The sequence below is a fragment of the Corylus avellana genome, chromosome ca2 (genome assembly GCF_901000735.1).
Source record: "Corylus avellana chromosome ca2, CavTom2PMs-1.0".
Classification (NCBI taxonomy): Eukaryota; Viridiplantae; Streptophyta; class Magnoliopsida; order Fagales; family Betulaceae; genus Corylus; species Corylus avellana.
This window is the reverse complement of record NC_081542.1, coordinates 3,421,963-3,564,237: the sequence shown is the minus strand read 5'-3', so window position 1 is coordinate 3,564,237 and position 142,275 is coordinate 3,421,963. Positions and strand designations below refer to the sequence as shown.

Below are 142,275 nucleotides of genomic sequence, written 5' to 3'. Positions count from 1 at the left end.
GCTTTCGGATGCGATCCAAACAAAGATCGACGATCTCTTTCCCAACTGAAACAAATAAGACATGTAAGCAGTTGATATGAAACAGGGGTAAAAAAATAGATGAAGTGAGAAAGAATTACTGGTGTAGTGGCCACGAGCAAAATTGTTAGCAGCATCTTCCTTGCCACTGATAAGCTGTTCAGGGTGAAAGAGTTGCCGGTATGTTCCAGTCCTAACTTCATCAATGACAGTGGGCTCTAGATCTACAAAAACTGCACGGGGGACATGCTTCCCTGCACCAGTTTCGCTGAAGAAGGTGTTGAAAGCATCATCACCTCCCCCAACGGTCTTGTCACTTGGCATCTGGCCATCAGGCTGTGAAACAAAATAGAATTAAATAAAAGTCTCCTCTAAGAATAAATTCAGACGCTTACTATTTAGGATGAATGAAAATCAGATTTAATAATTAGAAATCAGATCAAATGAAATCTTCTTATCATTGCAATTGAATACACTGCTCTCAAACCATTGATTAAAAAGAACTCGAATAAAGTTTCAGGAGATCCACTTAGCAAGGAATCAAAAAGAACCATTGTATAAATTCCATAAATGCTTTTTTTATAAAGAAATTCAAATCAAATTATACTTCTAATTTTGTGAATACACTCACCAAAATTTCAAAGTTTTAACTTTCAGATTGTCAAGCCTAAAAATGACAGGCCAGGATTGTTATTCTTTTTGATTTATGTTCCCAAGACGAATATAAAAACAAACTACTCAAAATACAAAACACTTATCAAAATCACAAAACACACAATCCAATGTGGCCTCCACAAGAAAACAATTTTTACCTTTTAAGTCCCATCACAAAATTAAAAAAAAAAAAGGAACAGTAGGGTGACAACCGACTCTATTGTATCTTTTGTCTCATTTCTTCTAGAACAATCAATTATTATTATTATTTTTTTCTATTTATGGATTTGAGTAATGCTAGAAGGAGGGCTAGAATCCACTTTGTTTCCACTTTCCTCCTAAATATGATAGGGCTTTTAAATCATCATTAAATTTTAGTTGATTATTATTGAAATTTGATGTATGAGTAATTTTAAAAGTCATATCAAATTTGGGAGAAGACAAAGAGTACTATAGTCCTTTTTCTAGCATTTCTTGATGGATCTATGTACCAGAAACATAATGCATAATCCTAGCATCAATGTCTACCCCTGAATGCTTTTATTTTTCAATTATTATACCACTTCATCTTACCAAGTTGATGTTCGCCAGATCTGTCACGATTTAAATATTTATATGCAATAACAAGACATTATCTGTAACAACTAGTTTCGTTAATTTGTTATTACGTCACATTTTACTCTTGAAATGGCTTGGATAGGTATCAGTCTGGAATACAACAAAATAATTCCCTTAGATTCAATGTCTTTACTAGATCTGAACAAAAAGAGCAGAGAACCCCCTAGATCTAGCAAAATGTCAACAAAATGTGTCGCAAATCTGAGCATCTAACCAGGATCAGGCAAAAATATATCGATTTGCATCACATTAAGCACCAAAACTTAAGTGAGAGGACTCAGAGAATCAGAAGAGTACCTGAATGCCGTGCTCGAGGCAGTAAAGTTCCCAGCACGCATTGCCGACCTGAATGCCGGCCTGGCCGATGTGGATCGAGATGCACTCTCTCATTTTCGCTGAAAAACACTAAAAGGAATCGACGAGAAGCTAGAGAGAATGCGAGAGAAATGCGTTTATCAAGACGCCTCTCGTTTGCGACAATGTTGTGTCTCTGAACTGATTTCTCGCCTGGAGATTTATTTGCGACGGAGAGAGAATCGGAATGAGTTTAACCGCGGTTAGCGAACCGTGGTTACGCGGGGGTGCACGTGGTTACGCGCGGGTGCACGTGGTTAATCCTTATTGGCCAGACTCAACCGCCCTAAATTTAACCGCGCTTTGTCCCTTTTTCACGGTCGATCATTTGAGATTTGAATTGCTTTGCCCGCATCAGGGGCCAAAGCAACGACACCGTTTAATTATCAAAAGATGCGGCGAACGACGAGGCAATGTTCTGTTTGGTTTTGGACAATGGCCCAATACAGACCGATGATCAATCTTGGTTACTACATTACACGTGTCTGCCCCGTCTCACTCGGGAAAGAAGAAAAAGTCAAGTTGAGGCATACAGCTCAGCCGTCCCGATGCTAAACTTTCTACTGTACTAATTCCTAAAGTTGTGTTTAAAATTATAAATGGACGTTACTGAATAGTGTATTTTCTGCTTGTTTGTTTTCTTCGTATTCAAGCCATTTCAAGGGAGGGAAGGGGACAAATTACAAAGAGTTGTTATCGTTGAGTTTTCTTACTTTTATCTTTAGGAACAATTAAAAAAAAAATATCTCAAAAGATTGCATTGAGAAGGAATTAACCATCTAATGTCCTTTAATCCATAGTAGGTCAAACAATTTGCGAGTCAAGCAGTCTGCACAGGATAAGGATCTGCACAACATGAACCCTTGACTTCTAAGCTAAGCAATTAATGTGATGGGGAAAAAAGATAGAAGGAAAAGAAAAGAAATGCAGCGCATTATGGCAGGATGCGACCTGCAATGACTTTGTTTCAAATAAACATCTATGAGAAGACGTCGTAAGATCTATGTAATTGTCATGCGGCGCTTATTCAATTCTTAACTTGATATTTGATAAGATTTCTTGCATAAATTTTGCAAATTCTGTGCATAAAACTAGAACCAAAACTCTGACAATCCACATTAACTAATTTCCATGAGGTATATACATTAACCCGCAAACGAGTGCCATATTAGCACAACTGTGAAGACATAACTTGAGCGCCACAAGAAGTACTGTGTTACTGTAGGATCATTTTGGAAGAGAGTTTATTGTCCTTGAGCAATTCAACCACTTTTCGCATGGAGGGCCTGTTAATGGGGAATGCTGAGGTGCAAAGAAGGGCCACATCCAAAACCTTCCGAATCTCCTCGTAATCGCATGAAGATGGGTCCATTCTAGGGTCTATAAGCTGGTCTAGATCTCCGCAACAACCGATGCCATTGTCGCTTCCTTCCGTCGGAGACGACAAAACGATCTCCGAAACCCACTTCACTATGTCCTTGTTGTCACCAAAGGAGTCGTCGTTTGGCCTCTTACCCGTAACCAATTCCAACAACACCACGCCAAAGCTATAGACATCACTCTTCTCTGTCACTCTTAAAGTGTAACCATATTCTGCATTGGTAGAGAGTAGTACAGAAGCCAAGCTATATTGAATTCAAATTCAAACGAGTATGAAGAAGGCATTTGCATGCTTTACGTTAAATATGAGTTTTGTGCAACCAATCAGAAGATGAAAACTAGGGACAGAGCCAGGAAATTTTATAGGAGGGGATTAGCCAATTTTTTTTTTTTTTTGGTTTTTTAAAATTTTTTATTAAAAAAATTATTTTTGTTGTTTTTTATGAACTAAAGACTACCGTAAGGGCAAAAAAAAAAAGTGAGCATTTGAAAATAAGGACAAAAAAACGAACATTTGAAAGTAAGGACCAAAAATAAAATAAAAAACTTAATGCGTCTGGCCCAAAAAAAATTAAGAATAAGGCCAAAAGTTTTTATTGGATATGGCCAAAAAATCTAAAAATAGGGCCAATTTTTTTTTCTTTTGAGAGAGCCAAATGACTAAACTTAAAACTTTACTTTATTATTATTATTATTATTTTTTACTTATAATTTTTTTTTTCTTTATTTTGGGGGGACCATGGCCTACCTCAGTCCCCCTCCCTCTGTTTTTTGTGACAACTAAGCCAAACTTAAGTTTTAAAAAAAAACTTAACTACACCATATTATATCACATATGAAATAAAAAATTAATATTTTTTTTTTTTAAAAAAAAAAATTAGAATTGAAGGGATTTATGGCCACACCCTCCCACTCTGGGTGGCTCTAAGATCCCTTAGTTCTACTCTGTCTTGGTGGCTAATCTCTTTCAGTTTTATAAGTGGTTTGGTCACACCCTTAATTATCAGCCTAATTTATTGGCTCCGGGTGGTCTACGAGCCAATCTCAAGCCATGGAAAGAGTTGCAACGGCCAATTCCCAAAGTCTAGGGTTGGCTGGGCTTCCACCTCTGTTAGAGGTACTACCCACTCCTTCAATTTTGTTTTGTTTTTTTTTTTTTAAAAAAAAAATTAATTTTTTATTTTATCAATATAATTTGTTGTGGTTGAGTTTTTATTTTAAGTATAAGTCTAATAAAATTAGCTGATATATCTTCTTATTGATGTAACAAAAAATAACTTTTGTACAACAAGTGCACCTCTCTTATGCCAAAAGAGAGATAGAACTTTAAATTTACATCAATCTTCCACTTTTGTTGACCGTAAAAAGTTATCTAGGACTAGGGTCATATTTTGCAATTCATTCTTTGCTAGCAACTTAATAGCAAAGAGTAATGATGGAAAGCACGCCTGGCGTGCATCAACAGTGATGCACGCCAGGCACAAAATTTTTTTTTTTTTTTAACACAAGGGATCATGTTATACAAGCTTATTCAATAGCAATCATTGAAAAAAGTGTCAAGAAGTACGAGAACTGGACTAACCTGGCGCAATGTAGCCACACGACCCAGCAACGCGCGACATGGCACCCGGACCCTCCCCCACGTCACGCTTCAGCGTCTTAGCCAGCCCAAAGTCCGCCACACGTGGCAAATACTCCTCGTCCAACAGTATATTGTTACTCTTCACGTCCCGGTGCACGATAGCCGGCGAGCAATCGTGGTGCAGATACGCCAGCCCCTGAGCCGCGCCCAGTGCTATAGTGAACCGCCTGGGCCAGTCCAATAAACCTCCACCCTTCTCTCCGTGCAACACGTCACCCAAGCTCCCATTCTCCATGTACTCGAACACCAAAATCCTCCGATCGTCGCCGCTGCAACTGGACAGCAACCTTAAAACGTTACGGTGGCGGATCCGACCCAACGACTCAACCTCGGATTTGAACACCACTTTCGAATCCGGGTTCTGGGTATCTCCCCAGAGTCTCTTAACTGCTACAATCTCACCCGTTTTGAGCCTCACCCTGTAGACCCGACCCGTCCCACCCGCTCCGATCAAGTTTTCTTCTTTTAAAGATAAGAGAATGTCTTCCTCAATTAACTCGACCCTTTGGAATGAGACTACCTTCCATGAGCGTTTGGGTTTGCGACCAAATGCTTGGTATTTCGGTTTGAAGAACCAAAACAGACACCCCAGCAGAAGAATTACGCAGAGACTTAGAACAACTGCAAGATACCAAGTGTTGCGCCTGGGTCTGGGACTCGAACATCGGGGCAGGGGCTTCAAATACGGGCTACAGAGACCCGGGTTACCCAAAAGACTCGAGAGGTACAACTCGTTGTCGAAACCCACAGGTACCTTACCGTACAGTTTGTTGTCGGAGACGTTGAACAAGTTCAGCTTCAGCTTCGTAATTTCAGCCGGAATCTCCCCAGTAAGCGAGTTTCCGGAGAGATCCAGATACTTTAACACCGGTAAATCCCCGAGTCCAGGCGGAATAGTCCCGTAGAATCGGTTTCTCGATAGGTTAAGCTCGTTCAACTCGGTCCACGAATCCACCGAACTAGGAATCTCCCCGGAGAACGAGTTCTCCTGCATTCTGAGATTCAGTAACTTCTTCAATCCCGTTATACACGTCGGAAGCTCGCCGGAAAAATGGTTTCTACTCACATCGATCACTGAAAGATTATGTAGTTCGCAAATATTCGCCGGGATTTCGCCAGTAAACTCATTACCAGAGATCAAGACCGTAGTGAGCCCACGAGCACGGGAAATCAATGGAGAAATTGAGCCTTCGAGTCTATTATCTTGCATTTCAAGAAACGAAAGCTGTGATAGACTCCAAAAACCGTCCGGCACTTCACCGGAAAGTTGGTTGTTTCTAATCCTCACATAATTGAGAGAATCGCATTCACTGTACGACTCAGGTAAGCTTCCAGAGAAGTGGTTGTTGAATACGATTAGAATCTGAAGCTTCTTTCTGTCGCAGAGATACTTGGGCAATTCACCATTGAAATTATTGGTAGAAACATCAAATTCCACCAAGGCCGAATTTTTGCCTAGATTTTCCGGTAGTTTCCCGGAAAAGCTGTTGTTGAAGAGCTTCAACTGTTGCAGATACGCATTCGAAGCTAAAACCTCCGGAACTTCGCCTTCGAAAAAGTTGTCGTTGAGATTCAGAGAATCGAGAGGCATTGCCGCGATCTTTTCCGGCAATTTACCGGTGAGAATGTTTTGAGAGACGTCTATTCTGAGCAAAGAGCTCAGATTCCCTATGCTTTCGGGCAATCCACCAGACAATTGGTTATCGTAGAGCTCGATTTGTTCTACTCTTTTCAATCCGCCGATGCTGCTAGGAATTTCACCGGAAAGAGAATTGGAGGACAAGTCTAGGTTTTTTAGCTCAACGAGTTTTCCGATCGAGTCTGGTATGTGTCCGACGAGGTACGATCGTGGAAGAAATAAATTCTCGAGCTTGGTTAGGTTTCCGATCTCTGGAGGCAAGGGACCGGGCTTGAATTGATTGTAAGCGAGTTCGAACCTGGTCAACTCACTGAGATTGCCTAAGAAGGAAGGGATCGAGCCATTGAGACAGTTGTTACTCAGGGAGAGCACTCTCAGCGCCTGGAACCGGCCAAAGCTCACCGGAATATTCCCAGTGAAATTGTTCGAGGATAGGTCAAGTACTTCTAATTCTGTGAAATCCGGCGAGAATTCCGGCACCTCTCCGACGAAGTAGTTAAGGGAGAGGTTCAGCAAGCGAAGGTGTGAGCAGAGAGACAAGGGCTGAGAGGAGAGAGTACCGTTGAAGAAACTGTTGCCGAGAGAGAGGTTTTGGAGGGTCCGAATCCGACAGAAATCATACGGAAACCCACCGTAGATATCCAACCCGGATAGGTCAATGGAAATAATCGAGTGTTTCTGAGAGTCACAAGTGACGCCGGTCCAGTTGCAGGAATTACTGTCACCGTTTGAAACCCAGTCGTTGAGGCTGCCATTTGGGTCGTCCAGCCGGGCATTCTTGACCCGAACCAAAATCTCGGAGTCTCCTCTAAGACATAGCGCCAGAGTAGAACAGTGCAGCAACAGGAAAAACAGAAACGGAATGGTTTTCTGCTTCAGATTTTTCATCTTAAAATACAAAGTAAAAGAAATCTTCTGCTAATGAGAATCATTGGACATGTTGTTTTGTAGGGCTTCTGTGCTTGCGAGAGAGAGAGAGAGAGAGAGAGGGAGAAAGAAAGAGAGTAACGGTTGGGAAATGGAGATGGCGACAAGTACTAGGCGGTCAGGCCCAGGATTTAAATGGAGGTTACAGTTTCAAGGGGTTCACATGGAAAGAGCTGCTGCTAATCAAAAAGGAAGGGGATTAATAGCTTCATCTTTTGGGATATTGTGCGAATGGGGGTGGGGAGTGGGTGATTAGAGTGATATAATTGCTGGTTAATCAAGATAAACGTGATGCGTTTTGGCTTTTTAGGAGAAAATGCCAAAAAAAGTGAGTTGGTTGTGCTTAGTCCGAGTGTGGAAAGGACTTTAATGCCCAGGACCAGGAGAATGGCAAGAGCTTATTTCCAGGAGGAGGAGGAGGGCATGCGTGAGATTACAACTGTGAGTGGGAAATTATTAGATTTTAGGGCATGGGAACCAATGATAGAGCAAGAAAAATGCATGTTTGGTGTATAATACAAAAGAAATATGATATTTAATTTTAACTATAAAATAGTTATTTGATGGGTTTTATTTTATTTATTTATTTTATTTTATGGCGGAACTGGAATTCTGGAACGTGTTGACTACTGAAGCATGAAAAATGCAAAAGTTTCTACTCTGGCCCTCCGTGGCCGAAAATCTGTCCCACTTGATGCTCACCGAGGCTTCTGTCCAAGTGTATTGAATTGTATGGAAGTTATGAAGGCGACTTCCTGGTTCCCATGCCCATCAAAATGCATAGAGCCATGGAAAAGTCTGTAACCACAAGTTTCCAGAAGAAAGATTTAAACCTTTGAAAATGCTTTTATAAATATCAATTTATATTAATAAAGATTTTGGTATGTTAGGTAATTTGCTTTGATTTTTTTTTTTTTTTTTTTTTTTTAAATGTCATTTGAAAACTGGTTTTGTATTTTAAGGTGTCATAGCAGATTATAGGTTCCAATTTAATTCCATAATTTACCTTCTATTTTAATTATTTTATATTTTGAGGGTTGAAGCATACTATATTATGTGCATGAATTCTTGGTCCCACGAAGAATATATAGCATAATATTGATACCTATATACTGATGGATAATGACTCCAGCTAATTGAAGTTTGATTAACATAAACTAATTGGTTGTGTTCATTGTTCATAGTCAAGACTAAATAGCGAATGATATTCGGTAAACTAGCAGTCAAATTGCAGAACTTATGCATCATAGAACCTGATACTTTCTATCTTTTTTTTTTTCTTTTTAATCTTTTTATTTATTTATTTAATCTTTATCTTTTGGTGGGGGGTGATGAGAATTAGGTAGTTGATTGAGGCATGCTAAAAGAGTAATAAAGTGGAGTCAGAACAATTAAGGATTTCACCGCCTAACAGTAGCTGTTTTCCAATAAGAAATAGTCTATGTATAATATAACACTTTTAAATTTGTAATACAATATACAATTATACACCTTCAAAAGGTTGACTATAGCCAGTATATATAGGAGTATTTTAGTATGAAACTTCCCTCCTAACCAAGTGAAGCAAGATGATGAAATAATTTGAATTGATCGTTAATAAATAAGTATGCATAGTACTAGAGTTTTCCGTGACAAGCAATAAGCTTGCAAGCTGACTGGCTGTTTTTCATGGTCTCATCTCAATTTTAAGAGATATTTGGTACATGGAAGGGTCATTCCATTTGGAATATCCGAATATATATATATATATAAAAGAAGTTGGAATTAATGTAATGATTATTTATATTTTTTTGTTTAGTAACAAAATATATATACTCACTGAAATTGAAACAAAATTACAAACTACCTACGATTTTATATATAAATCTCTTATGAATATTTTATCGGTGTTCAACCATCCCAGTAGAAGACATTGGATAGTTGCACCACCTTAGCAATGAGGGTGGACAAAACTATCCCCGATGAGCATGCATGTGAAGTAGTCTTAATTGGCATTAGAGGTGGTCGTGCCGCCTCTACTGTTTTGCCAACCACCCCATTGAATATTAAGTAGATATTAAAAAAAAAAAAAAAAAAAAAGGAAAGATTTTTGGAACCTTCATTATATTCCTCTAATAATAGCTATTCTTCTTATTTTTTAAAAAATAGATATTTCTCTATTTAGGAGAATAGTTGTTCCCCTGGAATGATGCACAATCAAATAAAAAAATAACTAGAAATAGTCATTTCCTTTCAATTGTCTGTTTTGCATACCAAACATGCATTGTTTGCATCATTAATAATTTATGGTGACAAAGTTGATTGTCATACCATATACATGTGTTACAATATTATTGGATATGATCATGTGACATTCAATCAAAAGATTTAGCGAATATGAGATGAAGGCCGGAATTGATTTGATAACGCATTTAAGTTCGATGGATCAACTTGATTGATTTTGAATTTTAAGGAATAATTTGATAAAAGATAAAATCCCATTAGCTCTAACAATAAGCACTTTTCCACTGAAAAATTTTTAGTGCCAAACAACAACCTTGGAAGCAGCCAGCAGCCTAGCTGTTTATCATATTCACGGTCTCGATCATCTCACATCTGAATCTTGGTGTCTCTGTCATTAGAAAATTCAGATGGCAAAAGCAAAAGTAGTTGAGCTAACATAGCCCATTTGGTTCCTATTTTAAATTCAAGCTCGGTGGTCAAAAACTCAAAAGCATCATGCATCAAAGCATCAATTATCTTCAGCCACGTTCCCAAGAATCAATAGCAAAAACCTACCGAAAGATTAACTCCACATTAATGTTGCTTTGTCTGGAGACTGGAACAGTCAAATCCTTTGTCTCAAAAGTCATGGGTTGTAGAAGTGGACTCTCTAGTCTAAGCAAGTCCGATGGATCAGCACAGCAGTCAGCAGCCTTTGTAGACTACTTCCCGCAGGTCATGTTCTAAAGCGAAGCCTATATTGACTTCTAAACTGGGCTCACATGGGTTTTTGTCTGCAATTGCAAAGCAATTAATCAATAATTTCTACACCCAGATGAGCTGAAAACACCTGCAAAAAATACGGTCCCGGACAAAACATAAAACAACAAAAAATCATCGAATAGTTTAGTAGTCTTAAAACAAGATAATATATATAATTAACGTCAAGTTTTGATCCATTGCTTATGTTTTGTACTGAAAGCATGAACAACAAGCTCCATAGTACGCATAAAAAAATTGGACAATATCACTTTCCGCAAAGATAGAAAACAAAATAAAGTAATTATTCTTTCATTACATCATTTTCTCTTTTCCGAAGTAGGCTTTATCCTCTTGTTCTTCTAGAAGGGGAGGAATAAAAAAACATGTGAAATGAGACTTCCTTATCTTTATTGGCATGCACCGTCCAAACACCTCAACAAGAATATTGAAACTGTCCGCGCGTATGGCTACATGTAATTTCATTGAGATCATTTGAGAATGTAAATATTTTTAGATAAAATAAGGAATATTGGGGCAAAGCTGGTGAAATGTGGTGTTTTAATTGAGACTATATATATAAATACATATTTTTCAAATAAATGTTCATCAAATCCGCTGAAGCACAAACATAAATGGCTAAGCAAAATCCGGGTTCGAATCCCGGCAGCGGAAACCAACTTTTGTTTTTTTACCCAATATTGTAAAGCTGGTCAAATGGGGTTTTAATTAATTAATACCATATATATATTATGTTTCAAATAAATGGCATAAAATCTGCAGAGGAAAATAAAAGTTTTTTTTTCACCCTTTGGCATAACTTCTCAACCCAAGCTTTTACCGTTGCACGTGTCTCGTGCATGTTAGAATATCGTTTTATTGTATTAACTCATCTTTTTTTAATATGATATTAATGATGAAATGAGTAAACTGTTTCTAGATTTTGTTTAAAATTTTTTTATAGAGGAAGAACATAAAAATACACCTTAAATTTGTTAATTACCTTGTGCAAGACAAGGCTAGCTAGCTAGCTAATTGCCCTAGGACATATCATTTTACAGTGTTAACAAAAAACATAATATTATATTATTATATATATAGAGCCAAGATGTGAATACTTCACGTGTTAATAATTTGGTATAAGCAAGCACTTAATTACTCTCAAGTTTTGTTTCTCATCCGTTTGCCATTTAACTGATCATGTGTAAACGAGCTGTAGTTCGTGAAAAAACATAGGTTATTCGCCGTGTAACTGCTTGTTATTGAGGATATATATTAGGAATAGAAGTACGTAACAGTGTGAAGGAGGAGATGGATGCATATCTTAAGCGGAGAGATATTGCAAAATGTTTTCTTAAATTTTAGGTAGGGGATGGGAAAAGCAATATTCACATGTGATGTGGGTGGATAACTGACACCCTGCTGAAATATGGGTGTTAGAATATATTATGTGAGCTTTGATTTATCAATTACAATCAATATAAATATTATTTTCAGAAGAATTTTGGGGAGGGGTTATTTTCAGAAGAATAGGGGAAAATGATCTTCTTTGTCAAAGTTGGAACATTTCTACAAATTTGTTGGTTTAATTTCCCTTTTTTTGTTGCTATTTTCTGCAGTTTCTAGGTAGCTGGTGGTTGGTTTTCTGCCTTGCTTGAAGTCGTGTAAGCTGGTTTCAGCTCGTTTTTGGTTTTGTTTCTGGTTTGAATGAAATTCTCTTATTCATCAAAAAAAGAAAAAAAAAGAAAAAGAAAAAAGAAAACGGTGTGCCGTTTAAATCGATGCGTTAAAATCCATGAAATGCTCAAGCTCCTTATGCATTTGGTGCAGTGGTATATAACTATATATCACCTCTGGAAGCACAGAAACGACAAAAGGCATGGTAAGGTTTTGATCAGTTCAGAAGAGCAGATCATCCAACGGATTGATTGGGATGTTGGAACCCGTGGCAAGTTTAGCAATACAGCAACTAATCGGGATTTATGCTGTAATGGGGCCTGCAAGATCGAATTTTATGTTCGTTCTGGTTTGTCTGATCTCTTGTTTTGGTTCTCGGGTTTGCAGCTTTTAATTTGTTTGGTTGTAAATTTGGTTGGAGTTTGTTTTGTTGTGAAGTTGTCGTGCAAAGTGTTATTCTTGTTTTATATGTGTTTGGGCTTCTGCTTTGTATACATTGATTATATTATATGATATATTCCTTTATTATATACTATCATTCTTATCATATTATTATATTAACAAAATAATTATATAGACATATAACAAAAATAAAAATAATACTATTGAAATAAAAGTAAGGGCTCAAAAGAGTGTTATCTCCCAGTCCACCATTTTAATTAATATAAATATGTAACTACTTATAAAATTCTCTAAACCAAATAAGAATATACTACCTAAATAGTATATATATATATATATATATAAGTAAATTATATAAGTAATCGACTTATTAATAATATAAAGAGCATTTTTGGGAAGTTGTCCCGAAAGTCCCTAAGGTTTGCATGTGGTGTGGCTAATAAGTAATAAGGATATGAATTTGTCTTGAATTTGGTCAAATAACAAATAATTAAGTTCTTTGTCAGATTTTTCTTTCAGTCTTTTACGAAAAATAAAAAACTTCCCATCTACTATATTGTTCATGTCTGACAGACGTGGCACGCGTATCAAAATATACCACCACGTAGGCAAAACAATTATGTCAAAATATTTGAAAAAAAAAAAAAAAGCAGGAAAAGAGAAACAACAAGAGGGGTTTATCCCAGCAACTACGTACGTACACAAGGACAAGGTGTACTCTTCCTTAAAACACGCCTAGGACTCCAGACCCCCAAAGTTCCCTTTATGTTTGTCCTTTCAGACTCACACTAGGTAGCTAGCTATTGTTCTTGGTAGAGATCAATCAATCATTTGTTCTTCCTAAATCCTAAGAAACAACTTGAGCAGATGCCTAAAGCTTTCCTTTTGGAAGGGCAATGACCTAAGCTCAGGTGGGGGGCTAGGTTACGTGAGAGCAGGGTTGTCTTTCCCATAGATGGAGGAGGGCAAGGCATGAATCAAAAGAGTATATATGCAGCTACCATTTGAATCAAGTTAATGAGACAGCTTTTAAGGTGCCGTAGGATTGTAGGAAACACTAACATGTTTCTCAATCTCCTAAAAATAGAATTGTTGGACACTAAATTCGGAAAGGAGATCATAAAGAGTAGTATCACGACACTACCAACTCACCATGAAAGCATTAACCAACAGATCTGGAACGATCGATGCTAGCAAGAATTCAAAATACAAATGTGAAGCTGAAGATTAGAATCATGATAAGATTAAAAAAAACCTTGTTAATTAGTTTCATAAGAGCAAATTAAGGTCCTAAAATCGAGTGTTTCGGATTAATGAACAGTTGAGATTAATTAAGGTTAACCAGATACACCAAATGATAAAACCCAATATCATATTAATCGATCCAATCTCATGAACGAAACATAGTAACAAAACGTACAGCTGATTAAATGATACACTTCTCAGAAAGAACAAAAAACATAGTGAAATGAAATAAAAAGACAGACCATATATGAAATATATAGAGGTAGGATTTATTCAGAAACCAACAACCTCCAACAATATAGGAATATTAGGAAGAACATGCAGCATCATTCACCAGTATGATCACGATTTAACAGAAACAATAAATACACAAATAAATATTCAGATCGATCCTTGGTGTACTATACATACTCTTATAAAGTAACTAGCTATGAGATTCCCATTTGATCATATGGTCGATGATGATGATGATGATGATGAGACTTGATGTGGGTCTGTCTTCCTTCTCTAGCTAGAGAATCTCATGAACAAGTAATTAACAAGCAGGCAACAGAGAAACGAGTAGAGTAGTAGTAAAGGAAAAATGTAAGTAGCAGAGAAAAACTGTAAGATATGCCAAATGGAAGAAACGGAACTACAACTAAATTGCCTGGCTCCATCCTGTCTGCCTTTCACTATTAAGGATTGGTGTTGTTCTACACAGGGAGTCACATTGAAGTATCCTTCAAGTCGAAAATTGCACGACAATGACCTTTGATTTACAATGGAATGTCAAAAGGTGGTCATTGCACATAAGAAGAAATGGGTGGTTGGGAAGGATGAGAAGTGCTTGTCCACCTAGAGCCATTTCTGACTTTTTCTCCCCAACCCCAGCAGTACGCCACTACACCTAGTTCCCCTTCTTCTCTCCTTCCCATCTCTCTCTCTCTCTCTCTCTCTCGGGAGAGAGAGAGGATAGAGAGAGAGAGAGGGATGAATATGGGGTTATAAAGAGGGGGGCCCAGGTGGGGAAACAAGGAGGAATTTTTGCTCAAGCGGCAGGATTTAAACAAAGCATTTTTGTGGTTAATTTTGGCTTTGAGTGGCCGGTGAAAAGCACTTTTCAAATTACTCTTTGGTCTGTATTCTAGTAAGACACAAACAGTACTCCCTTTCAATTCCTGGCCTAATTAAACAAGTATTAATTATAAGAGTCACACTATATTAACCCAACAATTCATGGACTTCCCATGCAATTTAAGGTCAAGTTTATGTGACATTTGAATGGATTTTTTTTTTTTTTTTTTTTAACCCTTTTGTTGGGTCGATCAGATCGCATGGATTGTTCGTCGACCTCAAAGGCCTCAAATTACACCATGCTGTATTCTGTTGATTGTAAAGTGGTTTTAACTTTTAAGATGGGTTGAGGTTAATTAGAAATAAGAATCTTGTCAAATAAAAAAGGAAATAATTGAGGTGAGTGTTACAATCAAGTACATTCGGACCAAATTAAATGAGATCAAGAAACAATTTAATTATAAAGCATCATAGAAACAAGTTTAGAGGCATTTTTGAAAAAGGAAGGAAAAAAAAACTTTGAGATTGATGTCAACTTCCACAGCGATTTACTTACGAAATACGCTTCTAAATTAAAAGAAAATAGTGGTGGCCAAAGAAAACGCTACTAATTAAAAGCCATTTTTATGAGGGTGGTCCACCCAGTACTCCCTCAAGAGCTTTAGAGGTGATTCGGCCACCCCTAAAGCTTCGAGTGATAATTTGACAAAAAATCTTGAAAAGTGTTCCACCAGTCTTAAATGAGTAGTCAAACAACGATCTCAAGTCTTAAGGGAATGGTTTGGCCAGCCCCTCATAAGCCTTGAGGGGTGGCTAAACCACCCCAAAAACAACTCTTTTTTGTTTTTTTTTTTAAAAAAATCTTAATTCTTATTTTAAATGATTAGTCATGATTTTAAGAAATGCATGGAATTCGATCTTATCATTAGTTAGATACAAATGGAAAAATAATTATTACAAATGGTTTTTTCCGTACCAAGTACCTAATCTTCTTCACGTTTCTATATAAATTATTTTCTTTTCCTTTTTTTTTTTTTTTATTTATTTAATTTTTTTTGGTTCCTCTATTCTCACCTTATATAAAAAATTAAAGAAATATCCGGATCAAATAGGGAAAGACAATAAGAATCTTGTCAAATAAAAAAGAAAATAATGCCTTAGTCTAATAATTAACTGAGGTATATATCTATAAAATTATCATTAGATTTTTTTTTTTTTAGGGATTCCTTTTGTCTATTTCGCACTTACCAGGGAGGCACCAAGAAAGAGGTTGTTTGTTTTTTATTTTGTATTTTTTGAAATAAGTGAATCCTACTAATTATAGGATGAACACCATGCAAGATAAAACCCTCCCAAGAAAGCAAAACTCTCCCATCTAATGCAATTTGCCGGCAAAAGTTAATCCTAGGTAATTATGACATGATTGTCTACTAATGATGAATACAAAGAAACCCTTTGAAGAGGCATCGCCCAATATCCACATATAATGTTCTAACTTTACATCATATCTGATAATTTTGTTGTTATGATCACAGATCATGATCATAAGTGTGTGAATTGTTATATATTATAAGTGGGTTGATCCGTTGATATATATGATTAAACTAATACTTAGGAAGAATTAGGATCTCATTGGCACGTGCGGGACTGCAAATCGTGGTTATATTTAATTATTTATATATAGATAATTAAGGAAAGTATAAAATTATGTTTATTTAAATAATAAAAAATAGTATTGTGAAATATTTATTAATACAACAGCCTCAAAATGAGACAGACAGCCACCTTCTTTTGACAAGGAAGGAAGGAAGGAGCGGTGGTGTGGCTTATACGTCAAAGATTCTACTTCAATATTCAACGACCCATCAAAACCTCCACACAAATTATATATATGTTACACCAAAAGCGACGTCCGCTCTCTCTTGTAGACGCGCAATACTCGATTGCTCTGGTCCTGTCATGGAGTGTATAGTAGAATGAGAGGGCCGACAAAATAATTTACAATATACACACGGTTCTATCTACGCACTCGAGCAACCATAACAGTTGCTTCTATTGAAAAGACATAAAGAAGTTTCCATATAATTATGCTCTCTTTTTTTTTAAATACAATATCAAATTTAACCAAAAAGAAGAAGAAGAAGAAGAAGAAGAAGAAGATATGTGTGAGTCTTTCTATTTAAGATGGAATTATATAATTTAATATCACATAAAGCGTTAAACATTCCAATTTCATGTAAAATTAATTTTCTCTATCACATCATAGTGGAGTACAACTAATAATTACACCTAAATTAACCCATATATCTCCAATTACAAGCTAGTACAACCAAGCCCAATAAATGCTTGGGTTCTCCTGACAAACGGCTTCAGTCCATTATCCTTTTCGGTCGAAATTGATCCGAGAGGATCTAGTCTTTGTTAATATATATATAGGGGCAAAATTATCCAATAAAATGTAAATTGAAAAGTTTGCCCCTATGTTAAAGAGGACCAGCTCCTAGCCAATCCGGAGCATGTGATGTAGTCGATTTATTGTTCAACCTTTACAGTACTGAGCATACATATTCATGCGAATTTGGTGACATTTCAGCATGCTATATTATGATTTTACTAAAAAAAACTATTTTCACTAACAAGTGGTATAGTGTTTGATATGCTGGAATAGCATAGGCACAAACAATGGCCCTTAAAGTAGGGATGATGATTCATAGTGCGGGCAAGATTAGTTTTTGGAGTAGGGGTAAAAGTGCATAGTACGGGTATACCCACATAGCACACAAATGATACTAGACATGACCCATAAAATTGAAAAGAAAAAAATAAAGAAAAGGTTTTGTTTGAGGGGGAGTGTATAGACCATAACAATGTGGTGATGAACTCGTACTTGAAAGAGATTATTGAATATACATGTATGAATTTTAAAAATTGACTCCCACAATGTGAGTAATTAGTATAACGTTAACATAGTGAGGCCGAAACCCATTATGTTTAGAGTTCATTTGACCTTGTGAGATTTTGTAGGCTAAAGTGCACTTTAAAAAAAAAAAAAAACAAAATCATAGAAAGTTTTTCGTCTGGGAATGTGTTTGAAAGAAAAAAAATTGTAGTTTGAAAACATAAAAAATCCATGTATTTAAATCACATGTAAGGGGATGTGTTTTTAAAATTGCACGATTTTAAAGACTTTCCAAACACTTGATTACATTTTAAAAAACTCATATTTTTATTAAATGCGTTTTGAATTCGCTATTTTCCAAACCATGGGTTTTTAAACCACTAAAATAAATAGACCCTTAAGTATTTGGGTTGAGTGGTGTCACTTTTCAAAATATCAATTTTCCTTCCAAAGAGATTTTTTGGGCCTTTATGGACTAAAGATAGCTTGGACTTTAAAGAGCTTAGAATCACGAGCAATTTTGTATTGAGTTCATATAAATTCAGGGATTGCATCAAAAATAGTTAGCCTATTATATAAGCTTCTTGGAGAGCTCAGTTGGAACCAAGCCATCTGGCAAACCTATTAAGGCCTTCATATAGATATACATGGGCCTTGGGCTTCACAAGTGCTCCACGTGCTTGGAGCACGGATATGTTTTCACATAACTACATCGATTTTACAAGACCGGGCCTTGTATCCCAAAATCAAGAAACCGACAAGCCCATTCAAAAGCCCAATGGGCTCTTTCGTCTTCAAGCAACCCCTCTGGACCCACCAAAATAGAGTTGTGAATCGTGATCCGTGATCCGTGATCTTCGTGTTCTAGAGTCTAGACCAGAATAATTCTTTTTTATTTTTCACTCCTATAATTTTTTTTTTTTGGAAGAACCAAATTTGGGGGCGTTAGGATAAGATTTGTTTTCCACACTTCCCAATTCCCAGAAAACCTTTCACGTCATCCTCACCTTTGTTTTATTTAACTTCGCACATCTATAAAACATCTCTCATTTCTAACCAACTTCTCCGACACAGTCTTTTGCTTCAATAACTTAGAGAACTAAACAAGAAGATGCAACCCACTTCGGATGTCAACCAACGCCTTGCAAGAATCTCTGCGCATCTCCACCCTCCTAGTTTCCAGGTTTGGCTTTCTCTGTAGTATATTTTGATTGTTTCAGCTGGTTATCTATGAGTGATGATGGTCCTGTCTCTGGCACAACCTTGTAATCTTTTTAATGATGATTTTGGTGGTGTTGGAAACGTGTGTGAATGGTGGACCAAAAGATGGGGGAGAGTTCGGGTTTGAGACCGGCGAATTGCCGGGCAAAAGGCGGGGCTCCCGGGTTCAAGGTGGCGATTTTGGGTGCTGCAGGGGGCATAGGGCAGCCTCTGGCCCTGTTGATGAAGATTAATCCACTGGTTTCGGTTCTTCATCTCTACGATGTGGTCAACACTCCTGGTGTTACAGCTGATATCAGTCACATGGACACTGGCGCCGTGGTAAAGTTCATTCTTTTACCTTATTTGCATTTGGTATTTGAGCTTAATGGGTGATTTTTAATTTGAACTTTGAACTATTTAGTCAAATTTTTGAGTACCCAATTGCCTGTTGAATTAGTGTTGGGGTTATCACTACAATGAGAGACCAAAAGAATATTACCAAATTGGGAAATCGGTTCACAATAATTAGCTTGAATATGCTAGATATAGCAATTTGAATAGAATAGTTGTTCACCCTAGCTTTTTATTTGAAGCTCTGAACTTCATTGGGTCATATTTTGAATAGGGTCAGTGGAATGACTAGTATCTTTATATATATAGGTGCGTGGGTTTTTGGGGGCACAACAGCTGGAGAATGCTCTTGCGGGCATGGACCTTGTAATCATCCCTGCTGGAGTTCCCCGTAAACCTGGAATGACGAGGGATGATCTGTTCAACATCAATGCTGGAATCGTTAGAACACTTTGTGAAGGGATTGCTAAGAGCTGCCCAAATGCTATTGTCAACTTGATCAGTAATCCTGTTAACTCCACCGTTCCAATTGCAGCAGAAGTTTTCAAGAAAGCTGGCACCTATGATCCAAAGCGACTTTTGGGTGTCACAATGCTTGATGTTGTCAGAGCTAATACTTTTGTGGTATGCTCAGTTAATCTCACCATGTTTATGTTTCTTTTTATGTTGGCAGTGTTGAGCGGTACTGTTTATCATCAGTTTGATGTTGACAAGGAAAGTATTTCTTGATAGATATGTGAGTTTATGACTGCACTTTCTGAATATTATCCTCTAAACCTTTTTATTTTGATTTCATTTACACTGTCCACTCATATGTTATTTTGTAAGCACTTATGAGTAAAGGATGAAATCTTTTTGCTGGGATTTAACTTTAAGGCTTTATTGAGTTTGCCGTAGGGTGGAAATCATTTCCTTTATTTTTGACCAGAGTTAAGCCAGACTGGCATGAATGTGTGTGTGTAAGCGATATTGGTATTATGTCATTACATGGCAATGTTTTCCATCGTAACAAAATGTAATCTGATGGGTTATAAATGAAAGGAAGACCTTAAGTGATATTTGTGACTCAATAAGTCAGTTACTGAGGATTTATGTTCCATATGTGAAGAACTAAAACGTGGATTGCATGACACACCTCATTGTAACCTAGAGATGACAAGATACTTCATTGGTCAGTTATGCTTTCAAGTTGTGCTCTGCTGCTCTCCCTTCTTTTTTTTGTGGGGGCGGGGCAGGGGTAGTTTAATGGTTTATCTATTTTTGTTTCTGAAGCTAACTTAAATCTTTCCTTAATGTTCTTTTGGGACCACTGCAGGCAGAAGTTTTAGGCCTTGACCCTAGAGAGGTTGATGTTCCGGTTGTTGGGGGTCACTCAGGGGTTACAATTTTACCTCTTCTTTCTCAGGTTCAAGAGAAATAGCTAAATGCTTGCATTAGATGCTTTTAACTACTATTTCTCTAGTGAAACTCCTTTATATATTTACTTTTTCAATTGATTGTTCTTCACATTATATACAGGTTAAACCTCCTTGCTCTTTCACCCCAAAAGAAATTGAATATCTGACGGATCGCATTCAAAATGGTGGAACAGAAGTTGTTGAGGTATAGAAATATATGTTCGGGTTGCTCTTAGAATAATGTATCTTATGCTGCCATTTAAAAAAATAAATAAATAAATAAATTATGTGGACTTACATGATGACGTCTGACATGTATTGTGAACACATGCATGGAATTGTTTCTTCCAGTAGGTCCAATACTGTGGCTTCCTTCAGAAATTATTTTTTTAGTCTTATAGAAGATGATATGACAAAGACTATCTGATTTCGTAACTGACATGGATCTTCTTGACTATGTATTCTGCCAATGACATGATGGCTTGTATTTGTAAGCGTTCTTGGTCTTATGAACATTATTTCACATTTGCCTTGGATCTCAATCTCAAATACCTTGCTTTTGTTGGTATAAAGATTTAATATGACACATTGTAAGTATGAGGTGAAGTAGAACAGTTTGCATTCTTGTGGTAGAATAACAACCTGAATAAGAAATAGAAGGAAAAGAAAAAAAAGCTTAACAATTATAAGACTGGATGGGGAAAAGAAATAATGAAGAAAAATGAACTCACAACTACAACAGACACTTTCCTGAGCCAGAAAGGCTTCCTGAATGGCTGAGCTCACTAGCTTGCTTACTACTGAAACAATGAGTGAGATGGGCTATTAAAAAAGTCTTTGCTCTAGAATGACTAGGAAACAGAGCGATTTCCTCCCCTCCCCTACCACCCACCCCCCAATTGGGCAAATGTGAAGGAAATATTCTTTGAGCTTGCCAGACTATTTTTCTTATTTTTCACTGAAAAATAGACTCTAGCAGTTTATGTTTCTTAGGGTTTTCTGGTACAGTGAGAAAGTGGCTAATATCTTGTTTTACTTAGAGGGAGGCACTTTCTCTTTCTTCAGACTTAACCGTAGATTAGAAATTGGCTACCTTGGTTTGTAATAGCAGGGCAAGTTGCAAATTGGGGTCTAGAAGAGACATTCTTCTAGGTAAAATTGTGGGAATTAGATACTGAGAGATCACTGATTAGCTGTTGTTTGGAGTCTCGTATTCTGGCCTGGGTAGCTCTGTTTTGAAGTCTTGTATCATGGTTAGCTCTTGTTTGGAGTCTGATATCATTGTTAGCTCTTGTTTGGAGTGGATTTAGAATTCTAGATTGAGATGAATATATAAATCATAAAGAAACCACCTGCACATAACTTGTAAAACCTTCGACAAAGTTTGAATAGCTATTGCAAATTTTATTATTCAAAGAATGGTTTAAGACAAGGTGCAAGTTCTGTTTGGATATGTGGCCAGATGAAGCTAGGTTTAGTGACCTATTATTGACACAAAAGCTTGCTGCTTTATCTAATCTAGTGCAATGGATGAAGGGTATTGGATGAGTCATTTTGATAGCCATGGCAAACGATATGGCCTCATAGTATGATTCTGCAGGCATGGCTTTCTAAAGTGCATCATTTAATCCAATGCAAGAATAAAGTAGTTGTGGGAGTTCATATTGCTAGCTACATGGTAACTAATTTCCTGCACCCAGAGACACAGTAGACCACCATTCTGCATGATACCATAGGTTTCTTTGCTGGTACATATAAGAATCTTTGTCCAGTTGGCTGATTTGATGTAGTTTCATTTTGTTTCCTATTGTCCAGTATTGCTGGTAGATTTATTACATTTATGAATTTATAATAAATAGCTTGATTGCTAGTTTTGCTCGAGTTTTGATCCGTACTCTTTGGAGAACTCTTATCTAGTCCTGTTCTGTTGCCATTATGTTTTTTTTTTTCAAAGTGAATTCTTATCTAACTCGGTGCCGATGGCATTGCTCACAGGCAAAAGCTGGAACTGGTTCTGCAACACTATCAATGGTCAGTTGTCTTCTACTTTTTCTTAATACCTGCTTTGTTTATGTATCCTTTTCTCATTAGTTTCATGCTTTTGATGCTTGGACATGCTGAAATATATAACAAGATGTGTAAATAAAAAATGCAGGCATATGCTGCTGTTAAATTTGCAGATGCATGCCTTAGGGGCCTGAGAGGAGATTCAGGCATTGTTGAATGTTCATTTGTGGCTTCTCAGGTATGTATGGACTCCCATATCCATTTACTTAAATCATCTTTGAGTCTTCCTTTTTTAATTTAGATTTCTTGCAGTTTCAAAGAACTCAAGCATTGCCTGTTTTTTCAGGTGACTGAACTTCCTTTCTTCGCGTCCAAGGTACGGCTCGGCCGTACTGGAGCAGAGGAAATATTCCCTCTTGGCCCTCTGAATGAGTATGAGAGGTCTGTAGTTGTTATCGGCTAGCAAGTCTTTAATTTAATTCGGTGTTCATTTGATGTGATAAGTTTTAAAAAATACCCATCCATTATCAACAGGGCTGGCTTGGAGAAGGCAAAGAAAGAGTTGGCAACAAGCATTCAGAAGGGGGTTTCCTTTATCAGAAAATGAACAGCTGCCAGCCTGCCATTGACCTGGTTTTTCTTGATATATTCAATGTCTTATGGATCATGATTCCTCAAAATAAATGGTTCCTATCTTTTCTTGCTTCGTTCAAGCCACAAAGAGGTTCGATCATGTGGGGTTGTTTGAAATCCAAATGCAATAAAAAGATAAAATGGACATCTGTATACTAGAACTGGTTTCTGTTTTCATTTTACTTATATAGTTTATCTTAATCCGAGTTCGAATACAACCTGCGTTGTCCTTGTCATGGTTTTTGGTTTCTGGACGCAATCATGCAAGAACATTGGAGCATGTTCCAAGATGAGTATTTTCTTACCTTGGAAAGTGGATCTTTAGCAGTTTAATAGGCTCAAAAAAAACCTCCAAGTTCTCAGAACTTGTGCCAAAGATTTTGGACTGGTCTAGCTGGTCTGCAATGGGCATGATCTTAGCGCCATTATTCTATTTTCGCCACAAGGCACCAAACATTTTCTCTTGGGATTAGAAAACTAAGCTACTCTTCGAGATGACCCACGTGTAACTCTTGGTTTCAGAAAGGGGTGACAATTTGTCTTAAATGGTTAGAGTTGCGTTGAAATATAGGTAAATAAGATTATATAAGTCAATTTTAATTTTGTTTGCGGATGTCATCGGTTCGAATATTTCTTCGTTCCTTTGTGTAAAGAAGTTATCAACCCTAATTTAAAAAAGTTCCCATTGCCAAGGAGAATTAATAGTGTGCCCTTTTCAATTTGAGTTTATGAGAAAAAAATGGGAGGTCTTTTCAAGTTAAGTTCATCCCCCCATTTGTTTGCATCCGTTTGGGGAGGACAGGAAGAGAGTAAAGAAGGGGAGAGTGGGTTGGAGTTTTTCCCTTTTTGGTATAAGAAAAGACCAGAAGGAAAGAGGGGGAAGGGGAAGATGGATACTTTCCAATCGGGCCAAGCAAAACTCATTCTCCCAAATGTGGAAGAAAAATACGAGTGATATGACAAGTCATTAAAATAGATTTAAATTCAATATAAAGTAATATAATGATAATTTATCCTTCAATATTTATATATAATTTAACATTCAATCATTTTTCTTTCTCTCCCCTCCTGTCCTACCATGCAAGGGCAGAAAATACCACCTTTTTTTTTTTTTTCTTATAATTTGTAACATGTTAAACTTGTTTCAAAAGTTTCAAGCAAATAAAAATACATAATTTAATTATTTGATTAATATTTTAAATACTCCCTCTTGTCCTATAGGTGGAATCATACTTCCCTTCATTAATACTACAATTTTTATTGAAATAAGAAATAAATTACCCGGTTTGAATTGAAACTCAGTACCACTATTCTAATATCATGTGGTAAATCATTCGTGTTGATGGTCAATTAAAAAAAATCAGAAAAATAATAATAATGATTAAAAAAGTCACTAAAATCAAGAAAAATGATTTTTTTTTTTTTTTTTTCATTTTCTTTGTTTCTAGCAAAAATTAAAAGTTTTAAGCGAACGTTACAAATTGATTTAGTGATTAGAAAGGGGTAAATATACTTTACCTGAAAAAGTTAACTTTCTCTTTTTTTTTTCATCTTTTCCTACATTTCCTTTCCTCCCACTTTTCTATCCTCCCTACCAAACAAAACCATAAAGAAAGATATTTTTCTCTATGTGTTTGTTAACTGCAATCACCACTCAATTAAAGAGCATAGCATACATGATTAAAAATGATGGTCCACTTAATAAGTATTGGCAATACGTGCAGAGGCACGTACAAGATTTGTGCGTGCAAGAAAGAAGTGGGATTGGTGTGGGTTTTGTTGGTAGGTAAATAAATAAAAGAACATATGATGGATATACATGTACTTTACTTTTAAACTTTATTGACTCCTAATTGATGGCCCAACTCCAGTTGTATGATAAATACATGCAGAATTGGGTGAACAATCATTAACAAGGATTGCCCGTGAAACATTACATTATTAAAGGACCTGCCCTTTTTTTATTTTTCCCTTCTCAAACTCCTGGCCCATGTCTTTTTTTTTTGTCAGACCCATAAAGCCCTGTGCTTGTCTGCATTTGCACAACACGCTAATGTTTGTTACTTCGATCTCATGACTTTTATGTTTTTAAATATTTACATCCTATTCAACAAATTTTAATTTTAGTTTTTTTTTTTTTTTAACCTACTAAGCACTTAGAGCATTTCAACTAGGTCTCTAAAATTAACTTTTAGACAAAATTTGGTTAAATTTTACAAAAAGTAAGTTTTATAAGAGCATTTTTTGGTTATTTTAGTGAGGTAATTTGGTGAAAGTGGTTAAAATCCTTACTTTTCGGTCTCGTCATTTTAACCCAAAATAAATGGTGAGTGAATAGTATTCATTATCTTTAGTGAGTACTATTCACTCACCAAATGAATAAGAAATAATATACATTTTCTCTCTTTCCTTCCTTATTCTTTGAAAAAAGTTAAAAAAAATAAAATAAAGTAGTATTTGAAAAATAACATTTAAATGGAACAATGAAAATTGATAATTAAACTAGTGAGACTACTGGAGGTGCTTTAAAAAAGTGGGTAGTTAAAATATAAAAAATGTACTTTTGATTATTTTGGTGAATAAAATTTGGTAAGGCTGATACAAATGTTTTTAAGCTCTCTGTTTTCTTTTCCATTTAGAGTATGACTGTTTTGCTCAAGCAGGTTGAAGAACAACTTTACAGCAACCAAATCTAAAAAACTAAAAATATTGAGAGGTTCTTTTGATTATTCTAAAATCTAGAAAACCAAATCAAGCAATTACTTAATTATTCTCAAGTCCACACATTGATGTGATAAATTCCAAGGATGCTGATAGGAGTTAGATGGGCACATGATTGAAGACATTAAAGTGGAGATGTAGGTGTTTGTTCACCGGCAGCTTACCTTCGTGAAACGTGAAGACAACAAAGTGGCTCACGATCTAGCCAAGTTTGCTTTGATGAATTGTATTACTGAAACTTGGCATGATATGCCTCTTGCTTGTATTCATGACACATTATTACTAGAGCAATCTGCTCTAGTTATGTGATTTTTTAATGAGAAGTAGCTATTTTTTATCAAAAAAACCTCTCCCCACATTTGGAGAGCAAAATTCTTTCTCTACTATATTTTTTATGTTTTTATATTTTCCTTTACACTTTCTCTCTCCCTCACCTGTATGGGTTTGTAACTTTGTGGGGGTGCTTTTGAGAATAAAAAATAAATGAAAATAGAATAAAAATTATATTTAAATATAATAGAGTAAAATTTAGATGGTTTATTATTTGATACTTTTGCATAGCTGTTAGTTAAACTAAAAAAAATAGATTTTTTTAGCTAAACTTTCGATAAATTTTAGAGAGCTTATTGAGGATGCTCTAATAACATACTCTTTATTTTAACTATCAACTTTTACTATTTCATTTTAAATAGTCTTTGTTTATCGACTTCCACTATATCCAGAAAGGAGAGAGAATCATATTGTTTTTTTTTTTTTTTTAGTTCTATTTATGCATTGTTGAGCAATAATAATAATGCTCAACACAAATTGGCTAAGAGAAGTGCTAGAGGTACCAAATATTTTATTAAGAAATGAGTACTAAAATGACATGGAACTTATTCATCGGAGATGACTAAAATAGTTAATAAAAAAAAAATGATGCGAATACCAATGAATAAGATTCACATTATTTTAGTACACATCTCTTAGTAAAAAATTTAGTATTCATAGCATTTCTTATTTGCGAAACTAATATATGGGGTTTTATTTTATTTTAGTTTATTTGCCATTTTTGATACAGAGTGAGAATGCTCTTAAGTTATCACTTATCTAAAAAAAAAAACTTAAATTGATATAAATGAATTTAATTAGTTAATTAATACTTTGATATAAACTTCACTTTGCCCCCCTAAACTTTCACCCGATTTTATAAACCCCCCTGAACTTTCAAATCTCTCATTTTGGACCCCTAAACTTTCAATTACTCTCAATTAGAACGCTTCCGTTAATTTTAGCCGTTAAAAATACAAAAAAACCAAAATGTCATTAATTTTCATTTTTTTTTTTTAAATAAAAAAGTGTTTTTGAAGTTTGAATTTTATACAAAAGTCAGGAGTATAAACGTCATGTAACGTTTAAAATCTGACGGAAATGTTCACATTGAGAGTAATTGAAAGTTCAGGAGTCTAAAAATGAGAGATTTGAAAGTTCAGGAGAGTTTGTAAAATCGAGTGAAAGTTTAAGGGACCAAAGTAAAGTTTTTCCAATATTTTAATATAATTATCATCTAAATAGGTTCAATTGCAAAGTTCTGATTGTATGCATTAAGTGCTCGTCATTGTGGCATTGGAGGTTCATATTGAAGATCAATTTTCATAATAACATACTAATCCCACCATGCCACTAGATCAATTTTCTAGATGAAAATAGAAAATTGAAAAGTAGGAGGATCGAATATAAAATGAAGCAGTGGGAGTGGACTTAGGTTGAGGATAACAAAATAGTGCAAATGATGTTGGTCCCATTCCCCCATGATGTTGAACATATTATAAAGCCTAAAATCACTAAATTTCAACTTACGGCAAAAGTACTTTTTGGATTCGCTTTACAGCTTTGGCTGGCTCCTTGTGTCTCCTACCACTTTTTCTTGTGGTATTGAATTTTCAAAAGTTGTGAATACGAAAGGCAGAGTCACGTCCCCTCTCTTTTGCTTTTCCAACATCACCTCAATTGTCTCCCTCCCCACTTTGCTTAATTTGCATTAAATGTCTTTCAATCCAACAATAAAGTAAATTTCATTTCCATTAATTTCAGATTTGACAAGTGGAATGCAATGTAGCTGCATGACCACCAAACCATATCTTCTTTTTTTGTTTGCTATATCCCATGAATCCATATTATCTCTTATCTTTCTTTCAATAATTAAAGTCACATCTGTTCTAAACAACATGCTATTCTTATATACATTTTAATATGGTTAATAAAGTATGCGATTACTTATTCTTAGAATCTGTTTGAAATTAACTAAAAAAATCTTAAAACGTACTTGTAATACATAAAAGAACTTTGCAAAACAGAAACGGGTTTATATTGTGAGAGCTTCTCCAGCCAGAGTAACCAAAATAGCTACTAAAAAATTACAAATTTTTACTTTAATTGCTTATTTTTCTATATACTCTCTAACATATTATATAATATCTATTCTACTTTATATTTTTTAATATGTAGATGAAGGGAGAGAGAGAGAAAGGATTAGAAGAAAGAACAAGATAAGAAGTTCATATTATATTAGTAGAAGCATCTAGATTGGATGAAAATCATCTATTTTGAAAGATCGGTCGGAGAGGTACATTATGAGCCATATAAAGGCTATGCTAGAGATGCTCTAAGAAACTCGAATAGTATTTATTTATTTATTATTATTATTATTATTATTATTATTTATTTATTTATTTATTGTAAGTACAATTTATCTATCAATTTAATAATCTAGAAAGAATTTCTCCAAACCCAATTTAAATTTAGAAGCAAACTTTGTTCATAATGAAAATTAACTCTTAAGAATTAAACAAAATGGTTTGACAGAAACTTTAATTTCATCATCCATTTGATTGAAATTTGTGATAGACATGAACAGAGACATGATGTTTTGAAATCCATGGGTTTCCTTGCTACCCAAGTGAAAAGTACTCTAATCTCCCCCCACCTGGCACATTTTTGGACTATGCATTGTGACCCTCATCTTCCATCATGTCCTAGAGAGAATATAGAATCGTGATCAATCAGGACACTTTCAAGAAAAAGGTGCTGCACTTCCCCTGCATCGGTCCTCCATTGTAGTTTGTAAATGAGTAATAAAAACAATATTGGGAGTTGTTGGACCATCATCTCATCGCACTTTCATCAATCGGTGTCGTTTTGGATGTAAATGTTTACACTATGAGAAGAAGATCATGCATTCCGATATCATGTGGGTTTGTCGATAATCTCAAAGCTTAAATTACCATCAAGTGTGCTAACATTATCGTTAAGACAAATTAACATGCTGAAGATGTCGGCAATTCCATAATCAATAATCTTAACACTTTTTACCATTTTGTTGACATTTTTTTTTTTTTTTTTAAGAAACATTAATCTACATTTTAAAACACAAAACATAAAAAAAAAATATAAATAAAATTTAATAATTTAACTAATAGGAGAACTCTAAGGGACAGTTCGACCACCCCCTCAACTAGGGTGAGAGGTCTGGTCACTCTTAAGATGCTTATGGGTAGTTTGGCCACCCCCTAAAGGTTAGGTTATCACTGAAAACCTTAGAAGGACTCTCGAGAGGGTAGGGATGACCCGAACTACCCTTGAAAACTCATAGAGGCAGTACCACTTCAAAATCAAAAAAGTTTTCAAGGGTAGCAAACCCTTAACCCCCCAAGTTGCAAAGAGGGAAGGCTCACCACTACCTTAATTTTCTTTTTCTTTTCTTTTTTTCAAAAAAAAAAAATAAAAAAAAAATACTTAGGTAGTCTGTGTGATGCGAATGTCACTTTTTAAACTTTTGAGGTACACGTGTCAAAGTAAAAATACTTCTTAAGGTAAATTGTATTTTCTCCTATTAGTTAAATGATTAAATTTATTATGTTATATAAATTTAAATGTTTGGAACAATAAGTGATTTACTACTTTTAAATTCATCAGCTCCAATAATATTTGTTTTTTAAAACAAAGAATAGATGATAAATGGATATGATAAAAGCTTGATGTACACTGCCACGCATATAAGACATGAACAACATCGTTTCAAGGATCAGCTGCTTACTCAATTTGTGACTTTTTCAACTGATGTCTCCAAAATGGGTAACATGGCCAAACAAACCATACACGAGCCAAACATCTTCTTACAGAGTAGGCCAGATTTCGATTTTTTCTTATAAAATATTTATATGTAGTTAAATACATATGTTATTTATAGAGATTTGATTATAATCAAGCCTAAATGAGAAATATTCTTATAAAGAAACTATATAAACTTAATACATTATATTCTAATATGTGTTTTTCTATTATAGGACAAGATTCATAAATACATGGTACTCCTCCTCTAGCTAGATCAAAAAATTGAATGAAGTCAAAGAAAGCAAGAGATGGCAACATTAAATTAAGGCTGTCATGTGGGGTGCAACGTCAACAATTAGCATACCTGCATCGTTGACTACAACTATCTCAAATTGTCTGCCTTTATTGCTCGCACCAGATTTTCCGTCCGAACCTTTATATTCCTGAAATTAATGCTTTGATTTCAACCCCCATCTCTCGCGCCACCAACATCGGTTGTGTTGAGCTATATTCATTTACTTCAAATCTTTAGATTGTGCATTTTGAAGGCACAATTAGTTATCCATAGAGTGTAAATCCAGTCTTTTACACCGTCCAATAGAAAGATGTCACGTGTCACATTCCACACAATCGAAACATTTAGAATAGTGGAGTGCCCGCACAATTACCCTCCAAATACGTGTTGGAGAGTTTAAAAAATCGTGTTTATGCATTATCCTTGCACTATAAAAATTAGGCAAAATAGTGACAGTTTAAGTTCAAAAAACGTCTCTATTTAATTAGAGACGTTCGAATAGTGACATTTTGCAAATACACTCAAGTATAGTGACTAGAAATGACCCCTCCTTCGGTCAGAGATTGATCGTTTTACTATTAAAATAACTCAATTTCAGAGCATCCCTAACACCTGTGTTTTTTGTATTGTTATTGAATTTAAACTCTTTGTTATTCCCAATATAAGCCTAGTTTCGTTCACTATTAAAGGAGGGGGCAGAAAAGGGGTGGTAGGATCATGGAGTGCCATAGAAATTTGCTAATTCCATGCATGTTTTTCCTATGCTTTAACTTTATACCTCTTTTGCGATTTCATTGCTGGAAAAAAAGATAAAATAAGAAAAGTACAGTGAAAGAATCTCATTCGAATTTGAGAGGAAAAAATGAGACTATTGGAAAGAAAGACATACGACATAAGTTCCAGCAAAAAGACGAAATGTTTTAGACAAAAGAGTAGCCCCACATTGGAATCCCATGTTTGATAGATTTTTCTTAAAGTTGTTTGTCATATTTGGACCTCCTTTTTTTTCTTCTTTTTTTTGTCAATCTCCAAACTTTATTGGTTTTCAGTTTTCACCTATGATGTTTTCGTGGTGATCTTCTGATCTGCATAATTTTGCCAAATACCCACATGAAACATGAAACAACTCGCTTGTTCTTTGTCTTTTTTTGTTTGGTGTTATATATATATAGAGGTTCCTGGATGAATTATATGCCCCAGCAGTTCTTCAATCATGAAGCAATGATCCATAAAGTTCATATATTTTGTATCTCAATGCTCTGCATTGTTGATTGATTCATTTCCCTTTCATTGAATAAAGAGTTCAAGTTTTTTTTTTTTTTTAGTTGAGACTTTTTATTCTTGGTGAGTGGAGTAGGTAGGGTTAGGTTTAAATCATTTATTGATCTGTTTATTAACCTACTAAATATTACTAATGGCCTACTCATAAAGGGCAAAACCTAACCCCCATGATAGATCTAAGGAGGAGGATGGATAATTTAAGAAGCTTTCTGTCATCTTGTGCACAAGTCCCTTTAACCCTTTCATCGATTTGAGCTCTATCTCTGACTAAACTTGGTTCACAGATGCTATTATCTGAGAAAAAATAAAAAAAATAAAGACACAATTTATTGTTCATTGAAATGGCACAAAATGGTCATGTGGGGGGAGATATATAAAATCATCAATAAAAATATTACCTATCCGAAATTATCGGAAGAGGTATTGTTTAATGTCATCCACATGTATTATTTATGGAATGGAGGTGGTTGACTGCAATCCATTTAAGAGAACTAGGAAAATTATCTGTGTGGGAGAAAGAGATTGGCTTATGTGCAAGAAAAAAGAGTGACAAAGAGGGGTGAAGATCTCCTTTAGTTTTCTAAATTATGTTAATTAATATTGTTCTTTGTATCGAACGGCTTAAAAAAATACTATCCATTAAAAAATGGGTGGCATGTTACTGAGATTGTAAAAACATAAAGCACAAGAATTCAACTCTCATATATAACATGCCACTTTTTTAATAGATAGCATTTTTGAAGCCGTCCCATACAGAAATAAATAAATAAATAGTCTTCAATTGATGTAATTTTAAGATCTATCATTTGAAATTGCATGGAATCCTTAATTGAAATGGAGGGTAAAGTATGCGGTTATGGTTCAAATTCAAGAACTTTTGTATGTAAAATGTCTAATTATTCCAGAAACTTAAACTAATAAGAAGATAAATTTAATTAATATTTTAATATTAAAAAATGTGTATAAAATTTCTACAAAGTAAGATATTATTCCATGACGTAGGACAGATTGTCAAAAAAAATATTCTACATCAATTGGACCGCCAAAAGTACATTTAAAGCCTATAGAAAAATAAAGTTTAAAGACTTTATGTGCAAAGGCAATGACTAGTAATAGTATGTGATGATAAAATAAAATAGGAGTAAGATTTAAAGCCTATATAAAAATAATTAATAATTTGAAGATAAAATTAAATTATTTAAGAAAAAACTTACTATAACTATAATTTAGGATAAAATTAGAGACGGAAATCTCCTGCAATTATACATGGAGGAATTGCTTGGTATATGTATCCTAAAATTAGAGGGCAGAAGATTCCCTCCACCATTGCATTGGCATTGAATGTTGAAAGGTGAATCAATTTTGGGTACCCATAAGTCAGAGACACCCCTAAACTAGAAAATGCCGTGCCCCACCACCCCCACAACTTTAGGGTTCTATTCAAAGATGGGACATGCCACGTGGTTGAAAGGATGTTCCATGTAAAAGATCTGTATATATAATATGCCATCTCGGCTTGTCTTATCAGAATCTAGCATTGACGTGGCATCTTCGACCCATATTCAAATCATTTTTTTTTTTTTTTCAAAAAAAAAAAAAAAAATTGGTTGTACAACAAACAGCACCAACCAGGACGTGGGCTTTGTCAGGATCCTCTTAAAATATGCAGAGACCAAAGTTGCCTCCAAAATATGAATTGCTTCTCACACGTCCTTTTCTACAAGTTAATATTCACCCAACTATGGATCATAGTGACCAAAACGCCCTTGGATAAATGCATGGTAACATGATATATATATAGATTCAATGGAAAGGCATTTCGGACATTATTGGACAAAAGAATCCCCACCACAGGGACGATTCAAAAGTTGAACGACCGAAAGGACACTCATTGCCCCTCTAAACAAACTATCGTTTTGCATTGCATGTGCATCACATGCATAGGCTTAGCTAAGTCTCATTTGTGGGTCTAAAGCGCCACAACACCTCAAAATATTTCCAACCAAAATCCAGCTGCTAGTAGATTTGCTATTTTTACAGAGGAATGTTAGGTTTATAAATAAATTTTACAATATAATTGAAATGAGATAAATTCAACTTTTGAAAAATTCAATCATATTGTGCCACATCATGTAGTAATTTTTTTTTTTTAAAAAAAAAAATTTCTTTGTAAGCCTAGCATTTTTCCTTTTGATAAGATACAAATTTAACATGAAATTAGTAAATTATGATAGAAATATTTGATTTGTTTAATTAAATAAGTCGGATTAAGATTAATCTATATAATATTCTACTCATGTGTTGGACACCATCTGAACCCGATAAGCGACTACTAGGACTATTTTTTTATATGATCTACAAACTAAATACAAAATCAATGCAAAATTTGAACGATACGATTGAAGGGTTTCACCCTTTTAATTTAATGTGTTGAATTAACGTTAACACATATAGCTTCCTTAATACAAACCAAATTCAATATTGAAAAACGATCTACCACCCACCCTTAAGGTAGTATTTTTATTGCATTAAAGCACTCTCAGCAACTTCCCCATAATTTTTCCTAAATTTAGAGATCTAAACTAATTTTTACTTGTCCATTCAAATACACCCCCACAATAATTGCCTTTGCCTTTATCTTCTTCTATACCCTTTAATAGTTTTTTCTTACAAAATACAAGTTAACATAGAGAAATATTTTGGGTTAAAATAATGGATAAAAAAACTAAAGCAAGTTACTTAATGTTTAGGAAAGGCATAAAAGTATGTGCTTGCGACTTTTTAGAAATTTTTTGAAAATCTTCCCTCTATTTACGAAAAGAAAAAGGACTTAGAGAATGAGATTAGACTTTGAAGGTCATAAAATGGACTAATTTAGGTTTATATAATAAAGAAAAATGGAAGCCATTCAGGCAAATGCCACACTTGCACTTACTTCAAAAAAAAAAAAAAAGATCCCCCAAGTAGAGCCAGCTGCAAGAGCTTTCACTTTCCAGATTCACTCTCAATCAGGGAAGCCCCACAGTCTCGGTAATTGGAAGGCACTGGTTTCCTGTGCCTATCCAGAATAGGGTTTCATCATTAAACATTTGTGAGCCACAAGCATTTTTCATATTTCAATTTCCCCCATTGCACGTCATGATAAACACTCCCCACTTGCCCTTTCCCCCCTCTTGATGTATACAGTGTAGTAACACTCAATGCAGGCCCAGAACAGTAACAGCTGTGCCATTAACAGAGATTTCAGAGGAAGAAGCAGGCAAAACCAGCTACTGCTACTACATGATAGAGACAAAGCTTATACGAAAAAGTACATCCCCCCAATCCTACTGTACACAAAAACTTTGAAACATGTAGTTGATACCTTAAAGTTAGAGCAAAACCCACCCCCCCCCCAAAAAAAAAGACAAATAAAATAAAATAAGGCTGAAAATGAAGAAAAGCTAATACAATCCATGGAATTTTAGAACAAACACTCCCCCATATCCCACAAACTAATGAAACACTTCAAATGCTTAGAAGATCAGGTGGTGGTGATTGAGGTGGTGGCTGGTGGCTCTCTTTAGAGTCTATGGTTGTCGTGGTTGAGGAGGAGTTAACGGCAGTGGCCGGCGACGGGGATGAATCCGTGATTGTATTGTACGTTGTGTCTCCCTGTTTTGAGGAGGGGGATTTTGGAAGCTCCGTTAGAATTTGAACGACTTCTCGCATTGTTGGGCGCTCCACGGCCTGTTCTTCAACACACAGCATTGCAACGTAGAACACATGCATCACTTCGTGAAGAGGAACAGAGGGGAGCCTTGGGTCCAGGATTTTGAGGACTCCTTCCTTGTTTGAGTCTGTAATTTTCCGAACCCATTGGACTATGTCCACTCCATCGCCGAATTCTCCGACAGGCTTCCTCCCGGTAATCAGTTCTAAGAGAACCACGCCGAAGCTGTACACATCACTTTTCTCATCGACCTTCAGAGTGTACGCATACTCTGCAAAAACAAACATCAATTTGCTTTTAATTAAAAACCAAGTAATCAAACATTTAATGCCGCCACTGTTACTCGATGCAGGCCCAGAACATTAATTTAACATAAATCAATTTATTTCAAGTTACTTGTCATTGCCTTCGCACAAAAAGTCTCATCCATGAATGGGATGTAAGACTAATAGTTTCACTGGGTTATGGTCAAAATTCATATGAAAGAGACAAACCCCACAATCGCAATAATGCAAGCAATCAATCTAAAGTCTAAACCACAGTATGAGACAAAAATCAGTTTTGGGTTTGAAGATCATTTGACATAATTAAGACTTTGAAACCAAAATTAGTACGACTCCATGGAAACACAATCCACAAAACAAAGACTTCAAAAATCAAAATCAAAAGAAAGATTCAAGCTTGGAATCATACCTGGTGCTATGTATCCATAGGAACCAGCAATTGCAGACATGCACTCGGAAGTGCCCGAATCCTGCAGAAACTTAGCAAGGCCGAAATCGGCAACATGGGCTTCAAAACCGGAGTCAAGTAGGATGTTGTTCGATTTCACGTCCCGGTGGACGATCAACGGTGAGCAATCGTGGTGGAGATAGCAAAGGCCCTTTGCAGCTTCCACAGCAATCTTGTACCTCGTATCCCAGTGCAAATGGCCCCCTTTCTTGCCATGAAGAACCTCGCCCAAGCTCCCGTTTGGCATGTACTCATAAACCAAAAGATTGGTCTCGTGGTTAGAGCAGAAACCCAATAATCTCACAATGTGACGGTGCCTAATCTTCCCCAATGTCTGTATCTCCGCATTGAACCCATGGTCATGAGAAGACCCTCTGCTCATTGCCGGTAGCCTTTTCACGGCGACATGCTCACCGTTGGGCATCGATCCCTTGTAAACAATCCCAGCACCACCTTTGCCTATGATGTTGTCCTCCTTCAAGCAATCTAAGACATCATCGGCGGTGAAGTCCAACCGTTGGAACGCAGTTAACTTCCAAGCCCGAGCCTCGCTGGCCTTCTTCAACGAGCGGGCTTTGAGGATTGCCACGATGGCAAACGCAATCGAGAAAACAAGCAGTCCAGACACGAGCAATAACTTCAGAGAAGGCGAGAGTCGGCCTTTCTGGTGAGCTGGGCGAGTGGCATTAGCAACCCCAGCCTTGCAAGGCCCCAAATAAGGTCCGCAGAGATCGGGATTGCCCTGAAACGACGTCGAGTTGAAGTAGCTGAATTGGCCAGTGCCAGGAACCAAACCAGAGAGGTTGTTGTACGAAAAATCGACAGAGGTCAAACTTTGCATAGATGCTATCGAAGCAGGAATGCTTCCAACTAGATGGTTTCTCGAGAGGTTCAGGTAATTTAGGATTCTCATAGCAGTGATCTCGTTCGGAATCTCGCCGGCGAGCTCGTTTCGGCTAAGATCGACGAATGTCAAAAGCTTGCATTGGCTGATTTCGGGTGCAATGGGGCCCGAGAGTTTGTTGTGGCTGAAATCTACATGCGAAAGCTGCTGTAACCTCCCGATTTGAGGGGGGATTGGACCCGAGAAACGGTTTCCGTCGAGATTAAGCTTCTGAACACCAGAAAAGTTTCCGATACTCGGCGGTAACGCCCCGGAAAGCTGATTGTTGGAGAGAGTGATCTGGCCGAGACTCACCGAGATCGTATCGGTCTCCGGAAATCCCCCAGTGAGAATGTTGTCCTGCAGCTCCACTTGGGTGAGCTCCGGCAACCCAAGAAGCCCTCTTGGTATCGACCCGTTGAGAAAGTTCTGACCCATTCGGATTCGATTTAGCGACTGGCACTGACCAAGTAACTCAGGGATCGGACCGAACAAGAAATTCCCCAGCGTAATCAGAGTTTGAAGCCGATTCCCCGAACACATATTGGGGGGCAGAGCTCCGGTCAGCTTGTTCGATGAAAGATCGAGAAGCTGAAGCTTGCCATTCTTTCCAAGCTCCTGAGGAATGCTTCCGGTGAAGTTGTTCTCCCACAGCTGCAAGACCTCAAGGCCCGGCAAGTCTCCTATAAAATCAGGAATGGCGCCGTGAAGCTTGTTTCTGAACAAGTTCAGCAGCGTCAAGTTCTTCAGCTCTGCAAACGACGGCGGAATCTCACCGGTGAGCATATTATTGGATAAGTCCATGGATTTCAAGCTCACCAAGCTCCCAAGCTCCACCGTCAAAGACCCCGTGAGACCATTCACTTGCAGAAACAGAGTATCAAGCTTCTTAAGTTTCCCAATCTCCCGCGGTATCTCGCCGGTTAGCTCACAGTTGGCGGCATCTAACCGGACCAGCTCCGACAGGTTTCCGATCTCCGGTGGGATGCCACCCTCGTAGTTGTTGTAGTATCCAATGTACAGCTCCCGGAGCCTCGTCAAGTTCCCGATCTCCGGCGGTATGGCGCCTTCGAGCTCGTTGCCGGAAACCGCCAAGTACTCGAGGAACCCCCATTTTCCATACTGTGGCGGGATCCGACCCGAGAAGAAGTTCCCGCCGAGATGCAAATGGCGGAGGTTGGGCATTTCGGTCACCGTCAAGGGCAACTCGCCGCTCATATTATTGTTGTAGAGGTCGAGGACCTGGAGGTTCTTGAGGAGCGCGAGCGTGGAAGGGAAGGTACCGTTGAAGATATTGTTGGAAAGGTTGAGGAATCGGAGGGCGGAGAGGGATGAGAGCTCGCCGGGAATGGGCCCGGAGAACTGGTTGGCCGCAACGGAGAGGTTCGTGAGGAAGCGCAGGTGGGAGAGGTCCGGGGAGAGCGAGCCGGTGAGATTGAACCCGGAGAGGTCCAGGGCTGTCACGTGGCGGTGGGAGGGGTCGCACGTGACGTGCGCCCACGTGCAGTGGCTGGTGGAGGCATTCCACGTGGCAAGCGCCGCCTGCGGGTCATCGGTTATGGCGGACTTGACTGAGAGCAGCGCTCTGTACTCCGACACTCGGCCGGAGGCGATGGGGTGGATTTGGAGGTGGAGTAAGAGGAAGAGCAACAGGAGAAGCTCCATATTTTTTTGGTTTGATTTGGGTTGGGTTGGATTTTGGAGATAAAAGAAGAAGAGGGAAGGATGGGGTAGATGGAGAGTGGGAGTGACAAGAGAGTGAGTGGTTTCAGTGTGCTGCTGAGGCCTTCAGGGGGTTGAGAGGGTGTGAGTTTTATTCATAAAAATATATATAAAAATAAAATAAAAAGGAAATGAAAATGAAAATGAGAAAAAAGAAAAGAAAAAAGAAGAGTTAATTGTAGATGGATAGTGGGGGAGGGGGGGAGGGAGGGCTTCATTTATTTAGCGTTTTTGGAAGTTTATTGTTGTTTAACCAGGGAAGGAAAACACAGCTGAAAGGTAAAAGAAACTCCTGATTCCTTCGGATCGATTTGCTAAAATATGCCTCCTACAACCCCAACACTTGTCTCCATACAGGGAAATTCCTCGTTCCTTTCTTGCCTTTAATTTTGTTACTCTTCCGTGCACCAAAGGGTAGAACATGGGTAACTCTTTTTTTATTTATTTATTTTTTAAATTTTGGTGAAAGCAACTGTCTAAAGCGGGAGTTTTTATCTTTTCTTTTCATGCATATATAGTTTAATACTCGAAAGAATCCATACTATCCACGCAATATACAGTATATACTTAAGAGGACAACTTTACTCATGTAAATATTGAAAGGTGTATTAAATATATATATATTAAAAAAAAAAAGCACAGTAAAGTACGTACCAATATAATATGTGTACAGAACAGCTAATGTGTGTGTGTGTGTTTTTCTTAAGATGACTAATAAGAAAACTACAATACAAAGAAGAAATTAAAGTTACAAAAATCAAATCAAAATGGAAACAAATGAACAATATTCATGCAGAAAATTTATTCCTCAGCCTCCCATAGGATCCTCAAGATGGAAGGAGGATGCAAAAATGCTATCATTATAAAAATTTACAAGTATCTTGAACAAACACTTGAAAAGCTATAAAAACTAAGAGATATATTTACAAACGTTTACTAGCGTGATTTCAATTTTTTGTTTTTGTCTAAACTAATATTAGATTAGTATTTGTTGAGAAAGTTTGAATGATACAATAATAAATAAATAAAATTAATAAGAAAAAACCAATAATTATTGGGTGAATTATTAAATCTTTCCCGTTCTGATCAATCAACCAACATTGAATTACCCTTTCTTAATGGCCATTCCTTTTCTTTTCTTTTTTTCTTTTTTCTTTTTTGGATGAATATGGCTATCTGTTTTATTTTTTTTATTAGGACTTGCTTAAATGAGACTCTTCGTATTTTTAAAAAATAATAATAAAAATACTTGTATGTGACGTTTCCAAAATAAAAATTTGAAAAGAATTCGACCATCATTATGTTTAAAATTGTAGTATTTTGAGGCCTAATTTTATTTATTTATTTTTTTAAAAAAAAATATTACTGTCTTCTCCACAATGCTCTCATGCAAAGATTTCCATTTTTGTTTAAAGGCCCCATAGTTTCACTTAATTGTATGAGAAGATTCTAGTCATTTTCCACCCTATCATTAGTAGAGTAGTCAATATTCTTGAGGGGATTAGACTTGAAGTTAAATAAATGTAAAGATGAAGAATTAAGATTGAAGATGAGATTAAATGTAATTCTCAATCTCACAATCATGTGAGTTTTATATATATATGCCTCGAGTCTACATGTTAGACTCTCTTAATCAAGTTTGTTAGATCGATTCTTCAAATAAAACTCACATGATTGTGAGATCAAGAGATACTAAATACCATAAATATTGTTAATTATTCACTATAATTAACAATATTTACAAAATTTATAGAGAAAATTTTCACCATTTGGTGGGGATAAGTTACCTAAAATTGATATTTATTTTTAGAACATGTGAGAATGACATGTTTTATTAAAATGCATGTGAGAATTATAGACTAATTTTAATGAGTTTTTTTTTTTTTTGTTCGATCCAATTTGAACAAAACCTTTACCTTCCTTGAAAACGAGTCAATTAATGGAGAGATAATGAAATCTTTAAACTAAACAAAGATTAAGCCAAGCCTTGGATCCCCTTACATCCCCCTTTTTTACCTCTTATATTTCCTTTTCACGGTCAAAGATACTGTTTTCTAGTCTATTTTGAGGAGATAAACAACTAAAGACAAATCCTTAATAGCGGTTTATCTTCCTATCATCCACCTAAACACGTTTTAAACTTTCTTGATTAATGATGATCACCAAGCGGTCACCACTAGAGAAGGACCCGCTCCACTGTGGCGCACACGAAATGGATAACATTTAGGGGACCAATAGCACCCTACCATTCACTCATTCAGTCAGCGTGACCAAAAAAAAGGAAAAACAAAACATGAAAAAAAGAAAAAAGAAAAGAAAGGCGTCATCACCAAAACTTCCCTACCCACTCTCCATTGTTTTGACACTTGAGGAAACAGTTTTTTTTTTTTTTTTTCCGACCCCTTTTCGGTGCATCGTAGAATCTTACCTAAGAAAAAAGAAAAAAAGAAAAAAAGAAAAAGAAAAATGATAATTCCTAATTATTAAACAGTAATAATTTTGTTGGGTTGGATAAAGTTGGTCAAACAATGTTGACTGACATGGCGGGACACGAGAGACGTTGTTGACATGTTGTGTGTTTTCGTAGAACCCCCCAATCTCTCTGTCCCTTTACCCTTTTACAAATCGAATTATTACCGGAGACCCGTTGCGAAATTACAGATCTAGCCTCCAAGTATGTTTAAATTACATTCCCATGGCCCTTGTACCGGCACAAACAGGTCACAGACTCACAGCGACTCAGGTGACCCACGAAGAGGGATGCCATGATGGTCCCGAAATAGTCAGTGAACAGTAGCAGAGAGGAGCTGCTTCGCTTTCTGTAATAGAAAATGACCAAGCACTTCTTTTTACCTTGACTTTCTGAGTTGAAACAAGAATTTATAGCCGACAATTTTTCACACTATTTGTGAAAATTTACAATAAAATTGTTAAAGATGAAAATTTTCACCAGTTAACTTATACAACCTAAATCAAACATATAATATCCATGACTGAAAATTGTTTATACGAATTTTAAATTGACACAATCCATCACATATAATTAGCCGATTACGATAGAGTGGTCTGACCCGTTTAATTAAATAAATCATATTATGATCTATTTGGGTTTGCAATTTAAAATATACGTGACATTTGAATCACAATTTAGCTTTTTAAAATTGTATATTTTCAAAAAAACACCAGGCTATTTGAAAATGCAGAAAATTTACATTTTGAAAATTAAAAATTTTAAAAAACGTAGTATCAGACAATTAATTTTCTATGATTTGGTTTAAAATTACACCTTTTTTTTTTTTTTTTTTTACTATAAAATCGCAAATGCCAAACACACTTAGAATTGAATTATAAAACCCAAATCAGACAAACAAACACAAATTGACAACCCTAACCAAACAAGACCACAGAACCCTTAAATTGATGGCCATTTTTGTGTCGTTTTCTAGGTGGTAAAACAAGGCATGTGGCTGAAAGGATGTGTTGGTAAATTGGAAGGAAGAATCCAGCTAGCAGGTCTTTATCTGGGTCACTTTTGGGCTATAGAACAAGGGCTGATGGAGAAATGAGAGCCAATGATTTAGGCACACCCCTGTTCTCACTAAAAATAGACCAGATGGTTTGTTAAGGATAGTGGTGATAAAGAAAGAATCCAGCTGGCAAGTCTCTCTATATGTAAATATGTGCATCATTTTTGGCCTATTCACCAACCGTTTAATAGACCGTACTCATGAAAGGCAATTGAGTTTTGGGCATGCTTGTGGCCTGTACTTGCTTAAGACCTGAAACTCATCTCAACTAAGGAAGGATACTGAAGAAGACTTGGAAGCAAAACCTTCTTGGATTTGTAAAAAAATTACAAAATAGTGGATATTTCAAGATTTTGCAATCAATTCTGTTTTATTTGCTTCTCACCCCAAATTTTTATTTATTTTTTAAATCAGCCTTATTTTGTGTATTAATTGTTTGTTAATGTCTTTACCTAATTAACAACAGTAAGATTGTTTTGTTTATTAATTTTTTTTTTTTTTAATTTTCTGTTTTTTTGGTTTTTCTTCTCAAAAGAAAATATTAACAACCCAAACATATAATACTCTTATAAACAGAAAATCGATTTTTAGCTTTATTTCACATTATAACAAATTTTCAAATGAAAAACAAAAAAAAATATCTCACAAAACACATTAAGGTTCCGTTGCTTTTGGCGTAAAATGTTTTCTATCGAAAAAATATTTTCATATTTCGGGGTTTTGCTTGTATGGAAAATGGGTGATCGAGGAAAACGGCCGGTAACTCTTGGCAACCTCTGGCAGAGGTTAGCGGTGGTCCAAAAAACTTCGGTGATTTGAGAATGAAAAGTTTAAACTTAAAAAATAGTTTATAATTTAAAAAAAGGAAAAAAAAGATTTCAAGAATTAAAGAAGTGTTTTTTTTAACCAAAAATGGTTTTTGATTACACCAAATGCTGAAAAATAGAAAGATTTTTTTTTTTTCAAAAAAATAATTTTACTTCAAAACAAACAAACAGAGCTAACAAACAAAGCTAAACTGTCAGTAACAAACATGATCAATTTTGTCTTTTTTTTTTTGAATGGTAAAAATTTCTGTATAGGGTGTCAAAATCACTGCCTAGTTCCTCAGAAAATGAGCAAAACCATCCCATACGTTGGATTTGACCAAATTTACAATCATGGGTCCACATTTTATGTGATTGTTAGGCAGATAGCATTGCAAATTGTATAATATTATATCGTCTACAGTGGGCAGGATATCTTTTTCGTGGGAACAAGGGAGAGGGACTAGAAGGTTTGCATTGGGAGGATTGTTTAGTTTTGTTTTGTTTTATTGGGAGTGCGAGTGGGTGGAGACAGATTGGCTGGTTGTATCTACTTTAGTTTTTTCAAACCATTTTCACTCGGAACTAGAAAAAAGCTTTGGGCTATGTTAAGAAAGCCCTGAGCCCAAAGCTCTTCCACCCCCCAGAAAACACGTTGTATGAAATTACTATTTTAAGCCTTGGGTGCTGCTCCTTTTGTCTCCTCTTCTTTGGACTCTCTTTTTCTTTCAAATTCAATCACATTTCCTTCTCCTATATATATATATATATATATATATATATAAAGCCTTGCTTCCCCCTTCTTTACATTGAAAACCTCCATCGATGATCCTTCATTCATGAAAAAACAAGAAAACACCCACCACAAGTGGAGAGACCACGACAACAATCTAAATGCCAATAAACTCTTTCGTGTTAATATATATTTTATATTTAGTCTGGTCATCTAAACTGAAGATGTTGCAACAGTTAATTCCTACATCAAATTTTGAGCTACGTATGAGCTCAGGTGTAGTGGAGTGTGCTTGCCCCAATTGGGGGGCGTGCTAGCCATTCTTTTCAATGTGGCATGCCACGTCAGCAACAAGATTTGTTTTCATTTTTCGTACAAAACATGCATATTACTTCCGACTGGGGTTATTAAACAAATAGAGGCTCAACTTGGATAGGCTTGACATTTTGAGTCATCTTCTTCCAGAAGTGATATTAATTAGGGAGTTATAAATGGGGCCTGCATGAGGGTGTAGAGGAAGAATATGGTGAAAGGATAATTACGTGAAAGGATGATTACAAGCACTAAGGCATCAAAGCCTGCAAAAGCCTTTTCTTTTGTCTGATCTTTACATTGGCTAATGAGAGTGATATTAATTAAATATGTCCAATTCCATTTGTTAATAACACAAATCTCTTTCCCCATGCCCACGGACACGTTTGCATCAATGCCCACTTATTCATTGTCATGGCATGGAAAGAACAAAAAAAAAAAAAAAAAAAAACGAAAAAAAGAAGAGTTATCATTTCCATAGATATACAAATGTTGCACAGTAATTGGAGTAAAGCATTTCTCCCAACATGATAATGTGATTTAAAAGTGATTGACATATTGGCATTTCTTTTATGCTTTTTTGTTTGGTAAAAAGTTACTTAGTAGCTTTTTACCAGAGTTTTGTTCCAACAAAGGGGTCTTGCAGAATTGATGTGCCAAGAATTGGTGATCGCCCATGATCAATTTTCTTTATATATATATATATATATATATATATATATATATATAATTACAAAGATAGACAACCTGGAACCTGGAGTCATTGATCCATTTACTCACTTTAAAGTTAATTACACGAGGAAAAAGAGAAATTTTCTTTTAACACATCTTTTTGCTAAAAAGGGAAGTGTTAGAATCCACAAAATCACTTAATTAATTACATATTTGTCTCGTATCACATTAATGTTAATGTTAATTAATAAATACAGTTTCTATTAAGTAGTACTGTCTTGTCTAGAACATTTAATTCTTTCCTAATTATGTTCTTTTTATAAATAATATATAATGTAGTACAATATAATCAATTCAATAAAATTAAAATGTACTACGCCTAAATTAAGGCCGAACCACCTTTAATTAATCTTATCTTTCACTTTTTCAAATTATTCTTCTGCATATTATTCTTACTTTTATATTTATTATTAAAATAAATTCCTGATCTTGGCCAACAAAATGGAGAAACCATGGAAGCTTAAACATATATCCAAAGAAATTTGATTCAAAGAGCATGGAACTTTGAGCTTTGCCCGTACGTATTGCATGGCAGCTCATTGCACCCAACGGGGGGATCCAAGAGCCACACCCTAATCTTGTGTCAAATCTTATTTTCATTATCTTCTCTCCCTAGATCTCTCAAACCCTTAGTGTTCTCCAAGCGATCTTGATCATAAAATATGTTACTATACATATATATACCATTTAACTTATATACAAGTTTATGGGTTTTTCGCCACAATATTATATATATTCACCAATAAATCATATCACTTGACGTGGGATTCCATTACACTTGGAATCTCCAACAGTCTCTAGCTCCCACGTATACAACCCTCTAGTACTGTAACCACCATGCAATATAACATGATGCCATGTTTAATATAAATTATAACATGTTGGCATATTTTGTTTTTCAGTAGAAGCTTCTGATCAAGAATAAAATAATTGTTTAATTTGTTGGTGCTGGAACAATAATGTCATTAATCGGGCTGTGTTTAATTATGAGAAATGACCTAAAATTTGAAGCCATGCCAGATCCAGTGACTCAGATCTGATGTCACATATAGCTAGCCCTAGCTGCATGCCTAAAAGGCTAGAACCACTATATGTACAATGGTTGAAGCAATCAAAGGGTGTGGTCCATGAACGTATGGGTGAAGACTTCGGGGGTGGGGACCAAAAACTTAATTAGCCACATGGTTGACACGATGATCAGCGTGGGCTAGCAATTGGGTTAATTTGTCTCTTCTTTTTATATTTAAGAAGCTGATAAGGAAAACTCTAGAGAATTGAATCCTTGTCAAGGAGCAGAAGAGGCAGCAATATTATTGCCTGAATGTTGCAGTCATATAATTTCAGTTTTTATTGAGTGGGATTGTCTTTATGTCTGTCTTCATACGTTGGAGGGGTAGCTTCCATGAAGAAGTTAAGTGAATCCTTTGTGCTAGCTGTTTCTTTATATATGCGTTGGGCAGTGCTCAATTGTAGGGGGAATCGACAAAAGAACAAGAGGGCGTTTAGCGTACTGTTGTTAGCTTTAGCTCAAGTCTTTATCAAATTTGTCTTGCTTCTTATCGTTTTCTCCAATGAGCTCACAGGATCAATGCACATTCCCAAGCTGTGATGCTGCAAATTACAATTTGCTTCTTAGAGAAAATGCAACTACTCTGATTGTGAGACTTCGACTCTCTACCCTTCACATTGGCTCTCTCTTAGCTTGGTGCATGCTAGGGAAAAGTGAAAACCATGCAAATGTTAATTGTTGATATTTTCTCCAATAGATAGAGCCAGAGAGTTACAGTGTGTTTAAAAAGAAGTTTGTTTGAGGATAAAAATGACTTTGATGGTCGATCAGTTGCATGCCGCTACACACAATAGTACAAAATATGTCAATAGAATAAAAATGACTTTGAACAAAATAGCTCATCGAGCCTTGAAGCCCTTGTTCATTTGCCTTCACATTTCTCCTTTTTCTATTCATATAGCCCATTTTTGGGCTGGTATAGTCACGCTTCTTGACTTACTAGAAGTTGGGTCGAATATTTTGAGATCAACTCCAAATGAATTGTATAAATAGTAATTTCCGAAACTAATAAGATCATGCCCTCTTATAGGTCAGAGAAGGTACAGAAACCACGACGTATACTCTTCTCTTTGTTTAGAAACTGTTAAGCTTATGAGTTTTGAGCGCATGGGCCGACTCACGCTTTCGGGTTCGCGCTTGTTGGCCTCTCTTTAAGGTTCGCGATTTTGGGCCTCGTTAAAGAGTTGCAAAATAAATTCGTTGGGACTTCATGAGCAATGTGTCCATGTTTTAAATAAATCCGTGGGCCTTGAGAGCAAAAATGCTATATATACACATAGATATGTACATTAGGTAGACCCTAGTCTAACATGCCCATGGGTCCACAATTAAAGCCTGTCAAAATCTTTTTTTTTTTTTTTTTGGACACTTGTACATAAGAAGGGGATGAGATATTCGAACTAATAACCTCCGCTTGATGAGGTTGGATCTCCCAACGCCAATAAATGTGAAATGAGTGTGAAGGAGAGTAGCATTACCCCAAAAAAAAAAAAAAAAAAACAGGATTGAACGGAAAACGTTACAAAGCTCTCGACATGGACACTTTAGCACAAATGGTCACTAAACTTTGATTGGGGAAAAAAGAAAGAAAAGAATCCCCATTAAAGGGATTAGGGGAATATGTAGGATAACAATCTTGGTGCACCATTGAATTGCGGGATAGATGGACCCCGATTTTGTCCTCATCAACTTCATGAATCCTCCCTCAGCTCACCTACGCTTTACCAACTTGTTTCCACGCTTGGAAGTAGAAAACAAAAACACCTTTATATTCCTGCACTCTTGTTCAAATGTCCATGTCCATCCATTATATCATACAACATGTCGTGTCTGTTCTTCTTATTTCTTAAAAAACAACAAAAAGTTTGTTATGATTCTAATCTTGTGTCACAATTTGAAGGCATGCACCTTATCACATTTACGTGATATCTTAAAAGAATTAAATTTATAATTGAGATTCCTTAATTTATACTTGTTTATACCGTTTAGATGAACTTGATATACCCACACATATCTTCTCAATAAATATTATTCTAGTTATTAGATATGTTTGTTAATGTGTTTTGGGAGAGTGTTTTTTTGTTTAAAGTAATTATTAACAATAATGAAATAATTCTTGTCATCATTATCTTCATATTAATATATATCTTCATGGAGATAATTAAAAGTCAAAATCAAACTTTTGTGATTTGGCTTAGAATCTCCCAGCAGCCGGTTTCATCAACCTAATCTCAATGTGTGTTTACATGTGTTTCTTCGTGAGAGCCGAGAAGAAAGGAAACCTAATGGGAACAGAAATCGCCTAGATTGTAGGTGTAGTGTATTAAGGTGGAAAACGAAAGAACGACAACAGGTTACATCATTACAATTGTCAGATCACCGACCATTTATTGGACCATTTGGATCAAAAGTCCAACCAAGCATCAAGAAGCCATTGATCCAATTAACACGTGTTGCCCTGGATTTTGACAATCTCATGAATGATGGGTCCAATTGTCGTTGGAAGTTGTGGAAACTGAAGCTCTTGTGGCCGTACTTGTGTCGCTACCTTCAATTGCCGCCCAATTTTGGTCGGTATTGTTCCATCTACCATTATTAATTAAAGACCCTTTGATTAAGGCTTCTAAAGTATTCAAATTTTTGCCCATAAAAATTGTACGCATCGAGCCGCAAGCTCGGGTATGTTTTATCCTTGAAAAGCTCCTGCTGGTTATAGATCGGTGCCATTCTGGTGACTCTTTCTTTTTTTTTTTTTTAACCTAGTTCAGATGTTTTGGCGTTTGTAAAGAGACATATGTGAAGTTGATAGCTTTTTCTATTTTTCCCTCCTTTGACAAACGAAGATAGTGGTATTATAATTACAAGAAGTATGAAACAATTAGGGGTTACATAGTTCAATTAGGGAGAGAGAGAGAGAGTCAAAGTTCTAGAGATTAGGTAAGATCACACAATCTCTTGTGGGTCTAAGATTGTCTCCAAGCTTACCTATAATCAAGTTAAAATAATCTCACGTGGACCCATTGATGTGCATCCAACTGTATTAATCACTACCATTAACATCTTCCTTATGCTACCACTCTCAATAATTGGCTACCGTGTCACATCCCAATTAACTAAGTAAACTAATTAAAAATAAATAAAAATTGTTACACTCTATTTAGAAAGAAATTAAAAATTAACGATAATAAGACAGGGATTAATCGACAATATCCAACAAAAAAACAGTATTATTAAACCATCGAGTCACAAACACATGATACAGAGAGCTCAGAAAAAAAACTGACACATAATACCAGGCAATTTTTCTAGAAAAGGACAAGATCATTAAATTTGGAGGCCCAATGTCTATGAAAGAAACTGTCTGCAGGTCCCTTAATGTACAAGGGTAAAGGAGGGAAGAAAGAGGTCATGTATACCTCTCAAAAAACCCCTCCCAAAAAAATTGCGAGTTTCATTTACAACACGTGGGTAATTGAACGTGGTCAAATTACGGGTCAACAACCACGCAAAAAAACCCTCCTCCAAAACGTCAATCTCGCAGCAAAAAAAAAAAAAACACTGGAAAAAACACACATACACGCACAACAGAGCTTCTTATTATTGTTCCTCGTCATCGATCCCACGGTTCTGATGTGTGAATTAAAGAGTGAAAAGAATCGTAGAGACAAGTTTTGCAATCTGCAAATGTCACGTGAGTTTCAACAGAGCTTGTCGTAGGTTTCTCACCAGATCTTCCACTGTCGCTGAGAATTCAACGTCCATCTGCAAGAAATTAATGACAAGTTATATGTCATATGTTGGAACATTGATTAAGTGGTCAAACAAATTGTTTGATCATCTCAATAATTAATCATGATATTTCTACCTGAGCAACAACAGTAATATCAAGTGTGGAATTTCCAAATGGCAAGACGCTGCTATTGAGGATAGTCAGGCCAAGTTCCTCCATTTCGGTTAGTATTTTTGCAGCACATCCTTTGCGATTCTCACAATGGATTCTAATGAGCGCATTCTTCTCCGAAACTCTAGCCTCAATTTCTGGGAGTGGTTGGTCGGAGTTCTGATCATGATGATCAGATGAGGAGGTGTCATCATCTGCTGAGATCCGCGTCTTCTTCACAAAAACCACTGATTCTATTGTTCTCTTTGCAGCCTGCTCTTCGAGTGTCTTCACACGTTCTTGAAGCTGTTTCAAGTACTTAATAGCGTCTCCAAGAACAGAAGCCTTGTCCATCTGCATTCAAATCACACGTTAGAATGTTACACAAATATTTAATATATGATGATAACAAAAAAAAGTGGCTAAACTAAATTATATATAGTGAATTGTACTCAGGAAAATAAATTAGGTTCCACCAATATATATATAAGCACGCAGATTTTCTTTCTAAGTGTCTATATCGATCTCCACCCTCAAGGGATCATGGTGTCCCAAATAAAGAATTAATCTAAGGATATCAGTCCAAGTTTCCAACAAATTAGGTTTTCGCTTCACATATTTATAACACCTCCTATTTAAGATAGTTTCATCGCCTACATTTGTTTATAAGACTACAAACTCAATTTATACATGAGAAATATTATCTAGTAGGCTGTTATACGATTACTATATAATTAATGACCGATTTTCACTATCACATCATTTCGATCGTATGCGGTCACATATATATAATAGTTTACCTGATAACATTAATTTCTCATATTGTTAGGGCAACATTGAGAGAAAGCAAGCAACATAATCTATTTCTCATCATACTAATTTCTTTGAAGAAGCAAATAATTTGAAAGATTAACACGAACAAGAAATCCTTCAGTATAAATTAACAAGTTACAAGTAGCACGTGCGTACCTTCTTTAGGCCAGGAACAACTGCTGAAAGTGCAATGAACCGCTGGCTGAGCTTTTCCCGGCGCTTTCGCTCTGCTATTACGTGATCTTGGGCATTCAAAGGAGTTCTAGTCATTGCACCAGCCCTCTTGGGGGCCGCCTGACAATTTTGCATCTCAAAAGAGCTCTGAGAAATTATACTAGTTGGGAAATTCAAATTTCTATCACACCCGGCCGCCGCCTCGGTCTTTGTTTTGATGGTGCAGTCTAGACCATAGAATTTCTGAGAAGTTGGTGGGGGTGAGTTTGAATTCTCAAAAGAAATTAACTGCGACGAGGAGGAAGAAGCAGCCTTGGAAGCTGTCATATGGTCGGTGGTGCAAGAGTTCCAACTGCTTGTCTTCAGCTGTTTTGCCGGTCTTCCCAGACCGTCGGTCTGCATATTTTCGATTGCTGAACCGGCCGTAAAGTTGTGTGCGCTTTTGGGACTGAGATCTGGGTAAGATGAGTAGCTCTCAGCAGAAAAAGATTGGAAATGAAGCTCATCAAGTGAGTACCCGAAAGAGTCCATTTCGTATCCATTGACAAAGGTGTGATCCTCCATTCCCTGTAAAATTAAATAAAAAAAGTGTAAGGAATTATCCACACACACACACACACATATATATATATACATAAATGAACTTGGAAAAGGAAAATGGTATAATAACTTGCATGCTTAGAAATCTTACCAATTCAGATACCCATTTGGCCGATGAGATTTCCATTAAATTAACCCCTTTAATTTGTTTCCTTAAAGATGAACTGTAGGACCCTGGGAAAATTGAATAAGGTACCGGAATCTTAGATTTAAAGGCTGAAAGATATAGTGATTTGAACTTCTGCAGATTTTAAGATATAATAGACTGTGATCCCAAGTATTATCTTTGCTTGTTATCACAGAGATTAAATATTTTAGAGGCGATGGAAGAATTTTTTTTTTTTTTCTTAAAGAGAAATTAAAAACATCACTTTGTGTATCAAAGTTCAAGTGTAAGCATAAAAGAATACAGGAAAGGAAAAACCCAGAAGCCCAAACTAAAGCAAAAGCCAAAAATCTGGTAATTAAGATTAGAAAAAGAAGAAGTTATCATCCAATATATAACATCCACCAAAACCCTATTTCAAGGCCAAAAGCAACATTTGGAAATGGGAAAAGGAGAGCAGCAAGAAATAAAAAAGATTAATTACAAAGGATATTTGGTTCATCAAAAGTTTTATCGGATTATTGGAATCGAATAAAAAACCAAAAGAACTGGGAAAAACCAGAGTTGAAAGCTTACCTTCCAACTTCCAAGAAGACCGAAGCTTTTCTTGTCCACTTCGCCGGAGTGAAGAAATTTGTGTGTTTTATAAGTTTACCGTACGCGCTTGATATAAATATTCTATAACTTGTATTAGCACGTGTGGAAACATTGTACTCTTTCTCGCTAATCACTGTTCATACGAGGGCTTTCTCTCTCTCTCGTTCATTTGGTCAAACTCTGGGTTCCTCTTCCATTTTTGCCAATATTCTAAAACACTCAACCTTCGCCGGCCAATATTCTAAGGGCCCCATGAAGCTAAACTTCAATCTCATCCTAGAACGAAGGGGCTATCACGGATAATATCCAGCGTTGATATTTAGGAATTGTAATCAAATGGGCGGGACGCGTTTCTTCATCCTTAATTTTGGTCATCGCACGTTTTTTATTTTTCATAGTCGTTCTATACTTGGATTAATGCGACAAAATATTTAAATTTCATCTCCCTTTCATATAAATTTCAGGTATGTTGTTCTACATTAATTGGTACAAACCTAAATTTGATATATATATATATATATATTTTGATCATTTGGCAAATACGTGATTTGCCTTATTTTCTGTTCAACTTTTAATGAAGGAAATATCAACAGTCCTCTTTTTCACGTAAGTTTATAGCCTGTAACGAATTTCTTTTATAAAAAAATTATGTCCCAAAAATATAAAGAAGGAGACCCCCATTGATTTTTTATGTACCAAAAATATAAAGAAAGAGACCCCCATTGAGAGGGGGGAGGGGGGTTGGGGTGGCACTGGTGGGGATGGGCCTATGGGTCCAAAGTCTATTTTATTTTCGGATACACATGAGGAGTTTTTATTAAGCTTATGTGGAAAAGAGGACGGCGGACCTTTCTTCTGTTAATAATTGTATGGACTAACTGTTGAAGCACGCCAGGCGTGCTCCCAATCACGACTCTTAAAGTTAAAACTAATATATATATATTAGTGCCCATGTTTGTTTACGGTTTCAAAAACACTGTTCTCTTCTTAAAACAAAAAAAAAATAAAAACATTTTTTGTAACAAACAATTCACTTTTCAAAAAACCAAAATACAAAACACGTACACCGAAAAATAAAACACAAAACTTTTAGTACCAAAAAGCATGGAACACCAAAGCGAAGCCTTTACTCGGCTCGAAAACTTAAGACAATACGTAGCCAACAAGAATTAAAAGAAAACTAAAGGCCGGTGCCAAAAAAATTTTCATTATTGATTCAAAGCCAAAAAGGAACGATATTTTACAAGAACACCACCATGGGCAAGCAAGAAATTGGAGTACACAACAAAGGTAATGTCAAAATAAAGGAGAGGGAGAAGAGTAATAAAGGAGAGGGAGAAGAGTCGGCTCCCACAATGGTGTTATTGGTCGTCTCTTCATCAGGGCCGGCTCAATGTATTTGGGGACTTTAGGCAAAATTTTGATGTTGGACTTTATTTTTTTTAATATTTAATTATTAATTAAATAATATTTATTTTAATAATATTATTATATTTTTATAATATTATTATTATTTTCATTCTCATTGTTGTTTCATGACTTTTAAGTTTAACTTTTAACTAGTTGCCCAAAAAAATTGATGTGACATATATATATATATTTTTTGGTTAATTGGTCTTATTTTACAATGAGCTTATTATATTAAGGCCTTATTTTAGAGGCCTCAAAATTTTTATGGGAAAAAATTTTGGGCCTTATTTAAAAAAAAAAAAAAAAAAATTAGGCCTCAAGTTAAAATAAAATTAAAATCTTTTTTAGGCTTTATTAAAATTTTTTTTGGACCTTACTAACTCGGGGCCCTAGGCGACCGCCTCATTGGCCTAGCCACTGAGCCGGCCCTGCTCTTCATCGACTTTGGTTTTAATTGAAAGATTAGAAAAATATTTGTCAATTGACTCAATTGAATGATAATTTGATGGAATTATGTGAATTTTCCCTTTTAAAACAACTATACAATCCTTAAGGAAAGGAGCCCATTCTTTTGGCCTTGGCAGGCATGGGCAATTTTGAGAGGCCTTCTCCACCTTGGCCGGAAGACTCTGACGACTTCAAATTAACTGAGGGAGGAGCTATCTCGGTGGTAAAGATTGTTTACCTAGACCTACTCCAACTTTCAGCTTTGGGGTTCTAAGAAAAAGATTGCGCCGAGACTATTCACCCTTGAAGTAGCTTGGGCAGTTGAAAGATCTAAATGAATACCAATCACTTCCAAAACTACATGCTACTCCGTAGGGACAGATGCAAAGTTTAATATGGGTAGGGACCAAGAGCCAATAAATTGTGTTGTCAGAGGCCGATATGCAAAAAAAAGGGTAAAAAATTGTGTTTTTTTTAAGGTAAAAAAAAAAATTGTGTTAGAGGCCAATAATTTTTTTTATTTATTATTTTTTATTTATATTTTTTTTTATTATTATTATTTACTTTTTTTTTTTCGTATAAGTTGGGGGGTGGCCATGGCCTATACCAGCCACCCCCTTCCTCCGTCATTGCTACTCGACTTGTGCCCTTCGGCACTTCCGGTGAATGATTCATCTCCGCGTCCCTTTGGGGGAGAATCATCCCTCGAGGCTTAGGGTGGATGACAACTCCATAATCATCTACAGTAATTGTACTAAATTATTAACCACGTTTATCCTGTGACTGCACCCATCTTTTTCCCAAATAATTGGTAATCCAATAAACTAGTGTACTTCTGGAAGCCTGATTACGACTTCTACATGTTGGCATGTGCACGAAGAATTCAAACATTGGGCCTCTAATATAATAAGCGCCGCTTTGTATGCTGCATCAGCTTTCTGATTTTGGATAAATCCAAATTTGCTACTTTTAATATTGCCTTTCTTTCCTTCCTTCTCGGCGCAATACCATTAAAAATTTAACAAGCAATGAACATCATTCGTACATAGTTTTCCTTCAAAATTGGATCCCAATAAGTTTTTTCAACGCAATCTATAAAATATACAACAATTTTATACAATGAGTTGGAAAAAAAAAATTCAAACCCAATTTGAAAAAAAACTCTGTTCATATTGTTGACATAAAATTGATTATTTTTAAAAACCTATCAGAGACACAACAGCGTCACCATGATTAAGCAATTCAGATTGAGACAATTAGCTCCTCATAAGTCATAACCCCACGTTAATCATTTGCTTATGAAAACTACAGCTTATATAAAAGACTACTACTGACAAAAAGAAATAGATAAACAAAGTGAGAGGAGGGAGAGCCAAAAAGATTTAAAGGGTGTACGAAGTGCGTTCCACTTTTGCTCAAGAGAAATTCCACAGGCATGCAGCCTGGTAATCCTGTCATCATAATAAAAAATTTAATGGGTTCTCCCATAATGATGAGTTGGACTTACCATACATATATACCGGCGGAATTATAATTTTAGATGTGAAGGAGGAAAAAAAAAAGAAGAAGATTTTAAAAACATTATAAAAGCATTTAAAAAAAAAAATGGAAAACATTTTGGGGCTTGGGGTTCGCCCCTACATAGACATGTTAAGGAAACCTAATTCATTAACATGAATTTTTAATAGCATGTTGGTGCACATTTTTTTTTTTTTAATAATTTACATGCTCAAAAGATAAGAGTCATTATTATAGATTAGATTTATCTTTCTCTTTGTCTATTTTCTGTTTCTTTTGGATTAATTACTCTTATCTTGGCATGTCATTGTGTCCAAAGGCATGCTTTGCGGGATAAGGATGCAAGGGCGGTTCCCTAAATAATGTCCCTTAAAATATCACAGCAGATTCTTCTTAATTACTTAATCGCCACAGCAAAACATATAATTAAGGTTTTTTTTTTTCATTGTTATAAAGAAAAAAGATGCAGGACCAATATCTAATTAGATTTTGGTCTAATTAAATACACAAAATCTTTCGTTTTGATGTTCCATCTCTCCTAATAGATTTTATGTCCTTTTTTTTGGGGGGGGGGGACTGGGAATAGTTTACATCAGCTTATACTTCAATTTCAAATTTAATTCTGTCTTTATGTTTTTAAATCGGATTTTTCTGTGGAATCTGGGCATTACGTATGAAATGATCATCATAACCTTCTAACCATGTGGAATGGGGGCAACCTTGAACCGTGTCCAACCATGTTTAACCTTCCTCGTACCTGCGAAAGGAGCCATCTTTTGACTCTACAAGGTTTAGGAAAGTTGCAGCTTTACTCAACTTAATTTCCATATTCCCACGTGCCCAGCTTCATGTGGGGGCCATCTACTTGCTGCTTTAGTTGCAGACACGTTTGAAGATCGTTGGCTGTAGATTGTTGTCGAAACAGAAAAATTAAAATTAGTATATACATTTTAATTTAGTCTTTGGGCTTTTAATTTGGATAATTAGATATTTAGGTTGGTACTTGGGAACATGAGAAGTAGTTTGCCAACCAAGCATTTCAGGACTTCTGCTCCAACTCGGCATTCAGAATCATTGCTCTTCATTGAGACATGATTTGCAGGCTAATGTTCAATTGTTCAATCTTCAACAATTGAACATTGTTGAAGATGATCAAGACCTAGTTGGAAGGATCTAAGGGTACGTATTTGGGTGGAGGAGCTCCCCATAATCTTATGAGCTTACACATGATTATTTGAACTGCGGTAGGGGATACCCATTTTTCTTTTTTGGCCTTCGCTAGCGAAGCGGTTGGAATTGGGCCTGCTTGTCACCCATTGTACTCAAAAAACTTTGAATTTTTTCAAAGTTGCGTATGAATTTGTATTGAAAACAAACATGCTTCCAAAAATGATTGTCTTCTCGCTCAATCAGGTGGGACTTGAGATTATTTTGCAATTTGCAGCCATTAATATTCTTGGAAAGGTAATCATGCTTATTTTTCAAACATGTATGGTATTGGTCGTTGAATGGAGTATAGCATGTTGTCATGTTGACATATAGTTTGTCAAGTTGGCAAGTGTAAACAGCATATATATATAGTACTAGTCTCCATAAAATTAGAAGCCCGCAAGGCATCTAGCTAACAACCAGAATTTTTTTACTAATCCCACTGCTTTGACCTTCTACCCTCACCAATTTCCATAAAACGACAAATTAAAGTCGTGGATTACTGTTTTGTTGGAACAAAATCTTCAGTAGATATCACCGCCATAAAACAATTGGAATTGGCAAAAGAAAATTACAAACAATCTGAAACGGGTTTGTTGTAATATGATAACGTCATCTTAAAAATACAACAATCACTTAAAAACAAAGCAAGTAGAAGCAGGCACACATTAAATATAACAATCACTTTGCACACCTGACACCTTCGTAACCAAATAATTTCAGACAGATTTTCCTATCCCAACTTTTTTTTAAATAATGTGTTTATATTATATATATATAAATAAGTAAATGTTCTTTTGTCTGCAGGGACGGACCTGTGGGGGCAGGAGGGCCTTGACCCCACAAAAGGTTCTTATCACAAGTGTTTTTTTAGGTGATTTTTCATATAATTAACAAGTTCTTTGGTATTATATATAAAAAGATGAAGTGTTGGTCTTATTTTAAAATTTGGCCAACATTTTTTTTTCTCCTTTTTAATAAAAATTAATTTATTGAGCACTTTGAAACTTGGTCTTTAATAATTTGTTTCTTTGTTTTTTTTTTTTTTTTTGGTTTTCTAGACTTATATATATATATATATATATATATATAGTGATCTATTATCATAAAAAGAAAATTAGGTAATATATAAACGAATTCACGGTCAAAGATTTAATTTAAAGTAATAACTACAAAGGAGAGAAAAATAACTCATATTTGATGCACATGCATGATATAAAAAGTTTTTGTTATTTTCTTTTGCCCCCACCCCATATATATATACCATTTCAAGAATTCAGCTAGTCCCCTATTTTGTCACAAGACAAAAAGTTAAAAGTATTTGAAAATATGTATTTATTAATATTTAATATATACCAAGCACAAGCTTAATATAAATCTTGGACTATTTACTGTTTGATTTTCACTGGTCATGCAATGTTTTCCTACAAAAAAATATATGCGGATATATATATATATATATATATATATATATATCATCATTTACTAAAAATATTTCACTTATGTTTAAGAATGGAATTATATATTTACTAAAATTATTTAAGGGAAAATTTATTTTAGAATTATATCCAATCCCCCCTCAAAAAACATCTTGGCTCCGTCCCAGATTGTGTGTCTGATGGAAATTCTTTGAGCTATTAAATTATATAAAGAATTGTCGTTACAGATATTCCATAATGCTAATCATATGTATCACGACCAAGCCATCCTTTTCAGTTCAGAGGAAAAAAAAAAAAGCATCGTTGTTTTCAAGACCTTTTCAAAGACAAAATATTGCAAAAGCATATTAATTATAGCTAGAGCTGTCGGTTCAGATTGTATCATGTATGACTTCAATTCAGATCTGCAGTACTTGTCTTTTGCTGATTAATTAGCAGTTTATTGCAAGTTATTACTTATTGGCATGCAATAGTGTTTAATTAATCTGCTTCGTAAATCAATAGCTCATCTCTTGGGGGATATTGACATCAGCTCAACAAATTTACGATATATTTTAGTCAAAATTTTGTTTTTTTATATATATATATATACTTTTTATTTTAACTATTTACTTTTTCAAAGCACAACTCAACATTCTATCCACTTTTATGATTTCATTTGAATATTTTTGTTCAAATATTTCTTTATTCTTTTTCAATAAAAATAACAAAATAGAAAGAAGAAAAAAAATTGAGAGAAGCGAGAATGCTTGGCATTTTTTAAATTTTGTTTTCAGATTTGGTTAGTGTATAGCAGTACTGTTCACACTAACCAGATATTTCAACAATTTGATGAGAGTTTTAGACCAATTTTAACATTTTGGCTAGCCTGTTGAGAGTCTTGATTTGGCTCAAGTGGGTTGAGTTGTGATATTAAATAAGAAACACCTTTCAATAATTTATAGTTATTAGACTGATGCTCGAAATAATAGTTATTGGATCAGCCTTTCTTAAGTAAATAATAATAAATAAAAACCGCAACGATTAATTGGCACTGCTATGTCAATTGGGTGCAATTTCTAGCATTAAGTTATCATCTAAGTTATGTAACCCTGGACGGGCTGGATCACCCCAGGCAAATACATGCATGCATGCTCCTTAGAATTTTTGATAAATAATGAATTTAGTAGCTAGGGCTCCAAAAAAAAAAAAAAAAAAAAAAAAATTATAATGGAAAATTAAAATACTGCAGTGATAAAGTATCAAACCACTAATAAAGAAATTACCAACAAACATGCGTATATATCAACACAATATTTTGTTGATGACGAGAAACCTTAATATCAAGGAAAAACCTTTTCGAGACAACCAGATCCATGATTCTACTGTCAAAAATAATACAACACTTCCAAGTTCCAACCCTTTGTCCAATGTAACACATATTAATTTGTTACATATTGACCATTCATGAAGACAATTTCATTAAACAATACCCGGCCAATAATATTCATTATTCAACCTCCAACACATGCAAACACTGAATCAAGTCGTAACTTGGTACAAATATCAAATTACCAAATTAAATAGTAAGTTCGCTAAAAGTTACTATTTTTCAAGAGGTAAATTTTGCTCCACACTAAACTTCACAAACGCATTATGGATCCCAATTAGACGTATAGAATGAAGTCTACGAAAGGGGCTTTGTCCACCATGCCAGTACTTAACCATATAATTTTTGACAAAAATAATTTGAAAAAACATGACATATATCAAGAACAACGTACAGAATAAATCAACACTAGGCATGAAATAATCAATTACAAGTTAGATTTATATGTTTTAAAGGATAATTAAATTTTGTTGATTTGTATATTTATTTTGTTAGTTATATTTTTAGTTAATTTTTATTTCATTGCCCATATGAAGTAAAATTCTTGTATTCCCCCACTCATCAAGAACCATGAACAATATTGTAGGTTCCAGAAAAGATGAAAATTCTTATTTGTATTGATTTCATAATATTTCAGACCGAGGTTACTTTTTTTTTTTTTTTTTTTTTTAATTAAACGAGGAAAAAAAGTTATAAAACATGATCTTTCTCACTCTTAATCCAAATGGAAAAGATAATGAAAAATGCTAGCTATTAGAATACTTCTAAAAACAAAATGTAAAACAGCTAGCCCACTTAATTTAGTCAAGAGACAAGACAGATGTTACATTTATTATAAAAAGAAATCCAGCTCAAAAATACAGGATACAGAAGTACAATTTAGAGAAGGATGAATTCATATAAAGGCCCAAGAGACGAATTATCTCCCCACTGCCCTGATCCAACTTCTAAGAGAATTGCCTGCTTCTCTCTACAGCAGTACAAAAATACATACCACAATTTTGCCTTCTGAAAAAGCACTAGCTACTACGTGCAAACAAAAAGATAAGAAGGAGATTTCATTATGATTATTAGCCTAAGGAAATCTCAAACCTCTCAAAATTCCTGGTTTTGATCGAGAAACTGTAGCCGTGAGGTTTATATAATATTATCATTTTTACATCGAGTGGGTGATTGATTCAACGTGGTCAACTAGTCAACCACGCAAAAACAAGAAGAAGAAAAAACCCTCCACCAAAATAGAACCCTCACGAGTTTACAAAGCTTCTGTCAAGGCAAATGGTCCCAAAAAAGGGGGGGAAAAAAAAAAGGAGAGTGCTGCTGCAGGCCCTTGACTTCTATTGATCTGGAAAATAACAAATGCACTTGATGTACAGGTTGAAACAATCAAGTCTTCAAATTCAATGCACGAACTGATCATCTTTGTCTACCATGTTAAATTCACATGTACTTTAGTAAAGCCACGCGTAGGAGTTTCAGTAAATCCTTCGCTTTCATGTCGAATTCATCGTCCATCTGCAAAATAATCTGCATTAGATTAAAACCCATCTAGTTTTTATATTTTGATTCAAAATAAAAGTCCTTTAAAAGGGAATAAAAATATGTATACACACTACTGCTATTAATTAACTAATTAATTACCTGAGCAATAGCGGTAACAGCAAGTGTGGAATTCCCAAATGGCAAGACACTGGTATTGACAACAGATAGATGAAGCTTCTCTATTTCGCTTATTATTTTCACAATTACTCCTTTTTGTTTCTCACAGTGGATTCGGATAAGTACATCCTTTTCTGAAATTCTTGCTTCTAGTTCGGGGAGGGCTTCCTCAGAGCGGCCATCGAAGTTTTCATCACATGAAGACGTGTCGTCATCAGCAGAGAGCTGAGACTTCCTCACGAAAACTACAGATTCCACTGTTCTCTTCTTCGTCTGTTCCTCAAGAAATTCTACGCGTTCTTGAAGCTCTTTCAAGTACTTGATTGCATCTCCAAGAACAGAAGCTTTGTCCATCTATAAATGATGAGATGATCTATTTATTAGATTATTATACGATTGTCAAACAACTAAAAGGATCAGATCATGAAAATCAGTTTTTAGATCAGCAAGAGCTTGTAAAACAGTGTTGTTACTGTGTACAACAATGATGAATAATATAGAATCGAAAGAGAGTTGAAACACAAATTTAACGTGATTCGACAATTTGCCTACTTTAACGGAAGTGCGGCTGTATTTTGCTATTAATAATCCAGGGTTACATATATATAGGAAAACCCTAAATCCTAATTGTACGGACGTATTTTGAAAATTTCCAAAATACCCCATTCCGTGGACGTTACTATCCTCAGCTCCCGTCTATTTGGCCTTCAACTAGTGTTTTAATATGAGCAGCTAGTTCTAACAAACAGTGACATTAAAGGTTGATTTTCATTATCACGGCATTACACGGCATCACAGTTGTATAACAATCTACTAAATAACATTTCTTTATTGGTTACCTTCTTTAGGCCTGGAACAATGGCGGAAAGAGCTATGAACCGTTGGCTGAGCTTTTCTCTACGCTTTCTCTCGGCGATTATGTGATCTTGAGCATTTGGTGGTGCTCTAGTCATTGAGTAAGTCCTCTTAGCCCCGTGGCTGGCTTTTGGAGCAAAGTTCTGGTTCTCTAAGGAGCCCTTGGAAATCAAAGATCCGTGAATATTTACTTGGGAGACAATCTCGTCGGCCTTCAGCTCCAAAGAAGAGTCAAGAGTTGTGTAGAACTGCTTAGGGTTGGCAGCTGGGAGTGTGCTCGAATTCTCAAATGAAAGAATATGGGAGGAAGAAGAAGGTTTTGGTGAAACATGGTCTGTAACGGCAGAATCCCAACTGTTTGTCTTTGTCTGTTTGGCAGGCCTCTTAAGGCTGTTCTGAGAAGTTTCAATAGAAGAATTACTGAGGGTAGTTTTGGTATTGAAGGCAGGGTATGAACAATAGCTTTCAGAAGAGAAAGATTGTTGAAAATTCTCTTCAATCGCAGTGGCTATGTCATGCGTTGTAAACCCATCATAATTTTGGTGGATGTAGTTGTAATCATCCACACCCTATAAATTATAACAACCAAAAATTTAGGAAATGTTCACAGATAAAAAAAAAGAAAAAGAAAAAGAAAAAAAAAGTTAATTCTTCTGTCATAAATCATATGATAATTAATCTTACCAATTCAGAAAGCCATTTTGCCGATGAAATTTCCATTGCTGCAATTCCTTTATTCACTCTAAAAGATGCGGAAAGGCAAGAGAAAGTATCTAATTGAGTGAAAAAAGAAAAAAAATCAGATACCAATATCTTTGTTAGGCAAAACAAGAGAAGAAATTAAAGGAGAGATTGAAGCTTACCTTCTCCCTAGGAAAGCAAAGGCAAAGAGCGATCCTTTTCCAAGTGGCCCATGGTAGACCTTTCTCCAGCTGCTTTCACCTTTATAGCAGTTGATGTTCATGATGATCCATTGATTCCTCTGCTTTGCACCCACGTGTGCAAATATTGTCCAGATCCTTGTTCATTCAAATGAAGGCTGGTTCTGTTCAGGAAAAATTAAAAAAATGAAGGCTGGTTCTCTTTCTCTGCTTCTGTCTCGATGCGACGTGGAATCATGGGCACTAATAAAATAGCAACTTGATCTATGAAGTGATAGCGGATCTGTGGAAATTAGAGAAAAAAAAAAAAACATTATGTTTTCTTTTTGTCGCAAGTGGCTAGCTAGGTCTGCCAACCAGAGTCTGAATATTGAAATCAATTGTTTACGTGTACAAAAGGAAAAACAAGTTTTCAATTTTTATTTTACCCTGAAGTTCACGGCTCGATCACTTCAGTAGGCCAGGCCTTCAAGTGTTACTGTTTTCTTCTTTGTCAATCAGGGTTGATTTTTATGAAAATACAGGATGATGCTGTGGGAGGCCATGGCATGGGAAACGATCAGAATAGCTTTGATTACAATTTTTTTTTTTTGCCTGTTTTATTATTCTGTTATCTTTCGGACAACCATTGCATAGATCGATGTTTCGGATTGCAGGACAAACAAGTGTTAGCTCGATTGAGAAAGTTCTTGAGACGAACTACACAATTGCTGATCAACTTATCTTGGAACTTGGTCATTTTTCAGCTCAATTCGAGAGGAAAATATTGACTAAATTTCCAGGTTTGTGCTGTTTGATCATCCAAGGATTATGACACAAAATCTGGCATGGGTAGTATAAAAACTGGGTGTTAATAGCAACATAAATCAAGCACAACTATCGCCTAGAGCAAGTGGAAGAAGCAATATCTTTCTTAATGAGTGGAAGTAGTCAAGAAAGAGAAATAATTAAGAAATAAAATACATGTTTCTTGTACGTTTTCCTTTGGAATCTTCTATCATATATATGCTTTACATATGATTATATATACATGTGTGTGTGCAAAGAAGGTGTAACAAAGTAAATTTAACGTATATCATAAAAATGCAAAAAGATGTGCACCTTATGCTAATAAAGAAAAGAACAGAAGAAAAATGAACGAGGTTGGAGTTGCAGGCAGCCAATTAACTTTTGAAGTTAGTGAGATAACATATACACAGTTAAATATAATAAAATAAAATCTAAATCGTATCAAAAAAATACTCATTTTGATCTTCAAGTTAGGCACATGGGCCTTCAACTTGGACCATTAATTCCCTTAAATTCTCAGTACTCTTAGAATTCAATTAAAGGCGTGTTTGAAAATGGGGAGTGAGAGTGTCGCTTCCTCTGCATTATTTTCTCCTTTAAAAAGCACTTTCGTCAGCTTTAGGTTTTGAGTCTTGACAAAGGTTAATATTAATTAAGAAAGTCATAAGTATCTAATCATTTTTTTTTTTTTTTTTGTGTTGAAAAAATCTTTGTAAATGGCGGAATAGCTAGTCTTAAAGCATTCACATTAGCTAGCCTAAGGTTATTTTAGTTGCCTATTGCAAAATTGGATCCCACATCTAACTAGATATTTTAACTAAAAAAAAAATTTGCTAGTCAGATGTGGTGGTTTTTAATTTGGTGAGCATTGCACCAAATGTTATATATATATAAACATAAGAAAGAAGGAAAATATGAATTTTAAATAATAGGGCTGTTGAAAAGAGACACAAATTTAAAAATATGACCATTAAGAAAATAAATTTTTTAAAAAATATAGTTGCTTTTGAATAATTCACGAGGGAGATTATCATATTCTTCTACAATTCAATTAGATGCGAAATCTAGAAATACTCTTTATTTTTGTAGTTGTAGAAGATATTTTTTGTTGGAACCCCACCCCTTTTTTTGTTTTTTCATTTTTAAGGAACAGGATCTAATCGTTCGAAACTCTTTTCTTCTCATTCGAGAGATTATGTGAATGAACATACTACTATTGAATCTAATGAGTTCAAATTAAAGTAAAAAAAGGAAAGTAATAAAGTAAAGGGCATTAATAAAGAATAAAGAATAAAGAAATCATTAATAAAGAATATTTAAAGAATAATGCTATATATATACTACACCTTGATATCGTCATCCCACCTCCATCTTACTGAATTGATGTGAAAAATGCCTATTAGCTAGCCCTTAGATTAGTCATTGTTTAAAGAAAAAAAAAATTAAAAAAGAAAACTTCAAAAGCTGATGGACATTGTCACATGAGCCAAGAGAAATAAAAATATAGTAAATAACATTCTTCATATTTAAATGGAATAGTAAAAGTTGATAAGTAAAATAAAAAGTGCGACACAAGTATACTTTAATTTGGAAAAGTGGGTATATATATATATAAGCTCGCCTTCATTTTAGGTTCTATTATTAGAAGGATTGTGTGTGGTGTAATTAACCATCATCAACCCCAAGAGTGTATATATGGCATGAACAGAAGAATCAAGAAGATGGGCAATTAATCCTTCATAAAAAAGCAATGCTTGGTTGTGATGAGCTATTAATTGCATATCACATGGGGGTTTCAAATTTAGTAAAGCTCTCCATAACCTGCAATAAGAATATTTAAGATTGCTTGCTGCATTTAGATGTACGATCGATACATATATTTTTTTTAATTCCCAGGAGACCCCTATATCCATTTCTATAATTTGTATCTACTTTTAATAGGATTTTGGAATCTCTTTTGTATTATATTTTAATTAGTTGTGATAATGGCTTTCCAGATGAAGGGCGGGCTAGAGAAATTAGATATTATTTTGTATGTTTATTTTCTATTTTTTATAAAGAACAAGGAACATTTTCCTTAACTATTGGGTCTCCCAAGTTGTTATGTTTATGCCATCAATATCAGTCGCTCTTTATCATATAGACTGAATCTCGTATGAGAGATTTTTTTTTTAATATATATTATAATTTCAAAGGCAAGAACACACATCCTAACTAGACGTCCAAAAAGCTAGCTAGATCCAAATTCTTGCAAGGTGAAATAGATCGACAATTTTATATGAGAGAGTACTCGAACTTCATTGTTTGTTTAAATATCTGAACGTATAAAACTCAAACCAAATGCCTTTCTTATATAAGGTTGTCTATTGCAATGCAATCGAGAGTCTCATTGCCCCCAATTCTCAAGCCAAAAAACTGTCACATTATTGATCCTACTAAAATAAAAATTTTCCAACTCATCGATCATTGCTTTAGGTTTTGATTTGAATTGATGAGTTGGCAAGTATTTTCATAAGAATTTATAGCGTGGTAGTTTTGAATAGAAATTTCTAGTAATTTTGCCACTTGTTCAAACAAGTTTCCGACAACTCATCTACCCGATTGGTCAAATGATCTCATAATTAAGTACTCTAAACAGAAGAGTACCACAAGGACTGATCATATTGCTAAACATCCTAAACCGGTAGTTTTTGGGTCATCCATATATGAAGAATGGTTAAAGATTTGCCAAGTTTCAGGTCTTTCCAGTATCTCTGATATATTGCGTAGGGTATAAGGTATTGTAGAAGAAAAATTGACCTTTTTAGTAAAGATAATAACATTGCTAGTCACATCACAAAGAAAACTATTGATTGGTTGGAGCTTTTTTCTACGCTGATTGGCTGGAGGTTTCTATTATGTATTATGTTGCATATATATATATATATATATATATATATATATATATACGATTATCTTCCGGATATAATGCACCCCAGGTAGGTAGAAAATACTGCTCTAGACATTGTAGCCAGCAACCACCATTGATCCTCAGCGATCTTCGGACTATTTTTAATTTTCGTGTAATCCAATGAATGTTATTTAAGGTCAAAGCAGTTCGCATGATTGACAACGAAAGGTCTGCAAATTAACAGAAAACTTCGCTGTAATCCGCTAATCATTTTATATCTATTTAATTGATTTTCGGACAGGCTGTATGAATTTTGATAGCTAGCAGGGAAACTAACTCAAGTGCGGGCAACAATGGCGGTCCAAAATTAACCCATTTTCAAGGTTACATATATGTAAATAAATCTGGTTAATTGTACAGGAGAATACTGTCGTTATCCTAATGAAATGAATGCACGAATTGTCGATCTGCATTTTGAGTATATCTAGAGGGATTTTGATTTTCAATGCTTGCCAGGCAACAAAAACAAATGGGTATTAAAATATTAATTTGATTTTGAATTTGAGCATGTGCAAAAGATGTAGCCGGATTCCATTGACCGAGTCATGGAAATTGGATTTTTTTTTTTTTTTAAGTCCCCCACGAATGGAGGAGCACTATAACTATAAGTCTAAAAGTAAATAAGATTGTTGTGGCGAATTTCCCGGCGAAGCTGGCGAATCCAATAAAGAAAATTGAGGACATCGAAGCAGTACTATTCCAACACGAGGAAGAAAGGAGTGAAGGTACTATTTTATCTTTGTTTTTATTTGGTGGGTGTTGAGCTTGCTTTGCTTTTTCGGCGACAACGTTGTCTTGTTGGGTGTCCCGAGGCCACAGCTCCCCGTTTTGTGGCAATTTTGCAGTGTTGTTGGGTGTCGATTGCTTCGTCAAATTGTGTATCAATAGTTCCTTGCCTTGAGAAGTGGCCAGCACAGTAATAATACTATTTGGATTCAGTGTATTTGATTAGCCATTAAAACAGTAAATATTTTTTAAAAAAAATTATAAAATTTATTATCATGGAGTTTAGACACTACTCCAAAGTTTATGAACTTTTAATTAAAGGTATCGAACTTTCAATTTTTTTTTAATTACCTTAATTTTGTTATGATTTTTCGTTAAATTTTGTCAATATTTTTAAAATACCTTTTATTTATTTATTTGATAAAAAAAATTAAAAAAAAAAATGCAAAAATGTTTGTTTCTTTTATATTTAAATTATTAGTTAATATTTTTATTTTGAAAGAAAAAACAAAAATTTTAATAAAAGGAGCCATTTATACTTTGTTTATGCTTTACTACATATGCATATTTGCATTACTGCAGCAATGAACAGTTAAAGTGTAGCGTGGCATAAATATAATTAGAGTTTATCTATTGACAGAATAAAGAGTTTGAATATTAATCTTACTTTCCGGTTTTGTTGGATACCAACACTATCTTAATAATTGGAATCATGGACATGTTACTGTTGTAGTCAACTACTCGGTAAGCGGAGACTTATTGGAGTAATTTTTTTTTTTTAATTGAAAGAGGAAAAATGGTTACAAAAGAGGGTGATTTTTATTCTTGATCCAAATGAAAGAGAGAATAGGAGACCCGTGAGAATGCTTTTAAAAACATAATTAGAAGCGACCCATTTAGCTAAAGCATGTATCCTAAAATTGGCACATCGAAAAATTTTGATTTGGTTATTGGGCTTTATGTTATATAAAAGTTTTGAGTCAATTTTTTTTTTTTTTTTTAAAGAAAGAAATGTCTTTTCAAAATTGAATTAGTCTTTTGCGAGGAAATTTTTTTTCTTCGTTGTCAGCAACATGCCATCTCTTTTAAAAATGTATCATTTTTCAAGTTATTCGATGCAATGTACAAGCTAAATTCACATAATTTTAAAATCTACAAATTAAAAAAAAATAAAAAATAAAAAATAAAAATTGTAAGGAATCCTGATCTAAATAGATTTGTGGGGTCTGAGGACTTGCATTCCGGAACTGAGAAAATATGAACTTTGTTGTCTAGTTCAGCCGAACTCCATCCAGCACTTTTCCTTACTCCCTTTTCTAAGTTTGTTGAATCAAGTTGCTCACCAGTCACCACAACGACTTCAACCCATATACCACCAGCTTTTGCATAAATATGTGTGTTACAAGTGGGGCAGCGTAAGCGTTACGTTGGCTCCATCTTCAAAAGCTCATTTGCAGCCATTTACTTCACCATGAACCTTGCAAGAACTTAAAAAGGAAATCCACATTACATAATTGGTTGGGATCAGAAGGCATTTCCCGCAACTGCTTTGCTATTCTTAGATGCCCATTTCATTCAACCAAGTATGCACATTGATCTAGCTAAGGAGCAGGTCATACTCCCTTTTCATCTCTCTCTCACAAAAGAAATCCTGCATTATTGCAAAGATGATTTCTGGCTCTTCTCTCTCTCTCTCTCTGAAATATTCATGAGGAAATGTACCTTGCCTAGATGCCTCCTCTAATCCTGTACACGAACTAATAACAATAAGTAAAACAGTTAGGTCTAATCTGGCTACCCAACATCTTTTTAGACATCAAATACCGCATGCTCAGCAGATTCTCTATTAAAACATTTTCACATGATTAAATGACATTGTTATATTAAATACCGGTTTGAACATAGAATTCAATCCGATCTCAAATAAGTAAAGTTCTTAAATACATTGATTAAATAAACCTACAACCTAAAATTATCATGCAGCATAATGGGCCTGGTTCTGTAGAGAAGCAAGAGGTTTAGCCACACAACAAATCTGTCTTCCTCCAAAGATCTTTGTCAGAGCCCCAGATGCAATAATGCTAGAGACTCAGTCCAGGATCAACAAAATCAATCTTTCGTCTGAGTCCAGATCTTTACAGTTTTGTCATTGCCAAGTGAACCGGAAGCAATCATGTTCTCAGAGGGATGACATGATACCGATACAACAGTGTCGGTGTGACCTTCCAATTTCTGAACTATTTTCCTGGTCTGAAGATCCCACAAGTATAGACAATTATCTTCAGAACCACTAACAATATACTTCCCATTTGTTACAGAAAAGGTGGACGAAATGCAGTATTTGGAGTTCATATGACCAGTGTAAGTCTTCAAAAATTTCCCAGTTGAATAGTTCCAAAGCCTCTGCAAAACGCAACATAAACAATACAGATGAGCCTATGAAGGACAACGAATAGAAACCACTACTCAAAGAAGACTGGACAATGAAAACATCAATAATGTAACAATTTATCTCCTTATGCAATTCAAAGCCAACAATTTTGTTTTATATGTCCTGCTTGATATGCAAAAACATTAGAGGAAATTGCTTATTTGTGGATTATATATCTTGCTTCACATACTGAACATAGAAAACCCCTTCTGATGCTATGAAAGGTTTCAAATCAGAAAGGCAGGCCGAGACCATCTATGAGTATATATAAGTTTATAACCAAGTAGAAGGCAGTACTTAAAGTACATCACAGACATCGATGTCCTAAACCAGAAAAATTCTGAAGTTTTTCCAGTTTCACACACAGAACCTTTTCGGACCAAGATCCAATTTAAGGTGCATGAATTAGCAAGGCAAACATATAAGACCTAAGAAAAGCATTAGCCATATCTGCAGTATTACTTCAAAAAGACTAGTCAATTTGGAACTTTCCTAAAATCACTTATAAAGCCCAGACTGTTTTTATAAACCACTTACTATAATTGAGGTGTTATAATCTCCTCTCCTTAAATTCCTGACAAGTCATGTAGTGCTCCAATATCACATGACATTACTAGATAGCTCCGATAGGGGTGGGCGTGGGTCGGGGCGGGGAGGATATTTGTCTTTTCCCCTACTCGACCCGCACCCTGCGGGTTTGAAAAATCCAAAATGCTACCCAGACAAAGTGAATACTATTAGCGCGGGTTCGGGTTTTGCGAGGTGGGTTGAACGGGGCAGGGCAGATTTCGTCATGGAACTCCATGAACGAACCTGGAGAGGTCTTCTTTGAGGACCACAGAAAACTTAAGATTAACCCAGAAGATTAAGAGAAAAAATAATAATAACAAATAAATAAATACCGAAAAGAAGCTCAAGATTAACCGAGAAGATTAAGAGAAAAATATACAAAAAGACCCAAAAATCGATACCCAACAGCCGAAGACTTCGATACCCAAAGATTTCAGTCAACATGAAGAAAGCTCACAAAGCAGTGGTATGAGCTTTGTTGGTCAATGAAGACAGAGACAGACTCTACGAGACATAGCACAGAGAGAAGAGAGAAGAGAGAAAAAAAAAAAAAGAGAGGCACTGGGGGGGGGGTAGGGCTAGAGAAAGAAGATGAAAACTAGTGTTTTTTTTTTTTTTCCTTTTATTTGCTTATGTGGGGTGGGGCGGGTACCCGGGGCCCAAAATATTTTATACCCTCAACCCGCCCCGCCCCGCCCTGCACGGGTTGGAAGAAATCCAACCCGTACCTGCAAAAAAACACATAAATCCGCACGGGACTGGGCGGGGCAGTTTGCGGGTTTTTGCTTGCCCACCCCTAAGCTCTGATACCATTTATAACAATCATATTTCAATAAGGGATTTTGATTTGTTTATCTTTAAATATATATATAATATATGTAATTTTTAATCTTCCATGGAAGGATGACATACAAGCGATCGGATAGAGCCATTAGGGGAGAAAAAACAACCTACTTAGTGCACTAACTCAAACCTAGTTCTTGCATGAAATGTCACTCCTAGTTCTAACAGAGGAGCACTCCTAATATGAAATGGAAGAGCAAACTTCTTTTTTTGGCATCAAAGGGCTATTCTATTACAAAAGAAGTTATGGACTCAGATATGATGTTCAAATGATCCAGGAAAAGCGCTACCCACATCTATGCTATTACTCTAAAAAGATTATTCAATTTGGAGCTTCCTCATAATCACTTATAAAGCCTAGTATTGTGTTTTTATCAACCACCCACTCTAACTAGGGTGTTACAAGACATAACAGGGGTCTTAATCTTCATAGTTCTAACATAGGAGCACTCCTACAAAGAAATGGAAGAGCAAACTTCTTTCTTTGGGGTCAAAGGGCTATTCTATTACAAAAGAAGTTACGGACTCAGATATGATGTTCAAATGACCCAGGAAAAGTGCTACCTACATCTGTGCTATTACTCCAAAAAGGACTATTCAATTTGGAGCTTCCCTAGAATCACTCATAAAGCCTAGTCTTGCGTCTATATCAACCACCCACTCTAAGTAGGGTGTTACAAGACATAAACGGGGGATTGACTTCTATGCACAATGTGCAATAAAACATTATTTACAAGTATGTTTGAATGCCTGAATCAGATTCTTCTGCAACAGCACATGACTGCCTCAAATCATAAAAAGAACTGGTCGGTACCAAACAGAACAACTTGACTTAAAACTCCAGCACACAAATACAAAGAAAAGATGTTTTTCATAATAATTTTAACTAATCCATTATGTTGCTTACTGCTTATAAGCCTAAGTTCTTACTAAAATATTTACGGAAAAATCTTGGATTTTAGGCTTTTTGTTCTAAGCCCCTTTCATAATCCATACACATGTAAAAGACATCTAGATGAAGCCCATTAAGCAAGCGATCAAAATAAGTCATTCAATGGTTTCATTTCCTTACAAAAGTGTCTTTTGTCTTAATTCCGACAGCAAATTATACTACTAACTACATATTTCATAGAAGCAGAGTTCTCCGGATAAAATTGAGAACCAAACTACTATTAGAGACGGATAGAAGCTATGCACGTGAACTCCGGCCATCATATGAGTAATTTAACAATATTATACGAAGGTAAAGAAGTAGTATTTTGAGGATCAATGCCTAAAAAAGCACAAAGAAAGACTCTGAACCGGAAGGAAACATAGCTAAAAGAAGTTCAATTTATTTTGTTCCAAGGCAGTACCGCTGTTTCCCCATACTATCCTATAGACCCTCTCTCTATTCACTGCGGAATTTAAACAAACATGTAGCAGGACAAACCTCGTTTAAACAAACACACACAAAGATAACAATGCCATTGAGCCAATATCAAAACTTTACGCCAATTACTCACCAAAGTGTTATCCAGAGTGCCCACAAGAAGATACTTCCCGTTGGGCGAGAACTTCACGAACGAAACGGGCGGGTTCTCGTCGTCGATCAGGGTCTTCATGCAATGGCCGGTACCGGCGTCCCAAATCCGGCACAATCCATCGTAGCTGCTGGAGACGATCAACGAACCGTCGCGATTGAAGTCGACGGAGGTGACGGGGTCGGAGTGGGCGGGCAAGACCTTGAGGCACTTGGCGGACTTGACATCCCAGACGCGCACGGTCTCGTCGAAGGACCCGGACACGATGATGTTGGACTGTGGGTTGAATTTGACGCAGAAGGCGTAGTTAGTGTGGCCCGTGAGGGTCTTGATGAGCGAGCCGGTCTGGACGTCCCAGAGGCGGAGGGTCTTGTCGTCGGAGGCCGAGACGAGGAAGCGCGAGTCGGAGGAGAAGGCGAGGTCAGAGACGCCCTGCTCGTGGCCCTGGAACTCTTGAAGCGGAGAGAGTGTGGGATCGGAGTTGGACAAGCAGTAGGTGCGGAGGGTCTTGTCGGCGGAGGAGGAGGCCAGGAGGCGGCCGTTGGATGAGAATTTGACGGCCGAGATGGGGCGCTTGTGGCCGGTTAGGGTTTGGGTGAGGGTGTAGGGTCTGAAGGATTCGTTGGGTTCGGTCGTCATCGTCAGATTGGGATTTTTGGTTGACTGGTTGATTGAAGAATGCGAGGACCGGAGGGGGTGAGGGATTTTAGCGGGAGAGGAAGTTGAAGCGAATGAGACACAAGGAGAAGAGAAACTCTTGAGCCTTGGAGTTGGAGCAGCGGATAAAATATTTCTTTTTTTTTACTTTTTCGTTTTTTTGGGACCCAGGAATATTGGAGCTTCATAATTATCCAAGTCAGTAAGATGCAATATCTTCGGAACAGGATCTTCTCAGGTATATTATGACCGGAGAATATTTAATCTATAATTAGAATTTTGATAAAAAATTTGTTCGCTATAAATGGGACACATATTTTACTAATAAAAATAATAATAAAATATTATTTTAAATTAAAACAATTTATATAAAAAAAAAAAGAAAAAAAAAAAAGGGGTGACAATGGCTGGCTGTGGGTGGTCATCCACTTACAAAGCCATATGGTTCAAATTTCCCCTGTCACATTGGAAGCCAAATTTCACCCGGCAAAATGGGGGTGGTCTTCTTTTTTTCTTTTTTATTAATTTGTTTTTTAATTTAAAATAATATTTTATTATTATATTTATTAGTAGGATATGTGTCATATTTATAGTCATAAGATTTATTATTTGAAATCCTAGCCATTTAATGGACTAGAGATGATCATATTCCATTATGTTCAATGTTTTGTCATAATAACTCAGGTGAGGTTTTAATTGGTTTTGGTAAAATCCACATACACTCCTCATTACTAAAAATGTAATTTTATCATTGAGGGATATTGACAATATTTTGGTAATTTGAAAGAGATATTGTCACAATTGAAAGTTCAAAAAGGAACATTGTCATTTAGGTGGTAGTTTGAGAGGGGTGTGTGAACTTTACCCAAAATATAACTTTAACCAAATTCACATATCTCAAAACCTACCATCCTTTACCTAATATCATAACTATCAAATAATTCCTTCATGATGTAAGGCCACACATCAAATATCCCTAGAATCCACTTGTAGTTATTTACTATCTATTTTATTACATCTTGATCTTGTCATACTTTTTTTTGATTTCATAAAAAGTACATTTTATTATTTACTGTTAAATAAAACTTATAAACTTTTTTTTTTTCTTCTAAAAGGCACTTTTAAAATACCAAATAATTGTAGAAACTCTTAACCAAGAGTCATGGCTTCAACCCTCATTTAACCTCAAGAGATACCATATTTTTGCCAAAAGAATGACTCCTTGTTATGACATGATCATCAAAACGCTTTGATATTGACCCAAAATTCTTATGAATCTATTTTATATTTAACTTTGACCGTTTTATCGTGTCCTTTTAAAATTTTATAGCATGATTGCAACTCACCTTGCCCAGTGTATTTTTTTTATATTAGTTTTTATTGAAGGGACAATGTCTGCACTTTTTATATGCATTCTTGAAAATTTAAACAGAAAATAAGAAAATCATACTTGTAAGTATCCAAGAAGCTAGGTTCCTTCATCTCTTCCTTTTAGTCTTTTCCTTGCCTCTAGAGTCTTTCCTTCTTCGGTTTGCTTTCTCTCATATCTTTTCACACTCATTGGTGATTATGTTAGCTTTTTAATCAACCAGCTAAAAAGTAAATTGTATGACCTTAACCAAAACCAATAGACACACATAAAAAATAAACTACAAGTAAAACGTTTTTATAGGGCAATATAAATTATAGTTTGAACGATAATTGTTGTTTAATACAAGAATTCCAAACAACAAAAAGATTTCAAAAGAGGGAGGGTTGCTAGGAATAGAACAATTATGAAAGGATTTGTTTTGAAGATGGTGATGGTGTTGATCATCCTTGTGCAAGTTGTCGTGAAAGCAGACAACCCTTCATTTTTGTATTTCCCTCTCAAGCATCTCCCTTTTCTTTCTCCTTTTTTCACATTCCCCTCCAATCCTCTCTCATTTTAAATCTCTAATTGGTTCAAAGAAAAAAATTACTCCTAAAATACAAAACTCTTCACTAGTACCAACACAAAAAGAAAAGTGTGTCAAAAAGTGCAAAAGGAATTACTTTGCAGCACAGCAAAAGAGTTTCTATATCAAGAACTTTCAAGATTGTGTCAAAGCTTGTTTTAAAAAATACGCAGAACTTGAATATCCGACACCCCCAGGACATGCAATTTGGTAAAAATCCTCAACCCCTCTCTCTCTCTCTCTCTCTCTCTGGTAGTTTTACTTTTACTTTCAATTTTTACCTTTATTTTCTGTTGCTCATAAATTACAGTGGTCAAAAGGTCAAATGTTTTATCTTTATTGGCCATTTTACTTCAAAATTCACTTTAATGTTCGTTTTCTCCATTTATAACTCTTAATAATTTAGAGAGGGTTTAGGGCACAAAGTTGCTGCATAGTTAATAACCTTCCCAAAAACTCTGGAAATATTATCACAATAAGTTGTTGTGCAAGCACACACCAAAAAAAAAAAAAAAAAAAACTAAGACCATTACTCTTTTACTAAAAGAGTTGCCATATCCATTATATCTTCATCTACTTCCTTGTTAAAAAATAATCATAAACTAGTACTTTTATTGTTTCAAAAATCCCCTAGAATATGGAAAAAAATTAATTGAGCAATGAATTTAAGACATAAAATCTCAATAATACATTGGACCAAAAATTTTAATCTCTCGAATCATGATTTGATTCAAAATCTTGAACTTGAACGGCGTAACCAGAGACGGATTTAGGGGGGACCGGCAGTGGCCCTGGCCCCCCACCAAATTACAAGAAAAAAAAAATTTAAGGAAAAAAAAAAATTAAGATAAAAAAATAATAATTTAAGGTATTTTTTGCCAATTGGTCTCTCTCCAAACCTGGTTCCCCCCCAAATTCAAAGCTGACTCCGTCCCTGCGGCGTCATCATAATTTTTTAACCTCCCAACACAAATGTCTTGTGTCAACCAAGAGTTATGACACAAATCTTTAGAGTAACAAGTCACTAATACTAATACCAATGTATTATGCTATAATCCTAGCTTGTGTTTTGGACCAAAAATCGTAAAAACTAGTATTTTATACAATGTGTAACCCCAAATTAAGGTGTTGAATTATTTACAAATTTTTGGAGGATATTTTTTCCCAATTTCGAGAATTTTACAAATTTTGGACGATTATTTGCTCCTATTTTTTTTCTAAGTTATGTTTTTTAGTTTTAAAATAACATCAAATACAAAACTAAAAAGAATAGTTTTCAAAAATTCATAAATCTCTTTCTATGCTAACAAAGAAATTTTTGTACTTATTAGGAGAAAAAATGACGTTTGCCCTCTAATACAACGACCAACGCTTTTCTCTCTCTTTTTATTTATTTATTTTTTATTTGTGGGGGTGATTTTGGTGAAATACTTTGAATTTAAGTCGACACAGCTAGGATAATTATGTTATGTTTTACAATGTCCTTGAACTATATATATATATATATATATATATATATATATATATATATATAACCATAAGTAATTATTATTATTATTATTATTATTATTATTTTTAACTCACTAATACTACTAATGCATGCAATATGGCCTAGTCAGCGGGTTGACATATAGACATAAAAATTTTGTTATCATTGTTTGTTAATGTGGCAGATGTAGATGAAGGTGACATCTATATGGAAACTTGAGAAAGTAAGAATAAGAAAAAAGACAAGTTGTTTTCATGTGGTTGATGAAGACAAGAGAACCACCCTATGGCAAGTTTATGGCGACTTACAATAGCATTGAGAATAAGAGTTATTCAAAAAAAAAGAATAAGAGTTATTGGTTATTTAGCTTTGATATTTACCTTATTTAATGAAAATAGAAAGTGCTATATGTGCTTAAAGAATAAAATTAATTTACTTGTAATTAGAGACGGATTTAGGGGGGGACTGATAGTGGCCCTGTTCCCCCCCAAATTACAAGAAAAAAAAATTTGTAGGCAAAAAATAAAAAAAAATTTTAAAAAAAAGTATTTTTTGCCAATTGGTCCCTCCCCAAAATTTTTTTTTGCCTTGGGTCCCCCCCAAACTCAAAGCTGACTCCGTCCCTGCTTGTAATGAATTGAAAGTACTATTCAGTTTAGCACTTATCAAAGTAAAATATAGTAGAAAGCAAGCACTTATCAAAGTAAAATGTAGCGGAAAGCTAAAAATATTGATCTCGGCTAAAAGCTACATTCCTCAATATCTCGTCTATCATCAAATACATATACAAGAGCCTCCAATGTCCAAGACAATTACAAATATATAATGCCATCATTGTATTTCTCCATGCATAAACATGTCTCTATAAGCCCTTCACTTAGCCTCTTTAGCTTCACGAACATATATACTATAGTTTTACCCTGACCTCTTAGAAAACCTGCTAGAATATAAAATATTAGAATGTTTTACAACTGAAAAAGTAATTGTGTAAATCTACTACTTAGTAACTAAATCACCATGGAGCTTAGCCCATGCAATGAGCCTAGTATAATAGAAAGTAATCAAGAAAATCAAATACCCTAAAGCACTATCATGAGTTTGAATTAAATTGGTGGGTATTATCTTATGTTATTACGCCATTAGATCAAAACAGTAAATTTTGTAAAGCGGTTAAGGCATAATCCAAGGACAATATGTGTTGGATTTTAATGCAAAAAACCATGCTACAAAGTGTGCAATTTAATATGAAAATTATAGCCCAACACTCCAACGTTAACCTAGCCAGAAGAGGGTTGAATAGGTGTTCACAAATATAATGCAGAATTTGAAATTTCATGACCACACAAACAATCACCAAATATAATAGAAGGAGAGCCCATTTTATCCAGTTGTGGTGTAAACCGCACTTTTAGAGCTTCAATAAAAATTTGACACATAGGCTAAACAAATCAAATAGATTGAAGGTGAAAACACCACATTTTTATACCAAATTAACCAACACATTAGATGATTATTCCTTCCATAAACGCTCGAGAGTTAAAACTCCTCATACCAGCAGGCTTCAGGTTTTCCTTTCTTCCCTCCCTCCAATTCTGTGTTGGTAGAAACACATGCATTGGTGGTTGCAGTTCAAAGCCCTTTATAATTGCTGTATGATCAGGAACATATTTCCCTAGAAACAATTGGAATAATCATCTTAGTTTTCTGTTCATGGGATTGAATTAATTTATAATCTGATACAGCCAAAAATCCAACATAATACTTGCGAGTGTCACCATTCATGTGGCATTGCTCTTGCCTGTCTTTGGAGAGTACCTGACTAAAAAATTTCAGTCCAAATTCATGGCTAACATCAAATTGGTAGAATTATGAATTGCTATTCTTCATTAATCCAAGTAGCCGAAAAATGTACACAAATATATACAGACACAGCATCGGAACAATGTCGTGGAAGCAAATCGACATGTTAGAAAGTCTACCGACTACCTAGTGCTGGACTATATTCACACCAAAACCTTCCTACAGAATCCTTTTTTTCTCCCCCTTTTCTTCAGATAAGAAATTAAAAAGGCTCACCTGCAGATTCTGAGAAAACCTATTAAAAAGCGAGCATGCTCAAACACTACAAGTCTACAACATTTATGTACATTAGCAGAAAACAAATGAAAAAATGGGCAGGGGAAGTGGAAAAAAGGAGGTGTAGTATTCAAGAATACTACTGCTATACAAAATTGGAAGGGTGACCTTAGGTATCCGGATTTTGAAAAGTACGATTTGAGCTGAGAAAACCAGGGCCTTGTTCGAGTGGGCTGCATCCAAACAAACCTTGAGTTGTCCCACCATGGCCCATCAATTTTCCTTTGTACAACTCTTGGCTGCTACTCATTCGAAGATGAGGACTCTCGTATAAATGCTGCCACATAGTAGTATTCCATGCATCCTGTGGAGAAAATTAACCAGAGGTCAAAAGACATTAGTCATGCAGTTAATATTCAAAAGAATGGGAACAGAATATTTAAGAAACAAATGCGGCATTTAGAAAAGCATATGGCAATGAGTAGGACATTTTTTAAACAGAATATTAACCTCTCGATCGGAGGAAAAAATTATTCAAGTGCAAGAGTATTGTCATCTGGAAGGTCAACAAAACTCCCCAAATGATCATATGATCGGAGGTCATCCAATTTGAAGATTTTTCTTATAGACTATTTACACAAAACCAGAACATTTATATTCAAATGCCTGTAGGGTATAGAAGACGCCTATTGAGAATTGACTCTTTTGAGTCATATCATCCCAAGCAATCTGGTTAAAGAGAACAATTTAATGATTCTGCATATGAATTTCTTTTTCCCATGTTTCTTCTTCAATAGGAGTCTAGACAGATCAATTCTGTAAAGCATACAACCATGTTGTTCTTCTTCTTTTTATAAATAAATAAATATTAAAAGAAATGAATGTGATACAAAGGAAACTGTTTTAAGTCTATTAGCTCAGATGTCCAAGAGAAGACACAAGAAAGGATGGTCTAAAAACAAATAGACTAACAAAGCTCATGAGAAACAAGGACTAAGAACAACACAACTTTCACCCAGAGTTAAGAATGCCTTTATATAGATCTATCTGATAGCTACATGACAAACTCCAGGAAGCATGTCCATAATTATAATATTTAGGTTGCTTACCTTATGCTGATTGCCAAAATCAGCACTGTGCGATGAAGAGGACATGCAGCCTTCCCCATAAGGAGAAGAATGAGTTCTTATCTCTGGATACGAATGTCGCAAATTTTGAGGATGTTTCATAGGAGTGCCAAAAAATGGACTTGCCCTGCCACCAACCCAATGCTCACTACTCCTCCTCAGCCTCACACATGATGATGGGGAGTGATCATGCGACATTAAGTAGTATGAGCTATGGTGCTCCTCTCTGCAAAAAGTAGAAGCTGAATCCCAGTGCTCCCTTGAAAATGATCTTGAACCAAAGTCTTGACAGTGCTGGAAGACGCAAGATGTTTTCAAGAACGACTGCCCCATATATGGACAATCGAGGGGTTCCAATCTGCCAGAAGCTGGATTCGGTGACTGCTTCCTGTCAGAAAGACCAAGAAATGGTGCCACCGTCCAGTCTTCAATTGTTATTCCCTGTTTGGCTGCAAGGTCCAATATCTGTCTCTCATCAAGTCCTAATCCCATGAGCAAGTTCCACATGTTTCTCAGTGATTCCCGTTGGTTGTGGATGACTTGATCCCTCATTGCCATTTCAAATTGAAGCTCAGTATTGGTCATTCCCTACATCAGAGCAGCAGAACTGTAAGGCTCTAAAGGCAGGTATATAAAACAAAATATACAGCCTGTGAGATAGTACAAGGTTTCAAAATCTTCAACTTGATGCTCCTGAACCAATGTTTACTATACCAGTTGGCAGTCATCATTTCTAACAGACGGTAACCAACATCAGCTTAAGACAAATGATTATGTCATGACAAGAGTAACCTGTTCATTAGATTCTTAGTTGAGGTCATTAATACAGACTAGGGAGTAATTTTTATATTTAAGTTAAGAAAATCCCATCCCCATGTTTTGTTCAGTAAAACAAAGACTTACTTGAGAATCTCTTTGTACCCTATATTAGTCAAATGGATCCAGGCTCTGGGATCAAGTTTCTACAATCATAACAGCTAATTCCAAGATGACTAGATTGAATCCTACTTATATCTACTCACCAGGATCCTGTATTGACTGAGAATGCGCAAGTAAGTTTTGTTGCCATTGTTACTAATGGCTTCCTCGATCATATCTTGGAGTTCGCATCGATGCCTCTCATTTGCTTCAATTTCCTGCAAAAAGTAAAATTGTTAATATGGTAAGAAGCATCACAAAATGTAATTCTTAAGTAGTACACGGATCACTACCTTTTGGTAATTGACACCAGCTTCGTCATTGTCACGGATGTTATCTAGAATGACTTGCCGCCTTGCTCTTAAAGCATCCACAACTGCTCCATCTGTTCCAATAGCCTGTGACATAGAAAGTACTCCATCGTTGATGTAAACTATGTAGAAATTCAATCCTGGTTTGGTAAGCAAACCAAGAAAAGATTGGGATGGAGATACAACAGTAAATCAGACATTTAAACCTCTAGGTTGCCTGTGTTTGGGTACATTAACAATAAGATTTTGTTTGTGGACAATTTAGAAATGCGAAGCGTTATATTCTGCATTCTAAGGAATTGCTTGGGGCATCAGATCTCAGAAGAAATAAGCACTAAATATTGTTATAGAGTCCAGACATAGACTTGAGATAGATTTAAGGGTAGACAAGAAACATTTGAAGCCCAAATTGTATAGAATATGCAAAACACAGTCTGCATGGTAAAAGTCACAATCTAACCTGTTGTTTTGCAATAGCATCATCAAGATGTTGGAGTTCAGTGCGGTTACGAAGGTTAGTTTCCTCAAGCTCAAATAATGCCTTCTGCAAGTTTATCCGCTCCTGAACATTTTCACTGATTTCATGACTCAATATATTCAACCAAGACAGCTCATTGTCTGCAGCTTTTTCCACAGGTTTGACACTTAGCTGTGATTCCTTTGCAGCTAGTTCTTTGTTTAGTCGGCAAACCTCAATCTGTAAAATCAAGTACGTCATATGCCAAGAAGTATACCATGCTACCTTAAATAACAGATAAAATTCCATTAGTAGCTTACCTGAAGACTGTCAATCATCCGTTGGTAGTCTGATACATGGGTATCCACTGTGCCAATGTTTTTCTATACAGAAACAAGGGTGTTATGAAAACTTCTATAACCAAGAAACAATTAATGCCTGAAGATGTATGAGTCCAGCAAGTGATAAACAGATAAAGAGCACCAAAAGAGAACATATATCATCTGAAATAAGCCTGATAAACCAAGTAGATACCATACAGAAACATACAGGAAGGATACATTTGGCTGTGACAGAATAGAAAGTAAAGCATTGACAATTCAATTAGCAAACAACAACATGACCATACTCCAATGCCATGCAAGAGGGAAGCTACTCCAAACATAAGGAATGAAAGGTCAAGGATTATTAAAAGCAATAATTTAAAAAGAGCTGAAATTGATGCCTTGAAGCATCATCCAAAGTGAATATCGGTTATAGCACCTCAAGCATAAATGAGATCCACAATGCTCATGCTTTCAAGAATTATAAATTATGTCCCACGATAAATTTGTAAGTCTCACCTGAATGTGTGTCTTTATTTCCTTTGCCCGGTCGGCATACTTCAAGGTATTCACAGTGTGATGATACTGACTGTCTGCAGGGGATACTGTAGCAACCATGACCGTTTGAGAATTGCCGCTCAGACCATCTTTAAGTATTCGTGTCAATTTGCTGCAAGAACAAGTAAATTAGCTACAATAGCAGGGAGGAATTCAGGCTATAATGAGTACCATCAGAAAAAAGAAATAAAAAAGGAAAAAGAAAAAGGTACCATCAGATACCTATTGCGGTAAGGAACATAAGCAAGACCCTTCTTTTGTTGTTTCCCCAGTGCATTTATGCAGTTTGCTAAAGCAAGAAGTGACCGGTTGATATTAGCTCCATCTCTTAGCTTTTGGCCCCCACTATTTGTTTCAGAAGCACGTTCACTGCCAGCAAGATCTACAAGTGCAAGTTTTCCTCGCAGGACTTGATTTCGATACTTATTTCTCTGTTTTCTTTTCACAGTAATCTCCAGAACTGCATGTGATCTGGTTGCATGGAAACAACTTTGCATGAGATCATGAGAAAAGGTTGCACAGGATAGAGGGCTCCATGTAATAAATTTTTCAATATGGAATGATGGTGATGATAATGATCACAGTTGTAGTAAAGTGACAGGTGATAAATTTGTCAAGCTGGTCATGATGGTGGTCATAATATTTATAGTATCACTGAAGTTGCCGTATTATTCTTGGGAGCAGCAGCAGTAGTAGTACCTGCTCCTTATAGGCCAGAAATAGCCTTTAAGAAACAGGGGAGGAGTGGGTGTTGACATAGGGTTAGAGTGGTAGTACCTGTTCTTCATAGGCTATCTACAAACAGCAAACAAGAGTGGGGATGCTCAACACACCCTAATGACAACAATGACGATGATATGTTTAGAGCAAGTAAGAAATTCAACTAATCCATACTCACCGTGACGAAGTTGCATTAACCTCTGTGCTTTCTGTTTTCCGTCGACCATTCCCCAAATTCAAAAGTTCAAGTATCTTATCAGCAGAGTGAACCTGAATCAGAAGCAAAAGCAATCACTGATTAATAGGTATGCTGATCATAGTAGACACTTGCTGCATCAAGGACCATAATGCACATTGATAAGGTAAGTAAAATAGAGGAATCACTGAATTTTTTTATGGAGAAAGTCAAACAAAAACATACCAGATAGCGAAAAGAATAGGTAGTCAAACCATAAGTGGCTATAAGGTCAACTATGTGACCATGCAATATACGAGCAAAACAGAAGAAAAATGAAACATCATTTTACATTACTAGAGACACTGATTAAAATATATATATATATATAAATTGCTTCTCTATGATGAAGCCATTACACAAAAATATCCCACTTGTCCATTGACAAAAACAATAACAACAAAAAACGAAAAGTCATTCAAGATATTCTAAAATTCCGTTAATTTGAACAAGGTTAAGAGACATTAAGGACTCCTATACTTGCAACCAAAATTACAGAGTTTAAATGCCATCTTTAGAAGAATATGTTGATTCAGTTCTCATGAACATCCAAATTCTCAGTTACTGGAATTATTTGAATCGCAACAGATTAGAACAGTAGTAGAATAGAGTCTTCTCATAGATTATAAGACTGAAATGGACAAGCAACGGAGATATTTATCAATTATTGAAGATAACAAAGATATCACGGCAACTTTATTATATTAGTTTAGATAAATCCTTAAAAAACAGTGATGCAGATAAGAAAGTCCCTTTGTTGATTCTTTTCAGACTTTGACATGTTAACAAAGGTGGCTCACAAGTATGCAAATGTTTACTTATCAAAAAAAAAAAAAACCCAATATTTGATTCATATATATATGAACCATTTTCTACTCCAACCCTGGCCACAGGAATCTATTTTTATAACTTTACTAGTTGTAGGCTAAAGCCCATAAACCCACTGAATCATTGCTAAGTGCTGGAATCATGTTTAACATAGAGAGAGTATACATGTCACCAACAGATTAGCCACACTTCAGTGATGCATTCAAGGTTTGCATCTTGCATGCCAAAGCATCACTCATATGAAATATACCAAAACCAGTAATTCCAATTAATACACCCAGCAAAATAGATTGGGTGGGGGGAAATAACATTGAACCTTGATACATCTCAGCCCAGCAACAATTATTCCCTGCTCAGGATCCTCTCTAAGCTCCAAATGTCCAGATGATTTTTCGAGCAAATCATAGATGACCTAAATTTATTAGAAATGAAAAAGTCAAACAACTTTGAAAGAACATGAGCAATATAAATAAGTCAATATCTTAATCAAAATGCAATCCCTACTTCATTGTAGACTTCAAGGTAGGAGCATGTGACTTCAAATTCATCAGAGCTCTTGTTTGATTTGATTAGATCAAAAATTGTATGCAGACTCAGAACCATGAGTCCAGGATCATCTCGAGTCCCAACCATTGTATATGTTTTACCACTAGATATGTACAAAAAATGTTGAAATTCAATTATAAACAGAATTAACAAATGGAGAGCACAAATCACAATACAGAAAGATATAAGATCAAAATTTCGAAGGAATACAAGTTGATTTTGACATTAATTTTTCATCATTCAGGGTGCCCATAAACGATGATGATGATGAACTTCACAACCAATGTGCATCAATGAGCAGCATACAGGCTCACACGTTGAATAAAATACTCATTACCACAGATGGATCAAGAATGCCTTAAGATATGGAGAAATAAAAAATCTGTGACTGGAGACCAAGAGACCAAATCTAATTGTTTTTATAACTAAAGCCTACTCTTGATCTCAAATGCAGGCAAAAGAAAGATACTTTTATGGCAGCCAAATACCTGCTCCAGGTTAATCAAAACTCTATGGATTAAGTGCAAACTTGTATGGTATTAAGCACAAAAAGTGGTCGCAGTACCCCACATCAAGCCTTTCTATCCTATTTAGAATATCTTGTGAAATACTTATCTATTCCCAAATATGAAAATATTTCTAGAGTGATTGAATTTCTGAAGCGAATGCCCCACTTTTGATTTTCAAATTGTTCAGATTCTAGAAATTAGCATAATACTTTATCTAGGGGTACTTCTTTTTTTTCTTTTTATTTTTTTGACATGTTCACACAAGGGAAGGGGGAGGAGGATTCGAACTAATGACCTCCGCTTTATGAGGCGTGGTCCATAGCCGATTGAGCTAACCCTTGGGAACTCTAGGGGTACTTTTGAATACCTTTCATGTGCATGCATGGTTCTAACACTTTTTATTTTTCTTACCAAAAAGAAGAAAAAGAATTCAAAGTTACAATAAAATACTTCCCAAAGTTGATCAATCAAATCCTTGACTAACTTGCAGGTAGCCCCTATGCTTTGATGCCAAACCTAAATCATGCCCTACAAAACCCAGTCTCTACATTATAGCTTGCCTTATTATAGCCTATAGGTGAAAAAAAAAAAAAAAAAAAAAAAACAGTGTGTATCTGTGAAATCTTGGAAACTAATGGTAGCAAATGTGGAGTAATAAAGCAGAAGAAAAAATCACACAGAATTTCAGATAAATGAGGACCAAGAAAAAGTAAGTTGGCTTGTCTGGTACAGACATAAAAGGGGGAAAATTTGATATTAAAAAAAAAAAAAAAACCATTAATATATCTCGTTAGTACCTTCCAGTTGAACCATATGCAAATACAGTTGCGTTCAAACCTTGAACAACCCCCGCGATTATAGAGGATATACATTTTTTGTACACATCCTGGATAGATGAGTATTGTCAGAAAAATAGATAATACTAACATAAAGAAACATTAAAATAGCAACTATACTTTTTACAGAAGCTCGTATGGCCTATGACAAACCATCCCAACCTGTAAAGCTTTGCACATGTAAAAGTTTCTAATGCTTTAAGATTTTTATGGATATTAGCATATTAGGAATGCAGGTGAACAGAGTGCAACACCCAGAAGTTATTCGGAGTATAGAACTACTTTACAGTTTACAATAAATTTGTACGAAAGTAACCATCACTACGTCTCTTTCTATGGAATATTGTATCAAAATGCCAAAAATATTATACATCGTTAATCAAAATGAACAAAAGAATATAACTCTTAACTACATGAAAAATGCAGCATACCACATTTGTACAGTTAGGACCAAATGCGTGATCGAAACAATATTTCTTTTCTTTTGTTCGATTCTGTATGCGAACAAGATAGTCCTTCGACAAGTCGGGATCCAACACAACCACCTCCTACAAATCCAATCACCACACTAACTAATCAATTCTACTCCAAAGATCAACTACACAACTAATTCAACATAGTTTCAAGCAAAGCTAAAATGCTAAACGGAAAAACCAGCACCACACCTTATTGTCGATCACTCGGACAATGTCACGGCCCCGTTCTCTCTCCGTTAACGGCCTACATTTTACGGCAACCTGTGGCGAAAATTGATCAGAGACTATCAATCAAGAAAGAAGGTTGTGACAAAAACAATAATGCAATGCAATGGTTTCTGATTGACATAGAAAGAAAGACTAACCGTAAGGGTCGTGGTTTTCTTCGCAGCTGGAGCTCTAATGCTTGGCATGTTTGACCAACATTGATTTGCAAAGTACCACTTGCTTAGCGACTATTTGGATCTAACTTTGCTTAAAATTCGTTTGAATAACTTTTTACAGGCCTAAATCTGATACTGGAAGAATCGCATTCTTTCTTTACAAACTTAACCCTAAATTCGTATTTGAAAAAATCACATTGCAGCAAAACTAAAACACTGATTTAAAATATAAAAAAATAAATAATAAAAAAAAAAAGAAAAAAAGAAGAAAGATTCAGTACAAAGCTTTAATCTCAGAAAATCACAAAGAACAAGAAGCTTTAATCTCAGAAAATCACAACGAACAAGAACACTGATTTCTCAAGCACATTGCGTGGAGCTCCCCAGTCCCCAAGAAGCCATTAGCTCAAGAAATTTGGAAAACGTTTTCTTTCTGTAAGAGCAAATTTAAGTGCAAAAATCCAAAATTCAAAAACCCGAGAAATTACGTTAAAGAAACGACGTGGAAGCGCGTAAGGGAGAGAGAGAGATCGTGTGTTATAGGTTGTATAGTACTGCAAATGTACTGTGAGTATGTGATAGGCTCCATTTAAAAGCGGGCAGTGAAGGAGGAAGAAGAGCAGGCGAGGTGGAGGGTCATACCGTCATAGCATGATCGTGACCGTTAGTTTGCCTTCTTAATGGGACAAGAGGTGGGGTTTTTTGGAATTTTGTGGGGACGTGAGGGTGTTGTCGGAAAATTGTTGTTGTTAGCGAAACGGTGTTGGTTGGCGTTGGGTAATGATTTTCACCTTTTGGGGATAGTGATTTGTGGTGACTTTTGGATTGGGACAAAAGTTTGGACCTTTTGCGTGAGTCGTGACTAGGTTTTTAGTGGTGCATCACGTATTACAGCTCGTGATCGTGGGTGCATGGTGTATATATTATATGCAAAAGTATATTTAGTAGTTTTTTTTTTATAATTATTATGCTATGATGTCATATGATAGTAACATTTAGGATCAAGAGATAAATTGAAAATTCTCAAATTACAATTTCTAAGCATCAAAATGCTTTCTTTTTTTTCACTATTGAAGAAATGCTTATTATTTAGAAAATCAAAATATAATTTTTGGTTCAAAGCTTTTTTACAACATAAAGAATAAGAATCCTATAAGAATATACTCAATTTTCAATCAACATTTTTAATATGTGACATATGAATTATCGCGTCAAAGAGTTGTAATAATGGTTTAATTCTAAAATCCTTTATCAATTATGTATCAAATCAACATCAAGTTTTGGAAAGTCTTCTTGAGTGTTACTGACGCTAGATGTCATAATTAATAATAATAATAAGTATTTTTCCTTTTTAGTAGATAGATATTAATTCAGGGAAACCAAGTACTAGAAAGCGGTAAGTAAAGTCACAATCGAACATCTGCGTACAAATGCCGTAAAGTTACAATTAAGAGGAATGCAAATCAGATTAAAAAAAAAAGGCGAATATTGAGTAAAAGTCTCATTTTCAATCATAAATTCCAAACTTACCGATGGGTTGGGGTCGGGTGAATTGCCCCGATTCGCAATCAATTACACCAAACCCAAATCGGCAGCTTAATGGGATGCAACAAAACTGCGATTATCCTATATTGACTGTCATCGAATCAGATACGATAGCAGTGTGGACCAAATATCTGGAACCGTCACGATGGTCGATGGCCGATGACTCGATGGGTCCTTATTCCCTATTTAATTATCACACCTATCTCTCAAGGAAGCTGCGTGTAATTAAGGAAAGGTCCCCAGGACACCAGACACAAGATTAATTAACATATTTGTTAAACATATCTGTAGGGTTGTTGCCATAAATGATCAATTTAATATTAGAGGAGTGAAAACCCACCGTCGTAGTCGTAGACCATACAGCTCCAATTGTCTCTCTACAATCCCAGTGGGTTTTTTTTTGGTGGTGTATCGCTATAATCTTTCAGGTGGGAAAAGAGGTGAAAATAAAAGATTTTTGGTTGTGTATGTTTATTGCATTGCACTTATAATTTTTTTTTTTTTTTTTTTTTGAAAAATGCATTGCACTTATAAATTACGCCAAGTCTCTTGTGATTCTGATTTAGAGAGAGGGAGAAAGCATGTGTAAGGAAGCGATTTCCATTTGCTTGATGTGTATATGAACAGAATTTAGGAAGAACACAAAACACACTTCTTATATTGTATAGAATTGTCAGTAATAATTGATATTTACATAATTGTTTGAAGACTATACAGTAGAAAATCGTTCTGTGAATACAAGTTTTTGATATCAACACTATCTCTGAAAAACAAATAGCAATGCTCGACTTTGACATTTACCTGCTTGTTTTCTGACTGATTCAATGTGGAAATATAAATATATTTCACAAATCTTCTATATACAAATGTGGACAGCAATTTTACCCAAGTGGCAACCTAACACTTTTCATCCATATACGATGTGACAGCACCAGACACTTTTGAAGATTAATATAGTAGTTTTTTTTTTTTTTTTGAGGGGTCAGATTTACTGTTAAGAGGTTGGAGTTACCCTTCCTCAAAGTCATTCCTTGAAGAATTCTAGGCTTAGAAGACATGAACCAGAGAGAGGGTAGCTGCTCACCTTTGTCCAACTATCAGGTTACCAATCTGGAAGAGCACCTTAAAAAACCCAGAAGAATGCTGTATATTTCCACCTCAAATCACCAGTCAAAAGACATGCAAGTAAATTATCAAATTTTGCATTGCATTCGGGAGGAAGCAAGCGGAAGGCTACTGTAGGGGCTAAAGCAAGTGAAAAGCATAGTTTCAAAATAGCATTATAGAAACTTATGCTTCGCTAGAGTCATCTAGCATCTCATTTCTGTTCTCTGCCAGCAATGGCTTCATGGTGGTCTTCTCAACCGTGGAGATGTGATTTTCACCTTCTTCAGCAGACATGTCCACACTGTTCAGGAAGATCCCTGTAAAAGCAATCCAATTTTCATTGGACACATTTTCAGTATATGATGAACAAATTAAGCAAGTTTCATTGCCTTTCATTTCCACTCATCACAACATCACTAGGATGCACGTCTTATCTTTCTTAGCAGTTCAGCAGAATGACTTGTGCATGAAGCCACAAAACTATGTCTAGACTTGAGAAGTTTTAGTCTATATCCATAGTGAAACAAGGAATGAAGATACTTTACAACGAGCCAGGGGTGTTAATAGCTAAGGAAGCTGTTATGAAGGAGAAAAGAAACACTGCAGCACCTGATAATAACTAATCAATGCTTGAAAGAGGTATCGATGATGGCACAATATCAAGGATGTATTGTAAATTTTGAGTTTCTTTCTTTAATTGTTCTAAATTTGAGTTCACTTGAAAAGGTTTCAAAAACACAATATTGGATGCCTAAATTAAAGTCAAAGGTAGATAAAATAATTTATCAAAACATCTATAAAACAATTTAACTGAGTTCTGTCACTCACCTATAAACCATATTCCAGCAGCGATAAACAGAACAGATGTCAGAATAAGTGATGTTTCCCTCCAATTGTTAACATGATCCTGTGTATGACATTTACCAAAGCCAAAATAGCACCATCAAAAAATAGATGTGAAGTGAAGACCCGTATAAAAACAAAGGACCCAAAGCAGGCAAGGAAACCAAATTAGAAGCTTTATCACTTCACAAAGAAAGGAATTGCATGTGCATTTTCAAACAGCGACTATAATGGTTTAGTACAAAGAATAATCTCAGCATCTTAACAAAAAACATGCAAATCTCAGAGTTATTATCATTTATACAGTACCAAGTTTGGCATCAATAATGTGGGATTTAACAGAGAAACCTCCACAACCTTTTTTACTTGAAATAAAAAAGAAGTGCCTTGAATTTTCCTGACCACTGTTTATAAAACCAATTTCAAACAGTGACTATGGTTTAGTACAAAGAATAATTTCAGCATCTTAACAAAAAGCATGCAAATATCATTTATACAGGAACAAGGTTGGCATTCAATATTGTGGGATTTAACAGAGAAACCTCCAAAACCTTTTTTACTTGAAATAAAAAAGAAGTGCCTTGAGTTTTCCTGAACACTGTTTATAAAACTACAAGTTTGGTTGGAGTACATGTTTTACGTTTTCCATGATCGGGGCACAAACATCCTACTTTAACCAGGTTTACAGGGCAAAGAATTTCAATGAGGCCATTTATAACCTCATAATATCTAAAACCTCCACTCAGCCATCCTTGCCTCAATATTCTGCCCACACATGCACATGGCTTATGGGACAGTAGAGAATGTCAATATAGCATCAGCTCTTAAGCACCCTGAGAGTAACTTTTCGTGATTTTAAAAGAATTGCAGATTTGATATGAATAATCAACCTAATGCTCTTCCTACTAATACCATATCTGGAAGTTGATTTTGTCAAACACTAAATTTAATTACGGCTAGTTAAAGGAAAAAAATGCAGTGGCAAGATTATCTGTCCATATTGGAACATGCTATTCTTTTCATCACAAAACAAATCATAGAAGTAATTGAATATATATTATTTAATTATATATTGGAACAGTTTATGCATGTGAAGGAGACAACCTAATATCAATAATATTACTCTCCCCTTCCTCAAATATATGAATCAAGAGGGATTCTATGACCCACCTGAAGGATCCCAACAAGAGGTGCGGAAGGCACATCACCAAAGATGTGGATTGAAACAGTCGAGATAGCCATAGACAATGGCCTCAGACTTGGTTTGACACAACGGAGACACACATAATTAACAGGAGCCTGCAAAAGCAAAGTTATAATGTTAATAAAATATGACAGTAAATCAAATTTTTAACCCAACTCACAACATGATAAACTTACCTGTGTAGCAAAGACAAGTATCTCACCCACTGAGAAAAGGGCTACAAAACCATACAAGCTTCTAAAACAAAAGGCACTGAAGCAAAACATTGCACCTAGTAATGTTGCTGCAGAAAGAAGCTGTTACAGGAGTAGAGGAATATTTAGAAAATGATAAACAGCAAATGAGTTATTGTCAGACTATTCTGAAATTAAAGACACAATACAGGTTCCATATCTATAACAAACTGCTGATGATAAAACATCCAATCAGTGCAGGTATATAAATATGGAAAGAAGGGATAAAAATAAACTTCAGTGTAAACTTGGCCTCTTCATCTGTAGTATGTATTACTCCGAAGATTATAAATAAATGAAATATCACAATAAAATTTGCTGAAACTAAACTTATTTCAAAATAGAAATATAAGCAGAAGCAGGAGACAAACCTTTAACAGAGGATTATTGAACATCAATTGGAAACTCATAATTTTGTACATGACCGCAAATACAATTTTTTTGTTGATAAGTTGACCACTAATACAAATAAAATAAAAGAATAGGAAATGCTAGGTAAGAGACCAACAAAATTTAGCTGCTCTAAAATACAGCACGTATGTGTGTATGTATGCATGTGCATGCGTGTAAAGCAATTATATGATATGAAAAAAAAAAAAAAAAAAAAGGAAAATTACAGTTTACCCTCCCAAAGTTGACAACGTTTTTCAATTCGAACACCAAAGTTTCAATTTTTGCAACCCACCCCCACAAAGTTCCAATTTTTTTCAATTCGACCAATATTATCCCAAAATTCTCATATTGCCCCTAATTTTTATTTTTTATGAAAAAAAAAAAAAAAACAAACAAACAAACAAATTTGGGAGTGCAAAAATGGCAAGATGGCCAAAGAGCCACCCCGAATTTATTTTTTTATTTTTTTATTTTTTATAAAAAATAAAAATAAAATAAAAATTATGGGCAATATGGGAAGTTTTGGATACAATTGGTCAAATTGCAAAAATTTAAAACTTTGGATGGGCGGATTGCAAAAATTGAAACTTTGGTGTTCAAATTGAAAAACACTGTCAACTTTGAAGGGGTAAACTGTAATTTTCCCAAAAAAAAAAAAAAAAGCAACTCAGTGAGATTTTGGGGAAAATCGTAAAGCTTTTCCAAAACTGTTTTTATTGCATTGAAAAAAATGTCTTAAGTAAATCACGTGTAAATCATTCAAACAGAAAGTCCAAGCATTTAGGTAACATCGAAAATCGCTTCCATTGGTACAAGTGAACTTCTATAAAGGTTGAATAATGTCTTGTAATTCGCAAGTAGTACAAACTCAAAACTAAACTATATTCAACAGCTAGGATAGTTGAGAATATATGATTATGCACTTCAAGAGCCATTCATTACATAACCCACAGATGCAACATAACTCACCCTAAATGCATTAGAGATTGTGGCACTCATGTAATCCAGGATGCGACCTCCAGATAACGTCCCAAAGATTCCACAAACAATTGTGATCCCTCCAAACAACAAATCTGCATTATTCTGCAAAAAGTTTCGATTAACCAGAGGGCAACCATTACGATTAAAGGCTAAAATTGTATTTTTCATCTAAAGTAAATGAGGTTTGCAACAAGAAAAGGTGTTTGCTAACAGGCAAAAAATGTCAAATGAAAAGATAACAAACGATACCATATGATAAATGTTATAACCAGCCTTTGGTCCCCAGTATGAGTATGCTCCAATAACAAAGTTGTATGATATGTAACCTGCCAACCAAATGGAAGATATTTAGAATATATGATAAGTAACCTGAAGGTCACCATTCCATTAGAGACTCTAGAATGAAACTAACAAAGAATATGATGACAAAAATGATCACATTTTCATATCCGTATGAAAAGAATTCAGGAATATATAGACATGCATACAAAAAGGTTATCATCAAGATCAATCAAAATTGTAAGATTTTGAATTGATACTTTTCCAAGTTTGTATCTTAATGAAGAAAAAACTGAGATGGGAAAGTACCTAAAACATTCACAACATAGACTTTATCAAGCAAAAGCACTTTCATGTCTTTCCAAAATCTAGATAACTGATTCAAAATATTGAATGCACCCCTTGACCTGAAATACAAAGGAGAAGAGACAATCAGATAGAGGAGGATAGTAAAAAAAAAAGGAGATGAGACGCATATAATAATTTCTCTTTGCAAAAACATTCTACGAGGTATCAAAAGACATCAATTGGGTTACTACACAAACAAATGGAACATGGAAAAACTCCAATCCACTGCGATAGTTGACTAAGCATGGCAATGGAAAAAACAAATATGCATCCTGCGTTGCCATGAACCACCTTATTAGCACAATCCCAAGCAAAACATAAACCAATTAGGCTCAATCACAGTTGTCAAAATGGTGATCCATAACCAGATACGTACAATAATGTTAAAAGTAGTGACACCAGATTCATACTTCACTATTATAGTATATGAGATGTGCAAATGAAGTGTTAGGTTGTTCCTATTTGGGAAGGTACAGAGGTACTGTTGTTTGTTTCTTTTCTAAAGGGGCACTAGCAAGTCAATTATCGTTTTTAAACTTGCACAGAAAGTTTTGATTTTTAGCACCTCTGTCAACTATCCACAAAAGAAAAGCTAAATATAAGGTGCTTTGACAATGAGACTCTTCACCATTCACTATCTATATATGTTTTCCAAAATTGTCATCATTTGATTTTGCTCATCATTAGCAACCGCCATTACATGTTCAATCATATGAAAACATAAAAGAGACAGAGAGAAGCACAGATGCAAGAGCGACTTACTTGGAAGCTTCACTAGAGGCTTGAGCACCAATACCTTCATCTCGAGCGACAACACAACCATTTATATCTGAGACCTTTGAATCTACAATTGGGAACTAATTAATACTTGGTGAAAGAAGCCTTAAATCAAAAGAAGCAAATAATAAACAGTTCTATGATCGAAAAATTTAAAGTTAAAGTTGGTCCCTTCAAGTTCATGTGTAGTGTCAGTTTGGTCCCTCTAATTTAAATTGATCAGCTTACTCATTGGACTTCTAAGTCGCATTCAATGTAGACATTCCATCCATGTCTGTCAACATGAGTCCCGGTAGTGTGACACAAGACTACACTTGACATCTATAGGATGCCAGTTTGATGATTTTTTTTTTTTAATAAAAAGAAAGAGGAGGGAGAGATGAAGCAGATATGGCCAAATAGATGCATAACTCTTATGCTCTTTATCCAGCTAGGTGTCAATCCCATGCTGCGCTCTCCTATTTCACCTCTACAACTTCTCTTCCACAACTATCAACTCCAGCCCCTCATTCAACGTTCAAAAACCAGCACAATCAAAGAACCAAATGCGTGGGTCTCAGCCTCCAGCTCCATTTTTTGAATAAGTCTCCATGGAAACCATGACATCTAATCACCTCAATTCCTAATCTCAACTTCTCATGGCCCTCAAACACTAAGGCTCAACAAAATAACTCAAAACCAAGCTTACCCATAAACAAAACACCAAGAAAACCCCTTGCCTCTGCTTTTCTATGAGTAGAGAAATTGCTAGAGCTAATTCTAGTTAAGTGTTTCCTTTTGTATACTTACGCTTTTAATGATATTTTTTTATTACTTATCAAAAAGAGAAATTGCTAGAATTGAGGTCTTAAAAATTTCTCAGATGGTAGGCTTGCAAGAGATAATGATGGTGATTAGGGGAATTGGACTTGCTTTAAGGTGGGTTTAAGTGATGGGGGCTTGGTCTGGCCAGGTTTCATGGAGTTCAGTAAGAGAATTGTTTGCATGAAGCAGCAGTGATGCAAGCTCTGGGTCATAAGATGGGGAACTTCGTGTTCTCGGGTTCCATGAAGTTTAGTAAGAGAGTGTGCTTGCATGAAGAAGACTTGATTTAATTGGACATGTGGACATCAAAGCATATCAATTTTTTTGCAATATTGTGCGGTCAGGTTTCATGGAGTGTAGATGCAGGTTTTCACACAAGAGAAAGGGGGTATCTGAGGTTAGGAGTGAAGACAGTGGGATTGACGGAGTGTGGAGGTGGAAGTGTCTGTCTTGGACCAAATAGCATCTGGTAAACGCCGTAATGGAAAGAAGGATGGAACGAAACAGAAAAGTGGCACTAGCACATTGTTGTTTTGGTGATCATGTTGACCCTATGTAACACTAAAAGAATGGATATGAATGAAAGGATTACACTGAAAGCAATCTGAGAATCAACGGAATAAATTGACTAATTTAGAAATACAGGAACCAAATTGACATCAAACACAAACTTTGGGGAACCAGTTTATATTCCAGTCATATTTTAAATATTTAAAGAGTCAAGAAGCACTGAGTTATGTTGCAAAGATCAAGTCAACTTCTAGTGATATCCAGAATCATGAGTGGTAATCAGCAAGAGATGGGAAACAAGAGAGAGAGAGAGAGAGAGAGAGAGAGAACATATGACACTATAACTTATATGGCCTTGCAGGGAGTAGACTAGCAAAAAGAGGTTTTGTGCATTGCACTAAATATAGTTGGCATGAGGCTTTATTGCATTGACTAGATGTATGATTACCACCAGAAAATTGCCTGCAATTACGTCCAAGCTATATATATAGAGCATTACAATAATAGGAATTATGGACTCCTTTTCAAAAAGTGAGAATGACAGGCTTCAATTAGAAACATGATTCACATCAGGCTTGAACTGAGGAGCAATATCTTATCCCAATGTAGCAGGGAATTGTGAAAAGAAGATAATAAAGAGTTTACGACATTGTCAATAGTATTCTTAGTGCCCATGCATGTTCAGAGAGATGGCGAAGTGCTCAGAAGAACCTTGCATTCTGTAACCGAATGAGAACATGAGATTGGCAATTTTCAAAGAAAGGTAGTGATTAAGTTTGTTTATCCATCAAGTACGAGTGCCTAAATATGGGTGTTGGATATGGAAGCTCACTGCTCGTGCTTGAATTGAATCTTCATTCATTTAAATGTCTTGTTTTTGGATCAATGGGAGGGATGCGGGAACTCATCCATATGATAGTCAAGTCTAAGGTGTAATTAGGTCAAAACTGTGGATTGATGCATATTACACCTGTATCTGTTAAATCTGCAGGATTTCAAGGCAGGCCTGTGTAATGAATTTTGTATCCTGAATTCAGACATATATTGCAGTGTGTATCAGCGTATGGTGCAAAAGGGTTTGTCATCCCAAACAATAATAGAGCTGCAAAATTGGTAATTGCTTTCCCAAACAAATCAAGTCAACAACACAGGAACCTTTATTTTTCTTTTTTGATAAGAATTATTCTGTCACTCCATACTATTAAGGACCACTATTCAACTAAGCATGATAATAACTAATAGTACAATTTTAGTTTTAAAAAAGTTAAGAACAATGTCAAAAATGGTGCCAAAACCAAATCATAACTGCAGTACTCACATATAAAATAGAAAGAAAAAAATGATAATTATAATAACATCAAGACATGCAAGACCTTCAATTGCAGGAGAAACAGTTTCAATAGATGTCGATGCTTTTTTTGATTCAACAGGAGCAAAACCTGCGGTTGCAAGTTAAATAACAGGTTAAAGAAAAATAAATAATATGGGATCAGACAATGAAAACTCAGTAAGTACAAATGATGCACTCCAAAACAAGTACCTTTCAATTGCAAAGGCTTCATCACAAAACCCAGAACAGCAAATGGAAGCATCAAAAATGCCTCTCCAAAAAATGCATAACGCCAATTCAAGTTGTTTCCAACCTAAGAAATGAGCAAATACAAATGCTTTATGATCACAAATCTCCACTATAAAATCCAGAAAACACCACCAACCAAACCAATACATGAATTGAGTAATTATAACAGAAGTCAAATTCAACACACCAAAGAAACAAAGACAGGCGGGAGCTCGGGGCTTTTTAATCTTGGTTACTGAAACCAAAATCATATTAATTAATGAAGCTTCCCGGGTTTAACAAGTCATAGCGACAATCAGTTGCTACTAACCAGCCAAATAGCAGAAACTTCTCCATCATCCCAAACAGGAATAGTATAGGAAATATGGTAAGAAAATGGAAAGACGCCAAATGCCATTCTGGAAGTTTGGGGGAATCTTCAACAGAAGGGAGAACAAAATACACAGTGTGCAGGATAGAAAATAACATTACTTATCTTCTTTTGGTTGATTGCGAGATATAGGAAGACAGAAAAAATAAAGAAAAGAGAGGCAGGGGGTCTTCTGTTAAGAGCAAACAGCAACCCATATAGGCATTTTTGATAAGTACAACCCATATAGGCTTTTATAGAATAGAAACCAGACTTCAGCAGTGGTGTCATAAAAGACCTACAGAATTTTGCAGGGAATTGGAAGAAAGAGCTGTTCACCAGACAATATTTATCTTCAACACCATCATTATAATGACCTCATACAAAACTGACCAGTTGACAATGTGTAGCATTTCAAGGATATTATCAAAAATCACTGCCATATTTTAAAAAGACTAATCAACATTGTGTAGCATCCAAAGGAAATCTTTGTAAGCCAACTAAGAACAACCAAACCCACCTTCACATAAGGAAACAAAAAGAGTTGTAATTTAAACCAAAAAGAGAATCATGGTTGATAAAATAGAATCAGAAGATTAACTAGCACAGATTGGAAAACTTACTAATCCACCATAGACATAGCCTAGAGCAACTCCAGTTGGTATACACATGTAAAAAGTTGCAAGCCATGTTGTTTTCTGGTAACATGACAAAGAATCATATCACATAAATTTCAAAAATCAGCACATGAAGAAATAGAAAAGTCAGCTAATGTAAAAGTTCAATAATAAGTTAAACATAAAAATGAAGCAAAAACAAACAAACCTGTGCAGCAGGCGCATTGTCATCTATAAATGGAGCAGCAAGACTTATGAAAGAAGCCTCTCCAACACCAACCAGCCTAGACAGACAACACCCACATTAAAACTCACAGTCTAGTACCAAAAGATGACAAAAGATCTTAACAAGATCACATTTTTGAATGCAACAATTTTGTTAAACTTACATGCGACATATTGCAATGGACCAAAAATCAAACGAACCACCACACCCAGCTGCAGCAATTGTCCAAACAGATAACCCAACTCCAATAAGCCTAAAAGGATTGTAGCTGCAAGCGCAAATATGTATTATGTATAAGAACTTGAATACCAAAAGGGTAAAGGATAAGATACAAATACACCTTATAATAGATATCTTAATCAAAGCTCTATCATCTTGACATCATTGTCAAAACCTTAAATCATGAACAAGTGAGCAACTCATGTACTAAAGAGGATGTTCACCTCTTTGCCAAGGATGCAAATATTGGAGAAGCTACCAGAAGTCCAACCATAAATGCAGAAGATAGAACACCATCTTGAAAATTGTTCAAGTTAAAATCCCCCCTGCAAGGATCATGATATGATAAGCCAAGGATAAAGGCTAAATTATCTAAAGAAACAAATGCACATATCATGCTTCAACTACTCAAAATTTTGGAGAATGATAACCGCAAAATTTTTGCCAATATATTAAGAACGGGTATCTCTTCTTAGGAAGTAAATATGTAAAGCATGTTGCTACTGCATGAGCATAGGGGAAGGAGTGATCATAGTGTGTCTGCATGGTGGCTGCCAGCCTGCCCATGTCACCGTTTACACTGGATCTTGCTTTACAGGTGGTAAATTATAAAAGAATTAATGTCTGCTTGGCACATGTGTAGCAAGCACAAATCTAGCAAGGAGCATGGACGCTACAACCCACAAACACATGTGGGTACCCACAGATGCTTATATAATTTTATCAAGAAAAAGTAAAATTAACTAATAAAATGGCTGGCCCCATTTGGATCACATTGAAAGACAACCCTTGTGTTTCAGCGTAAGAATGTAAATTAAAAGACTTCTACGCACATGCACACACACACACAAAGTTCTAGAGAAAATTGATGACCTTTAAATGTGATAAAGATAGTCTATAGAATGTGCCAACGTGTATAGAACGAGAAATACATACATGTATAAATAAAGAGAATGTAAGTGGCAAGGGGAGGGGAAGCACATTCATGAGCTAAATCAGTATTTTCTTTCCTTCTTAACGTAAGTTACACGCACACCCAGTGGATTTTGAACCCACAGCCACAGCCTCCACCCCTTGGGTACATTGGAGCTAGTGCTTGTCACTTCATGACCTAAATCACTATGCAATTGAGTTAAATGAATATGAGTTTCAGAATATTGTTTCACAATCATTTCAAATTTTCAAGCGTTTACTTTCAGAAAATCATTTTGTAGTCATCAAGGAATACAGAAGCCTCTAGTATGAACAATGATATACTATAATATGATGTAGTACATATTTTTCAAGCATTATTAATGTATCATATATGAAAATAGCATGACATGGGCGATTAAATTCATGAGCTGAATTTATCTGTGGACAATTCACAAAAGTAAACTCTTAGCAAGCACAAGATTTAACATGTAGCAAATTAAATCCATGGTAGGTAGGTAAGCAAGAATTGGACAATCAAACAAAATAATTCAGTAAATCTTACTGAATCCCGCTACCCGAAGTACAGATGCCACTCTCCGTGCAAGTCCCAAGACTACCATTTACACCATTGCTTGCTATTGCTCCTCGATCCACATAATTTATCATGTTAATTACACAGAAGATCATAAGTAACCTGTAAACAAAATAAATTTTTTATCATATGCACAAGCCAGAAAATTCCATTTCGTTTTTACAAAGAAAACTGAGGATGAAATAGATTAGAAGCGACCAAAATGCCCAGCCAATTGCACGAGATGAAACCGTATTAAAGCAACCAAAAGCTTCTTTTTGCATTCTTAATATAATTCAGGCAAAAAAAATTATGAAGTTCTCCAACTGCCACTCCAACCTAAAGAAATTATCAACAAACACAGCACCTTTCCTCTTTATTTTCCCACGTTTTCTCGGGGACCAAACAGGGCCATATAGTTTCTCATAAAGCACCCGAAATTGAAACAACAGAGACGCAAAATACAAAACGCAAGGTCAAAATCAACCATACGCAAGCTTAAAACAAAAAACAATAGTACAACTATTGAAAAATACAGATAGAGAGGAATGCGATGGTAGTACCTTTTGGGCGTGAACCATGAAGGAGTGGGAGCTGAGTCTTTGATGGTGCTCCTCGCCATTTCTTCGACTTCGATGGGAGTAGCTTCAGAGGGCTTTGGTTCTTGGTGGACTTCGTTGCGATGATTTGGTTTCTTTGTCTATTTCGCTACGCAATCATCCTCAGACAAACGGCCGCTTCCTTTTTTATCTTTCTTTTTTTTTTCAATAACTTTTCGATGGTAATTACTAATTATTATAGAAATTTTCTTTATCTTGTTTATAAATCAATAATTAGGTTTGTAAACTTATGTAAACTCATATAAGTCAATGGTATATCCTACAAATTTAATGATAGATCTATTCAATTTGTAAAAAAAATATGGACAAATTATCGACACCGATCATTTTCTCTTTTGGATAAATATTTTTTTTTTCTTTTATTTAAAAAAGTTTCTAAATAATATAAGGGTGAAAACTGTCATTTGGTAGAATCTACATTTAGGAAAATATTTTCTATAAAATTTGCTGACTTTTTATTACTTATAAGAGAAAACTTCACTTTAAACTCCTAAATTACCATGCAATTTAACATACCCCCAAATTTTAAAACCTCTTTGTTAGAATATATGAAAAATATATTATATTTTCCATATATTCTATAATTATGCTTATATTGAAATATTCTCTATTTATGGGTTGATTGTAATCATATATTGAGATTGTAATAAAATCAAAGGGATTTGATTACCAAACTTGTATTTAGACATTACCCTATAAATAGGGACCTTTGTATTGTAGACAAATTAAGTTAATGAGCACAATGTAGCCCTTAGGGGTATTCCGAGTGGTGGACGTAGGTGTCTAACACTGAACCACCCGTAAGTTCTTTATGTTCATTCCCTCTCTTGCTTCCGCTATTATTTCCACATCATCATTATTTCAACATGGTATCAGAGCCACTTTCTTTGTGGGCTCAAATTATTTTTCTTATGTTTTGCAGTTCAATTTATCTCATATTTCTTTTCCTCAAGCATGTTTCTGTCTGTCAATCCGATTGTTTTCCATAACAATCGTCCGATCCAACCTGCCATCACAAGATCAAGTCAACTGTTTGCCGACAACCACAACAAAGCCCACCACCAGTCAGCAACAGCCAATTCAGCCTACCTTCCATCCGACAGAGCCGCGCCATCGTCTGGCCTTCTCCGACGTCATCCCACTCCCAAACGACGCCTTCCATAGCCATTGTCACTGCCGAACGACACCTTCCACTGCCAGCAAGTCACTCCAGAAGCAGCCGTGGCACTGCTGGCTGTCCACGGTTCCACGATTCACCGCCACAAATCTCCCTGCAACCAGTGCTTCCACCATTGCCGGCCTTAGTCTTCGGCTTCTGCGCCGTCTAGATCTACTCCTCCGGTTATGCCAGCGTCCTTTCCTCTAGTCATGCATGGCCATCTCAGACAGGCGTAGAGAAACTGGTGAATGGAGGAAAGAGAAAGAAAAGAAAGAAGGGACAAGAGGCGTGAAAAAAAAAAAAAAAACGTGCTGCGTGTGGCGTGGAGTGAAGAGAGAGAAAAGAAAGAAAAGAAAAGTGAGAAAAGAAAAAGAAGGTTTCAGCCAAGTAAAAAAAAAAAAAAAAAGGGGTGCTGCATGTGGCGTGGAGTGAGGAGAGAGAAAAGAAAGAAAAGAAAAGGAAGAAAAGAAGAGGAAGAAAAGAAAAAGAAGGTTTCAGCCGAGTGAAAAAAAAAAGAAAAAAAAAAAAGGAAGAAGAAGCGGTCCAAGTGGACCACATCACGCGCGCCACGAGCCTGTCAGGTTCGGTGCGCCGATCTAATAACCGCCCAAGTGGGCTCATTTTTTTCTTTTAAGTTTGGCTCATTGTCAGCCTTGGCCCGTTGTCGGCCCCTTTTGAAGTTCGGCTCGTTGTCAGCCCTGGCCCGTTGTCGGCCCCTTTTGAAGTTTGACTCGTTGTCAGCCTTAGCCCGTTGTCGGCCCCCTTTTGAAGTTTGGCTTGTTGTCAGCCCTGGCCCGTTGTCGGCCCTTTTTCGAGTTTGGCCCATTGTTGGCCCTTTTGAATCTGCATTCACCAGCCACCTACTGCCGTCGCTGGCTGCCCGCCAGCCTCTATCTCCTTCGGCAGTCGTCATCATCTACGGCCCGTTCCCCACCTCCACCACCGCCGTCATCATTGTTTCGGATTTCAAACTCAAGGTTCCAAAATATTCCACCTTGAGTTTGAGGGGGGATGTTAGAATATATGGAAAATATATTATATTTTCCATATATTCCATAATTATGTTGATATTGAAATATTCTCTATTTATGGGTTGATTGTAATCATATATTGAGATTGTAATCAAATCAAAGGGATTTGATTACCAAACTTGTATTTAGACATTACCCTATAAATAGGGACCTTTGTATTGTAGACAAATTAAGTTAATGAGCACAATGTAGCCCTTAGGGGTATTCTGAGTGGTGGACGTAGGTGTCTAACACCGAACCACCCGTAAGTTCTTTGTGTTCATTCCCTCTCTTGCTTCCGCTATTATTCCAACATCATCATTATTTCAACACTCTTAATTTGGACCTTAAACTTTTAATTGCAATCAATTTGAACCCCTTCGTCAATTTTTGCTATTAAAACCCCTAAAAAGACAAAATTACCATTCAATTTTTTTTTATTAAAAAAAATAAAAGGTTCACAAGGTGGCCCAACCGTGGGTCACCTTGTGATTTTTTTTTTAAAGAAAAAAATTAATTTGAAATTAAAGGCAAATATGATATTTTATAAAAAAGCAGGGATATAAATGTTATTGTATCACTTTTAACGTTTAACATTTAACGTAAGAGTTCAAATTTGACGTAAGGGTTCAAATTGATTGCAATTGAAAGTTCAAGGTCCAAATTGAGAGGTTTCAAAGTTCGGGGGTATATCAAAGTGGTTCGGGAGTCTAAAATGAAGTTTCTCTTACTTATAATAATGCAAAACCAAAAGAAATGAGGACTAGGACAGGACAAACTTATACAGCATTGAAAAAAAAAATGTGAGAAGGATTCAAGATCGGTAGGCTTGTGATTTTGAAGTTTTGGTGTTGTTGTCAACACACGTGGAATATACGTTCTTCACCTTGTACGTTCGTACATCACCGTATCATTCTATTAAAGTTTAAACTTCTTTCAATTTATTTAAACTTTTATTTGATTTGTTTGATTATTTGTTTCGCAACATTAAGGGGAAAAAAGGAAGGGATCTTTTTTATTCAATTCCTTTATTGCCATTTTTTGTAATAAGTCCAAATGTAACACACGTTAAACATATACATAACCCCTGCTTCACAAATTCTTTATGGCCGTGTAGGCAGAAACATGCACGTCATAGCACTCTGCATCCCAGGAAAAGTCCATTGCCATTGCGTCCATTATTTTTTGCTTCCATCTTGATGGGTTGTTCTCCTGCACACAAACAAGACAACAAAGCTCAAAAGCTTCAGTACCCTTAATCCAAACAAAACACTTTCATCAATAATTAGAAAGGAACTTCATAATCACATAAGTGTATAATTCATACGATTTCAAAAGAAAAAAAAAAAGTGTATTCATACAATTTCACCCAGGGCTTGGCTTAAGGAGAGTCTTCCAAAGCCAGAACTGATGAACTGGGAGAATTTTGTGCTCTCATAGTTATGATCTACAAAGTGCCTGTCCAGTCATTGTACAGAGGCATGAAATTTTCTTTTTCTAATGAGTTAAAAAGGAAAAAGACAGTTGAGTAATGTACTTCTCTATGGAGAAAAAAAACAAGTTACCTGAATGTAGTATCAGTGGAGGTTACTGCAATTGGAGCAGCTCCATATTTTAAAGCCTTGAGCTACATTTTTCAAATGATAAAAAAAAAAAATATTAAAAATAACAAAATATTCACTTGAAGAAGAGATCCATGCAACGAACTTCTAAGTAACAGGAATATAGAGATTTGGTGGGTTGTATGCATATGTATTTACATATGCATGCACTAGTGGACTTATGCATGTATTTCTGTGGGTATGAGATATCTTCACAAAAATCGTAGTAAATCCCAATGGTTTGTCAAGAGAGAGAGAGAGAGAACTTACTGGCACTTGGAGAACAGGATCATGAAAAGATTGGCACATGATAATGTCAGATCCTGCAAAGACTAAATGTGATAGTGCTTCATCATGTTCGTTTAAGAATCTCACATTTTCATCCTGAGTAATTGAAAGAAAACATGTATAGGTTATCAACTTATTATAGCATGAAGCTCATCAAACAAATTATTTTTGGTCAATGAATCAAATATCATGCAGCTTAAGAACATAACAAAAAATTGCCAGCTTGAACATTTTAGGATGATGGGAAATTGGCTAAAAGCAAGAAAGCTTTGAATACAAATGCAGATCTCTTTGATGTTTTATATCTCTGTGCCAAATTTGTGCATATGAATAATTTGTTGCAGGATGTCAAAGGCGAGGGAAAAAAAAAGGCCGCAAGGCCTGCACCTTGAGGAGCTCTTGGATAAATTCCAGCGCCCTATCTTTGCTTGACTTTTTGCTAATATCCATGAAGATAAACTGTAGAAAACCACTTAACAATCTCATTAATGAGAAATCCACTGGAAGAAGAGTAAACTTAGGAGCCAGATATATATATATATATACACAGTTTTTACCAACTAATGTGGCGCACTACATTTCCCCTACTATCAACGAATGGTGACTTAGCTGTGATGAAATAAAACTACGCTACCACATCAGCTGGTAAGGGATTTTAGTAAATTCAGCCACTAAGCCATGTATTTTCTTAGGGAAAAAAGTAACCACAAACTCTGACAGAGAACACAACCTGGACACCTGTCCTGGTTGCACTCCGAACAACTGCCTTCAGGTTCCCCAGATCAATATCTGATACTTCAGTGATAATGCATCCAACCTGATAAAACATCATCCTAATTTCAGTGGACGTTCCATTAAGAATAGAAAGAAAATAATAATAAAGTTTAAAAGTAACCCCAGTTAAAGAAGTTACAAGAACAGCAGAAGCATTGTCGGATAACGCCAGGTGATGTTGTAATGCAACTCTGCAAACAACTTTCCCTTTCATATCCTCCGCACTATAGTTTTCTGGAAGATAATTGTCCTTGGAAGGATCCCAAATGGAGTTGTCAAATCCGCAGGGAGCAATAACCAACTTGTCCCTGCAAATATGGGGGAAAAGAAGAAAACTTTCAGTATAAGAAAGTACTGTTCTCAAAGATATCAGCCAAGGAAATAGAGGAAAAAAAATACAGTGAAAAAACTTTTGGCTGGAGGTGTGCACTATGCTATTTGGCCATTAAGTTTGTTACATCAAGAACTTCCTGCACCACTTCAGTTCGCATGAAGGAGGGGACGAATTAACAGAAACAAAGCATCGCAGAAGACAGAATAATGTATTATCCAAATTCAGGAACAAAGAACAAGTGTTACTTACTTGTGGGTGCTTAAGGTATGTTCCAATCCATGACTAAAACTACGAATGATCCTGCCTTTTGAGTGTATGGATGACATTATCAAAATCTTATTAGAGTAAACAACTCCACCCTGCAAATTTGTATAGACGCAAAAATTTGAGTATGCCAAACAGTCAAAAGAAGCAAAAAGCTTCAGAGATTATGCAATGAGGAATAGTACATCATAATAAAAATGCTCAAAGCAGAGAATACATTGATATTTTTTTTGCTAAATAAAGAATTTTGGAACTATTTGTGATTGAAAGAGTGTGTAAGAAGAAAAAGGAAGCTTAAATAGGCAATAGAGCACACCTTCAAAATGTTGACAAGATGTGTCTTAGTGTTATCTTGTAAACGATCAGGACGGTGAAGTTTAGGAGGATCCAATCCACACAGTGAAAGTTTATCCGGTTGCTCAAGATACTGAAGTATTAAACATAGAGAAAATCACATAATGTCAAGCTTGGAAGGATTCACAGGAAAACTCCAAGCATGAGAGGTAAACAATAAGGAAACTTGCCTGTGAATCAAAGTCATGGCATGTCAATAATATTCTAGTACCCCCAAGTCCCTGTATATACAAGCAAGAACACTTCTACTTCTGAGAATGATTCCCACAAAAAAAAAAATGTACTAAAACAAAACTAAAATGATGTGAAAGAAATCAATTGTCGAATGTTATGCAAAACCAAAAATCAGCTTTACAAAGCTTCACCTCAGAGGAATTAGTGATATGAAAAAAAAAAAAAAAAAAACAAACAAACAAAGAATATTGAAAATGAGAAATCAAACACATACTCAAATTATTCAACATGACAAAATAAAAGCAGTTTCAAATTGCACCTGTTTAACAAATATATCCCAGAAAAGAGGCCCAACAATAGAAGTCTCCCGGTTGTGTATGTGTAACACATCAGGCTGCTTTCCAGATTTTACAATATAGTCCAACGAAGCACGAGAGAAATAGGTAAACCTGAAGTCATCAAATAGATAGGCCACTGCAAATGAAATTGCTAAGAACAGATCTATCACTATCATAAAGTAAAGGCCCTAATCAATATATTGGCATGATCCAAAGAGAAGAGAGTGAAGTGCCATTACAACCGACTCTACAGGATGTCCTTTCTTGTGTTTTTCCCTGGGTGAAGACTACAATTAGGGTATCTTGCTTTTGTTTAAGAATACAACTTCAATTCAAATAAGATTTAAATTAAAAAAAAAAAAAAAAAAATAGAAGTTCTGAGTCTTACTATTTTGAGTTAAATGGAAGCGATGATCCATGAAAACTCTTATCTACCTTCTCATACTGTTTAAGAGGCATCACCTATGGAGATTGGATTGACAGAGTATAGAGATTTCCAGAATTTAATCAGAGTAATGGAAAATATGGAAAAGGGGCATGCCCAGAGTCGGGGATTGTAAAACTGCCCTTGACAAAGATTACCAGGGTAATGCAGCTGGTGCCCAGGAACAGAAAAGTCACAAGATTCCAGAAACTACATTCATAATTAGAAAGAGGTGAAATCGTGGGTTTGCCATTGAGAATATAATAGTTACTTCAAGGATATTCACTTAGTAACTTCTTTCCCTAGCATTTGGCCAGTCAACTCTTGCCCATCATTCATCCATATGTCAATTCAAAGAGTGCACTGGATTTTAAACTAAAATTTAATAAATTGTCATAGACTTCTTGCAACTATTTTCATATTGAATCTTGGTAGAATCGAGCTTGTACCAGACTAAGGCTTGACTTCTATCATATAGGATCTACCAAAATCATGCAACTCAAACTTAGCCTGTGCACATAACAATTTGGTGTTTTATGTTTAATTAACTCAAACACACATATCATCTCTACTCTCTAATGCTCACTGATCTTTACATGAGGGTATTTTGTGCTTTGATCGTCACAAGAAACATCTAGTATTAACAATCTAACAGTAAACCAGATGGGTAATAAGTTATTGAATAATTTACTGACCGTTCAAAGTCATCTGAGTAGCCATATACCTTCTCACGGTTGAAAAATGATGAGTAGTACAAAGGTTGAATAAAAGAGACTCCGATGCCATGGACAACACTGTAGAATGAGTACAAAACATTAAGAAGAGTCTAATCAATAGGCACAATGTAGAATGCAGTTTCTGACTGAATCCACTGTTTTTCCTTCCTAAATTACTACCACCAAAGTATAATTGATGTTGATCAACAACTCAATATAAATATGCAGTATATAGAAAAGCAATCTCACCCAGTCCAAATTTTGTTTCCATGTAGTTGCCCATTAAAATATGAATAATATTCTGCATCAATTTCTCGAAGTCCTTGCACTTCATCTAGGTCCATAATCGTGTACCTATTTACAATAGATTTCTTTTAAGGCAACAAATGAGAAACTTCAGACTTGCTATCCAACTTTGAATCAAAACTTGATGGGAAGAGTATATCTAGTAAGATCCTTTCATTTGATTATTTTGAGCACCATACACAAGTGATATTATCTTTCCTCTACAGTAAATAATTTAAATTGTTCATTATCTTTATATCAAGAAGTAAACACATATGATTGTCTCAAAAAAAAAAAAAAAAACAATTTGATGTCATTTTAGGCAGGGGAGGGGAGGTCTGCAAGTTTTAAATATAAAAAATTTCCGAAGCATTGTGCCTTGTTGCTTGGCAGAAAAGTAGGAAATTCCATTGTATCATGTTGGTTTTAGCCTAAATAAGTTCCTACAGACTATAATCCGCTACAAATTCAGCTAGAGCTCTTAGATCCACCAGAGAACTTATCTATGTGATTGTGCAGGCACTCAATAGTCTCTTGCCTCAGTTTCCCAGTTCTCATCTGGCTTCCATAGCCCACAAAAGACATAACGAAGGTCATTGGTAGCCCAAATAGGGAACAGAAACCTAAGAGGTTGCCCTGACTACACCAAAATTTGGGTACTCCGGTCAGAAAATACTTTGAAAAGAAATCTCCTCTTATGATTATACTTCTCTCCAACACATCAACTTATGAACATCAGCCGAAGGTCATAGAAACACATAGAGATCCATTTGGCTTTAACCTCAAAAACAAAGAGGGGGGAAAAAAAGATAGAAGGAAAGGCATGACAAGGTTTGCATCTTTTCTAAAGCACTTCTTGGATGCAAAAGCTAGACATGTGGGACCAACAACAGAAAGACACATGCCACAGATGAAAGACAGGGAGTTATTACATTGGAATGATTAAAAGAAATTTCAAAAAATACAAAGAAATTTTTAACAAATTCAAAGAAAGATCAAGTGAAAGACCAACCCATCATGTCACCTAGGATAAAAATACAATGTTTAAGCATTTCCTTTCTTTTTCCTTCATTCTTTCTCAAATCCAAACAGGGTGTTGTTATAGCATTCATTTCGTTTCTAAATGAGCATGAAAAAAGAGATTTAGACCTCCCATAATTCCACCCACAAGCAATCTAATAGAAAATGAACATTAAAGAAAATATCCCTTAATTACTTTGGCAGAATAACCTCCACCAAGTGGCCCTTTCTTTGTAATGCACAAGATAAGCCAGTCACATATGATGCCAAAGATCCAACAGAGACCAAAGGTTCCATCTCAGTGCAAATATGGACAATGCGAAAACCAGTCCTGATAGAAAATGATACAGAACATGAATGTCAGAACAGAGAAAATCTTCTGGAAGATTGGAAAAATAAAAATAAAAGGCAAAGAAAAGAAAAGAAGAAAAAAAAAATTTGATAAGTAAAACAAAATAAGAAATATAACAACATGATATAATAAAATTACATTTAGACCAAAATTTATGATCTTCAAGGGAAATATAATTCAGCTGCCAATTGAATGGGATACCCAATTCATGAAATTATATAATATGCATGAACCACACTTTTATGGGATTACATCATAATTGAAATATGCCAAGGTTGTTGCAAGACATCCCAACCATTTCCTTTTTTCTTTTTCCTTTTTTGATATGCGAGACGTCCCAACCATTTATTTTTCTATATTCCAGTCGACATATGTGTTTACCATAGTAAATATTCACTACAGTTCAATCATCACACACAATACTGGAGACAAAGACACAAAGAGGATACCGCATTGCAAAGAGAAAAGGCAAGATATTCATACATGGAATAACTGAGGGAGTACTTGCCTTAGCAATTGAAAAGAAAAAATACATCACAATAAGTGTACACTTCCAATTATATGATAACTTATTAGTTAACTTTAAACATACTAAAGGAAAGAAGATTTAGTTACAAATCAATATCCCACACATAATCACATCTATATATACATACATACATGCATTTGTTCATTCATATATACATATCTCTCTCTGTATGTGCTACTATGCATGTCTGTGTTGCGTGTGGGTGTATGCATGTGACGTAGGAAATACCGAATGCCCATAGTTCATCCTCAACTGTTCAAGAAAAAAGTGTTCCAACATCTAGTAGGCATTTGTACTTTTTGCTTCTATCTGAGAAGTGGCGGAGTTCTGCTAGAAGCTCAGCATCATTTTTCTGCAGGATATCATTAGAAGCATCAGCCACGCCAACCACTTGATCCATGACCAGCCTTCTCAAATCAGATGCCTCCCCGGTGCTAATCATGCCAGTGAGGACAAGTGAGTCTAGTCGAAGCAGCAACTCCCAACAAACTGATAGCTTATCTGGTTTTGGTAGGACACCAAGGGAAAGCAATTTTCAATTCAAACACATTCCTAATTTTGATAATATATTTCCTTTGTTGGTGGATGAATAAGTACCGAAATCAAAAGAAAATGAGCAGAGAACATTGCACTTGTATTTCTCAAACTAAAGGCAAAATATAAAGAACACTGTTACATGTGCAACCTATAATAACTGGTATACAGTCACAGATAACAATGGTGTTCCAAAGACAACATAATTTTTGGTACTAGCAAAACATCTACACACAATTCTTTCAAGAAAAAATCAATCGTTTATTTGTGATCACTGTTTATCCAATATGATGAATGTAATTAATACCCAACTTTTCAAGTAAAATGCCAGATAAATGTTGGAAATACACGAAAGAAAGAATAAAACCATAACCGAGTAAGAGTCTACATTGGGCTACAAAAAGTAATGATTCGCTGCTTCAGCCATGTCAGGCCAAGGTACCATCACCTTATACCTTTTCCAACACCAGCCTGCTTTTCTGCTTCCAAATGCTTTATCCTAGCAACCAACAATTGTTTCTCTCTATTTGCTTTGTTCAGCTCCTCTATAGCCATGAGACGTTGTTTGTTCAAGTACAATATGTCTGAGTATGATAAAATTAAATAAATAAAAACACTCACACACACACATCAGAATACACATAAAAATTTAGAAGAACTCAAAAAAAAAAAAAAAAAAAAATGTCAAATGAGGACTTACTATGCTGAGCTTCTCGGAAGAGTCGCCAAATATCACCTTGTTTCACTTCCATTTCCTCATTTGAAGGCTGAAATAGTTCCAATAGAAGGGAGCAAACAACAAATTCCTCACCATAAAAAATACATCCCATATAGAAAGAAACCCATAAGTCATATTTGGAGAAAGAGTGCTGCTAGAGATACTACAAATTTTACTCGACATCCCTTACAAACTGACATGGCAGTCTCTGTGGCACTTACCATGTCAGCCATTAAACAATTAAATTTGGCTGTGACTAACGTAGAGGTGCTAGGTAAACTGGCACATCAGTTTGTTAGGAGGTTGTCGTTGTAGTACCACGCAATTTGTAAGAAGGTTGTCGCTATAATACCCAAATCATTTTTCTTGGAGCAAGCACTGCCTACCTGAGTCATCTTCGCATTATCATGGCCTTCTGACCTGTAATTCATATATATCAAACTTGTTGGTGCATTTTTTCCCCTTTTTTTCGAAAGAGAAAGAGTTGAAAAGAGAGAAAGGAAAAACTCACTTCGCATTTGGTGAGGCTTTATTATATAAGCTATTGGCGTCCCCGTTACTCCTGAAAATAAGATCAATTACTTTGTTTTTTTCTAATTAATACAAGGGAACGGGAAAAATACAAAGGGGGTCATTGCCGCTCTTAATTCTAATGGAAGAGAGAAAAGGGGAATGTGTGGGAATGCTTCCAAATAAACGGTGGGAAGCAGCCCATTTGGCAACTTGGTGTGCAAAAAAGTTGCACAACCAGAAGTCTTCAACGCAATCCTCTTCTTCAGAAGGAGCAGCTGCTAATGAATATCAGAAATAATGGCAGCACAGGACCAATCAGTGAATAGGTGTGCTTTGTTGGTGGCTAAAATAGACTACAAGGAATCCCCTTCAAGGAAGAGAGAGAAGCAACCGCTGAACAAAGCCAAATTAATAGAAAGGAGGGCTGCCTGAGCCTCCCCAACTGAGGCTTCCAAAGGGGGGAGCCTCTTGGAGGAGGCAGCGATGATGTTACCTTCATGGTCACTCAAAACAGCAGCAGCTACAGCAAAATTTGGGCAGATAGCCACATCAAAGTTTGCCTTAAGCGAGCCGCTAGGTGGGGAAGCCCAATCAATCTTCAGAGGAAGAGGAGAATTCTCTCCAAGCAGTAATATTGGCTTTCAGTGTAGAGAGCATGTGCTTCATGAACAAGCTTGTTCCTAACAAACCAAATTTGTCTAGAGTAACTAGGGCTGAAATTTGGAACTCCTAAACTGCTCTTTTGGGAATGCCGCGAAGGAGATTGGCTGAGAAGCAAAAACCGAAGTGTTCAGAGGCCAGTTGGTATTGTGACAAATGGGCAATCCAAGAAAACGTGGTCGGAAGATTACTAAAACTTCAAAGAGGAAGAGGGACCGTATTGAACTCCGCTCAGTGTGTGTTTAAGAGCACTTTTAAATGATTAGATTCCAAACAGGCCCTAAAGGATAGAATCTAAGAACAGGAAAATGGCCTTCAGCCAAAATTCTTAACAAGTAACAGAAATCAGGGGTTAAAAACGTCAGGATTCATAGCTTAAAACGTTGAACCAAATCCCAGAATTGTTGGTCCAGAGTTATTTACCTCAAGCAACAAACAGCTCGAGCTTTAACCGGTTTCCGGTGCGCTGTGCATGGATAAGGAGGACGAAGAGGCGAAGGGATCGCTGCATTTAGCGAAGTCGCCGTTAACATTTCTCACAGCTAGCTTCACATTCAAGAACAAACAGAGATGAGAGAGAGAGAGAGAGAGAATGTTGATTGTTGTTTTCGCAACGAAGGTTAAAACCGCGTCACTGGAAAGTACCGGAAAGTCAATCTTCGTGTTGTAACTTGTAACGGTAATAACAGTCGCCTTAAGAAAAACCGTTGACGTAAGAGAAGTGTAGGTACCAAGCGTGCGTCTAAGGCGACACTTGATGCTGTAACGGCGACAAATGAAAGCGGTTGGATAACTTGGATGTTGCCCGCTCGCAGCTACGACAAATTCTTTTACGATGGCTTCTTTATAAATTTTATATGGCGGTGAATGGCGGTAAACGAGTGTTTATCCGAATATAATACCAATGAAAAAGGCGAACAGTTAGTGCAGTTAACGGTTATAGTCTAGCGGTTAGCGATTAGCAGTGTTTTTAAACGCATACTAACCGTTAGCAATTAATGGTGTTTTCAAAATTACTAACCGCTTTATATATATATATATATAGTAGCACGTAAGGTAACACTTACTTTTATTAAATATAAGCTGCTACATAAATTTGTGGAGAGTTATAGTATTCAAACATATTTTACAATGTGTATTCCATTTTACGAGAGTAACCTTGGATGCCTTTAATTATAAACACCGAAACAAATGATGTTGAATTAAGAAGAAAAAAAATTGACACATCATAAATTAGACTTTTTTTTTTTTAAGCAGTAGAAATCAACCAAGAGAAACCTGAGAGAGTACTTAGCTTGATGTTATTAAAATAACAGCATGTATGTTTTTATTTAATCAACGGTCAAGATTGAATTTTTCAAAATCTCTCTCTTATTAAAAGCTTCTAAAAGTAAATCAACTTTAAAATTTAATCTTGACCGTTGAATAAACTACAGCGTAGCTATTATTAAAATAACAGCATGTAAGCCGGATCCTCCAACTAGGACACCCTTTACAATTCTCTGAATAAACATTTACTACATTGAAATCAATATTAATGTATTCTAATTCTCTAAAGATTTAAGATTATGTAATTTTTAAGGGTTAAGTGTTAGTTACACCAGGGGTTTTAAGTATTTTATTAGCATCCAATTGTTTTAATCCCTTATTTCCATCACATTATAACCTTTTTTCTTATTTTAAAATGAAATTATGTAAATTTTTATGGTCATAAATGCCTACAATTATAATGGTTGAAGATTATTATTATTCTATCTATTCCGGGTGGGGGAGACGTTGTCGTCCACTTTTCCGATTTATTTTTTTCTTTCTAATTTATTTAATTGTCCATAGAATGCCAGCACCAATAGATAGCTGCCACACGTTCTTCTAGCCAAAAACACACGTAAAATCGGCGAAACGATAATCTTACAATTGAATAATGAACCGGTACAATAATTTAGTCGAATTGGCGTCAAAAAAAGGATTCCAACTACAACAAAACACTGATATGTTACGACGAGGGGCATGAAATTCCCCACGGTCACTAACGGCCCAGCTTACGCTTCTTCAACTTTCTCAACCGCTCTCTTTCCTCTTCCTCCTCTATCAAGCGAAGTTGCTCTTCATCCTCCTTCCTCGCAATTTTTGCACTATAAAAAAAAAAAAGAAAAACATTTAGCTCAGACATAAAACAGAAAAAACCTTAGGTGAGGGAAAGGAAAAGGAAGGAAGTGAACATAATTTCATCAAATTGGAGGAAAAGATTTCAGCATTAAGAAAAAGTGAAGCAATGCAAACCTTCTTTTCTCCTCCGCCATGATATCCTCAAAGTTTGCTTCCATGTCGCTATCATCACCATAATCATCATACCTGTTGGGATTGTACCTGCAAAATGATTCACCAGTTTGATCATCAGATGTAAAACATCAGTTTTTTGTTTCAATTTTCCCTCCTTCTTTTTTTTTATTAATTCAACAATTAAAAGTACCAAAGCATGCCTTGACAAAACAACAATCCACACCCATTTTCCCAAACACATTGGCCGTTCTGTTTAGAGTTTTACAATCCTGACAAGAGACTTAATCAATGCACAATTAAAAAGCAGTTTTAACTGAGCAATTGTCTTTTTATGTGAACAATTACATACAATCCAGGAGAAATGGAAAAAAAAAAAAATGATTTTTTTAAATCAACCTCAGACTTCTTAACACCATTGTACCCAGTAAAAGAGAGTAATAAATACATAGAGGGGTGAAGAAGACCCTTTACCTGAACATTTGTCTGATCATACTGATAGCCTTCTCACCATCTTCATCATCAGAATACCGTGCCGGAGGCTTCTTCTTGAGACGATGGTCCTGTGAAGTCGGACGTGATGAAACTTGCTTATGTGGCTTGTTTATCTGTTAAAATTTGACAGAGAGAAGACATTATGAATATTAACAAATAATTGCAATGATTTCCCAAAAAAACTGACAGGCCAATGTAGGGGTGTGAGGGTGTGCGAAGAGTTGGCACAAACCTGTGGTTTTGACGATGCCATAGGCTGTTTTGGCATCATTTTAGCCTTCTTAGGCTCTTCTAGCCCCCTTTTCTGTTCCAAGCGCTGCATCGGAATGGATGACTTCAACTTTGAAGTTAGTGGCTTCTGCACACCAGGTATGGAATTTTTGGCACCTGGTGCCAAAGCCTTCTTCTCCATGGTAGCAACAGGCTTCTTCAAAGGCAAGCCTTTTGGCCCTATAGGCCGGCCAGGCCCATTCCCCATGTTGCTAGCAAGCTGTTTTCTAGTTTCCACTGAGGTAGAATTGGGCCTATTAGCAGAAGTCAACTTGTTAGACCCAGTTTTGGAATACGATTGGCCATTCACAGAAACTGTTTTCCTTTCTCCATGCATGCCATGAAGATGTCTGCCGCTATTGCCCAAAGGTTTTTTGCTCTTCAATGGCACTTGAGTTGATCCCGCCTCTTCAACATCAGCAAAAAACCTGTATAAGTTTCCTCAATGAAATAGTATGGTTTAAGCACAATACATCAAGAGCTTGACAGATCTAGTAAAGCAGCAACATACCAGAATTTGGAAAGGAGGCATTTCTAGGCCGAGGTTCTTTAGCAGGAGCTGGAAGCTCTGCATCCTCAGATAATAGGAAGGAGTAATCTCTCGTATCCTTAAGTTTTTGTACTTTATTTTTTAGCTGCAAATAAAGATAATTTATTGCATTGGTGAAAACAGGTCAAAAGCAATTGTCAATGTTCACAAACACAAAACAGACAGCTTTATAATACCTCACTTCTGACTTTGGGTAGCTGGTCACGTGATCCAGGTCTTGATTCTTTAGAGGTTGAAGAGTTCTTTTTGTTCTGCAAGGGCCAGTAACATAGTCAATATAAAACATTTAATATGAAGTTGAGAGCGAAATAAAAACTACAGGGCATGTTGCTAAGGGCTCAGCGAAATCACTTTGGATGTGTGCCCCTAAGGTCAAATCAAATGATGAGTCAAAATCTTAATAAACATGTATATAGCAGCTTGGGACAAAGATCAGATTTGCAGCAATCCTATGACATATCTAAAGACAGAGATTTACAGTACATACGCCATGGAGGGAATTTGGAAGTCTAGATGGCAAATGCTGGATTTCTAACAATGACTTGCTTTCTTGTATTACTCTTTGAGCAATTACTGGCTGAGAAGGGCCAAAGAAGGATCCATAACTGCAGAAATAGCAAAATTAGATATTTAGAAATCTATACCACTGTAAACTTCATTTACTAACATCAACATGGAATATTTTTTTTGATAAGTGCATCAACATGGAATATAAAACAAAACATTAAGCATCACAAAGCGTAAGACATTAAAACCATATTATTTGATAGCAGACTCTTACTATTGCAATTCTGACTATTGTCCCAATCGGTGGGGAAGAGCAGTAGCCAATGCACATTTGTCTTAACTTTTCTCCAATAGAGTATCGATGTACCATTTTAATGTAACCAAATACAGAAGCGCATTCACACACACAAGCATGCATGTTGGGCTGTGATAGTCCTAATTTTTTTTAAATTTTCCAAGTCAACAAGCCTGTGTCTGTGGCCTATAGAACCCTCTATAAGTCTCATCTAAAAAGCATATAAAGTTAATCCAAAAATCGACAAATGTTCTTTTTTCTCAAAGTGTCAAGATATTGAAAGCTTATAGGCCAACTATTCATTCATTGATAACAGGTAATCAAATAAAGCAACATATTAAATCTTTATCTACTCAAAACAGTTCAGGAAGAGCATCTTATTGTCACTTTGCAAGTTCAGGTACCATCAATCTGACATTAGTTTAGTTGGAACATAATCATAAAAAGATAGCCACCATCCTCCCCCCCCCAAAAAAAAAAAACACCGGAAAAGGGGTAATGACATGTGTTATACTAGTTGAAAAGCAACAGTTGTGTCATGATGTTAGGAGAAAATGGGCACATCACTTACTTATCATGGGGAAGTTTCTTCTTTTTCTCATTGGAACTGTTGAGAGAAGATCCGTTTTCCTTCTTCATCTGTTTTCTGATCTGTTCTTTCAATCGTTGCCTCAATGAAAGATAATCTAATTCCTCCTTTGTGGGCTTCGGATCTTCCTGTTCTTCTTCTTCATATCCTTCCTCCTCCCCCTGCCCCTCTCCAGAATCGTCCTCTAGCTCTTCCCCTTCCTCCTCATACTCATCATAATCTTCAATACCTCCATGCAATTCCTACATCAACACAAACAGTGGGAAAATTCATCAAGCACAGAAAATTTAGAAAATGATAATAATGAATTCAACAAAGATCCAAGTCTGCTTACATCTCGATCATATCCCCGCATTTCTGTGTTACACCACCAATTAGATTGTTTCAACAAACAGTCAATCACCACTTACATATATTGCAACACCTGAAACCAAAAAACCGGAAAACTTATGATAATTCAACACATAAACTCAATTCTAGTTCCTTATTTATTACCAAAAAATGAGTTTCAAAAAAAAAAAAAAAAATCTCTAATATTTCAATTTCAACACTAGCAGGTACAGAATGCAAAGAAAAAAGATGAATCAGGTTGCTTGTGTTTCAAAGAAGAAATTGAGGAAATTAGTCATGGATCTGAGGACAAATACTTCAAAAAAATCAATAAAATTCTAAAATTTTCTGTCCCTAATGGAAAATTAAACAAAACTGTTTAGCTTCTGGAGATTGAAAAGGAAAACAAAATTAAGCTAGAGATATTAAAATTTTAATCAGCTACCAATTAAATGAAACCCTAGACTTACTCTCCCGATTGAACCCTAATTTTGATCGAATATCAGGTTATGCAATTTCAATCGAAGTTCAAACAAAAGAAACCTTTATTTTCTGATCAATTTCTAATTCAAGAATTCAATGAACTCCCACTTCAATAAAATTGATAGGCACAAAGCGAAGTCGAATAAATCACGACGTAAACTTTACCAAAAATTGTTTGTTGAGGCACATCACGTTTCAGGATTCATTCACTAGTCTCTGCTCGTTTCCGGAAAAAAAAACAAAGCTGTTTTAATCAATTTCTAATTAAACGAAGCCCAACACCTACACCCGCGATCAAACCCAAATTTTGATCAAATATCAAGTTGATGATTTTGATAGAAAATCACAAAAAAAAAAAAAAAAAAACGACACCCGATTTTCTTATCGAATTCTAATTCAGCCATCCGATTCAATCCCTAGTTACTAAAATCGAAAGGCGCAAACCGAATATGAATCAATCGAAAATTAAAAATCTGATATGAAATCGAATGAAATACCTGAAAATATGCCGAAAATTGACGAGTTCCGATCGAAATTCCGCGATTTTCACCACCGAAACCCTAATCCGCACAAGGAAGAGCTCGAAACGAAGCGACACGCGGAGAGAGAGAAAGAAAGAGCAAAGCGAGCTCAGATCTGCGGAAACGAATACAATGGGCGAATGGGGGTGGGCGTTCGGGAATAAAGAGAGGGGAAACGGAAGGACCCAGAAACAAAGGGGAAGACTGCTAACGTGCACTTGTAAGCGTAGTGCGCCCACTCCCAGTTGAGTTGCGCCAATCCGAGTTGGATTTGGAGTTGGAGTTTGAGTTGGAGTTGGAGTTCCGAGTTTGCACTCGTGCATGTTCGAAATTTGAAAGTCCAAGTTCGAGCTCAAAACGATGCGTTTTGGGGAAAGAACTTGTCAAGTACGCCTGGCATTTTACGTGGACGACAATAAATTCCAGAGAGTAGTCACGTCAGCCAGAAAATATTGCTTAAAAAAACTCATAATCACGGGAGAAATTTTCTCAAACACCTCATATATGCTCCCATTTCCTTTCCAATATTGCTTAAAAAAAAAGTGAGATGGCATTCAGCTGCAGCATACCATATTGGTAAAATATTATCTTTTGGATTGCCTTTGTAAAAAAGTATGCTTAACATTCTAAAAACTCGTTTAAAACAAAAATAAAAAATAGTCTCTAAGAGATAGTTCAATCGGCTAAAGACCACGTCTTATAAAGCAGAGGTCGTTAGTTCGAATCTCTCTCCCCCTCTTATGTGGACAAGTCAAAAATAAAAATAAAATAAAAAAAAAAAATAAAAAAAAAAAAACATTCATTTGGTAAAAAAAATTCAAAGCGCTTTTAAATATTAAAAAGCCTAAAATTTGTCAAAATTCACTTTTGGCAAAAGCTTAAAAAATGAAGTTTTTGCCCAAAAATACTTTTTTATTTAAAAGTTCTATTTCTCAAACGCGATTCCAAACAGGCCCTTACTTTTTTAAGTTTTTATTTGATTTGAATTTAGTTTTTAAGTTTTCAATTTTAAAATACAATCCTTAAGTTTTGTACAAATTTAAAATAGATTCTTCTGCCACTTTACCATTTTAAGTTAACAATTTGGCATCTGTCACATATGTCTTATTTGACACGTCATGAACACCCCAATACAATACACATCAACAAATGCTAAGTCATTATAGAAAGAACAAAAAAAATCATTTTGAATATAAAATTTAAAGAAACACAACCCGAAAAACCTAAAGAGTAAACCCACAATAACAAAATTCTATGTTCCATTGATGTGACATTGTATTGAGGTGTTAAGATGGACGTTGAACATGCCAATATCAAATAAAAATTATGTGGTAGATGACAAACTATTAACTTTAATGATAAAATGATAAATGAAACATATTTTAAACTTGGGCAAAACTTAAGGACTATATTATTAAAATTTAAAAATCAATGAATAAGTCTAAATCAGATTAAAATCTAAGGAATATATGATTTTTTTTTCCTAAATTTATGTCTTACATAAAAAAAAAAAATTACAAAAATAAGTCTGACTGCACCGATTTCCATCAAGTATTTTAGCTTTTAAAAAATAACTTGAAGGCACATTTAGTTGGTAGAATAAATCCCTTGAATAGAATAGCGTGAGAAAATATGTCGTTGTTGAAGATGTTGTGTGGCCAACATATTTGCTGGAAAAATTTTAACATTATATATATATATATATATATTATCTTATTTGATGGGCTTGTAAAGTCATAAAGGGGCAGCTTTTAGAAACAAATATTTTCCATTATATGAAGATATTTGCGTTGTCTCTACATAAGATCATGCTATTGGCAAATATGTTCAAACACAAGTTGGCATGCACGAAGAGATACCAAAAAAAAAAAAAATTCCTTACTTGCAACAAATTTAATTATTGCATCAAATAACAGTTATCGGGATAACAACACTTGATAATAAATCAAAAAATAATGAGGAGCTATAAAAAATAATAGGCCTTGACATTAAGAAGTGTCACAAAGCAACAAGATTGATTGTTTGTTAGCTTGAATTAATTGATATATTTTGTAGCATTCAAGATGATGAAAATGAATAATGGGTGTATGAAATTATTAATGATGTATTATGATGTGTTATTTTCTGATGGTTAAGATGTTTGGGGAGATTTTAGTGATTTTGTCTTGGATTTTTTATTTATTATTATTGAGTATTATGGGATTTCAATAAATTTATTGCCAATTTATATAAACGAAGTATGCCTAAGTAATGGTGAATTTATTTTTGTAAGAAAAATATGAGCTTGATCAAATAATAGGATCATGCGGATACGATTAATGGTTAGTGGCTAAAACTGCTAACCACAACCGCTTAAGCGATTAGTACATTTTACAAACCGTTAGCCTGGTTAGCGGTTAACCGCATCCGGCTAACCCTTTCTTTACTAACCGCTTTTTTTAGCTTTGTTTTTTTGGCCGAATTTGAGAAATAGGTATTTTTTGGGGCTCATTTTAAATGTTTTTTTTTTTTTTTGCCTTTTGGTCCAATTTTCAGTTTTTTGCTTATTTTGCCATTTTTTGTGCTTTTTGGCATCAAAATATGCACTATTTAACAAGCATATAATTTGCGATATACCACACTAGACTTACTCCAAAATGAGCCCATATAAAAAAATAAATGTAAATGGTACCTTAAAAAACTCAAATGCTATCAGCATAAAAATAAATAAATAACATAGTTACATGAAAATCATCAGGATGATCAAATTCTTAATCTAAAATAATACAAATATAAAAATCAAGGAACACCCTATTGTTAAAAAGCCTTAGAGTAGATATCTCAAACAAGGAACACAAGCATAAACATATTCAATACACCATAATAAAAATATAATATTATATATATTATATAAAAAAGCGGTTAGCGATTACAAAGCGGCTAATAAAAACCGCATGAACACCCCTATCAAAGAGGGGAAGGAGTAACCCATATGTTGCAAAACTTAGGCCTTGTTTGGCAAAGGCTTTGTGCCTTTTTACGGTATTAGAAAGTAAATTATGTGATATAAAGTTTTGAATTTTTTGTATGAAAAAGTGAAAACAAGAAAAGAAAAAAAAAAAAAAAAAAAAAAAGGTTTTGTAATTATTATTTTAATTTAAATAGTAATAAAAAATTATTGATGCGATAAAAAAAGTAAAAATGTTTGGGAGTCAAAAATTAAGTGGACTTTTTTTTTTTACCTTTGCCAAACAACGCCTTAGTATTATGTTACTATTTATAATTTTATAAGGGCTATAACTTACATTTGAGATGTGTATCCTTATGCCCACCTACTTATGCATTAAAAAGCTTGAAAGTGCATAATTTTCATGAAATTTTCATCAAACATATCTTTTGCATTATTTTAGCATATTTTATTTTAAATTGAAGTTTAATCATTTTTGCAATAATCTCCTTAAAATTAGACTACAGACGAGGAAATGACAAGTAAACCCCCTGTAAAATTAATAAAATTGCAAACTTTGTAAAAATTGATTCGATAAATTTGAGTGCGTAAGAAATTGAGAGTGGTGATTACAAAAGAAATGAAAGTTCATTTAAAGATTAAGTAAAGTTTTCCCTATTTTTGTGAATTTGACAAAGTATAGTGTATTACTTGAAAGGTTTGAAATATTGAATCTAGCCCTAACAGTCAAGCAATTTAGATAAAGATCTTTTAAATTGTAGTCAAGCAATTTAAAAACCATGAACTTTTTATATCAATATAGGCTTGGACAAAAAGCATTAATCTCCATCTAAATATCATAAAGTTCTAAACGAACTTACACAAACCATTTTACATATAAGTACTTTGAACTACATGACTGCATCTTAATCGAACCAATTTCTTATTTCTATTAACCCACACTTTCCCAAGATAGTTTCTTGCTTTTCTTCTTATTCTTCTGCTCCCAATTAGAAGTTTGGACCAGCTGCAAGGATCTCCTCAGTCAGCTTGTTGTCCTTGCCAATCTTGTAGCTGGTGAATGTTTCAAAGTTATTCTTGAACAGGCCAGCCAGCTTCAACAGTGTGTCTTGATAAGCCTTCTTGTCTGACCACTGCAACCCAAAATCAAATATATCAGCACATTGAAACTGGAAATCACAGTGCCCAATAATAGTAAAAAATGTGTGAAGTGTATCAAGTAGAAGGACAACTAACAGTGTTCACTGGATCCAGAATTTCTGTAGGCACTCCCTCAACCTCAGTGGGGATCTCAAGCCCAAAAACTTCAGTCTTTTTGTAATTTGCCTCCAGGAGGCTGCCAGAGTGTATGGCATCGATGATTTTCCGTGTGTACGGCAACTTAATTCGACTCCCTGAACCATATCTGCAGTGACAGAGAAGAAGAAAATCAGCTTTTCTCATGAAATTGGCCTAATGGTGTAATTTAACTTCGATGAGCTCAATATATGATAATGTTCAATCCATACCTTCCACCTGACCAGCCAGTGTTGACAAGCCATCCTGTGGCACCTTGCTTCTGCATCTTCTCAGCCAGCATGGCTGCATACTTGGTAGGATGCAACATAATAAATGCTGCACCAAAGCAAGCTGAGAATGTAGCCTGTGGCTCCTTCACACCTTCTTCTGTGCCTGCTACCTGAAATTTTCATCAAGAGATTCAGTCACCAATAAACAAGTAGCCTGACTAGTATGCTTGAATGCAATTTCCGCTCATTCATATCTTAAACAGAGCAGAAAGTGCAACTTTGCTGACAATGTTATTGGGAAAACCCTTTATTACCAATTACTTTTCAACTAGACAAGTATTTCAATAAAGAGACATTTACCAGAGCAGTATAGCCGCTGATGAAATGGTACATAGTCTGCGCCAAGCTCAGCTTGCTCACTGGTGGGAGCACACCAAATGCGTCACATGCCAAAAGTATGACATTCTTTGGATGTGGACCGACACATGGTATCTTTGCATTGGGGATGTACTCAATAGGGTAGGATGCACGAGTGTTCTCTGATTCAACAACAAAAGCAACCTCATTAAAAGTTGTCTGGTTTAGTTGAATTCATACATCAGCATATTAGTATACGAAGTTGAGACTGTTTTATCCCTTACAACCATCCATTTCAGCTGTTCATCAGCTTTACTAAGTCATAGCTTTATCACATTCTATGTCAACTTTCAGCAGTGATTATTAAGTATTAATCATATTCAAGTAAACTGTTCTTTGGATCATCTTTCACATCTTCAAGCAGTGATAGTTATTATTCATCATAAAGACAAACAATCAAAATTTTACCTGTAACTGACTTGTCACTATAATCGACCTCTCGGGTATGCTCGTCAAACACTACATTTTCCAGCACTGTCATTGACAGATCAATTCAATTATTTTAATGATGACATACCCAACAAAGAAAAATTCCAAGATAAACTTAGCACTATAATCCTTTCTATCATCTTTAACATTTTGATTACCTGTCCCAAATTTAATGGCATTCCAGATATCAGGCTCCTTCTCCCTGGAGAGATCAATGCACTTGGCATAGCAACCACCTTCGATATTTGACACACCATTCTCACTCCAACAGTGTTCATCATCTCCAATCAAATACCGATTGTGATCAGTAGACAGAGTAGTCTTTCCAGTACCTAACACAAAGACATTTGAAAATAAAACTCATGAGTGACAAGTGAAAGAGAGCATATATAAACGGCACATGCCAAATCTTATTTCATAACAGTTATATATTAAGGGCTCAAGGACTGGCGAGATAAGAGTTAGAAGGCACATATCATATGGCAGCATTTGGAGCCACATCATGACTGGCTCCGGCGATACTATACCTGACAATCCAAAGAAGAGGGCAACATCTCCATCTTTCCCCATATTGCAGCCAGAATGTAAGGAGAGGATTTGACGCTTAGGCATGAGATAATGCATAACACTGAAAAGACCCTTCTTCATTTCCCCGGCGTACTGGGTGCCGAGGATGACCATTTCCCTCCTACCAAGATTTATATCTATGCTAGTAGAGGATGTCATGTAGTGCGTGTAACGATTACACGGGAACTGTCCGGCATTGTAAATAGTGAAGTCCGGAGTACCGAAATTCTCCAGCTCTTCAGGAGTGGGTCGGATACACCTGTCACCCACCCAGTTATCCAATGTACACTAAGCTAATAGGCCATTACATTTTTTTTTTTTCACGGATTTTCCACCACGGAATCAAGCTAGGGCCGATAATTACTAAATACAGGATAAATTAGCATAGTGTCAACGTTAAAGGAGACTTATCTGGTAGGCTTAGACCTCTGTTGAAGGAACTACAGAGAAACAAAGAATGCTGTAATTATCAATAATTCAAATGTTCTACTTACATGTTGTGCATGAACAAGGAATGGTATGCTCTGGCAGAGACGATCCGGACTCTAATTTTGTTTTGCGGGTCCCAGTTCAAGAATTGATCATTCACAAAGACCTGAAAAATCATGAATTTCAACCTCATTGTCAATTACTCTGAGTCTCCAGGGTTACAAGGATAGTTGAACAATTATAATAATCAGTGTCTTCTCAACAATATCCCTATCACTTAGTTAGCAAGCCATAAAACCCCATTACTTTATTGCCTACTCTGTATCTGATTACAACACCAAAACACACTTAAAAATAACTTTCTTTTCGCAATCAAGTATTATAAATAAGGAGCACCACTAAAACTCCGTCAAATAGTTTAATTCCATTGGGAAAAAAGTTGGCTGCTTAATTCTTCCAGTAAATCAGTGGCAGTTCGACCAACTAAATTAAAAAAAAAAAGAAAAAAAAGAAGATAAAATAGATACCAAAACTAACATCATCCTATCTAAAGGTAAAAGATTCAAAGATAACAACCTCCTTTTCATTCGTCTTCTCTATTCTTTTTTTTTTTTCACCCCATGTTGAAAGGTCAACTCTTTATTATTATTTTTTTCAACCAGAACACATGAATCTATCCAAAAAAAGATGTAAACCAATGATATGAATAATGGCTTGTTAAATTATAATTTGTTCTAAAAGCTTAAGCTTATAAAAATATGTGAATTTAATTATTTAAGTAATATTTTAACACGTGAAAGTGAGGGTTCGAATTCACAAAGAACCACAAGTTTTCAATGAACACCAAATAGAAAGGCATAGGCATTAGCAAAGTAAATAAGGTTAGAATAGAAGGTAACCTTGTCCAAAGAGTTCAAGTAATCAACAGCTCTTTCTCTGTTCACCAGGAAGGTGTGCTCGTCCATTTCAATGTTAGGTGAGCCCCTGGCATACAAAAATTCAAATATTGTAGACGTTAAAATGGCAAAAAGGTGGATGAAACTGTAGGCAAGTAGTGGAAAATGAGCAAAAGGGCACTTACTTTCCCCACCAAAGGTCATTCTCGGTAGTCTCATCTCTCACAACGCGCTTATCTCTGGGAGCGCGACCAGTCTTGGCTCCAGAAAGTGTTGCCAAGGCGCCGGTCGCCGTGATGAACGATCCTTGCTCATGCTTTATGGCCTGCTCATATAACTCTGCACCAAACCCCAAGTCCCAAAAGCTAGTGTTTTAGCATAATAATACACCTTCATCTCATTAAAATACATTGAGTTTGCCATTAATGGAAAAAACACACCTAATGTTTCACATACCTAGATCTCCAATAATTTTTTATCTGGATTGCTAGCAATTTCTTGTGCAATTAGAATAAGAAATATGAGACAATTATTATGAAACCACCGGTCAAGCAAGTGGATGGCAGTCCAAAATTTGCATGTACAGATGAACCTCATATTAACTCTTTCATATTTGTTGTCTAAATTATTACCTAACAATCCAAGCAACAAAATTACTGGAGATTTCTATTTATGTTTTACTGTCATTATTCAATAAGAAAGTACCACAATAACTACCATATAATAAGTCATATGAGGAAATCAGAAATTAGTAAGAATAGGAATGTTAGGAGCAATTTAACCCCAAAACAGTCCATAATTGATGAAATGAGCATTAAAATATTGATTTGTCAATTTAATTAGTTAGGAGTGTTTACGGCAACCCTTTCTCTCTTTCTTTTTAAGGCTCCGTTTGGTAGTAAAATTTTTGTTTGAATAGTAATAACTTCAAAAAAAATTTTTTTTTTTAAAAAAGTGATTGATGTAATATAAAGTATAGATAAGTTTTGAATTTTTTGTAAAAAAAAAAAGTTGAAAAAGTTATTTTTATAATTATTATTTTTTATTTAAATAATAATAAAAAATAATTGATGTAAAAAAAAAAAAAAAAAAACTAAAGTTGATCGCCAAACGGAGCCCAATTGACTTGTCGGCGACCTAATAAAACTGTTGTGTGCATTTCACATCCAGAACTGGGACTCAAATATGTGGCACCCACAAGCCACAAGCTAGTGGGGCGCTTTTTCTTTGCCGACTTTTACAGGACGGTATGGCTAGTGTTGGTCAAAATTAAAATATTAATTAAACTCAAATTTTGTTATATCAAGTTCCTGTTAACACTTAACATCACAATCAACTCCTAACTCAACACTAATTCTACCACCTCCACGTTTTAATTAAATATGTCATATCTTTGATAGAGAATTGATGATTACACGTTTCAACTTTTAAAATAATTAATCACTACCATCACACGTCATAAACTAATTGCACCCCACTTTTGTGTCCCCTCCATATTTGTATCACGTCACGAAAAGGATTTGCTCCTCAAATCTCAACCCATATATGAATAATGCTATGTATACCGCATTGACATGTTTAACAATTATATAAAAAGAGAAATATTATCTTTATTTTTATTTTTTTATATAATTTTTACATTTTAAAATTATCAATAGATTAATACCTATTTAAGATCTATCTCATACGCAATAATAATTTTAAAAATTACATATAAATATAAAAAAAATTGTGTTAAAAAAAAAAAAAAAAAATTGTAACATTACTCTTGTATAGAAATTAGGTGACATCATACCTGCGGGGGACAGGTTGTAGAGGATATGTGTGAACTTCAAGGAACTGTCACTAACGTTAAAAGCTGGTGTGAAGTGGTGGTCTGGTACGTGCTTTGGGGTCTCTGCCTTCCGGGCCGGATCTCCTTTCACAACCTTGGGTCCGGTTTCTCTCGTCAGTGACGCCAAAGATGCACTGTTTGAAACAACAAAAGTACACGTGAGATTAGAAAAAAAAGCAGTTTAGGGGGGAAAAACAAAAAAAAAAAAAACAGCTAGTTTCAATTGTTTTCTTTCTTTCCTCGAAATTTCTCAACGGTTTTTTGAAAACACGTTAGAATAAAATAAACCTTTTAATCCTGCTAAATAACCAAAATACACAATTATTCGGCCTCATGCCTGGCCCACAGCAGGGGGATATTTTAGTAATTCCACGTTAAAAAACAATTTCATCAGATTCTCCGGGATCAAGGATGCCTGGTAAGGCTTAAAATACCGGATCTGGTATTGTGTCGTTTCTTAGCGAGGCTGTGTGGCACGCTGTCCAACATAGTGTGGCTCCGCTGGTCAATAATAAAAGTCCCACTATGACTCTACACCGGTTGATTGTCCTACTTTTTTGAGTCAAATGGAAATCACAACCCCGTCCAGTTTATTGCTGGGTCCCAGTCTATCACGTTTTTTTCTATCTGTTTTATTAAATATCACTAGAACTTTTTACTGGTTTTATAGAGCTTTCACTTTCACTATTTAAGTATTTATTAAAGTATGCTTCGCGTGTTTATGTAACCTGATGGACTGCAGCTGCTGTTTCTGGCGGTCTTCGTCAGAGACGGTGGCGAACGCGCCCTGGGAATCCTTAATGGGAGTGGTGGGCGCGGACCGCTTCTTTTGGAGGGAGTGGAGCTCGTCAATTGTCTGAGCCTTAACGGGCGGCCCGCTGTCATCGTGGCAGATCCCGTTCTGCTTCTTGTGGGTCTGGATCTTCGCTAGCCCGTTCCGTGCCGTTCCGGTCCCGAAGCTGAACTCTCCGTTCGCGTTTCCGTTCTCTGCCATCTCTACTCTGCACAAGAAAAAAAATATATATATATATACGGAAACTTAGCACAATATTTACGCTAAAGTATTGTTACGTACAGCTCTAGTAATCCTAATAATCTTGATCCTTGTTCTTAATATATTTAGCCGAAACAGCTATTTCTCGTATTTATCGTATCAGAAAGTTTAAGGTTGCAAATTTTCCCAAGATAAAGCATGGGTATATATGAAAATTGCTTCTCTTTTTTTTGTCAGGTTTGGCTTGAAGTTAATCTATCTATGTAGCATGATTGAAGATGGAGGAGGATGGTCTAGCGCATCATTAAAGTAGCCATGTAACACAAGGATAATGATAATTAAGAGATACGGAAAAGCAAAAATAAAAAAGAAATAAAAGAAATAAAACTATGAGAGAGAGAGAGGTTGGACCAGAGATTGCAAGCTTGAAGCGAAGATAAAGAAGGAAAAGCGAAAACACTAAAGGGAAATGAAATAGAAAGAGAGGGTTGTGATCATCAAAGTGGAGTGATTGTTTAGAGAAAACGCAAACGAGAAGGTGATGGGAAAATGGAACGCCATGGGGTGCCTTTTAAAGGCTTCACGGGGCGTGCTTAACCAGAGTTTAACCCGGGCGGTTGGTAACCATGGTTAAATCCTATCCCTCTCTCTCTCTCTCTCTCTCTCTCTCTGTGTGACTCTCTGTGTCAGGCCCCAAAAAGAGAAAAATTCCAAAACCCATTAAGCGAGAAGCTGAAGTCGGATAAAGATGGAATCTGGTGCCCCTCATACCATAGCTGCTAGGTGGTCTCTCCCTTTTTCTTTTATTTAAAAAAAAAAAAAAAAAAAAAAAAAAACTAGAGCTATTGTCTTGTGTTATTATGGTTATTTTAACTTCTTCTTCTTCTTTTTTTTCTTTATTGTTATTAGATTAATTGTGTCATTTTTTAACCATAGTAACAACAGACAAGTTAAAGTTTTGGGTGAATTTTTTTTTATAAAAATCTAGATCAAGCTATTTTAAATTGTTTAGTTTAATTTTATTATAGAGTGCTAAATAATTTAGATTTTGTACTTTTTAATTTGTCTTTAAATGAAATATATATAATAGACAACAAAATTAAGAATAATTAAATCTTGATATGATAAAATATAAATGATTTAATTCTTTTTAGAAAAGTATAAAAAAAATCTTTACCTATTTGAGGTGGGAAACGAACACGACAAAATGATTGGCTGAGGCTATCCACGTTCAGCGGTCTCATCCTCAGCTGATTTCTCCTAAAATACATGCACAACGACGGAGGCAAACGGCAAGCAACGTAGCCCCCACACGCAATCAGAAAATTTCCAACATGATCTGCTTACATTGAACCAAATTTAAGTTCATATTCAGTTCCGGAGGTTCGAAACCACTGTGAAGTCTGTTCCAAATCTCTTACTTTTACACGTTGGAATAAAATCTCTCTTTTTTTTCTAGCCGTGTGAGCATTAACTGTGTTTGGTAAGTCACTTTATTTCCTTTTCTTTCTTTTTTTCATAAAAGTCAAACAAAAATTTAACATTATCGAACAATATTTTTTTAAAAAAAAAAATGAGTGGATTAGAATTGTAGGTGAGAAAAAAATAAGAATATTGAAATTGATTTTGAGATAAATGGTGTTATATTTTGAATCCTTTCGGTTCACTCCTTTGGCAAACGGACCCGAATAGAGTTATTACCGTGTGCTTGTATGTACCAGATTTTCGAATATGTGCATGGAGATCTGAGATAGCTAATCAGCGTCTGGTCGCTTCAAGCAAAGGTGCGTTCCTATTGGAGTCTTGAGATCAGTCAGGCCCGCAGTTTTATGTGTTGGATTCATTATCAGCCGTCCATTATCTAGGGCAGCAATATAGAGGCACAGGTTAATGTTATCAGAGGGTTCGCTGGGCCCATTAATTTTTACGGTTTTTGTGTCCCGATCCGTAAGGGATAGAATTATTTCTCATTTTATTTTCTGCTTTTCTGCTTATATGTTGTTATTTTACTATGTATGTCGTAGTTTAATTAATTGTTAAGATTGAATTTTAAAATTAACTTACTTTTAAAAATTTTTAATAAGATAAAAAAAATAAAAATTTTTTTTGAGGAATTAAATTTTGACCGTTGATTAAATTACAGCATACATATTATTATTAAAATAATTTAATAACATGTATGCCCAATCCTTCTTAGATAATAAGATATGAAGAGTAATGCTAAAAGTCTTTTTAGAGTCTTCCTAGAATCATTCTAAATGTGATGTGACTTTTAAAATTACGTTGAATTTAGAGGTGATTTATTGACTTTGATCTATTGATGATTTTAAAAACTACATCATATTTTGAATAACTTTAAGAAAACTTATAACATTAATAAGATATTAATTGTTAAATTTAGATTAAATGCGATAAAAAAAACGAATAGAAATTTTCGGCAGACATGGGTCATCCCAGTGTCTGCCAAATTATTGATTTATTTGTTCTCTTGCTATGCAAAAACCATTCAAAACGAATCATCATTGCTTTTCCACCCTATGCATTATGTACGTGTTTCACAATTCTCTCTCTATACTAAACAGTAGAGGGCCCCTCTACTTAGTCTGCTTTTTATTTAACATTTTTTTAAAGAATTACAGGTGGCAACAATTAGCAGCTTAAATCCTAAAATTTGCAAAAGCCAATGCAATTTCCTAAATTTGGCAACCCTCTTGATTTATCAAAAACAAAAATGATGTCCTGTATTTTTTTAACATTCCATTGTCGCGTCAAAACTTTTTGGAGGATTTTTCTTTTTTCTTTTTACTTTTGTGCGATGGTTCCTGAAAAAAATATATATATATATTTTTTTAAATACTTGTTAGATCAATTCAAGAACCATAGGTTGATACTCGTTTCTTCTGTTTGACCAATACTAGACATTCACATTTGTGTAATTTTTTTTTAAATAAATTGTTAACATGCGTGATGTGTCAATATGTTATTGAGGCAATATTATTCACTTAAATAATATTTTAATACCCTCTAATTATATACTAACACCTATCAATAAGTCATAACAAATTGTTGACATGTTTAAAAAATAATAATAATAATAGTAGTAGTAGGTTGTAAATGAGTCGTGTGTTTGTCAATTTTTTCTTTCTATTTTTGATTAGTATATATAACATAAAAGAATAAGATTTCAAGGAGGACGTACTCCTCAGGGGTATGAGATAGGAGCCCGACGCGTTATTCTTGATTGCCATCACATCGTTACGTCCACGTCAGCCGCTTATCGTTCGGTCATCAAAACAATGCGGCCGCAAAAGGAAGCGCCACGTCATTTGTCCTTTTATTGAAACTATCCGAGGTTTAAGCACCCCAACTGTCACTCCGGAGAAATACCGGGAATGACATCATCCTAACACTTTATTTAGTTTTACTTTTAATTTTCCCCCGTGAATTTCGTATGTCACTTTGCCTTCACACGATTCTAGATAGAGATTCACGAACTATGAAAAAATTGAAAGAATCTAAAAAAAATATTTTTGTTATAGTATTTAAAAAGACAATAGTATTTAAAAATAAATAAAAATTGAAGTACAACTTTAATTTCCTTATAAATTTGTAAAGTATTTATAATATATTCAATAACTCTTTTAAAATAATTAAAAAAACATATCTATTTGATAAATTATAATAAAGAAAATATTAAATATGGCATTTAGATTGAAGGTATTCCGATTTGTTGATTTGATTGATGTGTTGATTATATTTGCCTTTAATTATTTTTTTGTAACAATTATTGATTTAAAAATATAATATATAGTATTATCCTTTGAAATATGTGATTTAGATTTGACATAAAAGAGAGAGTAATGCTATAAGGTTTTTTATAGTCTTTTTTAAAGTCATCTCAAATATGATGTGACTTTTAAAATTATCGTTGAATTTAAAATATGATTTATTAATTTTTAATTTAGTGATAATTTTAAAAATTACGTTATATTTAGAATAACTTTAAGATAATTTTAAATAAAACTTATAACATTACTCAAGAAGAAAAAGAGATGATATAGGCAATTGGCAAGAATAATAACAGATGGCCGAGGTGGGTACCATGAAAGGCAAGGAGAATATCAGACATGGCTCCATGTCACCATCCATTTGTATTGTCTCGATGTTATCTGGTGGTTTCATTCAACGATAATGTAGGAAGATGACACGATTCTTCTTTCTTCAACTTTTTGTTCAAAACACCTGGGCAGAGCGCTTAGCACACGAGCGGTCCATGGTTAGTCAAAAGCTTAGATACACTAATTTCTTATATCTTGTCAGGAAAAATGTTTACCTGGTCTATAATCATGCCACTAGGGTATTACTTTATTACACAAATTTGACAAAACGTTGAATTGTTTGAAGGCTAGGAAAATAAAGATTTGGGCATAAAGTCGGAAATTTGTAGGAAGTTGGATTTATGACTCATCACGTTGAAAATGCCAAAAAAAAAAAAAAAAGTTTGGAGTATTATAATTTTTATTTGCAGACTGCAGTAGCATTGTTGCATCACTTATTACAATTAAATTTAGAGAAATGATAAAATTTATTATATTTTTAACCATTTTTATAGTAAATGGATGACTCACGAATCTAATGATTTATATATTGAATTTGCATGATGAAAATAGAAAAAATATGGAAACAATATTGACGTGAATCATTCCTATTAAATATAATTATTTAGTAGCTCGTGCAGTGTTTGGTATTGTGATTATATAAACAAAAAGTGCGATTTTAAACCAAATTGCAAGATAAAAATGATTTGAGATTGCGTTTTAAAAAATTTGCAATGTGAAAAGGCATAAAATCAGAGTTTTCAAATCTCAGGTAAGGGGGTGTTTTTTTGGAAAACGCATAATTTTAAAAGTTAAACTGTAATTTTAAAGGTCAAACTACAATTTTATCAAACTGTTAATTGCGTTTTTAAAAATTACGTATATTTTAAAATCGCTATTTTTAAATCTCACTTTTTAAAATTACAACCGATCTAAATATCATCTTAACTATAATATAATTTATATAAATTTGTAAAAGATTTGTAATAAAAGTTATAAAGTAATACTATTATAATAATATTTACACATACTTATTACACTCATTTTACACCACGTGTTTCAAAAAAATCTTTGACACTTCAAAAAAAAAAAAAATCATAAAGTTTATCACACCAATTATATAAATGAGTTTGAAAAACAGTATTACACAAAGTCCTTATATATGTAAAAGAAGACTAAAAAGGAGTAAATTTCCGGTCCACATAGTAGGTAGATAGAATGCGTACACTTTAATTAAAGTGCTACGTATTCATAGTGGAAAGTCGTGTAACACGTTAATGGGCAAATAAATAGTAGTATCAAAATTCAAAACAGACGATATACTAGCTTTTTGACCAATTGATTGAACTATTCCTCATCGCCTATACACATGACACATTAATGGGTTATTTGTTGGAGGTTAACCACTGAATCATAAGGACAAATGAATTAAATTAAAAGTTTTGAGGGGTTAAATTGAAAAATTTTAAAATTTGAGATAATCTTTTCAAAATACGTAATGTTTCAACAATCTAAAGTAAAGTTTATTCTATTTTTTATATTATATATATATATATATATATATATATATTTGTTTCAGAAAAAATCAAGAAAAGCTCTATGGCGATGACCAATCAAATCATTCTCTCCGGTCGACCGCCGCTGCTGTTGGTGGAAAACATGTTTGACTGAAATTGCTTTACGTGGAAACAATCAAGTCTCTCGAAGTATTGTCTATTTAAGAAAAGGATCTAAAAAATGGAGTTGAAGTCTATGATTGTGTTAATGTGTTTGTCTTAACCCGGACTGAAGCGTTGCCGAAACTTACCTTTTGAAAAGCCAATGAGTTAACGCTACCCTGAACAAAGCAAGATGTATAGCGAAGAGAATCTTGATACCCTTTTTTATTGCTTCGTAATCAAAGTGACAGTGATCTCCAAGCAACCGGTTATCAATAAAATTCAAGACAGAAACTTCAAAGCCGTGCACATGACCCACGAGGGGGCAGCATGAAAGCCATAACCCATTGAAAATTGTACACATCTCAACGAAACTTTCCCTGAATGTGAACGGTGAATCAAAAAGATACTAGGGGGAGGGGATATGTGGTAGAGGCTGAATGCCTTTCCTTTCCTCGATGAGTCTTTGTGACGTTGATGGGTCAATTGGGGGTTGCATATATGAATGATGGGTGGAATGGGGCAGCATTTGTTTGGTTTAGGGGGAGGCTGGTTCTGCTTCTTTCTTGGGTTGATAAATTAAAAAGAAAAAAGAAAAAAAGGGGTTGGTGGGGTGAGTTCCAAGCTTGGTGGAGATTGTCAATGTCCGTTGAAGTATAAAATAAATGAGAAATTGAACATTTTGCTCTTGACCCAGTAGGCAGGCATTTACAGCCTTATGTTTTTCTGCTACTGGTCTGATCATATTGGGAGAGTCGGTGTGTTTGGTCGTCGGTGTTTGGTGTTTGGTGTTTGGCTTTTTAGATATTATATAATATCTGAAATCTGAATGTTAAATATAAAATTGTTTCTTTTTTCTTTTCCATGAGTGGTTTGTGGTTAAATTATAATATCATGTATTCTCTTGTTAAACACGGAAGAACATCAATATAAACCTACTAAGAAAAGGTACCCTTTTATTGCAATTAAAAACAAAACCCTCTAATACAAGAAATTTTGTTTAACAATGCGTGATTGGCCTATAAAATTGTGAGGCTAAAAATGTTGGAGTATATTGTTTTACGGTTGAATTTTATCACCTAACTATAATTATATTATTCTCTTCTACCATCATTCTCTTATAAATAGTAGCATGTTAGAATATATTGTAGAGTTCAAGAATCTAAGCTACCGCAAATTGAAAATTGAAGTCTATCGCCTAGCAGTTAACAATCTATCATCTAGCGCTTGAAGAGTAGTTACTAGTGAGCAAATTGAAGTCTAGCATGTCTATCATTTAGCAGTTGAAGATTAGCTACTGTTGAACAAATTGAACTCTATCATTTACCAATTTAAGACTAGTTGAAATTTATCATTACCTCTATCATATAGCAGTTGAAGAATAGCAACCGTTGACGTTTATCACATATAGAAATAATCACAGTTAAATGCTATTATCTAGTCGTAGTTAAAGTCTATTTGTATTATTCTCATCTGCCACTAGTCTCTTACGAATAAGAACTTAAATAAGAGCAAAATGTAAGCCCCATAATTTTTTGGGTCTATTTCACTTATTCAGATCTATATTTATTTGTCAATTGAATTATTCTTTTTTTTTTTTTTTTAAAAAAAAAGAATAATAATTTGGGGAGATGGGAAAGAGAAAATATATAACAAAAAAAAAAATCTCGTGTTTGGAAAAATCACAGTATCAAATTCCTAAGCAGCACAAAGTAATATGCAAATTGGTCAAACGGTCAATTTCAGTGGGCTCCAATTGATTCACTGTATTGAATGTCATTTTTGGTAAAATCAAATAAGGTGGGCAGGGCAGGGATATTACATATTCAAATTTCAAAGGTCATTTACAGGGTCAGTGACGGGAATTAGCTTCCGTAACGTAACGTGTTCAAAACTTCTTGATCTAAGGGCCCATCTCATTTTCACGTTCAACCATTGAAATTCAGCCCATACGTCCTCTGTTGTTATTGCGCTGGAGTGGGGGCTCTCCCCAAGTGGCCGCGAAGCTTCTTGGTAGAAGGTCCATTCTTTTCACTTGTCGTTTTAGGGCTTGGTAGTGCGCGACGATTTTTATATGTATTTTGAATAAAATTTATTTAACCCTTTTAAACTATCACCCTAATAATAATATATATTTAAATTATTAATTACTACAATTTACTTCTATACTACCAGAACAATGACAATGTACCTCTAATACTAGCAAAATGGCGAATTACTTCTATAGAATTTTCAATAAAACAAAAATACTCTTAAAAATTTGAATTTTTTTTTTAATATTTTTATTTTTATTTTAGTAAGGGTAATTTCGTTATTTTATTAAATTTAAGGGTACATTATTATTATTTTTGTAGTTTTGAGGGTAAATTGTCGTAATTGATAGTTTGAAAGTAGATTGTCATTAAGGTGGTAGTTTGAAGAGGTTAAGTAGACTTTATCATGTATTTTTAATATAATATATATAAAAATTACATATTTTAAATGAAAACTTTATTTTAAATGTAGTGTTGGCTAATTAAAAAAAGAAAAGAAAAGAAAAACTATTTATATTACCCATTTTACCTCTCATAAAAAAATACAACAGGCCCCATGATTTTCCCCTGGCGCAACTATATGGCTCATTATTAAATTGACAGAAGTGGATTTGAATTTTGAGTGCATTTCTTTAATGCCAATACCACTATCAGGAAAAAGAACTTTAATTAAAGATATTGCTGACATAAATGGTATTTCGGAAAATCCTCTTAACGCACAATAATTGATGTGCTAAACGACAGACCGATCCGTCTCACTGGATAGAATGGCGTAGGACTATCGCCCCTACAGAAGAGATAAATCCAGAGGGAGAGTTTTGGGAAATTTGGGACCAGCCATTGATCGACCCCACGCATGGAAATAAATGCTTTACCAAATTCATAATTGCGGAATATGATCTCACAGTTCATTTTGGACCGAAGAATATTTAATTTATATTTAAGATTTATTCTTATAAATTTTAGAGTTACAAATGAAGCATCTATTTAATAATAAAAAATAAAAATAAAATATTATTTCATCTTATATATATATATATATATATATATATATAAGGAGTGGTTGGCCGGACCACCCTTGTTGGGCCAGACCAGCTGTCGGCCACGGGCCAACCACCCTTGTTATATATATATATATATTTTAAGATTTGGCTCTTAGGGGTGGCCGAACGATCCCCAAGGGCTATGGGGTGGCTAACCACTCTTTAATTTTTATTATTTTATTTTATTTTGATATGAAAATAATATTTTATTATTATTATTTGTTAGTGGACAAATGTCTCATTTGTGGCTTTTAGAAATCCTCAGCTGGATAATCTCCAGTCCAAAATAGACTGGAGAGGATCCAGACTATAATGGACTAGAGAATTGTGATTTCTTTTTATAAATCCTAGAGCCACAAATATGATATATATCCCAGTACAAATAAATAAATAAGGGGTGGCCAGCCACCCAATCTTAGCTATAGGGGGTGGTCGGATCACCCTATTTTAGCTGGGGGTGGCTTGAGAGCCACCTCAATGGCCGACCAAGGGTGATCATACCACCCCATGGCACTTGGAGGTGGTCCGGCCACCCCTTAAACCCAATGTCGTTTTGGCCCTTGGGTGGTGCGGCCACCCGAGACCTGAGGGCAAGCAATTTATGTTTTTGGGAATCAGATCGAACCACTCCTAAGGGCCACCCCCATCCCCAATTGGATGGTCCGACCACCCCTTAATTTTTTTATAATTTTTTGTTAATATATATAATTTTTTTAATTTTTTTTTATTAATGGGACTTATGTCCTATTTATGCTTTAAAATCTCTTTAAGAGATCCTGATTATTAACTATATATTCTCTAGTCGAAAATGGACTTGAGATAATCCTGTTCCATAATTGCACGGCTTAAATGCAATTAACACAATACCCATCAATTTTAGAGAAGGATCGTTTACTGTCCTCTACTTTAGGAGATCTAGTGGTCTAAAAAGGAATGTGATATTACCATTCCATCCTTATGAAAAAAGGGACCCGCTCATGTCCATTTTTTTTGAAATTGAGAGGATCCGATTCCATCAATTTTTGGTTCCATACTCTAGTCTATTGAGGAAAGCAAAATCAAAATATGACTGGGATAGTAATGCTAAAATATTATTTTAAAATTGATGTGACTCATAAAATTATTATTAAATTTTACTGTTAGATTTCGATCAAATTGTAATTTATAAAAGTTACATTAATTTTGAGATGACACAAAGAAAAGATGTGTTTTCTTTTGAGAATGGTAGGGGGACAACAACTTTATTAGTTATGGTATTATTCAAAATAATTGGGACTTATTAATTGGTCATACAATATGGTTCAAGTGATGTATTTATAGACTGACAATAGAGTATCGTTTTGTGGGAGTGCAACCTTTTTTTGATTACAAATTCCTACAAACCAATGTGATTATCTTTGTGCAATGGCAAAGTCGAATCTTTTGATTTAGAGAGGGAAAAATTAAAAGATGGAATAAAAAAAATTACTTAAATATATTCAAGAATATAACTAATAAATCAAAGAACAATGATCTCTCTTTTTTTTAATCAAGAACAATGATCTTGATGTTTAAAGGAAGTCCACCTTCTAAACATAAGCGGGCTCAGAGTTCATTTGCCTTCTCTCGCTACCCTCTCGTTTTGTTTATGTTTATGTGATACTTACCACATCAGTCATTAAACAATCAAATTTGGTTATCAAATTTTGTTATCATTAAAATTAGCGCTGACAATTTTTGCCACCTATTACAACCTAAATTTGTAAGGAAATTATAGTAAAAGTAATAGTACCGCAACCATTTTTCTTGATTTTATTAACATTCTAGCTGTATTATTGGGAATTTAAACAATTTAATTCGCCAATAACTAATATTAATTAACGTAAGACATAAATAGACCCTTTAAATTTTATAACATATGGAAAAATTTAAGATTCTAAATATTATTTATAGACTAAATGATTTGGATATTATCACCTCAATATTTGTAACTTTTAGAATAGTTTAGTTATTTAATTAATTGTAGAAATACAAAGAATACTTTAATTTAAATTATAATGACAAGGAATTCATTGGGCCGGAACATGTTTATTTAACCCAAGCCCGGCCCATTTCTTTCCCAAAATCTCGATTAGTGGCAGGCTGCTAGCAATTTCCCACGCTAAACACGACACGAAAGCTGAAACTGGTCAAGCCCGGGTCTCTCTGATCTGAGCTGCCCGGCGAACATGGACTACGAGAACAAACTCGTCCTCGCTCCCATGGTTCGCGTTGTGAGTTCCCGACCCTTAAACCATTTAGCTTAATCTGTTAATTACTCCTCTTAATCATGGTTTTACATACATATTAACGGATATATAAATCAAACTTCCTCTTCCTCTCTGTTTGGTTTCTGAGAAACCGAGAGAAACAGATAGCGGAAGAAACTCTGTGCTCAATTTTTTGTATGGGGAACTTATTGATTTGGGGAGGGTTTTGTAGGGAACGCTACCGCTAAGATTACTAGCTGCTCAGTACGGTGCGGATATCACATACGGAGAGGAGATTATTGACCGTAAGTTTGTCAAATGCGAGCGAAGAGTGAATGGTACGCTATTCTTCTTACAATTAATATTTTAATGGTTTTAGTTTCTAGTTATTCTTAAATTAATACAATTTTTGCATATTTTATTTAAAATTTAATTGCCTTTGTTCTACGCAATTCCTGTGATGGTGGTATTGTTACTATAATTCGTATTATTAGAAATCAAATGGTATATACTAGTTAGTTAATTGATTTATACGAATTTATATTTTGCTTGTAAATAATAATTAATATTAATTAAGTTTAAGCTCAATGCTTTTGTGATTTAAGTTAAACGGTTTACATTATGCGCTTTCCTTATTTATTTGATTTTTTTTTTTTTGCAATTTTGGGAAACTTTTTTTTTTTTTTTCCAATCTTGCTCAGAACATATTGGGTCCATTGATTTTGTCGAGAAGGGAGCAGAGAATGTTGTTTTTAGAACCTGCAACCAAGAAAGAAATCAGGTGGTGTTTCAGCTTGGCACTTCTGATGCTGTGAGAGCTCTCACTGCTGCTCAAATAGTGTAAGTCAATTGTGGCTTGCATTTTCTCCTTTATTCTGAGTCAGGATAATGTAACAAGAATAATTATTCTCATTTTAAGATTTTTTAAATAATAATTTTAGATGGAAAATATAAGTTTTTTGTTTGGCATACATGTCTGCTATATAGCCTTTTGTTGTATTAAGAGCTATGTATTTTATGGAGCAGCTCTCTACTTTTAGTGGGATCTCTATTTTGTATATAGCCTTTTGTTGTATTAAGAGCTATGTATTTTATGGAGCAGCTCTCTACTTTTAGTGGGATCTCTATTTTGTCTGTCTTAAATTCTAAATCTTGCTTGGCTTGGAAATAAAATGGCTTCTCTCTCGCGTGACACACTGATTAAATTACTGACACAGTATTCCTTCTTTAAGATGCAAAGATGTAGCAGCAATAGATATCAATATGGGTTGCCCCAGGTCATTTTCCATTAGTGGGGGCATGGGTGCTGCACTATTGACTAAACCAGAGCTCATCCACGATGTATGCAATGCTTATCATCTCCTTTTCTTTTCTTTTTCCTCTTGTGAAGAACTTTTGCAGTTTGTTTTTGACTCTTCACCTCGCTTACTTTCAAAGCCAGATTCTGACAACATTAAGGAGGAACTTGGTGACACCAGTAACGTGTAAGATTCGACTTTTAAAATCTTCTCAGGATACAGTAGAGCTTGCAAGGCAAATTGAGAAAACTGGTGTTTCTGCTCTTGCTGTCCATGGCAGGTAGTCTTTAATCTACTTAGTTTCTTTGTCCCAAGCCTCAATAACTTTCTGTAGAAACAATTAGTTTTTTACTTCATGAAGGCTTTTATCATGATATCAGCCTTTGTGATACATCTTTTATACTTCATCTATTTTTTCAATAGTAGATAATTGTAATCATATCCCTACCAGTATCTTTGATTGGAAGTTGGAAAAAAGTGGGGTGGGGGAATCGACAGATCCTTTTTCTTTTATGTTAATTTTTGCTTCTTGTTCCAATAGATCTTGTTAGTTTCCTT

At 35.3% G+C, this 142,275-nt stretch overlaps 12 protein-coding genes and 1 pseudogene across 20 annotated transcripts in view; 2 read left to right on the top strand and 11 right to left on the bottom strand.

Annotated features, from left to right (window-relative positions):
* The window catches only part of LOC132170342 (tubulin alpha-3 chain-like), a 3,159-nt pseudogene extending 1,294 nt beyond the window's left edge, over nt 1–1,865 (bottom strand).
* A 596-nt stretch (nt 1,866–2,461) lies between these two features.
* On the bottom strand, nt 2,462–7,719 carry LOC132172720 (LRR receptor-like serine/threonine-protein kinase HSL2). Its single transcript, XM_059584276.1, has 2 exons — nt 4,607–7,719; nt 2,462–3,237 (listed from the first exon to the last, which is right to left on the bottom strand). Exons 1-2 carry the CDS (start codon nt 7,191–7,193, stop codon nt 2,861–2,863), a joined length of 2,964 nt encoding a protein of 987 aa, XP_059440259.1. The 5' UTR covers nt 7,194–7,719; the 3' UTR covers nt 2,462–2,860.
* A 10,676-nt stretch (nt 7,720–18,395) lies between these two features.
* Nucleotides 18,396–23,136, top strand: LOC132170769 (malate dehydrogenase, glyoxysomal). Its single transcript, XM_059581869.1, has 9 exons — nt 18,396–18,655; nt 18,799–19,014; nt 19,336–19,650; nt 20,342–20,431; nt 20,545–20,628; nt 22,419–22,454; nt 22,579–22,668; nt 22,777–22,871; nt 22,965–23,136. Exons 1-9 carry the CDS (start codon nt 18,584–18,586, stop codon nt 23,035–23,037), a joined length of 1,071 nt encoding a protein of 356 aa, XP_059437852.1. The 5' UTR covers nt 18,396–18,583; the 3' UTR covers nt 23,038–23,136.
* An 11,527-nt stretch (nt 23,137–34,663) lies between these two features.
* On the bottom strand, nt 34,664–38,594 carry LOC132170212 (leucine-rich repeat receptor-like serine/threonine-protein kinase BAM1). The gene is made up of 2 exons (XM_059581101.1): nt 35,858–38,594; nt 34,664–35,435 (listed from the first exon to the last, which is right to left on the bottom strand). The coding sequence occupies exons 1-2, from the start codon at nt 38,442–38,444 to the stop codon at nt 34,960–34,962; spliced, it is 3,063 nt and encodes a 1,020-aa protein (XP_059437084.1). The 5' UTR covers nt 38,445–38,594; the 3' UTR covers nt 34,664–34,959.
* Nucleotides 38,595–49,265: 10,671 nt separating this feature from the next.
* LOC132172609 (transcription factor bHLH18-like) lies at nt 49,266–51,280 on the bottom strand. Its single transcript, XM_059584139.1, has 4 exons — nt 51,239–51,280; nt 50,530–51,114; nt 49,546–49,914; nt 49,266–49,442 (listed from the first exon to the last, which is right to left on the bottom strand). Exons 1-4 carry the CDS (start codon nt 51,272–51,274, stop codon nt 49,368–49,370), a joined length of 1,065 nt encoding a protein of 354 aa, XP_059440122.1. The 5' UTR covers nt 51,275–51,280; the 3' UTR covers nt 49,266–49,367.
* Nucleotides 51,281–60,511: 9,231 nt separating this feature from the next.
* LOC132168494 (transcription factor bHLH18-like) lies at nt 60,512–62,720 on the bottom strand. Its single transcript, XM_059579482.1, has 5 exons — nt 62,620–62,720; nt 62,441–62,498; nt 61,741–62,325; nt 60,884–61,255; nt 60,512–60,757 (listed from the first exon to the last, which is right to left on the bottom strand). The coding sequence occupies exons 1-5, from the start codon at nt 62,718–62,720 to the stop codon at nt 60,683–60,685; spliced, it is 1,191 nt and encodes a 396-aa protein (XP_059435465.1). The 3' UTR covers nt 60,512–60,682.
* Nucleotides 62,721–68,964: 6,244 nt separating this feature from the next.
* Nucleotides 68,965–73,263, bottom strand: LOC132171107 (COMPASS-like H3K4 histone methylase component WDR5A). Its single transcript, XM_059582333.1, has 2 exons — nt 72,452–73,263; nt 68,965–69,505 (listed from the first exon to the last, which is right to left on the bottom strand). The coding sequence occupies exons 1-2, from the start codon at nt 73,106–73,108 to the stop codon at nt 69,212–69,214; spliced, it is 951 nt and encodes a 316-aa protein (XP_059438316.1). The 5' UTR covers nt 73,109–73,263; the 3' UTR covers nt 68,965–69,211.
* A 4,572-nt stretch (nt 73,264–77,835) lies between these two features.
* LOC132173099 (kinesin-like protein KIN-8B) lies at nt 77,836–87,328 on the bottom strand. 4 transcript variants are annotated; one of them, XM_059584678.1, is made up of 17 exons: nt 87,194–87,328; nt 86,838–87,071; nt 86,662–86,733; nt 86,428–86,544; nt 85,958–86,046; nt 84,610–84,754; nt 84,422–84,517; nt 83,221–83,312; nt 82,545–82,793; nt 82,284–82,434; nt 81,762–81,824; nt 81,445–81,681; nt 80,967–81,071; nt 80,778–80,891; nt 79,738–80,343; nt 78,797–78,992; nt 77,836–78,224 (listed from the first exon to the last, which is right to left on the bottom strand). In XM_059584678.1, exons 2-16 carry the CDS (start codon nt 86,883–86,885, stop codon nt 78,798–78,800), a joined length of 2,379 nt encoding a protein of 792 aa, XP_059440661.1. In that variant the 5' UTR covers nt 86,886–87,071; nt 87,194–87,328; the 3' UTR covers nt 77,836–78,224; nt 78,797. The 4 variants fall into 4 exon arrangements, with proteins under 4 accessions (XP_059440661.1, XP_059440660.1, XP_059440658.1 ...); XM_059584677.1 differs by lacking the exon at nt 77,836–78,224 and having other exon boundaries at nt 78,233–78,992; nt 86,838–86,990; nt 87,137–87,328; XM_059584675.1 differs by lacking the exon at nt 77,836–78,224 and having other exon boundaries at nt 78,233–78,992.
* A 2,053-nt stretch (nt 87,329–89,381) lies between these two features.
* LOC132170568 (probable sphingolipid transporter spinster homolog 2) lies at nt 89,382–101,071 on the bottom strand. Its single transcript, XM_059581589.1, has 16 exons — nt 100,919–101,071; nt 100,347–100,478; nt 99,094–99,195; nt 98,814–98,918; nt 98,633–98,708; nt 98,431–98,505; nt 97,420–97,522; nt 97,253–97,318; nt 94,551–94,632; nt 93,750–93,847; nt 93,411–93,487; nt 93,150–93,263; nt 91,731–91,850; nt 91,521–91,649; nt 90,336–90,414; nt 89,382–89,824 (listed from the first exon to the last, which is right to left on the bottom strand). The coding sequence occupies exons 1-16, from the start codon at nt 100,975–100,977 to the stop codon at nt 89,691–89,693; spliced, it is 1,551 nt and encodes a 516-aa protein (XP_059437572.1). The 5' UTR covers nt 100,978–101,071; the 3' UTR covers nt 89,382–89,690.
* A 3,068-nt stretch (nt 101,072–104,139) lies between these two features.
* On the bottom strand, nt 104,140–113,628 carry LOC132168877 (probable starch synthase 4, chloroplastic/amyloplastic). 2 transcript variants are annotated; one of them, XM_059579956.1, is made up of 20 exons: nt 113,446–113,628; nt 112,361–112,411; nt 112,236–112,269; nt 111,832–111,898; nt 111,587–111,715; nt 110,894–111,098; nt 109,913–110,047; nt 108,661–108,765; nt 108,391–108,489; nt 107,253–107,382; nt 106,930–106,980; nt 106,722–106,832; nt 106,391–106,500; nt 105,947–106,115; nt 105,764–105,850; nt 105,421–105,492; nt 105,016–105,129; nt 104,710–104,771; nt 104,506–104,602; nt 104,140–104,356 (listed from the first exon to the last, which is right to left on the bottom strand). In XM_059579956.1, exons 1-20 carry the CDS (start codon nt 113,553–113,555, stop codon nt 104,237–104,239), a joined length of 2,058 nt encoding a protein of 685 aa, XP_059435939.1. In that variant the 5' UTR covers nt 113,556–113,628; the 3' UTR covers nt 104,140–104,236. The 2 variants fall into 2 exon arrangements, with proteins under 2 accessions (XP_059435939.1, XP_059435940.1); XM_059579957.1 differs by lacking the exons at nt 112,236–112,269; nt 112,361–112,411; nt 113,446–113,628 and adding an exon at nt 112,202–112,225.
* A 1,285-nt stretch (nt 113,629–114,913) lies between these two features.
* Nucleotides 114,914–119,648, bottom strand: LOC132172337 (protein spt2-like). Of its 3 annotated transcripts, XM_059583818.1 has the most exons (11): nt 119,316–119,648; nt 118,984–119,034; nt 118,340–118,429; nt 117,988–118,247; nt 117,093–117,219; nt 116,791–116,865; nt 116,576–116,699; nt 116,027–116,472; nt 115,774–115,907; nt 115,303–115,389; nt 114,914–115,154 (listed from the first exon to the last, which is right to left on the bottom strand). In XM_059583818.1, exons 3-11 carry the CDS (start codon nt 118,358–118,360, stop codon nt 115,049–115,051), a joined length of 1,380 nt encoding a protein of 459 aa, XP_059439801.1. In that variant the 5' UTR covers nt 118,361–118,429; nt 118,984–119,034; nt 119,316–119,648; the 3' UTR covers nt 114,914–115,048. The 3 variants fall into 3 exon arrangements, with proteins under 3 accessions (XP_059439801.1, XP_059439800.1, XP_059439802.1); XM_059583817.1 differs by lacking the exon at nt 118,984–119,034; XM_059583819.1 differs by lacking the exon at nt 118,984–119,034 and having other exon boundaries at nt 117,102–117,219; nt 119,316–119,647.
* A 3,407-nt stretch (nt 119,649–123,055) lies between these two features.
* Nucleotides 123,056–129,911, bottom strand: LOC132170407 (phosphoenolpyruvate carboxykinase (ATP) 1-like). Its single transcript, XM_059581387.1, has 13 exons — nt 129,772–129,911; nt 129,095–129,367; nt 128,328–128,500; nt 126,718–126,871; nt 126,536–126,620; nt 125,702–125,802; nt 125,168–125,466; nt 124,799–124,972; nt 124,620–124,685; nt 124,155–124,333; nt 123,795–123,964; nt 123,523–123,691; nt 123,056–123,419 (listed from the first exon to the last, which is right to left on the bottom strand). The coding sequence occupies exons 2-13, from the start codon at nt 129,358–129,360 to the stop codon at nt 123,276–123,278; spliced, it is 1,980 nt and encodes a 659-aa protein (XP_059437370.1). The 5' UTR covers nt 129,361–129,367; nt 129,772–129,911; the 3' UTR covers nt 123,056–123,275.
* Nucleotides 129,912–140,329: 10,418 nt separating this feature from the next.
* LOC132170903 (uncharacterized) overlaps nt 140,330–142,275 on the top strand; it is an 8,729-nt gene continuing 6,783 nt past the window's right edge. Inside the window, exons 1-5 of one of the 3 annotated variants that reach the window (XM_059582052.1) lie at nt 140,330–140,443; nt 140,652–140,757; nt 141,121–141,259; nt 141,652–141,760; nt 141,861–141,997. In XM_059582052.1, the coding sequence (XP_059438035.1) occupies nt 140,399–140,443; nt 140,652–140,757; nt 141,121–141,259; nt 141,652–141,760; nt 141,861–141,997 (536 nt within the window). In that variant the 5' untranslated portion in view covers nt 140,330–140,398. Of the gene's footprint in view, nt 140,444–140,651; nt 140,758–141,120; nt 141,260–141,636; nt 141,761–141,860; nt 141,998–142,275 lie in introns of all 3 variants that reach the window. The other 2 variants (XM_059582053.1, XM_059582051.1) reach the window with 2 other exon arrangements.

Excerpts from the sequence above, each read along its gene's own strand:
- LOC132172609 (XM_059584139.1), bottom strand. The coding sequence starts at position 51,274 with ATGGAAATCTCATCGGCCAAATGGGTATCTGAATTG. Across the intron at positions 51,115-51,238 it reads CCAAATGGGTATCTGAATTG|GGAATGGAGGATCACACCTT; the intron begins GTAAGATTTCTA and ends TTAATTTTACAG. Across the intron at positions 49,443-49,545 it reads ATATTACTGTTGTTGCTCAG|ATGGACGTTGAATTCTCAGC; the intron begins GTAGAAATATCA and ends AATTTCTTGCAG.
- LOC132171107 (XM_059582333.1), bottom strand. The coding sequence starts at position 73,108 with ATGACGACCGAACCCAACGAATCCTTCAGACCCTACACCCTCACCCAA. Across the intron at positions 69,506-72,451 it reads GCACTCTGGATAACACTTTG|AGGCTTTGGAACTATTCAAC; the intron begins GTGAGTAATTGG and ends TGCGTTTTGCAG.
- LOC132170769 (XM_059581869.1), top strand. The coding sequence starts at position 18,584 with ATGCAACCCACTTCGGATGTCAACCAACGCCTTGCAAGAATCTCTGCG. Across the intron at positions 18,656-18,798 it reads TCCACCCTCCTAGTTTCCAG|ATGGGGGAGAGTTCGGGTTT; the intron begins GTTTGGCTTTCT and ends GTGGACCAAAAG. Across the intron at positions 20,629-22,418 it reads GTGGAACAGAAGTTGTTGAG|GCAAAAGCTGGAACTGGTTC; the intron begins GTATAGAAATAT and ends CATTGCTCACAG.
- LOC132168494 (XM_059579482.1), bottom strand. The coding sequence starts at position 62,720 with ATGAACATCAACTGCTATAAAGGTGAAAGCAGCTGGAGAAAGGTCTAC. Across the intron at positions 62,499-62,619 it reads TTTGCTTTCCTAGGGAGAAG|AGTGAATAAAGGAATTGCAG; the intron begins GTAAGCTTCAAT and ends CGCATCTTTTAG. Across the intron at positions 61,256-61,740 it reads TTGTTCCAGGCCTAAAGAAG|ATGGACAAAGCTTCTGTTCT; the intron begins GTAACCAATAAA and ends CATCATTTATAG.
- LOC132170212 (XM_059581101.1), bottom strand. The coding sequence starts at position 38,444 with ATGGAGCTTCTCCTGTTGCTCTTCCTCTTACTCCACCTCCAAATCCAC. Across the intron at positions 35,436-35,857 it reads CTATGGATACATAGCACCAG|AGTATGCGTACACTCTGAAG; the intron begins GTATGATTCCAA and ends TTGTTTTTGCAG.
- LOC132173099 (XM_059584678.1), bottom strand. The coding sequence starts at position 86,885 with ATGCCAAGCATTAGAGCTCCAGCTGCGAAGAAAACCACGACCCTTACG. Across the intron at positions 82,435-82,544 it reads TATGTTCCTTACCGCAATAG|CAAATTGACACGAATACTTA; the intron begins GTATCTGATGGT and ends TTGTTCTTGCAG. Across the intron at positions 81,682-81,761 it reads GGATGATTGACAGTCTTCAG|ATTGAGGTTTGCCGACTAAA; the intron begins GTAAGCTACTAA and ends TTGATTTTACAG.
- LOC132172337 (XM_059583818.1), bottom strand. The coding sequence starts at position 118,360 with ATGCGGGGATATGATCGAGAT. Across the intron at positions 116,866-117,092 it reads CCCTCCATGGCGTATGTACT|AACAAAAAGAACTCTTCAAC; the intron begins GTAAATCTCTGT and ends TGGCCCTTGCAG. Across the intron at positions 115,155-115,302 it reads ATGGCGGAGGAGAAAAGAAG|TGCAAAAATTGCGAGGAAGG; the intron begins GTTTGCATTGCT and ends TTTTTTTTATAG.
- LOC132168877 (XM_059579956.1), bottom strand. The coding sequence starts at position 113,555 with ATGTTAACGGCGACTTCGCTAAATGCAGCGATCCCTTCGCCTCTTCGT. Across the intron at positions 112,270-112,360 it reads AAAGCCTCACCAAATGCGAA|GTCAGAAGGCCATGATAATG; the intron begins GTGAGTTTTTCC and ends TATGAATTACAG. Across the intron at positions 105,130-105,420 it reads TTATCCAAGAGCTCCTCAAG|GATGAAAATGTGAGATTCTT; the intron begins GTGCAGGCCTTG and ends TCAATTACTCAG.
- LOC132172720 (XM_059584276.1), bottom strand. The coding sequence starts at position 7,193 with ATGAAAAATCTGAAGCAGAAAACCATTCCGTTTCTGTTTTTCCTGTTG. Across the intron at positions 3,238-4,606 it reads GTGTGGCTACATTGCGCCAG|AATATGGTTACACTTTAAGA; the intron begins GTTAGTCCAGTT and ends CTACCAATGCAG.
- LOC132170407 (XM_059581387.1), bottom strand. The coding sequence starts at position 129,360 with ATGGCAGAGAACGGAAACGCGAACGGAGAGTTCAGCTTCGGGACCGGA. Across the intron at positions 126,872-128,327 it reads CTACAACCTGTCCCCCGCAG|AGTTATATGAGCAGGCCATA; the intron begins GTATGATGTCAC and ends GGTTTGGTGCAG. Across the intron at positions 123,965-124,154 it reads TCAGCGGCTATACTGCTCTG|GTAGCAGGCACAGAAGAAGG; the intron begins GTAAATGTCTCT and ends TGAAAATTTCAG.
- LOC132170568 (XM_059581589.1), bottom strand. The coding sequence starts at position 100,977 with ATGGCGAGGAGCACCATCAAAGACTCAGCTCCCACTCCTTCATGGTTC. Across the intron at positions 100,479-100,918 it reads TCATGGTTCACGCCCAAAAG|GTTACTTATGATCTTCTGTG; the intron begins GTACTACCATCG and ends TTTTGTTTACAG. Across the intron at positions 98,506-98,632 it reads ACAATGCGCCTGCTGCACAG|AAAACAACATGGCTTGCAAC; the intron begins GTTTGTTTGTTT and ends TCATGTTACCAG.